Source organism: Equus asinus, chromosome 10 (genome assembly GCF_041296235.1).
Source record: "Equus asinus isolate D_3611 breed Donkey chromosome 10, EquAss-T2T_v2, whole genome shotgun sequence".
Lineage (NCBI taxonomy): Eukaryota > Metazoa > Chordata > Mammalia > Perissodactyla > Equidae > Equus > Equus asinus.
The window spans coordinates 108,063,275-108,187,551 of NC_091799.1; the positions used below are offsets into that span (position 1 = coordinate 108,063,275).

General features: G+C 60.7%; 1 protein-coding gene across 7 annotated transcripts; it reads left to right on the plus strand.

Moving 5' to 3' along the window:
* Positions 1-19,458: 19,458 nt before the first annotated feature.
* Positions 19,459-119,913, plus strand: SLC12A7 (solute carrier family 12 member 7). 7 transcript variants are annotated; one of them, XM_070519891.1, is made up of 25 exons: positions 19,459-19,729; positions 85,856-85,950; positions 86,459-86,581; positions 89,450-89,596; positions 90,978-91,032; positions 93,151-93,281; positions 94,727-94,968; positions 96,391-96,602; positions 98,096-98,263; positions 98,742-98,840; positions 99,468-99,525; positions 100,330-100,504; positions 102,135-102,253; positions 102,832-102,930; positions 103,540-103,659; positions 104,608-104,712; positions 105,265-105,433; positions 107,064-107,259; positions 107,665-107,834; positions 108,265-108,396; positions 111,050-111,157; positions 112,650-112,828; positions 113,496-113,510; positions 116,731-116,864; positions 118,338-119,913. In XM_070519891.1, the coding sequence occupies exons 1-25, from the start codon at positions 19,540-19,542 to the stop codon at positions 118,427-118,429; spliced, it is 3,333 nt and encodes a 1,110-aa protein (XP_070375992.1). In that variant the 5' UTR covers positions 19,459-19,539; the 3' UTR covers positions 118,430-119,913. The 7 variants fall into 7 exon arrangements, with proteins under 7 accessions (XP_070375992.1, XP_070375993.1, XP_070375991.1 ...); XM_070519894.1 differs by lacking the exon at positions 19,459-19,729 and adding an exon at positions 70,994-71,057; XM_070519896.1 differs by lacking the exon at positions 19,459-19,729 and adding an exon at positions 79,239-79,290.
* Positions 119,914-124,277: the final 4,364 nt, after the last annotated feature.

The window sequence follows — 124,277 nt, forward strand, 5'->3', positions numbered from 1 at the left end:
CCAGAATGAGGAGGAGGGGTCCTCGAGGAGGAGGATGAAATTCCTCCTGAGGAGCAAACCCATGTGCCCCCCAGAAGTTCAGAAGACCCCTGGGCACCTGGGGCAGGTCAGGGCACCCCTGAATCTCAGGGTCACCTTCCAAATGAGGAGTGGGACTAAGCATTCCGGAAGGTTCTCTCATTCCTGAGTTGAAAAGCATCTTTATGTAGCAGAGGGGAAGAATAAGAGAAGAAAAGCGTTTCTTTCTGTTTTCATTCCCTCGTTGCTGTTCTGAGTTCTCTGTCAGGTAGAGTGCGGGCAACCCTGGGGCAGTCCTCCCTGTGTGTCCCTCTTGGACCTCAGGGGCTGGGAGCCGGGACCTGCATTTCCAGGATGCTGCCGGGGATGGCAGGTGACCTGCCCCAGGAAGCATCCAGAGGTTTGAAGAGCACTTGTATGGGCTTTCCTGGATGGTAGGCAAGGGAATGCCAGTGGTTTCAGCATTCTCCTGGCCTCTCCCCCGGGGCCGTAGCTGCCAGGTCCATGCTGGCTGCCCCACTGCATTTCCCTGAGATGGTCTCCTGGCCTCTGCCAGCCCAGCCCTGCCTGCCTGGAATGCCTGGAGGGGTCTGCGCTCCTCCTCATCCCTGGCTGGTCTCGTGTTTGACATGTGGAGTGGATCTAGAAGCAGGTGCTCTGAGACGGGCATTCGGTTCGGGTTACTTGACCGGGTTACGAGGCTCGGTTCTAGCGGCCTGTTTATGCTCTAGGCTTTGGGTGGCTTCTGGTGCAGAAACAGCTAACTGACTTGGAGATCAAGTGGCTGTTGCAACAACAGGTCTGGCGGAGCCGGAACGAAAACAGGGAGGAACGGGCAGCTGCCTGGGACTTCCGGGGGCTCCCGGGACCCTCACGGGCTCAGACAGGTCATGGAACTGAGAGCTTCTTCTTGAGCCCTAAAGGACCCTCAGGCCGAGCTCGCAGACAGCAGACCCGCAGCTCCATCCCCCAGGCGGAGGGTCTCTCACCAGGCAGACGTCGTCACCCGCTTCCCAAGTCTGCAGGGAAGCTAAGGGTGGGTTGGGACAGAGGGGCTTGTCCTCATGGGAGAGGTGCTGACCCGAGATTGTATCGGCCTCCCCCTTCTCAGCCCGGCCGTCCCCGTCCGTCCGAATGCTCGCTTGTAAGTTTATGGTTTTCCACACGACGACGTTCCTAGCCGAGATACTCACTTCCCAGCAAAGGGCTGAGGAATCAGCTGGTGCTCACCGGGTTCTCAGGAACCGTATTCCCAGCACCCGGAAGCAGCTGGCCTGAAGCAGCGAAGGCTGTCCCCAGGATGCAGGGCTGGGAGGTGCCCGTTGGCACCCCCGCAGAGGGCATCAACTGCCAGGGCCACGGGGAGGCAGTGAGAGCCGACACTCCTCCTAGTGCTCCCAGTGGCCCGCCTGCCGAATGCTGATCCCGTGTCTGCAGCTTTGGGAGCAAGAGCTCCCTCAGGGACGCCGGGGGTCCATTGCCCACAGTGGCCTCTCGGGCTGCTCACGCCTGTCTGGAGCAATTGCTCCTGATCACCGAGAGGGACTGCCAGCCCGCTCGGGCCGCCGTAACAAAGCGCCCAGTCAGAGCGGCTTAAACAACACACGCATTCTCACGGTTCTGAGGCTGGCCGTCCGAGAAGGAGGTGCGGCCTCCTCCCGGCTTGCAGACGAGCGCCTTCTCCTGTGTTTCACACGGCAGCGAGGCAGAGCGCTCCCTGGTTTTTCTTCCTATAAAGACACTAATCCTCTGGGGTCAGAGCCCCACCCTAATGGCCTCATTTAACCTTAATTATTTCCTCAGTGGCCTCATCTCCAAATACAGCCACACCGGGAGTCAGGGCCTCAATATGTGAATCTGAGGGACACAGCTCAGTCCCTGGCAAAGAGTGAGTCTGGAACCCAGGCTTCTCCGAGGTGCCTCTTAGCCACTTTGCGGGGTGGAAGCCAGGAGAATGTGTCAGCAGCCAGTGCAGGCAGGACCCCAAATGGCCGAGACCACTCAGGAATGAGGGGCGGGTCACCCATCAGGTCAGGAGCTCTGGGGAGGGAGGAGCAAGTGACCGGGGTTGGAGGGAGGAGGAGCAGACACTGGCGGGGCCAGGGCCCGCGGGAGGACGGGAGGCGCCCACAGATCCCCACGTCGCCTCTCTGGGGAGCTCTCTGTGCAATAATCATTTTCTCCCATCTCTGTCTCTCTTTTATTGTACATAAATGTGTTGATGTTGCTAATCTCATAGTTTAGTCTTTAACCCAGGGGTGCCTGAGGCAGACGAGGAGGGACATCAGTCGGAAGCGGATGGATGGCTGTCAGGACTTTGCACGTCCGGTCGGGCAGGGGAGGGCGTCCTCGATTGTATGGGGGTTGGAGGAGGCTGCTGCATCGTGTTGCTGAAAGCATCAGCTTCAATGGCTAAAATCAGGAAAATCAGAGGCGTCCATCAATCTCAGCCTCTCCTCAATCCCAGCCTGCGCTCTCCCCCAGGCTCCCCCAGCCCAGCCTCCCCCCTACCCCAGCCTCCCCTCTACCCCAGCCTCCCCCAGCCCAGCCTCCCCTCTACCCCAGCCTCCCCCAGCCCAGCCTCCCCCAGCCCAGCCTCCCCTCTACCCCAGCCTCCCCTCTACCCCAGCCTCCCTCATCCCAGCCTCCCCTCTACCCCAGCCTCCCCCGGCCCTGCCTCCCTCATCCCAGCCTCCCCTCTACCCCAGCCTCCCCCAGCCCTGCCTCCCTCATCCCAGCCTCCCCTCTACCCCAGCCTCCCCCAGCCCTGCCTCCCTCATCCCAGCCTCCCCTCTACCCCAGCCTCCGCCAGCCCTGCCTCCCTCATCCCAGCCTCCCCCCTACCCCAGCCTCCCCCAGCCCTGCCTCCCTCATCCCAGCCTCCCCCACCCCAGCCTCCCCCAGCCCTGCCTCCCTCATCCCAGCCTCCCCCCACCCCAGCCTCCCCCAGCCCAGCCTCCCCCAGCCCAGCTCAGCCTCCCTCTGCACCTGCCCGTCCAGCGCCAGCTTCTGCAGCCTTTGGGTGATGGGGGAGCTGCCGTTGCCGCTTCTCCCTCCCCGGGGAAGCTGAGCCTGCTGTGGGGGCCTCCCGTCCCTCGGAGCCAGCGCTCTGCATAGGTTCCCATAGATCCGGTGCTCGGCCCTCCTAACACAGGGCCCCCGCGGAGCCCTTCTAAGCCCCCAGCCTGGCTCTGTGCACTTCACGTGCACCGACGTCCTCTGAGGTGGGAACCGCCAATGTCCTCATTTTGTAGACGAGCAAAGTGAGGCATGGCGAGGTTAACCACTTTGCCGCCGGTCTCGAGGCTGGTCTTTTCCACCCCACCATCCCTGCAGGGCCTGGAGGGTGGGGACCGTTCTGTGCCCACCTGTGTTCCTTACAAGGACAGAAATGAACCACAACCCTGAGCCAGCATCTGGCAAGTGAGTGAAGTGACAGAACCTGGATGGGTGGACGAGCGAATGAGTGGACGAGGGCAGGGGTCAGCGACTGCGTGACCCTCCAGAACCTCTCATGGGGTCGAGAGGAGCCGCCAGACTCCCGGAAGCTTTGCTGATGGCAACGTCTGGATAAACCAGCAGAGGGCACTAACACTCAGAGAATTCGGGGTTAGACACACACCACACGCGTACAGACACCTGCGCACACGCACATGCACACTGACGGGGCCTGGAGATTCACTGAGATTAAAGTTTGCAAATCAGCTGATGGAAGCCACCCCATCCACACTGAGAAGTCCGGGCGTTGTCCGCGGTGAGTCACCCCGCAGATCCACACTTTTATGGGACCCTGCAATCAGGGGAGGCAGAGCGGGACTGGGAAACGGGACTTTTCTGTGCTTATCCAGTTTGATCTGCCCTTAAGTTTTACAATCCTGGGATGACAAGCCCATCGCTAAGGATGAGATCATGAGTCATGAATAACCTCTCTCCAGGATCAGCTTGTCCCCAGGAGGGACGCCAACGGGGGACATCCCGACCAGCACTCCCAGCACAGTCCCCTCCGCAGGGAGAGAGGTGTGGACAAAATGAGCTCTGCAGTCTCTTCAAGTTTGAAATTTGTTCATTTTTAAACAGTTAGTAACACTACTCTTGTTGCAGGATCAGTGACAATCTTTTTGAATGACGGTCAGCCTATCTCTGTCTCTCTGTCTCTGTCTTTCTCTCTGTCTCTCTCCATCTCTCTCTCAGACCCAGCTCCCAGGGAAGGACAGGGGGGCTCCAGGGGAGGGGCAGTCACCCAGCAGAGGAAACGGTCAGGGAAAAGGGCCTTGGGGAGACAGGAGGAGGAGGGAAGGGAGGCTCCCCAGGAATACCCCGAGGGCCTGAGGTAGGGACAGTGGGCTCTGTGAGCCTTGGGGCAGGAAATGGATGCAGGAGGGTCCCTCCTGCCCATGCCTGGCCTCGCCCAGGCCCCTCAGCCTGGATGGCTCACACCCACCTGGGTCGGCCTGTCTCATCCTGGGGCAGTGGGCAGAGGCCCCTCACAGGCAGGGTGAGGGGTCACCTCCCGACATGTTCACACGTGTCCCACACAGACAGGGTCCCCACACCCAGAGGCAACATGCTGAACTTTGGTTGTTAACAGTTCAGCTGAACCGGTACTGTGGCCGGCGGTGGAGGGCAGGTTTGAGATCTGCTCCTCCTGTCCCGGCTGCCCCCCCAGGCCAGGGTGCAGCTGTGCCAGGCATCAGGGCAGGGTCTGGTGGGTCCTCGATGTCCATGGTCACACTGGGTGTCCCAGGCAGCGGTCGGCCAGCCTGGTCCGCGGTCTGCAGCCGCGGGCTTCCCTCATGCCATCCGCAGGCTCCTTCACCCCCTGGGTTCCTCTCTGCTCTCGGGTGCAGGGAATAGGGTCTTTGCCATGCAGACCCCAAACTCAACTCCACCCCACTGGCCATATCTGCTCTGGGCTTGACCCTGCCTGGGATTCTGCCAGGGGACAGAGAGCGGGCACCCGTGCAGGCTGGCGAGGGGCCCCCAGGACAGGCCTCTCAGTGAGGTGCTGGGGGGGTCCCTCTGCCCCGGGTTCCACAGGGTGAGGCCAGGCTGAGCCCCACCCCAGTCTTGGATCCCCTGCTTTCTGGATGGGGATGTACCTTTCTTGGTGCATGTGGGGGCTCCAAGGGCAGCCTCTGCCACGCCCTGTCCTTCTGCCCCCCACCCCAGGGCAGCAAAGCCCCACCTGCTTTGAGGCTGGGGCATGGGGCCTGCCCTGGGCAGGAAGTTGAAGGGGACGGTGGGCCGCGTTAAGGGCTTGTGACTGTGCTGAGCTCAGAGACTTGGGGGGGGGGGGTGCACAGAATGAGTTAGAAACACCCTGGACCCAGGGGCAGGGAGAGAGGCCGCAAGCAGCTGTGACGAGAGCAGTGAGGGGCCTTCGACCTGGGGGACGTTCCCTTGGAGGCTCTTTGAGAAACTTCGAGAGATGCTGCTCTCTATTCTAATATAGATGTGAGAGACTGCGTACACAAACAGACAGGATGTACAACGGCTGGACCACCTGTAACAGCAGAATCTGACCAGGACCGGCAGCCACCAGCCCAGAAGCCAGCCCACCATCGACGGTCACGAGCCAGGAGGCCAAACCAGAACCCCTGTGGCACTCGGCCTCAAACAGCCAGGACTTGGCCAATAACTGACCACTTCCCTCATTTTCTTCCATTTCCAACTCAGGGCCAAAACACTTCCCTAACCCACCATACCGGCCGCCCCCTTCTAGTGAGCCGGCCCTGCCTCCCCAGGCCCACAGCCCCATCAGGGCACCTGCTCCCCGCTCCGGCCACTGTGACGCTCTCCCCTCCTCGGCCTGCCTGGGGGTCTCTGCCACATGCAGCGCCACAGCCAGCCCTGTGGGCACAGCCTCTGCCCATTCGCACTGGCGGCCTTCGCTTATTCCCACCCCTGGCCTCGTGCCTTTTTGGAGGGCGCCCTTGCTGAGATGGGCCTGGGGTTATAGGAATTTTACAGCCACTTAAAGGTCTGGTTCCACCTGCCCCGGCGGCACGGGTCCCCAGGGAAAGGCCGGGTGGAGCTGAACCGTGGGAGCCATCAGTGGACACGTCATGCCAGGGGGAGGCTCAGAGGGGGCCGGCTGACCAGCGTCCCTTCCCCATGCCACCTCCGGCCTCAGCCCTCCCCCCTGCACACCCCATCTCCCTCACACCCGCTGACCCTGCGGCCTTGGAACCTGGGTGGGGGCCACCGGGCGATGGAGCAGTGATGTCTGAGGTCAGGCTGTTCTGGGGGACGAGGAGGAGACACCGAGGGGGTATCCGGGCAGTTATGGCACTGGTCTGATCTGGATACGAGGCTCTACTGTTCGATTTCGATGTTTACTTTTCATCATATGGTAGAGGGGAGATGGTAGCTGGCTTTCCCCATGCTTCCTCTCCGTGTGTTGCTGGGTTCACGACGGGCAAGCAGCGCTGTGTGGGAGTCTCATGGCCAAGCAGCAGGCCAACCTTGCTGTGCTGCAACTGTCACCTGTGGGCCAAAGGGATGGAGCCGGCGCTGGGGGTCATGTGGGCCACGTGCCAGCCTCGGCTGTGAGGAGAACGGGCTCTCAGGTGCAGGGGCTGCGACCTGTCCCAGGCCAAGGCTGGCGGAGGCAGAGGTGGGGCTGCAGTCAGCCCACTTGGGGACCTGTCGAAGGAGAAAGAGGAGGAGGAGGAGGAGGAAGCCCGCCCAGAGTGATGGGGAGTTGGGCGAGGAGGGGGAGGTGCCTTTAAGATGCAGTCGGTGACAGAGGAGGGTGTCGGGGGCTCCGGGTGCAGATCCCAGGGACACCCCCACATCTGAGTCTGGGGCGCAGGGGCACCAGGCTGGAGACTTGAGAGTGGGGTCATCAGCACACAGCGGCGCTACTGCTGGGTCACTGGACACGAGGTTCCTGGGGAGGGTGGCCCCGGGGCCCAGTGTGTGGGACACGAGGAGGAAGAGAAACGGAGAGGCCAGGGGCCGGCCTGGATGGCAATCTGCCTCGCGCAGTCGTGGGGAGGGACCCCAAGAGTGTAGAATGGTACAACCACTTTGGAAAGATGTTGGCACTTTTTCAGAAAATTAAAGTCCGTCTACTCCACACGCTGGCCGCTCCACTCCTAGGTATTTACCCAAGAGAAGGAAACATGTTTGCGCACGGATACCTGGGCACAAAGGCGCACAGCAGCTTTACCCCAACAGCCCAACGTGAAACAGCGTTTCTGTCAGTGGGGGAACTGAGTAAACCCACAGAGGGACACCCCACGGAATGTCGCTCAGCGACAGAAAGGAGCCAGCCGCTGACCCGTCAGCGGGACAGACAGAAGGACAGACAAGGATCCAGTTTACGAGGAGCTTGAGGACAGGCACGCGCTGGCCACCTGTGGGGAGGGGCCAGCAGGAAGAGGCGGGAGAGAACTTTCTGGGCCATGGGCACGTCTATACCTGTTCTCGGTGGTGGTTACTCAGGTACACACGGTTCTCTAAACTCTGAACTGAACAGTTAAGTCAGCGCACTTCATCTTGGGTAAATTTTACATCAAAAAGAGTTCAAGGCCCCCAGACCCCAGCCCTGAGGGTGGGGGCAGCCCCCCAGCGCCCACTGGAGAGCAGCCCTGGAAGGCAAATGGCACCGCGTCGCCCGCGTCTGCTGGGGGCCAGCCTGCAGTGGCCGCACAGGACAGACATTCTGACAGAAAGCTCTGCTCTTGCTTGAGTGGCACCCTGGCCACATCTGCCCCTTCCTCAGAGCCCTGGTGTGTCCGTCCTGCGCCGCAAGCATTTGCTCTGCTAGGAGCCTGGCCTGTGCAAGTGACGGAGTCTCCAGACACAGCTGAGCTGGGTGGGGGTCAGGATGCTCCCAGATAGGAGAACCCACAGACAGCGCAAGGCTGTGGGAGCATCGGGACTGCCCGGAGGAGGGGGAGTGAGGGGAAGCTGGGAATGAGCAAACCCCAAGGGACTCATTGGCTCTGGGGGGCGAACGAGGCCACCCAGGGAGAGAGGCCTGTGGGCTCCAGGGAAATCACAGAGGGAGGATGAGACTGGGGTGTGTGCAGAGAAGGGGCAGGAACCACAAGGAGCCCTGAAAGCCACATGGGATTGAGAGTTGGTGACAGGGAGCCACTGAAGTTTCTGGGTGGAGGGCAGCCTTAGCAGAGGAAAAAGAAAGCTCCTGGATCAGGGAAGTTATTCCTTATTTTCATCACCACCCTCTGGACCATAAGTGACAGATGCATAAGATGAAAATATTTTAACAACAACAAAAGAAGCTTCTTTGGCTCAGGAGCCTGATAGGCAAAGTGTGGCCTCGTGTCTTCACTCTGCACCCAGTGTCATTTGTTCCCTGCTCCTGTAGCCTGGGCCTCTCTGCGTGAAGGCCTTCTGCCTCCTTTTCCTAACTGCTCTGAATCCCCATCTTTGGGCTGATGGGTAGCATGACCCCATGCCTCCTCCCGCTCAGAGAGGCAGTAGGTAGGTACTGCCTACCATGTGACTTTACCCTTCTCTGAGCTCCTCACACTTCCCTCCTTACAGCAGGCAGCTCAGGAAAGCCACCACAGGGCCTCCCAGCTCCATGCAACACCTCATTCTCTGCAGTCACTGTACCATGGATGGATGGATGGATGGATGGATAGATGGATGGTGGAGGGATGATGGATGATGGATAATGGATGGATGGATGTATACATGGATGGATGATGGATGATGGATAGTGGAAGGATGATGGGTGGGTGGGTAGGTGAATAGATGGATGGATGGATGGATGGATGGATGAATGGATGATGGATGACAGATAGTGGAAGGATGATGGATGGGTGAGTGGGTGAATGGATGGACGGATAGATGGATGGATTTATGGATGGATGACAGATGATAGACAGTGGATGGATAGATGCATGTATGGAAGGATGGAGGGAAGGATGGATGGATGGATGGCGATGGGTGGTGAATGGGTGGGTGGCTGGGAGAATGAATGAATGGGTGGATGGATGAATCGTTAATGGGAAGTAGACTGCCTGTACTGGGTGTATTCTGTCTTAGACTTTCTCAAGAGCAAGCTGTCTGCGACATAAGAAGCCTTTGAGATTCAGACTGCCCACCTGTGGGCAGTGACCAGGCTCCACAGCACGGGAGGCAGTTTACTGAGGTGTGTAGCCCCTGGAGGCTGGACACGGGCTCTGACACACTACATGCCCCCAAGCCATGGGAGGCACCTCAGGGAGGCTCGGGGCCAGGGTCATCCCAGGCACCCCTCGCTCGAGCAGGCTGAGACGTCCAACCCAGGAAACCCAACCTCTCACGGGAGCGAGGGGCCAGAGGAGCCCAGGGGATCCGGTCACTGTGCTGAGCGAGACAGAGGGTCAGGTGGCCCAAGTTTCCATGTTGTGTGTCCAAAGTGGGGCAGGGCTCACCACAGGGAGGGCCCACAGTCGAAGGCTGACTTTGTGACCTGGAAGCAACATGGCCAGCATTGGGACTGGGGCTTCCAGGCAGGAGAGCCACCATGGGGGTTTCCCCTTCTGACCCTGGGATCTCCGAGATTGATTTCAGAACCAGGGCAGACTTGTCTGAGGCTGACCCAGCTGACCCACAGCACCGGACACCACTGCTGAATGAGCCCAGATGAGGCCCTCCCACTGCACCGGCCACAGGGTAACAAGCAGACAGGCCCTATACCCAGGGACGGGGTCCCACATCCCCTCCACAAGCCTGAGGAGGAGACTGCCACTCTGACTGGGACCTGCCCGCCTGGCTCTGCAGAAATCATCCCCAGAAATGTCTCCTTTTCCCTCAAAATCTCCCCTCACTCCTACCCACACAGCTCATCTGCCAGACCTCTGTCACCCGCCCATACCTAAACCCAGCAGGAGCAAGAGGGCAGCACTATGGAGATGGGCCCAGAGTCTCAGCATCTGCCGGCGTCCTTCCAGAGAGGTGGGCACCTGGGCAAATCTGGGCTCCCCTGGGGGCAGAATGGCATGAGGGATGCCATGGAGATGAAGGGCAATGGCCTACCCCCTGCCACCCCCTGGCTCTCCTGGGATCCTGTGTGGTCTCCTCCAGACCCTTGCTTTGGCTTTCATCCAGCTCTACTAAGTGATGATCCCAGCTAGCCTCCAGGGTCAGCCCACCACTCCTGGGGCCAGTCCTGGTGTCTCCCCAACACGCCCTGCCCCATCCCATTCCCCCATGTGCCTGGATCCTTACCTTTCTCTTTCTCCATCTCCTCGTCTAGACTAAACTCCTTGAAGTAGTTGCACAATCCTACCTCTGCATCCTCAGCACACAACTCAAGAGAGAGATGCGGAACTTAAGCCAAACCATCATGAGGGTGTGGGGCAAACAATAGCCATTCCAACACTTTCCAAAGAAAAGAAGAATAAGAATTAACATTTGCTGAGTGCCAGCTGCACCACAAGGAGAGTTCCAGGCATTTATCCCTCCCTCCCTCCTTCTATCCATTTATCCATCCATCCCTTCATCCACCCATCCCTCCATCTGCCCATCTACTATCCATCCATTCATGATCCATCCAGCCACCATTCCACATTAATTTCTGAATGTCAGAGGCACTGCACACCATCCTGGGTGCTGGAGCAAAGCAGGGAATAAGACAGAATTGTCCCCTGGGAGAACCAAGGGCCATGGGCATCTGCCTCTGCCCAGGAGATGTGTGGTGGGCTGGGAGGAAACATCCAGTGGGCACACGGGGAAGCTCTTGGTGGGCACTGCTTCAGGGTCACAGGAGGGCATTGTAAACAGGGGGAGGGGCACCAACTGCTCCCCCAAGTCATCCACAGACCCCAGGATGTGCACCCAGCTCTGCCCCCTTTGTCAGCACAGCGAGAACCCTCCAGCCAGGAAGCATCTTTCAGACGGGGCCCTTCCTGACCCTTCCTCACCACCCGGTCAGTCTTCACTGTGCATTCATGCCCTGGCTGATGTCCAGCTTCCCTGCACACATCCAGCACCTTCCATCACACCCCACCCCTCCAGGCTCTCCTCCAACCCCCTCTCATTGCAACCCTCCTTTGGGCTCCTGATGGCTCTGCAGAGGCCCACGCTGGCCAGGTTGGCCAGAAAGTGACCTGTGTGCTCCAGAGCCCGGGGAGCATCCGGGACTCAAGGACTGGGGATGGAGTGGCCGCTGTGGGACTGCTGCACGTCTCTGCTCACCCTGGCTCAGGGGAGGCGAGGACTGATACAGGAGGGAGCTGGTCAGCAGATGCCCCTGCCCTGGGTTGGGGGCACTGACACCCCCAGTGGGGCTTTGTGTCCTGCAGCCAGGGGTCCCCTTTTCCGGAGGCAGCACTGTTACCCAAACACCCTCAGTCCCAAGCCCACCCTTCCCCAGGAAGCATCTCGGAGCCACTAAGAAGGCAAGTCTTCCAGCAAACCACATGGCACAGCGAGCTGAAGCGACCCTCATATTCAGCCGGGTAGAGTGGCTTTTCAAAGCAGGCGGGCATCGCCCCTCGAGACCTGGGGCTGCAAAGGAGGCCAGTCTCCTCCTGAAACCAAAACTGTGAGGTGAGCATGAGTAAAGGCCTTCCCGACCCAGAGGCAGACGTGTCGGCCTCGGGAGAGCAGATCCCCCTGGCAGTGAGCGGATCCTTCTCACAGCAACACACACCTGGGAGCCGAGGACGCGCAAACACCAGCTCCGAGCCCGGAGCGTCAGACAACACTGTACAGCTAGGACACACAGACGGCCCATTGTCTCAGCTGGTGCTGGCCGGCTGTAAAGTTGGCGCCAAGAGCAGCATTCATTGGAAGCTCACTGTGGGCCGGCCGTTGTGCAATTAACCTCCACGACCTGAGTCACTCAGTCCTCCTGCTAGCCCCACGGGAAGGACCACTGTCACCCCCATTTCATGCAGGAGGGAGCTGGGCTTTGAGAGCTTTGCCTCGGGCACAGAACAGCTGTATCGGTAAACTACTGCCACGTGAGGCTGCATAACAAATCACCCCAAAGCTACAGTGATTATTGCTCATTGGTCATCCCAACTCTCCCAGTGAGGCCATGACAGAGCAGGATGGAAACCAGCCCTCCAGTCACAGAGGGGGAGGGGCAGCGGTGACGTCAGCTCGAGTCAGCCCCACTAATCACTTTGGATCCACCCCCAGCTCCACTCAGGGCCCTTCCACACACAGTTCCAGGCTCCCTGAAAGGAGCCTCCTCCTGGAGTCCTGCCCAGAGCAAAGGGGAGGGGTTGTGTGCCTCCCGAGGAGGAGGTTGGGGACCACCATGGGAGCCATGCTCCGGCTGTCCCTGTACCAGCATCCGGGGCTGGGCTGCCCTACCAGGCCCAGGAGGGCCACGCACCCTCTCAGGGGTTGCAGAGCGAAAGCCTCGAGGCAGCAGGGCCCTCCCTCCCTCAGGAAGCACGGGACCTGGCGCACACCTTCCCTGCCCGTGTGTGTGGGGGTCCCTGGTGATGGGCCTGGAGGGCAAGTCCTTCCCTGGAATGGGCCAGCGTGGACGTCACACCCTGTGCCATCTCCTTGTGGTGGTCATTGTCCCCCCCCCCCCATAACCAATGGGTCACACATTTGCTGCAGAACTCAAGAAACGAATTGAGAAAAACATGAATCTTCCAGGATGTCATAAGCCAGCTGGTTCATTTCAGTCTTTTAGAATACAAGGTTTTTCCATTTGTTTCATTTTTTTTTTAGCTTATAGACTTCTTTGTTTTACAGCAGTTCTAAGATCATGGAAAAGTTTAGTGGAAAGTGCAGACAGTTCCCAAATACCTCGCTCTCCCTACTTTCCCTGTTATGAGCATCCTGTTGGAGTGCCACATTTGTACAACTGATGAGCCAATACTTATACCTTGTTGTTAACTCAAGTCTGTTGTAATTAATTTTCACTCCTTTGTGAACCTGCCTGCCCTTAGTGAGAGAAGGGGCGGCTCTGGTCCAGGGCTCAGAAGACGGGAGGGAGGGGCCAGCAGAGAGCGGGGCGCTGCCTCGGTGGCCCCCCAGCTGGGACCTCACACTCAGCACCATCCTTGGGGCTTCCCCAGAGGCAGCACTGACAAGACAACTGGAGGAATAAAGGGCGCTTCCCTGTCAAAGGGATCCGAGTGCCACCCTCAGAGTCTGCTGACGCTCCGGCTCTGCTCCGGCTCCCTCTTTCCTCTCCGGTCCTGGTCCTGGTCGCCAACTAGCTGTGGGGGCTCCTGCTCTCACAAGGGGACACTGCCTTTCTCATGGAGGTGACGCGCTGCCTCTCAGAAGCCTGAAACCCAAGTGGGATCCGGTCACCGTTGAATCTGAGCCCCGGGAAGGTCGACCTGCCGCTGGGCGTCTGAGAGGACCTGGATTGTTGCTAACAGGAGAGGGAGGGGATTGGCTTATTCAGTGAAAGGGATTCTGCGTATTTACAGGCGAAACCCTCTGACAGCTGGGGTTTTGTTCAAAATAACACAGGTGAGGGTGGAGGGGACGCGTTGGCACGGGCCTGAGCCACAGGTAGTGTGGGCACTAGACAGGGCCCCCACCTCGTGCACATTCGGATCCCAGCATGTGCAGAACCGCAGAGGAAAGCTGTTATGGTCCTGTCTCACTGCGCTCACACCTGGTCCACGACGCGGACCCCCAGCTGCACGGGCCTCCTCGCTGTCCCCCTATAAGTGGACCCCTGCCACAGCGCTTGACCACACAGCTCAGCCCAATGGAGGACGCAGCCGCAGGGCCTCGGCCCATCAGCATTCATGGCTCGAACCCTAGACCACACGTACGGCCACATGTGTCCTCGTGCTGACTGTGGGGCCAGGGTCAGGTTCAGGGAGCCCCAGACAGGCTTCACACTGCTCCGGGCATCACTGCCCGGGAGTGACTCGGGTGCTCCTGGCGCCCTGGGGCGGCAGGGTCTGCTCTCCCTCCTGCCTCCAGCCGGTTCTGGATCAACTTGTCTTCCTCTGCAAAGGGGCCTGCAAATGAGGGACCTTCCCCTGGTGTGTCACAGACACAGTCACAGGTGCACAAATGGACAAATGCATAGACATGAAGCCCTGGCCTGTGGTGAGACAACCAAAGATGCAGCAGAGGTCACCTGAGTCCCAACCTCAGAAGCCCCCTCCCTGGACAGACCAGCCATCCCCAGCCACCCACCCTTGAAGGCAGCCATCCCCCGGGGAGGGTGCGCAAGCAGGGACCAGCCCTGCAGACGCTGTGCGCTGGTTGTCACCGATGTCCCGTGTGGAGGGGCCCGGCTTCACACACGCCCACCTCCTCCCCACCATCGTCTTCTCTGAAGGACAGGCAGCCCACGAGGGCCCAGGGGTCCCCAGGCCCAGCCGGGTGCAGTACAGGCAGAGCAGAGTCCTGGGGGCAGAGCTGGGCTCAGGGCAGCTGGAGAGGGTCGGCCGGGCCCTGTTCTCTGGTCCCTCTGTCTCCCACTTTCTCTCTCCCTGTCTCTCTGTTTATGCCCCCATCTCTGTCTCTGTCTCTGTCTCTCTCTGTCTCTCCCTCGCCTGCCCCTGCCCTGGGGCCTGTCCCCTGCACCCTCCCAAAGATTCTTCCTGGGATCGGCTCCTGGCAGGAGGGGACATTCCCCAGAGACACCCACCTTCTTGAGCCCCTCACAGGAGGCTGCTGGCAGGGGCCCCCGGCATGTGATGAGTCCCCCAGGGTCTCCCAGCGTGCGGGCTGAGGGAGATTCAGCTGAGCAGTGGAGGTAACCATGGACCTCCCTGACCCGTGCTGGCTGAGCTCCCTGGACACCGTGTGTGTGTGTGTGTGTGCACGTGTGTATATGTCTGTATGTGTGTGTAGTGTGGGTATATGTGTATATAGGTGTGTGTGTCTGTATGTGTGTGCATCTGTGTGATGCATATAGGTGTGTGTCTGTGTGTATATGTGTGTACGTGTGGTGTGTGTGGTGTGTATGCATGTGTAGGTGTGGTAGGGGTGTGGTGTGTGTGTGACACGTGTGTGGTGTGTGGGTGTGAGTGTGGTATGTGTATGGTGTGTGTGGTGTGTATGCATGTGTAGGTGTGGGGTGTGTGTGGTGTGTGGGTTTGAGTGTGTGTACGTAGCTGTGGCACGTATGTGGTGTGTGTGTGTGTCTGTGTAGGGGTCGCCCTGCCTCAGGAAGCGTCACAGCTCCATGGTGAGGCTCCGGGACTGGGCCCTTGGCTCCGGCTGCAGGCCCAGCGCTGTCTCGTGGGACCAGAGGTCCTGAGTGTCTGTGCACCCAGCCTGCTGATCCCGGCCAGTGTGAGTGCTGACTGAGACATGCCCCAGGGCCCCGGCACATGCAGTGCGGACCTCCAAGCCGGTGCACACTGACGAGGGAGCAGCTTTAGGCCAAGAGAGGGTCCCCGGTTCCAACGTGGACTGCAACTTGCAGGGACCCTCTGGGGCCTTGACCTGCAGGTGGCCTGGCGAGGCCGAGCAGGGTGAGCCTAGGACAGCCGATCTCGTCCAAAGGTCTGTGCAGCCAGCCCTGGAGTGACCCCCAGGGGGTCAGGTCAGCATGAGGGCAGCAGGGCTCCTGCGCACACCTGGGCAGATGACACAGAGGACCAACAGCTCCCACCTGCTCGTTCACACCCCGTGGGTGTGCTGATTGTACGCTGATCCCCTTGTGGATGCCCTGAGCCCCCGACACACCCACGCACATGCACACACACCCTCCGCTGGGCACCTTCTCTCAGCTAGATGACTGTGAGGCTGTGACTTCCGGGGTCTGCTGAAGAGCCGCGCCGTGCCGCCATGCCAGCCTGCGGGCTGGGCCAGCGTTGCCCTCCTGAAAGTCAGCCGTCATACGAGAGCTTTCCTGAGACGTCTCACAGCCAGGACGGCACTTCCACCACCTGCCTGAAAATCCCAGACTAAGGCTCGAGGCTACGCGCTGGACGATGGATGCCACCACGGGACGCCCAGGAAAGAACGTGGGAGGCCCGACCAGAGCCACTGGGGGCCAGGGGAGGAGGTGACCGTGCTCTGTGTCCTGCTGTCTGCACTCCTCAGGGCCCGTGGAACTCTGCCGAGAATCGGTGGGTCTTCCTGTCTGTACATGAGACCTCCATTAATAATTAATCAATCGTGGATGTGTACGTACATAAATAAAGTTAAACATTGGAGGCTATGGAAGGGTTACTAGTTGAAGAGATTAAAATCATAAATACAGACTATGTAGAAAACAACAACATTGAGAGAATGCCCAGGAAAGATCGGCCTCAAAGACAAGGCCAAAGCTATTTTCAGAGGAAAATGTACCATCTTCAATGTTTTCACCATTTACTGAGACATCACGAAGACGGTTTCTTTAAACTCAGTGATCAGATGAAGATGGTAGAAAGAAAGAGTGAAAAGAAGAAATGTGGGGGTGAAGGCAGAGCTGAATGACCCAGACCAGGAGGAAGGCAGGGCCGTGGCTCATTTATCCCCTGATGTTGTCCCCTGCTGTGTGGGGTCTCGTGTCCCTCTGCATTTCTCCCTTATCCAGGAGTTCCCTCCTCCTCCTGCGACTCAGTCCTCACAGCCCTCCATCCATCGTCTCCATTTACTACGCAGAGAACTTACCTGCACCAGGCTGTGTTTTTCTGTTTGGCACACGTTACAGAAGTAACTCGATATTTTGCATCTTTTCTCTCTTGCAATGTAAGCCCACTGGGCTTCTCACGGGTCACCCCTGCCAGGACAGGGAGAAGGGCCTGAGGCACTGAGAGGCATTCCTCAAGGACCTCCCAGGTTAGACGATGCAACCTCTGCCCAGGTGGGGCCGCGCAGGCTGGCAGGTGCAGCGAGCCCATCCATCCAGACCACGGTCAGTGCCGGCAGTGGCTTCTCTGCAGCTCCACAGCCTTCGGGGTTCTTGAGACAGCCACATGCTGAGGGACGGGGTAGGCAGAGGGCAAGCCTGCTCCATCAAGGGTGTGGCTGCATACAGAGATTCAGGCATCTTGAAGGGAAAGCTGGAGATGCCGCTGTCCGCGGGCAGAGGTCAGAAGGGACTCCGCCTGACGGAGCCTGAACAGAGAGAAGGTCGAGGGATAGAGCCGAGTCCTGGGAACCTGCCTCCTCAGCATGGCTCCAGGCTCCTTGGTCGAGTCCGTCCACAGATGCCTCCAGGTCGTAGGGTGGTGTCCTGGGGCAGAGCACAGCTCAGTGGCCCTTCACCAGCTCTGTGAACCTGGGGGCTTCTGACGACTGACGATGAGCACCAGTGCTGTCCGGTTCCGGGGCCTGCCCCAGTGCAGCCGAGCAAGAGCGCCCATGGCAGGCCCTCGGCCAGCACCCGGCTGCACGGGAGACGCCACGGCTGCTGCATTTCAGTTCAGACCAGAGGGGGAGCTCTAACAATTGTGGTATTTCATATTGCCCTGGAATTTCTAGAAAATTCCGAAGTAAGAACAAAAGAGGGAAAAGAAAACAGAAGAGGTAAAAACAGTGAAGAAAGACAAAGCAATCATTCTTTATAGGTAAAAAGATTCCTTGCAAAGCCTAAGAGGTCAAGCTGAAAAAACAGTTAAATAACAGAATTTAGAATTCTGTGAGGTAGTAGGTTACAAAAGAAAAACACGAAAGCCAGTAAGGTTCTGTTCTGTTTTTTTTTTTAACAAATCAGCATAGTTGCAAGATCCATTACAGTGCTCACAAGAAATGTGACTACATATGAATAAACATAATGAAAAAGCCATCAACACCATAAAGATGTCAGTTCTCAGAGAGGTTATTTGTAGATTGGAGGCCTTTCCAATCAAAATATAAATGTATTTGGGGGGAAACTTCCCAAAATGATTCAAATGTTCATCTTGGGCAAAAAAAAAAAAAAAATCAAGGTTCAAGAATGGCCTAGAAAATATTGAAGAATGGGCTGGAGGAGGGGCAGGGCTGCAGTCCCCATACATCATGGAGACCTGGGGCCTGCGGGGAGCCCTCCCAAGTACCCAGAAGAGCCCAAGAAAGCTGTGCAGGAATGAGAAGGGCGTGGCCAGGTGTGAGACTTGTTCCCTCTCCCACCATGCATGTGTGCTGGGGGGGCCGTAATGAGAGGGTGGGCCCAGAAAGGAGGCCTCATCAGCCAGAGCCCTGGACCTCTCCTCCTACGTGCGATGCGGCCCTAACACCTAACCTCTCATTCTTCCTCATTAATGGAGCCCCCAAACATTGATGTGCACATTTCCAAGCGTTCTCCAGAGGCAGGCGTGACCATGTGACTCAGTGCTGGTTGAGGGGTCAAGCAAAGGTGCCCTGTGCAACTTCTGGCTCGTGCTCTTGGGAGCGGGACTAATTGCCTTCCCCTGTTTCCTCTCTCCACTGCTGGAACACAAACGTGATGGTTGGACCAGGAGCAGCCATCATGGACCATGGGGTGAGTGAGGGGAAGCCATACAAAGCTGACCACTGGCCTCCTGTAAGTCGTTGCTCAGATGTCACCCTCTGCGGAGGCCCTCCTGGACACCCCGCTTACAAGTTCCCCCCTAGACCCCTTCTTTGCCTCTTAATCAGAGCTCTTACGTCTGTCTCCCTTCTAGAAAGTATGCTTCAAAGAGGCAGGGATTTCTGCCTCCTTTTGTCATCCTCGGGGCAATGAATTCAAATATTCATTGAAAGAATGAACGCACAAAACACATTGAATATGGTAAAGTGCTACATAAAACGTGAATTGTTAGCAATACTAACGTAAGACGTGGAGGAAGCAGTGATTGAAGAAGAGCTGTGGCTGGTGCATGTGCTGCAGGGGAGCCCATGGAGGGTGGGCCGGTTCTCGCCCAGGCTTCCCTGCCCTTTGGCCCAGGCCGCCTGGCTCCCCAGCGTCACCTCCTCCTCCTGCCTTCCGCCTTCCTGGGGTGTTTCCACCAGGCAGAAGTCTGAGGCCAGCTGCCTGACCTCCTGGGCCAGCAGGGCTGAACCCCCGGTGGTCAAGAGGCCAGAGCTGGGGGGGGGCGGGGGACATCAGGCCAGGGTGTCCGGCCCTCTGAACCCCACAGTCCAGGAGGCGTCCACCCGCACTCACTCCAGATAGCCCTCAGTGGGCATCCTCAGAGGTCCCGGGGCCCCTCCTGGTGCTGGGGGGGGGTCACCATCCCCAGACCAGAGTGAGATCTCCAGATCTCCACGGCCTGTGCCTCCAGTGGACCAGGCCCTGGGACTCTGACCTCTGCCGCCCAAAGGGGTAGGGTATCTCCGAAGACTCACAGGAGAGCCCGAGGCGGTGCTCTTCTCAAAGATCACGTCTGGTTTCGAGACCACGCCTCGCGTGTCTCACGGCGGGCAGGGGACTCAGCCGAGGTCGGCGGCCACACCTGCCCGGCTGCCCAACGCCCCCTTCCCGTTGCCTGCGCCCGGTCCCTGGGGCCTGCGCCGTCCTGGCCACCTCCCAGATCCCCGACGGTGCAGAGTCCATCCCTCAGCATCCTCCCCAGGTGCCCGCCCCGCCCCATCTCTGCCCCGCCCCTAGTCCCGCCCCGCCGCGCCCTGCCCCAGCTCACCCGGCCCTCCGGTGGCCGCACGGGCCGGTCGCGTCCTGCAGCCTTCGAAGCGCCTGGGACCCTGGAGGCCGGCGCTGGCGTTCGGGCCACCATGTCCCTGCGCTTCGTGGTGACCCCCGCGGCCGGCGGGCTGGGGGACGCGGAGCCCAGGCCTGAGGGCGGCAGCAGCCAGCGCCCCGGTCCTCCCTGGACCCTGGACCCGGACCCCGCCGCTGGCCGGGAGCCGCCGAGGGAGGACGCGCTGCCCATCCTGCGCTACTGCCGCGAGCCGAGCCGCTACGGTAGGAGCGGGCGTCCCCTCGGGGCCCGGAGCCGGGCGCGGGGATCGGGCCGCGCGGGAGTGCTGCGGAGGCGCTGGCCTTGGGGACGGCCGCGTGTCGTCGCTCATGGGCAGCGCTGAGGTCGAGCCGGTGCGGCGCGGCCAGAGCGCTCTCCTGGGCGGACCTTGGCGGCAGGCCGACGCCCACCTCCTCGGAGGTCCCGCCCCGCCGTCGGCGGGACGGGGTGTCAGTCGCTGGGGCATTTTCCGCGGGGATTGGTCAGTGACAGCTCCCTGGAGCCCTGTGACAGCACTGCTCCTGGAGCGCACAGCTCCAAGCCAAGTCACATCCCGGTAGGGGGTTTGGGGGGCTTAGAGACCCCCAAGGTAATGCGCAGCTCCTCCTGAATGGGTGATGCCTCCTGGCCCTCTGGTGCCGGCCCCAGGGTCAGTGAGGCCTCTGGTCAGAGCTGTGCTCCTACAGCCGTCCAGCCCTCTGGTCAGAGCTGTGCTCCTACAGCCGTCCAGCCCTCTGGCCAGCGGCTTGGTCTGCGCCCTTTCCCCCAGTGAACCCCCATGCTCTGCCTTTACCTTCTGACTTCTACGACAGCCTCACCTTCAGTCAAACCCTGAGATGAATGAACTGAAAAATGTTGGCGACCATCTCGGTGACCCCTGCCTTGTCCCTGTATGGGGGGATGGATGGACAGTGTCCCTCCTGGCCACTGGCTGCGCACGCGGGTGGGGCGCCCCACAGCCCTGGGTGGGGGAGGATGGGAGAGCAGGAGGGCGTGGTTTCCTGCTGAAAGGAGGCTGGAATGGAGTCCTCCACAGCAGTTTCTCCCGGTTTGTGCGGAGCTCTCCAGCCTCAGACCCTACAGCACTGCCCGGCCTGCCCGGGGAAGGGGACGTGCAGAGGCCCAGGGCCGCCCAGGAGCCTGGCTTACCCCCCGCCTGCTCCTGGGGGCAGATGACCCTTGGGCGCCCACTCACGTGTGGGACTGAGGCCATACCTGGACCACAGCCTCCACCGCTGGGCCGATGTTGGTCTGAACCACCTGCAGCTTCTCCAAAGCCCAGTGTCCCCGCAGGCCAGCTTGGGGAGTCTGCCCTCCTGGCAGAAGGGCCTGAGGTCTGGCTCCCGGGGGGAAGCTCTGAGCACACGAGTGTGGTGTGCATGCAAAGAGGGCCGGCTCTGAATGTGAGGGCTGAGAGGCACAGAGGTTTTAGGTTCTTGTTCAACCAGGCTGTGTGCTATTTCCCCGAGGGCGCTCTTTAACTTGATGAAGTCTGAGTGCGTCTTCCCGTGTGAGCAGCGGGCCTCTGTGGCGGGGTGTGCGTGCGCACGTTTTGGAGATGCCACCCTCTAGGACGGCACGTGGGCACAGACATGGTGGGCGCTGGGTGCAGGTTGCCATCCCCTCTGCTCTGAGCTCGAGGTCAGGTGTGGACGGGACACTTGTCACCCTGGGGGCGGCCGGTTCTCAGGTCCTGCTCCCTCCCCCACCTCTTAATCCTGGGAGCTGCTTCTCCCAGGAGGGGTGTGTGTGGCCCCTGGTGGTCGGCCTGTGTTCTCTGTCCCAGAACAGGAGCGCCCGCTCCGCTGCAGCCCTCTGACAGCGGGGTGGGCAGCAAGGGGGCCCCGCAGACCGTGCTGAGGTTTCCTGCCTGCCCAGGGCCACGGTGCTTTTGTTTTCCTCTGTGAGCAGGTGATTCTGCAGGTCGCTGATTAGCATCAGTCAGAGCAACTAATTATTTCTCGGGTGTTGCGCCAGGCTTCCGATCTGCTCTGAGGGAAATGGCTGTGACAGAGGAAGTCAGCAGACTTCAGAAAGAGCGTGGGTGAGAAAGAGAGGCCACTCGGCGCGGATAAAGCCTTCCTGTGGTGTGGTCTGCGGCAGTGGGGGTGCTGGTTCCCAGACGGTCCGCACCCCCCGCCCCGGGGGACACGCAGGGTGGCGGTCCAGGTTCCTCCCTGACCCCAGCCTGGCCTTGCTCGGCCCCATGCTCCTCCCCGCAGGAACCGGGGCCTGGGGGGGCCGTGGCCTTGCCTCTTGGCTGGAAGATGGGCTCCCAATGGGCACTGTCCTGGCGTCCTGGCGTGGGGCTGTTCTGACCAGCGGGGCCCAGGCCTCGGCACCCCAGTGGGACATGCCTGGGGTCAGGCTGACCGTCCAGGCCCTCCTTGAGCCTCATTCCCCTTTCTGGCCCCTCTGCCTCAGCACCCAGCCTGCCGGCCTGTGCACCTGGGAAAGGGTCTGGCGCCAGGACACATGCTCAGGTCTCCACTGTCCTTCTGCACTCCGTTGGGCTGCTGACACTTTCATCCTCATTCTGCTGTGGGAGAAGGGCATTGCCTGAGGGTCCTCGATGTGACAGGTGGGAGACAGGGGGCCATGGGGGCCAGGGGATCCCACCTGACTCAACCCCCGACACACCCGCTCCCACCTTCACCTCTTCCTGTGGGCCGGCTGTCCGGGGCTCAGGCCTCCTTCCTCCCTCGCCCCACCACTCCCCTCAGGGGCTGGAGGACCCAGGCAGGGGCTCGCCTGCCCATCCCTGCCCTCTCCTCAGCCCTCCCGTGTGCCGTGCTCCCACCTGCTGGCTGACTTGTGATTGCTGATCGACAGTTGGCTCCAGTGGTGCGGGAGTTACAGGGGCACAGTTCCGACGATCAATCAAACGGTTTTGTCATGCCCACTATGTGAGAACAAAAGACCTATTATTTGACCCTGCCATTAGGACAATGGAAACTAAGTCTGAAAAAGCAAACGCAGGCTTTATTGGCACACCTTGGGTGCTGGGCCAGGCTGTGAGCACCGCGGGCGCTTGTCCTGGATTGCCCTTCACCTCCAGGCACGCGGTGCGTGATGGAGGGAACTTGCTGATCCTGGAAGACCCCAGCCTCTCCGCACAGGGGCTCCTAAGGCTGCGTCAGTACCCTCCCCATGCAGCTTACAGCTGGAGTGGGGACCCAGCAGAGTCTAGTCATCGACTTGGCCCCTGAACCCCCTCCCCTGAGTGAGTTTGGTTGGGGGCTTCTGCATAGGGGCACGGTGCAGTGGGGTCTCCCTTCTCTCTGCTGGGGACAGGAGCCCACGGTCACGACGGCTCATGGCTGAGCTGCATTGCTAGCTCCGTGGAGGCCGGCGTGGCTCCACGCTGGGACAGGAGCAGCCTGCTGTCCTTCACCCATAGGAGGCAGGTGACACTGTCTCCAGGTGTGATACCTGCCACCCTCGGCGCGGCTGCATCCTGCTAGCCGTGTGCACAGCGAGGGAGCGGAGACGAGATGCCATGTGAGGTCACCATGGAGGCTTCTGGTCTCATAGGAAGGATCCAGCCCACCACAATGGGGCTGCTGTATCACAAACAGTTTGGGAGGTTCCAGAAGGCGAGCGTGGCTAAACCTTCGCTCTCCCTTCTCTTCCTCATAGAGGGATGCTGGGGAGAGGCCCCGAGGCAGTTCCTCTGGTGGGATCATCAGAGGGCGTCCCAGGCCCAGAGTCAAGACTGGAGATGGCTGTGCCCCACAGTGGGAAGGGCGGAGGATCGGGGAGGGTCCCAGCCTGGAAGGGGAGCCTGTACCGGAGGCTGCCCTGAGAACAGCGACACAGCCAGCTCGAGGCCATGGGAGGAGGCAGCCTGAGGAACACAGGCCCGACCCCTCCCTTCTCCCACGCGCCCCCACCCTGAGAGCCACACTCCTCGGAGGTCAGCGTGGCTCCCAGGGTCCCGACTCCCCTCAGCCACCTCTGTATCTCTGTGGCCTGGGGCGGGCTGCACGTGAAGCAGACTCTGAGTGGAAAGATCTGGAAGTGAGGGCAGTGGCAGGGGACTGTGGGTCAGGGTTAGTGAACAGTGGCCTGTCACTTCCATGGGCTGTCTGGGGGGCGTCTCATAGGGCCAGCAGGAGGCTGTCTGCATTGGCCGAGGGAACACGAGGACTAGACAGCTCGTCCACCTTAGCAGCAGGAGCCGAGGGGCCTGGTCTGTCCTGCCTGTCCGGGCCCTGACCCTCCTGGGTCGGAGCCTCACTGTCTCGCTCCTGGTGCCGTGCTGGGCAGGTCCTCGGGGAGCGGACGGGGTCCTCACGCAGATGGGCTATGGAGAGGTCAGCCTGCTCTGCCTCCCGCCTCCGTGGCCGCCTCTGCCCTGCTCTTGGGGAGGCTGGGGCAGCCCTGGCCGGGTGGACCTCTGACCCCAGCATCTGCCATGTGCATCTCGGGGTCTCCACGCTGCACTGAGACAGAGGCCAGTGTCCGGCCCCTGATCGGGCGGGGGGTTGGCCCTTGTGTTTCTCTGAAGCCGGTGTTGTTATGGCTGGTGGGGCCGTCAGAGTCCTACAGACCCTCACGATTATCCCTGAGGTTGGTGGTGCAGGCCTCTGGTTCAGAGCGCTCAAGCGAGTGTGTTTCGTGTGTGTGTGTGTGTGTGTTCTGGTTTGCCGTTGCTCAAGGAGGAGGTGAAGAGTCAACCCCAAGCCTCAGAAACTGCTCCAGCCGGAGGACAATGGTGTGTAGGAGGCACCGGCAGGCGCAGACGTGAAGGGACGCAGCTCCTCGTGAGCTGGGCTCTGGGCACCTGGGATGCTGTCCAGCCTCTGCCGGGAGCCAGAAGTGAGGCCCCAGCTCTGACACTTCTGTCCCTTGGGGAGCTGGCTCCCCAGGTCGCCGTCAGTGACGGGCCCTCTGCCCGGTCCATGGACCCCAGGAGAGCCCACCTCCCCTGAGACGGGGTGACTGCGCATTTTGCACGACTTCACGTGTTGGTCATCACTCCCTTCAGGGAGTCGGGCCACAGGTTTCTGCTCAAGGTAAGTTCCAGAGAGAAGTCCTGTTTTGTGGCTGAATCTGGTGCTCTCTGGTCAGGAACGGGGCTTGGCACTGCACTGCCTGTTCTGTCTTAGCTGCCCAGGAGGCAGCCGAGCTGAGGTCCAGGATGAGGCCGGCCCGGCTCTGGTGTCCGAGAACCGCCCGCTGGGCAGACTCTGTTTTCCTTTTGCTTAAATATTTGATGGAGCACGACCCATGTGTTAGTCTGTAAGCCGCCTCCAGCTCTCCAGAGCAGTGCTTCTGTCCAACGCTCGCGGGTTTGTCACTCTGCTCCCAGAGAATTCTCTCCTTGCTGGAAGGCATGGCCCTCGTTTCTCTCCTTTGCTCCTTAATGTTCAGTGTGGCTTCGTTTTCCACGGAGGGGTCATGGGTTTTGAGGCACCAACTCCCTTTAGACATCAGAACTTTCTTTAAGTGAAAGCTTTAACATCCAAGTGAGAGAATCGCAGCTCGGTCTGCCCATCCCGGTGCGTGGTCAGTTCACAAACAGGGGAACATCTGTGTTCGGGCGGCCACCCCGATGACCTTAGCCCACTGGGCGGCTGTGAGGGCAGGTCAGGATCCCACAGGGGGCTGCCTGGGGCTGTCCTTCTGCCCAGGAGGCCCTCCTGCGCCCTGTGGGTGGCACCCTCCCGGGGCCCCCGCTGCCCTGCCCTGGCCTCCTCCTGCCCAGGCTCTGTCCCTGTGAGCAGGGGCTGCGCCGTGCAGGTGTGGGCTCAGGCTGGGGTGCGGCTGTGTGTCCATGGGTGGTGGCTACTACAGGAACATGTTGGGGTGGTAACAACAAGCACGAGAGTGAAAAATGCAAAGGACACGTGGAAAGACCACCCACAGGAGGGGAACTAGCATGTGCAGACCACGCATCTGATCAGGATTACGTCCAGAATCTATAGAGAACTCCCACAGCTCAACAGCAAAAAATCTACCCAAATAAAAATAGGCAAGCAGGACGGCCCTGGTTGCCTCGTGGTTAGGTTCGGTGCACTGCACTTTGACCGCCCGGGTTCGGTTCTGGGGTGTGGACCTACACCACTCGTGTGTCAGTGGCTGTGCTGTGGCAGTGACTTACACACAAAAAGAAGAAGATTGGCAACAGATGTTAGCTCAGTGAGAATTTTCCTTAGCAAAAAAAGAAAAAGGCAAAAGACTTGAATAGACGTTTCTCCAGAGAAGACACACGAATGGCCAGTAAGCACATGGAGAGATGCTCAGTATAACAGATCATCGGGGAAATGCAAGTCAAAACCACCATGAGATACCCCCTCACACCCGTCTGAGTGGCTGCTATAAGAAAAACATAGACAATAAAGATGTTGATGAGGCTGTGGAGAAATAGGGATCCCCTGCACTCTTGTTGGGAGTGTAGACCAGGGCAGCCGCTGTGGAAAACAGGATGGTGTTTTCTCGGAAGTTAAGGCAGAATTACCACGTGGCCCAGTGATTCCACTCCTGGTATAAACCCAAAGAGACTGGAACAGACATTTGAACAGCCAGGCTCTCAGCAGCAGCAGTAGCAACAGCCAAAAACGTGGAACAACTCAAACGTCCGTTGACAGGAGAATGGATAGAGAAGATGTGGTCCATCCACGCAGTGGAATATTACTCAGCCTTGAAAAGGAAGAAAATTCTGACACTCGCTGCAATGTGGATGGACCCTGAGGACAGGATGCTGAGTGAAATAAGCCAGTCAGAAAAGGGTAAATCCTGTGTGATTCCACTTATGTGAGGTCCTTAGAAGAGTCAAATCCTTAGAGATAGAAAGTGGATGGTGGGACCAGGGGCCAGGGAGTGGGGGGGAGTCGTTGTTTGATGGGGACAGTTTCAGTCTGGGAAGATGAAAAGTTCTGGAGACAGACGGTGGGGATGGGTGCACAACAGCATGAATGTGCTCCAAGCCACTGAACTGTACACTTGGGAATGGCTGAAAATGTTAAGTTTTATGTTACATATATTTTACCACAATACGGAGAAATACCGAAAAAAAAATGCAAACAGGAGAGAAGGGCAGAGGGGGAACTAAATTCGTCCCCTCCCCCGGCCCATTCCCTCTGGAGAAATTAGATTAAATCAGTTCACGCCATGTGGCTCTCCCAGGAGTGGTCATTTTTCATCTGAATTTCTCTCTGCCAGGTGAGGGTTCAGACGAGTTTGGGCCTCTTGCAGAATGAGTTTCACTCCAGGGACCTTCCCATTCCAAATAATACCCCAAATAATACTTCCTGGGCTGGTCCTGGGAGGAGAGAGCGAGCTGCCGGCTGGCTTCCTGCCTTAGGATTCTGGGAGGGGGCTCAGGCCCCTGGACTGGCTCCTCCTCTGGAGACCAAGACGGTGTCCTTGGCTCTGTCACCCGCCTGAGTGGGGGGAGGGGCGGCCAAGGCAGCCGTGCCCCCACCCAGGCTTCCCTCCCTGGACGCCGTGGGGAGGGGTCTTGTGGACTGGCTGTCGTTTGTGCCCAGGGCCGGCTCCCAGCAGGCTGCACAGACCCTGTGTCCTGGCCACTCGGCCTGCGGCCCCCGCCTCACCCTCTGGGTAGTCTCCTGGGGACCCTGGAGCTGGAGGCCGAGTCCTCCCGTTGGCAGGAAGGGCAGCGCTGGGTGCTCCGGGGCGGCCACTCCCACCTGCCGGGTGCCTCCTCCTCAGCGTCCCTGGTGCCTGCCCTTTGCTCAGGGTGGGTGGCCCGTCCCAGGAACGGGGAAGGCGGTTGCTGCCCGAGCTTCTCCCTCAGCATGCAAACGCCTTGGCTTCTGCCTCGGGCGTTCGGAGTGGGCCTAGGGGTTGGGGTCCCAGCTTCATGTTGTGGAGGGGCCTGTGCCCCGCATGTGATGTGAGTCCAGCAGCCTGTCATGGTCCCCTTGGTTGACATGCTGTGTCTCGGCCACGGGCAGGGAGCGTGCATGTGTGTGCATGTGTGTGTGTGTGTGTGTGCAGGGCTTCTCCCAACCCCGGAGAGCCACCATCACAGACTCTTCACAAGGGACAGTTTGCAAAGCCACGCCCCGTCGTCACCTGGCTCACATCCATGAGCGAGGGACACGTGTGTGCCCATGGTCTCCACGGTGTCCTCAGAGCTGGGCAGACGTGACCCCAGTCCTCGCCAGGCCCGGGTGGCCAGAGCCTTCCTTCTGTAGCAGCCGACACGACCCACCCCGGGCCAAGTGGGTCCTGTGGGCATCCAGCGCCCCAGAATGTTCCCCAAAGCCATTGGGAGCAGCGTCCCCAGTCCACGGCACTTGCTGCTGCTCTTGGTGACATGGAGCCCATTTTAGTGGTTGAGCAAATATTTTTCTTTTACAAATAACCATGAGCTGCAGAAACTCTGCCATGATTCAGAGACGAGACACAACCAGTGTTCTGTCGCAATATTGCTAAAAATGGACAAAACAGCAGGGTGGGTTCTGTTCCCCATTTATGCAGATGGTCATTTCCAGAAGGCTCCCACGCACGTTCCTCTTCATTTCCTGTCTTTGAGTTTCTGCGCCCACCCCCACCCCGTGACCTGGTGACCTGGGGGCAGCTGCAGGCATGGCCGACAGTGTTTACACTGAGCACCGTGGTGAGGGCCGTGCGTCTGCTCCTTGCTCAGTGTCCTACAGATGCCCACTCTCCTGCTTGTCAGTCAGTCGTCACCCAGCGCGGCCCCCCACCCTGCGCCCCCACTATGGGGGGCTGAAGGCTCCTTTCCATCGTGGTCAACTTCCTGCCTCCGGACTGTGATGATGCTCAGGCCAAGAACCGGCGGGCGGGGCGGGGAAGGGCCTGGCTGCTGGGCCACTGGAAAGTGTGGTCACAACCCAAGACTCCAGAGGGTCTCGCTCAGAGGGGCCGCTCCACGGAAGATGGGCTCTGGGCTGGGCCTGGCCCAGCGGCTGGACATGGCCATGAGCAGGTGCCAGCCCGGTGGCAGCGGAGCCTGTCGGACTGGGTGGCCCTGCTCTCCGGCTGCCCAGCGCCACTGGGACTTGTCTGTGGGGCGGGCGCCCTCTGATGTCCCTCTGCATGGCGACGGCAGCATGCGGGGCCTGCCCGGGAGTCAGCCTCCCTCCCCTGCAGCCCCCTCCCCTGGGCTCCGCTGCACCCTCCCCCCAGGGCCACCTGAGCCCTCCCCTGGGGCCCCGGCTCCTCGTCGCCTCTAGTTGCCTGGAGACCCGAGCGCTCTTGTCCCCCTGGACCAGACGGCGCAGAGCCGGCAGCACCACCATCCTGAGCAAAGGGAGGGCCGGCCACACCGCCTGGGACCAGCCAGGGGAGACCTTCCTCATGAGGAGGACCCGCCCGAGCCCGCACAAGGTGGTGGCCCCCTGCTCCTGGGCAGGGGCTGCAGGCTCCCAGGGGCTGGGGTCTGGCCCGCAGCTGGCACAAAGCAAGACCCCGCCTTCTGTGGACAAGGCACCTCTCGTTGGCCCTCCGGAAAGAGCCGTCAGGCCCCCACAGAGCCAGCGCCCACTCCCACCTGGCCGCCTGCCTGCGGGGTTTGACCCCCCTGCAGATCCGGCCTGGGCTGCGTGACCCTGCGGACTTCACCGAGTCCCACAGAGGCGCGGGCTCAGGTCCTGGTGGCCAGCCCTCCACTGAGGCAGCGATTCCCCAGGGTCTCCAAGCACAGCTCCTCTGAGGCACCAGCGACAGAGACGCCGTGAGCCGCTGGATCAGTGCACTTGGAGCGTCTGGGCCGGAAGCAGCTCAGCTGCCGTCGTCCTCGCCTGGTGGCTTCTGTGCATGGAGACAGGGACGTCCTGGGAGGCAGAGGTGCAGGTGGCACATTCCTGCACGTTCCGACAGGTTCCCCATCTGCGATCAGAGGTCTTCTCAGCTGACCGCTTCCTGGGACTGGTGGCCTGAGGTGCACGGGCTATGGGGATGTGGAGAGAGCACTGGACACTCACCATCCGCCCAAGCGTGTGGAGTGTCAGAGTGTGATGCACGCTGGGTGACAGGAAGCGGAGCTCACAGACGCACAATAACGTGCCTATCCCCCAGACAAGCCTGCCTGTGGTGGGAGGAGCCTGGATGCCAGGGGTCAAGCGAGGCTGCGCTGCCCACCGGGGGAGGAAGGTCGTGTGGACACCTGCCAGGGCAGCATGATTCTCTACCCTCGGCGCCCACCCCCAGGGACCACCTGTCTCTCTGGGAGCGAGGCGGTCCTGCTGTCCCGAGTCTTGGCCAGATCAGACCCTGCCCCTCCAGTTGGGGGTGGGGGCCTTGTGAGAATGAAGCTGAGCCCCGGCTGCATGGCCTTCCCAATGGCCTGCCCCATCGTGTGATGCCCTCAGCCCCCGCCCTGGGCGTGTGTGGGGGCCACGGGTCACAGTCACTGGGACATCCTGTCACCAGCCCAGCTCCCCTCCATGGGAAGTGAAGCCCGGCCAGGCTCCTGCAGAGGCCAGGGAGGCGCCCTGCCCACCTGCAGACTGAGAGAGTGTGAGGGGGACTGCGTCAGCCAGGCCCACGAGGGTGAGGACAGAGCCCAGCTTTGGGGACCACTGGGGCCTCCTGAGGAGGAGCTGCTCCCATGCCAAGGCCCACCTTAAGGTGGCTGAGGGGCCGTCCCGAGCAGCCCTTCTAAACTGGGGACCGGGGCTGCCCCCTGAAAGGCCGGGACGGTGGGGGTGCCCAGGGGACAGAGCGCAGTGGATCCCCTGCCTGGGAGCCACCCCCTCAGGCACCTGCTTATGACCAAGCGCTGGGAGGAGCTGGCAGGAAGCCGTGCCCTTGGGGGAGTTAATGGCAAGTGAACTTTGGCCCGAGGCTCGCCGGCCTGTCTAACCGTCCCAGGCCGTCCCACGGTGTGCAGAAGGCTGCAGGGGGCTGCGGGTGTGGACCCCTGCTGGGACTCCCCTCCCTGGAACCCAGGTTTGGGCCTGAATCCTGTTTTAGTTTTGAGGTGAGTAGTGGGCTGAATGATGGCCCCAAAAGATGTGTCCACGTCCTGACCCCTGGTGCCTGCAAATGGGACCTTATTTGGAAAAAGGGTCTTTGCAGATGAGACTAAGTTAAGGATCTGGAGATGAGGAGGTCGTTCTGGGTCATCCGGGGGGCCCCAAATCCAATGGCAAGTGTCCTTATAAGAGACACACAGAGAGGAAGAAACAGACACACAGAGGAGGCCACGTGATGATGGAGGCAGAGGTTAGAGAAATGCAGCCACCAGCCCAGGGACGCCTGGAGCCCTGGGCGCTGGAGGAGGCAGGAAGGACCCTCCCCGAGAACCTCCAGAGGGAGCACGGCCCCGAGACACAGTGATCTTGGGCTTCTGGCTGCAGCTGGGCCAGCGCACGCTTCACTGTGTTCCCCGCCGGTCTGTGGGTCTTGGCCAGCACCTGCAGAGCACTTGCGTGGGCCCTGGGCGTGAGTGTGGTCGTAGAGGGAGAATGGACACCACACCCCGTCACATCCCCTCGGTGGCCTCTGCGTGCCTGCCGTCCACGGCTCTTGCATGTGCTGCTGCTCTGGACTCCTGGGTCGGCCCCACGGGGCAGCACTACTGTCTGCGTCTATAGGGATGGAGGGAGAGCAGCCCTCAGCCCAGACCCCAGGCTGTCCTGGAGCACCCACCCTGCAGCCCCGGAGCCCGGCATGTCCTCCCGGAGCGCCGGAGGTGCCTGCTCGGAGCCTCGTGGGGAGGAGGAGGAGGCTGGACCCCAGCTCCACTCCTCAGTGGCCCTGGATCCCAGCAGGATGATCGCTGTGTCCTGGAGGGAGTGGACGGCGGAGAGGGGAGACTGAAGAGTGACGGACGGGAGGAGCCTACGGAGGCAGGGACCTGAGCAGGGAGTCCAGCGCCCGGAGCAGACCCAGCGCCAGAGTGTGGGCTGGGCGAGCGGCTGTCACCCACCCGCTGTCCTTCAGCCGCCAGGGAAGAGCAGGGCCAGGCGGGTGCCACCTCCTCAGCAGCCTGAGAAGCAGCCCGGGAGGAGAGACCTCCATTCGCTCCCCTCGACCAGAGCCCCTCCGGTGCGGACACCTCAGGCAGGCCTCCCTCCGGGGTCCCTCCGCGGAGCCAAGGCCGGCAGCCCTGACTGCGCCTCGCCGTGCATCCACGGACGTGGCCGGGCCGCAGGGCACAGGCCACAGGGAGCCTCGGCAGGGCCTTGTGCGCTCGTCAGTCAGTGAGTGCTCTTACAAGAGCAAAGGTGCCCCCGAGCTCCAGCTCAGAGTCAGCGGCGCCCACAGCGTCTTGGCTGTCCGCCTGCGTTATCACCGCAGCCCTTTGAACTTTGCTCTCACTTGGTGGCACGATTTGCTTGGAAGCTGGGTTGTGACTTTAAACCCAGCATGGGGTGAATGTTTCACCCGGACAGTTCCTTCAGGGGTGGCCGGACGTTCTTGATTGTGACGTCAGGATCGGGGGCCACAGGGGTCACCCGAGGACCTGGCAACGCGGACCCCTGCCCACGGGGCCAGCTGCTCAGCTCGCGCCATCTCTCCACCCTGGTGCCCACAGCACAGGTGTGGACGCAGCAGTCTACAGAGCAGGCGGCGTGTCCTGGGGGCAAGGCATTGCTCGTCTCTCCCGCGTTTGTTTGAAGACAGAGGATTCTTGTGGGTCCAGTTCGATGCCGCTCACTTTGGCTGCTGTGCAATGGTGCTGTTTGGCGGCTCCGGGCTTTTCCTTCCTAATCGGCTGACAGGGCTGGTGGAGGAAGAGGCCTCACCCGCAGCTGGGCCCCTGGGGCGACCCCTCCACCCCCGGCACCCACAGAGCTGTGAGCTCACCCGGTTCTGGGTTCTGGGAGCACATTTGCCAAGCGTCCACTGAGCACAGAGGTCTCCGGGAGGAGCGGCCCCGACCTTAGGGAGGATCGGGTCCTCGGACGGGCCCCCCATTTCCATGAAGCCTGCTTGACCCAGTCGGGGCACCTTGACTGGCCACCGAGGCCGGGGGGTTGTGGGGTCAGGAGAGGCCCCTGAGGTGGAGGTTGGCCCGGGGTCGGGGACGGTGATCTGAGGAGGCCAGGCAGGGCCAGTGATGACAGCACGGTGGGTGAGGGCAGTGGGACTCTGGACTGGCTGGGGTTCCGGGAGACCACCCAGCACGCAGAGTCAGCAGCTCCAGGCCGCAGTTTCGTGGCATCACGTGGAGGTGGTGCCTCTCCCAGGAGTGGAGTCCTGCGTGGGCTCCCTGAGCCCCAACACCTCCCAACCCAGACGAAGGACGTGAGATTTAGTGGGAATGAGCAAGTGTCCCACAGAATCGTCTCAACTATTTCAGAAACGTGTGGGTCACCTCCCATGTGCCAGGCCCTGAACCGGGTGCTGGGAGTAGGCCTGGCTCAGACCTCAGTGCCAGTGCCACCTCCTCCTCAGTCCTGACCGTGGGTTCCAATGACTCACTAGTGTGAGCAGGAAAGGCCTCAACCACAAAGGCCACTTTCAGGAAGAAGTGCTCTGAGCTGCCCAGATGCCCAGCCCAGGGACAGCAGTGCAAAGGCCCTGGGGCCGTGCAAATTTCAGGACAGTGCCACAGACATGAAAGAAGACTCCCCCAGTGTGAACGGGCAGAGGCTGTGCCCGCAGGGCTGGCCGTGGCACTGCGTGTGGCAGAGACCCCCAAGCAGGCCCAGGAGGGGAGAGCATCACAGTGGACAGAGCCGGGAGCAGATACCCTGATGGGGCTGTGGGCCTGGGGAGGCAGGGCCGGCTCACTAGAGGGCGGTGGCTGGTGTGGTGGGTTAGGGGAGCGTTTTGGCTTCTGTTTGGCCCTGAGCTGGAAGCCGGGCTGTCGCTGACCAAATCCCGACCCTCTGGACCCGCCATTGCCAGGCTGTGGTCTGTCCTCCAGGCTGTGGCTGCAGAGGTTGTGGGCCAGGCTCTGCTGTCCTCTGTGGTCCGGGGAGGCTACCCGGGGAGCAGGCTCTGGTTGTTGCTGGACTCAGGCGTTTCGTTTGTTGCTTTTCAGGTTTCTGGGAGGGGACGCACACGGCCATATGTGGAGGGGGTGGGTGACCCTGCAGTGGAGGCAGAGTGAGCTCCACGGGGGGAGCCCCAGGGGAGGTAGTGACCTCACAGGGACCCGAGATGTTGCTGGCCGTGCACCATGGGACGTACAGTGGGTGCACTGTGAGGTGTACTGTGTGTAGAACATGGTGTACTGTGTGTGCTGTGGGGTGTACTGTGTGTGCGCTGTGGGGTGTACTGTGTGTGCACTGTGGGGTGTACTGTGTGTGCACTGTGGGGTGTACTGTGTGTGCTGTGAGGTGTACTGTGTGTGCACTGTGGGGTGTACTGTGTGTGCGCTGTGGGGTGTACTGTGTGTGCACTGTGGGGTGTACTGTGTGTGCACTGTGGGGTGTACTGTGTGTGCTGTGAGGTGTACTGTGTGCACTGTGGGGTGTACTGTGTGTGCGCTGTGGGGTGTACTGTGTGTGTGCTGTGGGGTGTACTGTGTGCACTGTGGGGTGTACTGTGTGTGCGCTGTGGGGTGTACTGTGTGTGCACTGTGGGGTGTACTGTGTGTGCTGTGAGGTGTACTGTGTGTGCTGTGAGGTGTACTGTGTGTGCTGTGGGGTGTACTGTGTGTGCACTGTGGGGTGTACTGTGTGTGCACTGTGGGGTGTACTGTGTGTGCTGTGGGGTGTACTGTGTGCGCTGTGGGGTGTACTGTGTGTGCTGTGGGGTGTACTGTGTGTGCACTGTGGGGTGTACTGTGTGTGTGCTGTGGGGTGTACTGTGTGTGCTGTGAGGTGTACTGTGTGTGCTGTGGGGTGTACTGTGTGTGCGCTGTGGGGTGTACTGTGTGTGTGCTGTGGGGTGTACTGTGTGTGCGCTGTGGGGTGTACTGTGTGTGCACTGTGGGGTGTACTGTGTGTGCTGTGAGGTGTACTGTGTGTGCTGTGGGGTGTACTGTGTGTGCACTGTGGGGTGTACTGTGTGTGCACTGTGGGGTGTACTGTGTGTGCGCTGTGGGGTGTACTGTGTGTGCACTGTGGGGTGTACTGTGTGTGCGCTGTGGGGTGTACTGTGTGTGCACTGTGGGGTGTACTGTGTGTGCGCTGTGGGGTGTACTGTGTGTGCACTGTGGGGTGTACTGTGTGTGCTGTGAGGTGTACTGTGTGTGCTGTGGGGTGTACTGTGTGTGCACTGTGGGGTGTACTGTGTGTGCGCTGTGGGGTGTACTGTGTGTGCTGTGGGGTGTACTGTGTGTGCACTGTGGGGTGTACTGTGTGTGCACTGTGGGGTGTACTGTGTGTGCACTGTGGGGTGTACTGTGTGTGCTGTGAGGTGTACTGTGTGTGCTGTGGGGTGTACTGTGTGTGCACTGTGGGGTGTACTGTGTGTGCGCTGTGGGGTGTACTGTGTGTGCTGTGGGGTGTACTGTGTGTGCACTGTGGGGTGTACTGTGTGTGCTGTGAGGTGTACTGTGTGTGCTGTGAGGTGTACTGTGTGTGCTGTGGGGTGTACTGTGTGTGCACTGTGGGGTGTACTGTGTGTGCGCTGTGGGGTGTACTGTGTGTGCGCTGTGGGGTGTACTGTGTGTGCGCTGTGGGGTGTACTGTGTGTGCTGTGGGGTGTACTGTGTGTGCACTGTGGGGTGTACTGTGTGTGCTGTGAGGTGTACTGTGTGTGCTGTGAGGTGTACTGTGTGTGCTGTGGGGTGTACTGTGTGTGCACTGTGGGGTGTACTGTGTGTGCTGTGGGGTGTACTGTGTGCGCTGTGGGGTGTACTGTGTGTGCTGTGGGGTGTACTGTGTGTGCACTGTGGGGTGTACTGTGTGTGCACTGTGGGGTGTACTGTGTGTGCACTGTGGGGTGTACTGTGTGTGCTGTGAGGTGTACTGTGTGTGCTGTGGGGTGTACTGTGTGTGCACTGTGGGGTGTACTGTGTGTGCGCTGTGGGGTGTACTGTGTGTGCTGTGGGGTGTACTGTGTGTGCACTGTGGGGTGTACTGTGTGTGCTGTGAGGTGTACTGTGTGTGCTGTGAGGTGTACTGTGTGTGCTGTGGGGTGTACTGTGTGTGCACTGTGGGGTGTACTGTGTGTGCGCTGTGGGGTGTACTGTGTGTGCTGTGGGGTGTACTGTGTGTGCACTGTGGGGTGTACTGTGTGTGCTGTGGGGTGTACTGTGTGTGTGCTGTGGGGTGTACTGTGTGTGCACTGTGGGGTGTACTGTGTGTGCTGTGGGGTGTACTGTGTGTGCTGTGGGGTGTACTGTGTGTGCACTGTGAGGTGTACTGTGTGTGCTGTGGGGTGTACTGTGTGTGTGCTGTGGGGTGTACTGTGTGTGCGCTGTGGGGTGTACTGTGTGTGTGCTGTGGGGTGTACTGTGTGTGTGCTGTGGGGTGTACTGTGTGTGCGCTGTGGGGTGTACTGTGTGTGTGCTGTGGGGTGTACAGTGTGTGCGCTGTGGGGTGTACTGTGTGTGCGCTGTGGGGTGTACTGTGTGTGTGCTGTGGGGTGTACTGTGTGTGTGCTGTGGGGTGTACTGTGTGTGCGCTGTGCGGTGTACTGTGTGTGCTGTGAGGTGTAGTGTGTGTGTGCTGTGGGGTGTACTGTGTGTGTGCTGTGGGGTGTACTGTGTGTGTGCTGTGGGGTGTACTGTGTGTGTGCTGTGGGGTGTACTGTGTGTGCGCTGTGGGGTGTACTGTGTGTGCGCTGTGGGGTGTACTGTGTGTGTGCTGTGGGGTGTACTGTGTGTGTGCTGTGGGGTGTACTGTGTGTGCGCTGTGGGGTGTACTGTGTGTGCTGTGGGGTGTACTGTGTGTGCTGTGGGGTGTACTGTGTGTGCGCTGTGGGGTGTACTGTGTGTGCTGTGAGGTGTACTGTGTGTGTGCTGTGGGGTGTACTGTGTGTGCGCTGTGGGGTGTACTGTGTGTGCGCTGTGGGGTGTACTGTGTGTGTGCTGTGGGGTGTACTGTGTGTGTGCTGTGGGGTGTACTGTGTGTGCTGTGGGGTGTACTGTGTGTGCGCTGTGGGGTGTACTGTGTGTGCTGTGAGGTGTACTGTGTGTGTGCTGTGGGGTGTACTGTGTGTGCGCTGTGGGGTGTACTGTGTGTGCTGTGGGGTGTACTGTGTGTGCTGTGAGGTGTACTGTGTGTGCTGTGGGGTGTACTGTGTGTGCTGTGGGGTGTACTGTGTGTGCGCTGTGGGGTGTACTGTGTGTGCTGTGAGGTGTACTGTGTGTGTGCTGTGGGGTGTACTGTGTGTGTGCTGTGGGGTGTACTGTGTGTGCTGTGGGGTGTACTGTGTGTGCACTGTGGGGTGTACTGTGTGTGCACTGTGGGGTGTACTGTGTGTGCTGTGGGGTGTACTGTGTGTGCGCTGTGGGGTGTACTGTGTGTGCGCTGTGGGGTGTACTGTGTGTGCACTGTGGGGTGTACTGTGTGTGCTGTGAGGTGTACTGTGTGTGCTGTGGGGTGTACTGTGTGTGCTGTGAGGTGTACTGTGTGTGCGCTGTGAGGTGTACTGTGTGTGTGCTGTGGGGTGTACTGTGTGTGCTGTGGGGTGTACTGTGTGTGCTGTGGGGTGTACTGTGTGTGCTGTGGGGTGTACTGTGTGTGCGCTGTGAGGTGTACTGTGTGTGCTGTGGGGTGTACTGTGTGTGCTGTGGGGTGTACTGTGTGTGATGTGGGGTGTACTGTGTGTGTGCTGTGAGGTGTACTGTGTGTGCTGTGAGGTGTACTGTGTGTGCGCTGTGAGGTGTACTGTGTGTGCTGTGGGGTGTACTGTGTGTGCTGTGGGGTGTACTGTGTGTGCGCTGTGGGGTGTACTGTGTGCGCTGTGGGGTGTACTGTGTGTGCTGTGAGGTGTACTGTGTGTGCGCTGTGGGGTGTACTGTGTGTGCTGTGGGGTGTACTGTGTGTGCTGTGAGGTGTACTGTGTGTGCTGTGAGGTGTACTGTGTGTGCGCTGTGGGGTGTACTGTGTGTGCTGTGGGGTGTACTGTGTGTGCTGTGGGGTGTACTGTGTGTGCTGTGGGGTGTACTGTGTGCGCTGTGAGGTGTACTGTGTGTGCTGTGGGGTGTACTGTGTGTGCTGTGGGGTGTACTGTGTGTGCTGTGGGGTGTACTGTGTGTGCTGTGGGGTGTACTGTGTGTGTGCTGTGAGGTGTACTGTGTGTGCTGTGGGGTGTACTGTGTGTGCGCTGTGGGGTGTACTGTGTGTGTGCTGTGGGGTGTACTGTGTGTGTGCTGTGAGGTGTACTGTGTGCGCTGTGGGGTGTACTGTGTGTGCTGTGGGGTGTACTGTGTGTGCTGTGGGGTGTACTGTGTGTGCGCTGTGGGGTGTACTGTGTGTGCTGTGGGGTGTACTGTGTGTGCTGTGGGGTGTACTGTGTGTGCTGTGAGGTGTACTGTGTGTGCTGTGAGGTGTACTGTGTGTGTGCTGTGGGGTGTACTGTGTGTGTGCTGTGAGGTGTACTGTGTGCGCTGTGGGGTGTACTGTGTGTGCTGTGGGGTGTACTGTGTGTGCTGTGGGGTGTACTGTGTGTGCGCTGTGGGGTGTACTGTGTGTGCTGTGGGGTGTACTGTGTGTGCTGTGGGGTGTACTGTGTGTGCTGTGGGGTGTACTGTGTGTGTGCTGTGAGGTGTACTGTGTGTGCTGTGGGGTGTACTGTGTGTGCGCTGTGGGGTGTACTGTGTGTGTGCTGTGAGGTGTACTGTGTGTGCTGTGGGGTGTACTGTGTGTGCGCTGTGGGGTGTACTGTGTGTGCTGTGGGGTGTACTGTGTGTGCTGTGGGGTGTACTGTGTGTGCTGTGAGGTGTACTGTGTGTGTGCTGTGAGGTGTACTGTGTGCACTGTGGGGTGTACTGTGTGTGCTGTGGGGTGTACTGTGTGTGCGCTGTGGGGTGTACTGTGTGTGCGCTGTGGGGTGTACTGTGTGTGCGCTGTGAGGTGTACTGTGTGTGCTGTGGGGTGTACTGTGTGTGTGCTGTGAGGTGTACTGTGTGCTGTGGGGTGTACTGTGTGTGCGCTGTGGGGTGTACTGTGTGTGTGCTGTGGGGTGTACTGTGTGTGCTGTGGGGTGTACTGTGTGTGCTGTGGGGTGTACTGTGTGTGCGCTGTGAGGTGTACTGTGTGTGCTGTGAGGTGTACTGTGTGTGTGCTGTGGGGTGTACTGTGTGTGCTGTGGGGTGTACTGTGTGTGTGCTGTGAGGTGTACTGTGTGTGCTGTGGGGTGTACTGTGTGTGTGCTGTGGGGTGTACTGTGTGTGCGCTGTGAGGTGTACTGTGTGTGGAAAATGGTGCATGGTGTGTGCACCGTGGTGTCTTGCCGGGTGCACTGTGGCATGTGCACTGTGGACTGGCACTGGGTGCACCCGGCCGCGTCCGCAGAGAAGCCCTTGCTCTAGGGCGAGGGCCGCAGCCTCACTCAAGGGAAGGCAGATCTTCGGGCTCGCGGCAGAGCCACGTCAATGGAAACCAGATGGACGTGTGGGCAGCACACGAGGTTTAGAGAATTCCTGCTGGCCGGATGTGGGAAAACACTGGGAAAGACATGTGTGCTGGTTTCCTTGTCACTCTGGGGCCTCGACTGTCCCTCTGTCGGTCACTGGCCTCCTCAGGATGGAGGGTGGAGCTCTGTTCTGGGCAGAGGTCCCTGTGGAGGCTGAATCACGTGCCGATGAGCAGCATAACTGGCCAGGCGGCCTCGTCACCAGAGGGGCCCCCTGAGGGTGTGAGGAGCCACTTTCACCCTGCCAGCCAGGCACACAGCGCCACTCGTCACGCAGCTGGGCCCTCGCCGCCGTGGAGAGCCTGCTGGCCTGGAGAATCCTTCCTTCTCTTCCATAGATTTGCTGAAACGATAGAAAAACACACCCAGACAGACGTGCCCTTTGCCCTTGTCCTCGCTCCAGCCCCTCCGGAGCAGGTGGACGCTGGAGGCCGTCCAGATCTGCTGCTGCCTCTTCTGTTGCAGGGGGTCCCCCTTCCTCGTCCAAACCCACTGCCCCTCTCTCAGGCCCAGCCTCCAGCTCACCGTGGTCCCAGGTCGCACCAGAGTCACCGTAGGTGAAGCAGCCCCACACCCCCGGCCTGGCCTCCCACCCTGCAGCCCCACACCCCCAGCCTGGCCTCCCACCCTGCAGCCCCACACCCCTGGCCTGGCCTCCCACCCTGCAGCCCCACACCCCCGGCCTGGCCTCCCACCCTGCAGGGTCACACTCGTCCCCCTGCACATGGCAGGGACAGGCGTCCAGCAGATGCCCAGGGAGGCCACGTACCGTGAGTGGAAGACCAGGACAGTGCCAGGCACTCCATGTGGGGGCAAGGCCCAGATAAAACGTGTGTGTGTGTGTGTGTGTCTGTGTGTGTGTCTGTGTGTGTGTCTCTGTGTGTGTCTGTGTCTGTGTGCATCTCTGTGTGCATCTCTGTGTGTGTGTCTGTCTGTCTCTGTGTGTCTATTTGTGTGTGTGTGTCTGTGTGTGTGTGTCTGTGTGTGTGTGTCTGTGTATCTGTGTGGGTGTGTGTGTCTCTGTGTGTGTCTGTGTGTCTATTTGCGTGTCTGTGTCTGTCTCTGTGTGTGTGTCTGTGTGTGCGTGTGGGGCCAAGTCCTGGGGGCTGACCTGGCCCAGGTGGGGAGCTGGCCGTGCCGCACAGGTCCAGGTGTCAGGAGGGGCTGGAGCCGGGGTGGGCTGATCAGTGGAGGCCGTGGGGCCTCTCGCAGGCGGGGCTCAGGGTGAGGAAGGAGGCGAGGTGCTGGCCTGGCTGCGGCAGGGCGTGAGGGACGTTTAGGAGAGAATAGGGGTTCCGGGGTGGCCGTGCCGGGGAGAGGAGCCTGGGGTGCTGGGACGCAATGCAGCTCCCCCTGCACAAGCCCGCCGTGGAGTGGGGACGGGCTGTGGGGACAGGGCCAGGGCAGCTGGCGGACGCGTCCCTGTGGTTGTGGGCACCAGAGCCGGGCCGAGGCCCCGCTGAGCTCTGGAAGCAGGAAGAACCTCTTCATGGCTGCTCGCTGTCACAGCCAGCTGGACCAGGGGCTGTGCAGCCACAGGGCACTGTGGCCTGTCCCTCTGGCTGCCTGTACAGCACACTCCGTCCATCTCTCGGCCCCTAAGGGCAGCTCTCGTGGCCTTTCTGGACGTGGCTCACACTCGGCCCGGCCTGGCTGTGGACCCCAGGTCCCACTGTCCCCTGTGCTGCTCTGGGCCACCTGTGCACCCTGTCCTGGTCCCTAGCCCATGACAGTGGCCTCTCTGCCATGGTGGCCGTTGCCAAGGACCGTCCCTGGGCCGTGGGAACTGAATGTTTTGTGGACCTGATACCAGAGACGGGCTGGGAGATTCCAGAAGCCCTCGTCTGAGTGACGTGGCCTGTCCCCTCACATGCCAGTGGACCCTGCAGGTGTGTGCTCCCCAACGAACCTCTGTCTGACCGTGGGCGCGTGGGGCACCTTTGCCGTCAGAGCTGGGCCCCCAGGGAAAAGGCACCTTTCTTCCAGTCCCACCGGTGCGTCCTCTGGAGAGAGAAACTGCAGCAGCCGCAGAGAAGGACGGCCACTGCTCCTCTCTTCTCCGCAGCTGGTCCGTGCTCCCTTCTCTGGCCTCGGTTGCTTCTCATCAGCGGCTGTTTGCCGAAACGGGATCCGGGACAGAGCTGCTTGTGTGGACCGACGAGCCAGGCCTGTGTGTGTCCTTGGGACCCAGGCCAGGCAAGGACATGGCCGACCCCGCTGTCCTAGTGGGCAGGACCCCACGCCGCCCTGCGTGGTGCCAACATGGCCGCCAGGCTGCGGAGGGACGTCTCAAGTCCCCCGTGCTGGCAGGGGTCAGGAGCGGCTCCTCCCCTTTCATCAGCACGGCCGTGACAGAACTGGGAATCAGCCTCCAAGACGTGGGCCCAGTTGTCCAGCTGACACTGTTTTTCATGCATGGAAATATTTACGTGAAAAATCCAACAAAGTTGTAAACTGACGTCACACTTGGGTACATGTTTACAGCCTGGAAATGAGAGAGGCCTCCTGTGTCCTTCCTGTCGCCAGGGAGGGACGGCACTGCACTCAGGACTCAAGAACCGTGGGCACAGCCTGATGCCCCCAACAGGACAGGCGGAAGGGCAGTCCATCTGCATAAAGCCGGGACGTGCGCACAGCCCCACGTGCGGCTCCCACTGACATGTTTGTGGGGGTAACAGTGCAGGGGCCTCGTGGACAGAGAGACCTCCTGTTCAGGACGGTGGGGTGGCAGAGCCAAAGGGGCCGGAAGTGAGTCTGCAATGTTCCTGTCACTTCTCTAAATGTTGGAAGGTGAGGGGGGTGCGAGAGCCCGCACAGGCGGTGTCGCGCGCTGTCACACCCGCACAGGCGAGCGCCCGGGCCTGCAGCTCAGCTTCTCCCACGAGGCTCCAGGAGTGACACGTGGCTTTGCTCCCAGGCCCCTGGCACTCCCTCCGCCTCTGATTGTCTCCCAGACTGGCTCTCAGGCATGCTTCCAGCACTCTTGTGACGAAGGCTCAAGCCTGCACAGCAGGCAACGTTGTCCCCACGTTCCCTCGCCTCCTCCCGTCCCTCCCAGAGGTGGGTCCCATGACCCCCGCTGTGCAGGTGGGCAAACCCAGGCTGTGAAAGGCTGGTGTCATCCCTGAGCTCACCCTAGGAAGTGGCAGCCCCAGCTGGGCTGAGCAGGGCATCCCGAGGGCTCCCACAGCCCACCTTCTCCCAGACGGGAGCACAGGGTGCAGGGTGGAGGGCGGGCACTTTGGCCCTTCCTGCTGGTGGCTCACGGAAGGCGCTGTCATGCATGGGGGCGCCAGGGGAGCCCGGAGGAAGAATGTCCTTCCTTCTACCTCCTTTTGTGTGTTCATGTCCCTTCTCAAGGCCACTCTAGGTGTCAGGCTCTGGTCCTGGGGAGGGGTCAGCTGGGTCCTGGGTGAAATGAGAGGCCTGCAGGATCCACACGCCTGGAGACCGGGGGCCACCACACTGACTGCAGATGCTGGACGGCAGGGCCAGCTCAGGGGTGAGGAGGCCAGGCCTCCTCGGAGCCTTGGGGACACCGGACTGACACAGGCCTCTTTCCCCGTGAGCGTCTGGGACACCCTGCCGGCTGTGGGCTGGGCTCTTGCTCCTGTCATTCGATGTCCCCTGCACAGCCCTCTTGGACTGGGCCAGCCTGTTTCCCTCCGAGGCTGGGGGGCCGTGGCTGTTTTGGGGGCTGTCGTGACTCCCCCAGTGGGGGCTGTGGTTTGCCTGATAATAAAGCAGCTACTACCACTGTCAACGCTGTGCCCCACCAGCGGGCGACTCGTTTGAAGGTGTTCCAGCAGCTCCTGCAACCACGTGTGGGCCTCACTGGCCCCTGCAGACCTCTGGCCTCTTCCTGGCAACACATGTAGCATTGAGCTCCTTTATTGTGGTAACATGCATGCGACACAAAATTTGCGTTCTTAACCAGGTTCAAGTGCACAGTTCTGCGGCATTCAGCACATTCACACTGTTGTGAGCCGTCGTCTCCAGAACTTTCCGTCTTCCCAAACTGAAACTCCGTCCCCATTAAACACCAGCTCTTCGTTCCCCTCCCCCAGCCCCTGGAAGCCACCATTCCGCTTTCCATCTCTATAGACGTCACTCCTCTGGGGACCTCGCATAAGTGCAATCACACAGGATTTGTCTTTTTGTGACTGGCTTATTCCACTTAGCATAGCGTCCTCAGGTCCATGCATGTGATAGCGTGTGTCAGAATTTCCTGCCTTTTTAAGGCTGGATCATATTCTATGTGTGATTGGACCACACTGTGCTCATCCATCCGTCCGTCAATCCATGGACGCTTGGGTTGCTTCCAAGTTTTAGCTGTTGTGAATAATGCTTCTGTAAACACACGGGCACAAATACCTTTCCGAGACCCTGCTTGCAATTCTTTGGGGTATGTCCCCAGAAGAACTAACGAGCATTCAGGGTTTTTTTAATGCACTAGACGTGTAGCTGGACGGGACTAACAGTCTGGTCTGCCCAGAGCAGCAGCAGCCCAGGAGCTCCAGGGGCGGTGGGGCCTGCTTTAGACTGAGAACACGCCGTGATGCTGAGGCTGAGCAGAGTTGGGGGCCGCCGGCGAGCTGTCTCTCAGCTGCACACGAGCACCCTGAAGTCGGGGGAAGGGCACACAGCAGTCGGAACAGAGCCTTCCCACCTCCACCACAGCCTCCGGCCAGCCTGTCCAGGTAGTCGCTGCCGCGGTTGGTCAGGGGTGTAACTCGGCTCACCTGGGGTCACCTGGAAAAGTAACTACAGAGTACAGCTGGGCGGTGGTCTGCGAAGCCCTCAGTGCTCGCTGGGCCCAGCCCCAGCTCTGACATCTTTGAGGTCCCACAGCAGAACTAACCCTGAAACCCCAAGCTGAAGCTGGGGAGCCTCGCCAGGTGGCTCTCCAGCCTCCATCACCCTCTTAGGTGTGGCCGCTGTGTGGACGCTGGTCAGCACGTGTCCACAGCCGCAGGCCTGGCTGACTCCTGCAGGCGTCCCTGACTGTCCTTGCACCCCAGAACCTGCCCTGGGGGCACCTTGCCGGGGCGCCCTGGCTTTTCTTGCACGAGGTCCCGTTGACGGTGAAAATGGCGTAAACATGTCCTACTTGCTGTGCCTGTCTCTCGTCTAATTGTCTCCAAGGGGACACGCAGGCTGCAGTCCCAGGGACCCCGTGCCGAGCTGGTGCATCCCTGGAAGAGGTGGGTGTGGGGACTCGACTCTCAGGCTCACCTGGGATCCTGAGGCCACCGCCCCTCAGGAGGTCATGGCGAGCTTTGTCCACCCGCACTCCCCGTCTAGGGCAGGGCGGGCAGAGCAGCGAATAGCAACATAGGATACTTGTTAAATTTAAGTATCAGGTACACACAAATAATTCTCAGCACAAGCAATGTTTGGGACACACCATACCAAAATAAAATTCAGTGTTTATCTGAAATTAGAGTTTCACCAAGTGCTCTGGGTTTCCCTGGTGACCAACATCGGGGGCCCTTCGACCACAGACGCTGCCCTAGAGCCGATTTTAGGACGTGATGATGGCCCTGGGTCCTGGAGGGGAAGAGGCTGGGGCCACGCCCAGTGGAGGGGACCTGAGGAGACACATGGGGACCTTGGGACAACCTCAGAGAGCTGGGGGGTGGGCCAAGGGTGGTCCAGAGAGCCGACGGGGCTCCTCCCCCGTGGGATCTCCATGGAAGGGGAGGGGAGGGGTGGGGAGGGGCAGTGAGTGGTGCTGTCTGCACGATGACGGCACCCGGCCCTGGGCGGGTGAACCCTGGTCCCCTACGTTGCTCTTGGGAATCTGCTCCTGGGGGCTGCACCACCCGTCCCCCCAGGTGATGGTGAAGGGAGCCCCTGCCCACCAGCGCTCCTGGCTTCCTCCCAGCCCTCTGGCATCAGGGTCTGTGGGGTCCCCAGCCTACAGGGCTGCGCCCAATGTCCTGGCCTCCAGGTGACCGTCGAGCGAGTGACGGGACGGCCAGTAGGGGGCGGGAGAGGACTGCCGGTCGGCTGTGCCGCGGGACCCACAGGGGAGCAGGAGCGGTCAGACCTGCATGGGTCCCGACCTGCTTCAGCCGGTCTCCTGAAGGGGTGCCCCTCCTAGGTCACCCCTGAGGCCTGGTCCACCATGCTGGACCCTGCTCTTCCCCCTCGCTCCTCTCAGGTCCTGCAGGAGGCCACGGGTTCAGGGGTGGAGTTCCAGAAGCTTCCAGCCCAACCTCACAGCCCCACTCAGAGACCCTCCCCATCCTACCAACCCCCCCAGCCTGGCCCCACCCCCATGCCCTGGGCCTGCAGCAACCCCCAGACCACCCTCCCCAGTCAGAGTCCTGCCAGCGCCCCCCGGCTGCCCTTTGCTGTGCCCCACCAGGTCCCACTGCCCCCCGACCCGGGCCGCCCCCTCAGACTGGCCTGGGCGCTTCCATTGGCCAAGGAGGCTGTGGCCTGGGTCCTTCTGAGCTCCACCTCCCCCTCTGCCCGCCTGGGCCCATCCCCGCCTGTCCCCCCTCCCGTCACCCTCAGTGGCCCTTGTCTCCTGCCTCCTGGTCCCCAGGTGGGGTCTCCCCTCGCACTTGTCCAGATGTGTCTGAGGCTGCCCATTCAGGGAGAGATGGAAACTTGTCTGTGCCCGCCTGCTGTCCCGGCTAAGGGGGCACCAAGCCGAAGGCTGGGTGGGGTGGGGGCCCCGGTGTGTCCCTCCTGGGTGGCTGGAGCCTTGAGCTGAGCCCCCTTCTCTCCCTCCTCCAGGCCATCCTCCTGCTCCCCTGCCCAGACCTACAGGGCCCTCTCCCACGTGTTGGGGCTCAGTGCCCGGCCCCCCAATTTTGCCCCTGAGGCCAAAAAGGCCCCTCAGCTGGGCACCCCCGTCCACACTCACCACAGGGCACTTCCTCGCAGCCAACCTCACCCAGGGGACCCACCAGTGACCTGGCCAGAGCAAGCGCTGTGGCTTCCGGAAGATTCTGGAGGGTTCTGGCACTGCCAAGGTTGGCCACCTTGAGGGGGCAGAACAGTCACAGCTGCAGCTGTGACTCCTGTAACCAAACGAGGACAATTTTAGGTGACTTTTGGCATATTTTCTGAACCATACCTGGAAATAAAATCATGGAGGGAACATCGAGGCTTCTTGGGTTTTAACTTCCTTTTTTAGGGGAAAGTGGAGATGTGGGCCTGGGCGGCCCTGCGCGGACGTCCCTCCCTCGTGGGTGGTCTGACCTGGGCCCTCAGCTCAGGCCAGGGATCCGGTGACCGTGAGAGCGCGGTTCCCTGAGAGTGGGCGGTCTCCAGCCTCTGAGGACAGCAGGGCCGCTTTTCCTCTTGATTCACCAGATTTCAGCCGTTTTGGCCGAGAAATGACGCTACACCTCGCAAATGTTTGCGAATGTCGTCCCAGCCAAACTGCTTGTTTCTTCCCGTTCACCGTTCACCATGTCGGTCACGCTCACCAGGGTTGCGCCGTTGGCAACTCCTGGGTGTCTGGTGCTCCTTCGCATGGCCAGGCCCCTGACTAAGGCCAGTGGCATGCTGGCCAGTCACCTGGAGGCCACCCCTCCCCTCTGCTGGGGACCCTGGGGCGCTGTGGCTTCTCCGGGTCAGTTGGGGCCCGCATACACAGGAAGGGCTGGAGGGCAGTAGGGGAGCCTAACTCCACCCCTCACGACCTCCTGGGAGTTTCCTGGGCCCCCTGAGCCTGAGGTTTCGGGCTGACTCGCCCCTGGGATGCTGTTGGTGGCCCTCTGTCCCCTCCCCCCGTGCTGGGGTGGGTGCTGAGGCTGCAGGAGACCCCACCCCTGGGGAAGAGAGGCCGTGGGTGTCACCCCTCAGCTTTCACGGTGTGGCAGCCTCACAACCCAGCAGTCCCTCCCGACCTTGGACTTGCTTGAAAACGTGCAGGCTTTTAAAATTTGGTTTTGTTGTTGTTGTTGTTTCGAGGAAGATTAGCCCTGAGCTAACTGCTGCCAATCCTCCTGTTTTTGCTGAGGAAGACTGGCCCTGAGCTAACATCCGTGCCCATGTTCCTCTTCTTTATATGTGGGACGCCTACCACAGCATGGCTTGACAAGCAGTGCAATGTCGGCACCTGGGATCCAAACTGGCAAACCCTAGGGCACCGAAGCGGAACATGCGCACTTAACCACTGCATGACTGGGCTGGCCCCTAAAATTTGTTTTTTAATTGTGGCAGAATATACAGAACATAAAATTTACCATCTTAAGCGTTTGTAAGTGTGCAGGGCGGGGCATTAGGCACATTCACTGTCAAGCAGCCATCACCACTGTCACCTCCAGAACTTTTCCTCTTCCCAAGTGGAACCGTGTCCTCGTGAGACACCGCCTCCCACCCGCTCCAGCATCCGGCCTGGCGGGGCCCTCAGTCTGTACCGAGTTTTACCAGAGAGCTGGAGTCCCGTGGGCCTGTCTCACTCTTCCTGCAGACCTCAGTGCTGCTGGTCCCTCCTGCTGCTCTTTCCATCCCCTGCCGCGCCTCCCCCGCCACCCCCCCACAGACCTTCCAGGAACATCTCTGGGACGTTCGCAGCCACCGTCCTGCTCGCTCGCACACACGTGACTCGGCACCTTGTGTCCTTTCCCGCCTCACACGTCCCTGCTCCCTCAGTGCCTCCCGGCTCAAATGTGGGGGTTGCTCCCCAAGACACAGGGATTCAGATTCCCTGTCCCTTTGGAAGCACAGGGCTCCGGGACGGCACCCCCGGCCAGTCGGCTGGTGTGGCAGGTGGCCACAGAACCCAGCTGTGGCATGTTGGCCCAACAGACACTTCCAGACCTGCCTGGTGCCACCAGGAGCGTCTGAGCTGGTGCAGGGTCCCTGCCTCACGGAGGAGAAGGCACAGCTTTCCCTGCAGCCTGGGGGGCCCAGGTGGTGTTTGTACCTCCTCCACCCCGAGCCCCCGCACCCCGTGGCCACAGTGTGGCCTGGTGGTGGCTGTGGGAGGCCCCCTGGGGAGCTGCCTTTGATGTTCAGGAGTCGTGGCTATACCCCAAGAAAGAGCAGAGCCCTGAGTGGACACACTCACGCACACACTCGCACTCACTCATGCACACTCACACTCACACACAGACTCTCACACTCACACACACTCCACTGCAGCTGGGTAGGGATTGACGGGAACCGGTGGGCAGCCCTGTCCACCTCCCGCCTCCCGTCTCCCACCTGCAGCCTCCGGCAGGGCTGATCTCGACAAACCCTTTGTGCTCTCGGCCAGCTCATTATTCGTCAAATACTTACCGAGCACCGACAGCCGCTGTGTCACGCCATAGAGGGCAAGACATGTTTCCTGCATCTGAGAAGGTTTATTCTAGGACCCTCCATCCACGAGATGAGGAAGAAAAAAGACTTTGTCTGGGGCGTCCACGCTGAGATGGCTCCAGGGTTGCAAAGACTGGCGGGCGGCGGCTGGCGGGAGGTGCGGGTGTCCCAAAGTGGCCTCACTGGTCCACCTGGGCTTGTCTGCGTGGACTTTCTTCCTCTGGAAGAGATGACGTAGGGTTCCACTCGCCTCTCTGACCCCATGGGTTCTAAGCGGGGGCTACGTTATTCAGGTTTATGTCCTTGCTGTGGACAGCAGAGTTTATTCAGGCAGCTGAGACCAAGTGCCTGGGATTTACTGCCTCTGGGTCAGTGCTGACCTGCCCAGTCGAGATCACTGGCATGGCCGTCTTCAGCCGCACTTGGTCCTGTGGTGACGGGACTGACAGCCGGGAACCAAAGCTGCCACCCTCCAACCACTGTGCTCCCCGGTCTTGCCTGGTGGATTCCTCCATTTCTAAGTAAACCTGCACCAGAATACGGCACAAACAGCTGGAAGCACACAGACCTACGTTTACTGCTACTCGCGTGATCAGAATGTGGTCACTGGCACGTGACCACCCCCGGGTGAAAAATAGGACATTACAGCCCCCGAGGTCATAGCATTGTAGATCTTTTCATGGGGTGGTCTATCTCATTGTGCTTGTGTCTTTCCCCTCCTTGATGACAAATGCTGATGCTAAAGAATGAGTTAGGAAATATTCCTTCTTTTTTTAATTCTCTGGAGCAGTTTAATATAACTGATGTTATTTCTTTCTTAAGCGTTTGGAAAAATTTGCCGGTGAAGCCATCTGGGCCTGAATGTGTGTGTGTGTGTGTGGGTGTCTGTGTGAAGGTTTTAAATCATGGATTCAATTTCTCCATGAGATACAGTACTATTCAGAGCTTCTATTTCTTCTTGTGTAAGTTTTTGTGGATTGTGTTTCCCAAATAATTTATCTGTTTCATCTGTAATTTCAAAATTCTCACAAACTTATTCATAATATCTTCTTACCATCTGTATCAATTTCTTAGAGCTACTGTAACAAATTGTCACAAACTGGTATCTTAAAACAGCAGAAATGTATGATCTCACAGCCTGGAAGCTCCCAGTCCTAAATGAAGGTGTGGGAGCTCCCTCCGAGGCTCTAGGGGACCACCTCTCCTTGATTCTTCAGCTTCTGGGGCCCCAGGCATCCCTGGGCTTGTGGCTGTAGCACTTTAACCTCTGCCTCCATTGTCCCACGACCTCCTCCCTGTATTTCTCCTCTGGGGTCTTCCAAACTCTCTCTCCTTTTCTTTCTTACCTTTGTGAGGAAGATTAGCCCTGAGCTAACATCTATGCCCATCTTCCTCTTTTTTTTTGTACGTGGGACGCCACCACAGCATGGCTGAGGAGGGAAGTATGTCCAGATCTGGGATCTGAACCGGCGAACCTCAGGCCACTGAAGCAGAGCATATGAACTTAACCACTACACCACCTGGCTGACCCCTCCATCTCTCTCTCCTTTTAAAGCCACCAGTCATATTGGGTCAGGGCCCACCCTCACCCAGTGTGACCTAACCGTATCTGGATCACATCTGCAGACACCTTGTCTCCAGGGAAGGTCGTACTCACAGCTACTGGGGTAGCACTTCATCATATCTTTTGGGGGACACAGTTCGATCCGAAACACCATCTTTGTAATTTTTGCAGGATCCGCTGTGGTGATCCTTTTGTGGTGTGCTTTTTTTTTATCGAGGTCATAATAGTTTACAAAATTGTGAAATTTCAGTTGTACGTTATTATTTATCCGTCACCATATAAATGTGCCCCTGGTAACCACTAATCTGTTCTCTTTGTGTGTTTGTTTATGTTCTGCACATGAGTGAAATCATATGGTGTTTGTCTTTCTCTGTCTGGCTTATTTTGCTTAACATCATACCCTCAAGTTCCATCCGTGTTGTTGCAAATGGCACAATTTTGTCTTTTTTAATGGCTGAGTATATTCCATTGTATAAATATGTCACATCTTCTTTATCCAATCTTCAGTCGATGGGCACTTGGGTTGCTTCCACATCTTGGCTATTGTGAATAGTGCTGCAATGAACATAGGGGTGCGTATGTTACTTTGAATTGTTGATTCAAGCTCTTTGGATAGATACCCAGTAGTGGGATAGCTGGGTCATATGGTATTTCTACTTTTAATTTTTTGAGAAATCTCAATACTGTTTTCCATAGTGGCTGCCCCAGTTTGCATTCCCACCGGCAGTGTATGAGGGTTCCCTTCTCTCCACACCCTCTCCAATGTTTGCTATTTTTCGTCTTGCTGATTATAGCCATTCTGATGAGTGTAAGGTGATATCTTAGTGTAGTTTTGACTTGCATTTCCCTGTGGTGACTTTTTCCCTATGCACAGTTTTAGCTGCATCTGACGAGTGTTGCTAGGTTGTATTTTCACTATCATTTCCTTCAAACTATTATCCGCTTTCATTTGTGGTTTCTTCTCTGGCCCATTGCTTTCCTGGAATGTGCTGCTTACCTCCCAGACGCCTGGGGGTTTCCTGGTCGTGTCTCTGGTTGATTCTCAGTTTCATTCCTCCGGTCAGAGGTCCAACTCTTTATTATCCCCTTCTTGAACTCGGTTGAGATTTGCTTTATGGCCCAGAATATGGTCAGTTTTGCCCCGCGTTCTATGTGCGTTTGGGAGGAATGAGTTCTCAGTTGTGGTGCGCGATCTGGTGTCTGTCCCGTCAGTCTCGTTGCAGGTGGGCTCAAGACTCCTCTCTCTCCTGCTTTGTTTTGTGGACTTGTTCTATCAGTTACCTCGAGAAGTGCCTGAAAGTCTCTGACTATCTGGATGGAAGGGTCTCTACCTCCTTTGGGTTCTGCTGGTGTTTGCCGCGTGGGGTACGTCACAGAGCACAGGGCTTCCGGGTGCTGATCCACCCGTCCAGCTGGTCGGTGTTAGGAGAGTCTCTTCTCTTCTTGCCTCCTCTGGTATGAGCGCGAGTTTTGCGCTATCGGCGTAGATCTGTGTAAACCAGCACTTTCGCTCCTTCCCCCCCAGCACAAGAATCCATGGCTCGCCCTTGGGCAGTGTTACTGCTTGTGTGGGTCCACTGTGTTTCAGGTTTTGCACGTTACTGTCCACGCCACGTGGCCTGTGCTGTCTTATCCAGTCAAGTTCTCGCCCACTTACCTGCACCCTTGTCCTCTGGACGATTCTGCGTTTCTGTGCATCGTGCATCTTGCCTTCAGCCTGGGAAGAGTCTCTTAGTCCTGTTGGTGTGGAAATGTGTCTGTCTGTCTTGCTCTCATTTTCAGTGGCTGTATTGACTGGTGTGGAGCCACGGTTGCTTGTCATTTTCCTTGTGCTTTTTTTTTTCTATTTTTTTAAAGATTTTATTTTTCCTTATTCTCCCGAAAGCCCCCCAGTACACAGTTGTGTATTTTTAGTTGTGGGTCCTTCTAGTTGTGGCATGTGGGATGCCACCTCAACATGGCTTGACGAGCGGTGCCATGGCCACACCCAGGATCCCAACCAGTGAGACCCTGGGCTGCTGAAGCGGAGCGCGCGGACTTAACCACTTGGCCACGGGCCGGCCCCTTCTTATGCTTTCAAGAGGTCGTTTATCATCTCCGGCCTCCACTTCTCTGTGCCCACCTCACACAGGCACTGTCCTGGCCCCAAGCTCAAGCTGCAAATCTTTTCTGTTTCATTTTCTTAGCATGCCTACCCTTTCTCCCCCAAAACCTCCGAGTATAGCTCTTAGACAGTCCTTTCGACCTGACTTACTTCTCTCTGTGTTCTGTGCTCGTGGGCACCTGTGTGCGACCTGCTTTGGGGCTGTGGCGTGGTCTCTGGAAGGATCAGGCTGTAGATTTGAGACCCCCATGACCTGGGGCTCCTTCAGTGGCAATCACAGCTTAGTTTTTAAATGTACTTTTAACTCACTGCCCGAGGGAATAGAAATTAACGACTTGCTTATTTACACAAAAAGCGTTCTCTGCAGACAGCAGTGGATCTAGCTGCTCTGGAGTCTGACTCTCTCACGAGATCAAGCCAAATATTTAAGGTTTGAATGAGGTAATCACGCCGGGAGCTAGTCGTCCCACTCAGAAACCCTCCATCAACATGCCTCCCCCTCTCTCCTCTTGATGGACTGCAGGAAAGTCAAGAGAAAGAGGCAGATTTCAGTTCAGTTTGCCAAACAGAATGTGAAGTTTAGAACTTGAGGCGATGGCTCAGCCGGGTTGGAGAACGTTTGGCAGAGTCAAGGGCAGCTAAGCCTGCACGCGCCCGCCGGCCACCCCTCCCCAGGTCCACGGCCGATGGACACACCTGCGTGCGCCCCAGAGACCCGTGCGGGGGCTCAGCCCAGAGGTGCGCGGCCGAGCCTGGCGGTGGGCAGGGCCTCTCCCGGGCCTCGGTCTTCGGCGGTTTGTCAGGACCCGCCGGTGTGACCTTGGGACAGGCCGTTGGTCACCTTATCTGTGCTGTGGGTAATAATAGGATAGAAATCGCCGCCCTGGGCACCAGAGTGACCTGCTTATCTCCGGGCAGCTGTTTAGTTTAAACGATTGTGAAGTATTTTTGTCTCAGCAATGCTGGCACATGCCAGGAGCGTCCCGAGGAAAGTCAGTCTCCCTGCCTTCTACCCGCCCCAGTCCCTACCGAGATGTCTGCTGTCCCCCCAGAGGGGTTTGTGCCTGTGTGTGCCTGTGTGTGCACGTGTACGTGATGCTTTACAAAAATGGTAGCATACTTTAAATGCTTTCGTTTCTGACTTAAGTATCTACCCTGGGAATTGTCCCACATCACCCTACACAGAGGGAAATCATTGAGTAAAACAAAAATTCTTCACACTGGCCGAAAGGTGGAAACAACCCAAGTGTCCATCAACGATAAATGGATCCATAAAGTGTGGTCCATCCACACCGTGGAATATTGTTCAGCCTTAAAAAGGAAGGAAATTCTGACACCTGCTGCAGCACGGATGGGCCTCGAGCACATGATGCTGAGTGAATAAGCTGGTCACAAAGGACGAATCCTGTAGGATTCGGCTCATAGGAGCTCCCTGAGCAGTTGGATTCGTAGACAGAAAGAACGGTGCTTCCCAGGGGCTGCAGGGGGATGTTGTCTAATGGGACAGAGTTTCAGTTGGGAAGACAAAAAAAGCTCTGGAGACGATGGGGGTGATGTTGCACAAGAATGTGGTAAAGGTAAACTGAGGCATATTAACATTTTCAAGAGTTTTTCTGAGCAAACGTGGCGTCGCCGCTGGCAGAGGTGGTTGGGAGGCTGCCCCGCAGGGGGAGGGGAGGGGGTCTTGTAGAGAGGGCTCGGGAGCAAAGCAACAAGGTTATCTGAGGGGCCAGAGCTCCAGCGGCCGGCCTACTGGGGACCCCAGCTCGCCGTTCCTAATGGTGCTCTTAGCTCAGTGACTCTGCTCAGGCTCTGGTTTGCTGTTTGGACCGAGGAGCCGCCTCGATTCATTACATTAACAAATGTGAATGTGCTGCATGCCACTGGACTGCACACTTGTAATAATTTCATCTTGTATGTATTTTACCACAATTAAAGAAAATTAATTTTTTTGAAAAAGGAAAGCAAAGTCAAAACAAGTCGACAGTTTGTTTTTTGTGTGTGCATGTGTGTAAGATTGGCCCTGAGCTAACATCTGTGCCAATCTTCTTCTGTTCTGTATGTGGGATGCCACCACAGCATGGCTTGATGAATGGTGTGTAGGTCTGCACCCAGGATCCGAACCCACGAACCCTGGGCTGCTGGAGCTGAGCACATGAACTTAACCGCTGTGCCACTGGGCCAGCCCCCATGAGTAGACAGTTTTTGACGGGCACCTGAGCTTGGTGCTGAGGAAGGCAGGGCAGCCCACAGGGCAACAGTGACCCCAGGGTCTGCATCCCACGCACAGGGATGGCAGGGCACTGATGGGTGAGACAACCCCCAGGGAGGTGCTTTCATCCTCACTGACCACGTTGGCCGAGACTCCCACACTCAGCAAGTTTGGAAGCCACACCTCCCCAAATCTCGCCCACTCCTCACCGCAGCCCCTTGAGGTCCCATTCTCAGAGGTGGACGCTGCGGTCAGCCAGGTGACGGATTCCAGGCTGACCCAGTGACCCTTCCCCATGGGGACTCGGGGAGGGTTGTGGGGTCTAGGCGGCTCCTGCTCCTAAGGAACCCAGTAGGGACCGTGCTGGGATGAGAGGAGCCAGGACCCGCCCAGGCCCTGGGGCAGTGGTGCCCCACCCTCGGCCTTCCCCAAGACCCCTTCAGGAGCCTGGGGGAAAGCTCGTGACCGCCGGCCTGGGGGCCAAGCTGGTGTGGCGAGGTGGTGGCCCCTGCCCAGGGTTGCCTCGGGGGTTCCCAGGGGTGTCACTCACTGAGCACAGTGAGCCAAGAGAAGGAGCAGGAAATAAGCAAGGGTGGGGGCGGTGGGGGTCTCGCTCCTGAGACAGCTCCAGCCTGGTTCTGGCCCCTGCTGCTGCGGCCAGGCAGCGCCCTCCAGCCGGTCCCCTGGGGAGAGGAGGAGGGGGCTGAGTGGTCATTTCAAGGCCAAACTCAGCTGCCCTGGAGATGAGGATCCAGGGCACAGGCCCCTGAGTGACCAGGTGAGACGTCCCAAGCAGACACTGGCCCCAGAGGAAGGAGGCATCCTCCCGACCCCAGTGTGTTCTGTCCACTCGGTGCAGTCCTGTCCTCCCAGCGGCAGCTGTCCAGGGACAACACCTGCAGTCTGCTCCCTCGGGCCTGGTCCCCGAGCCAGCTCCTTGCGGGGGCCTCCCTCCCTCCCTCAACTGCCCTCTCGCCCCGCCCACTGGCTGGGGCCTCCTTCCCCCCAGTGCCCGCCCCTGGCAGCACTGTGCATGGTCTGCCTCTGTCCTCGAGGCCTGGTGACCTTTCTCCTAGACCAGATGGAGGCCTTTGTGTGTCCAGGCTCGGTCACGGTGCCCAGCACGGAGCTGGCGCTCAGGGGTGGAGCCTTGAGGTGATGAAGGAATCGGTCAGTGAAGAAGCCCACCCTTCCCTGGGAGCCGCAGGACCCCCCACCCTCACGCGGTGCCTGCTGGGGACACACTGCCCTCCGGCCATGGGACCACAGCACTAGCGCCCCTTCCCGGGCCGGGAGTGCACACAGCTACACTTTCCCAAGACAGCCTGTGCTGACTGTGAGGTCGGCCCATGGACGCGTGTCCAGGGCTCAATCCTCGGGGCCTGGGTGAGGTTCAGATAGGCAGTAGGCTCCCGTCCCAGGAAAGGCATCACTCCATCCTGGCCCAGGGGACCAAGGACACACCAAGGCTCTCAGGGCTCCTGTCCTGGTCCCAGTCCCACCACTCGCTGGCTGTGTGACGTCTAACAGGTTACTTAGCCTCTCTGGGCCCCACAGAATGGGCATCATTCTTGTGCTTAGAGAGGGTTGTCTTTTCCTTTCTTCATGACTAGTGGAGGTGCACACACAAAGACTCAGAATAGCAACTGACAGGGTGGTCATTAGTGACCGTCCTGCTGAGAGGGCTGGGGCCCAGAGTGGGGGATCTGCACACAGAAGCCTGGAAATCAGCTTCCCCTCCCCAGCGAGGCTGTGAGCTACGTGAGGGGAGCAGATGGAGGTGCCCCGGCTCTTCTGTTGGCCTCGGCGCAGCCCCCGTTGGTGCCAGATGCCCGCTGGGTTGAACAGGCCACTGTCTGGAGACAACCTGGTCCCCTGGGCTGGGGACGGGGGCGCCTTGCTGGGGACTGTGTCGGCCAGACGTGGTTCTCTTAGGCCCAGGTGGCTTTATGACTGAACAGCATTGGCTGGCTTATCCTCCGTCTCTGTGGACAGGAGGCTGTGATAGGTTCGGGAACTGTGGGGGTAACTCAGGGGACGTGGAGGTGCACTGGGGGGCTGGGCCAACTGCGCTGCTCGCCTTCACGAGGCAGGACAGAGCCGTGTGCATGGGGGTCAGCGCGGGCTCACCCTGTGGCAGAGGTCTGCTCCAGCCTCTCCTTCCTGGGAGGTGTGGCCGGCCTCAGTGAGGTGCACACGGCAGTCCACACCCAAGGGTTCTGTGCCCGTGGATGCCGTGCAGCCCCATCCAGGTCAAAGCAGGGCCCCATGTGCACCCAGCCCTGCCTCTTGCTCACCAGGGCCGCCGTCCTGATGTCTGGCCACGGACTGGCTTTGCCTGCCCTGGAGCTTCAGGTGGGCAGGATCCAGTCCCTCCCGCTCACAACAGTTGGGAGCCCAGGTGTGCTGCGTGCGCCCTGGTGCGCCCTGGTTTGCCCTTCGTCGTCCTGGGCGGATCCGCGTGACACTCCTGCCCGTTACCCAGTACAAGGATGGGTGTGTGCGTGGTTTCCAGCCCAGCTCACATGAACTTGCTGCTGTGAGCGTCCCCGGGCGCGTCAGCAGTGCGCCTACCCTTGTGTTGGGTGTGAATTGCTGGGTCGTGACAGACGTGCGCGTGGGTTTCCGAGTGACTGTCAGACAGTCTGTGGAGTAGCTGCCCGTTTCCCACGCCTGGCCGTGTGGGGTCCTCACTCCGTGCCCTCGCCCACACCTGGCCAGCTTGCAGTGGTGGGCGTTCCACGTCCCCCTCTGCAGCGTCTGTTCACATCTTCGCTCTTTCTTTCAGGCCTTGGCTTTTCCTTGTCGATCTGTGGGCCGTCTTCATGGACTCCAGATGCCAGCTAGGCTGGCTGTGTGGACGGCAGTGGTCTTGGTGCACTGGGGCCCACTTTCCCACTCTTCACGGTGTCTTCTGAGGCACAGAAGTGTCTACATTAGTGACGACCCTCTGTCAGTTTCCATCTGTGAAGAGTGCGTTTTGAGCTACGAAGGAATTCTGCAGCCATCGTTTTTAGTGTAAATCTGTGTTTTGCAGCTGCTGACTGCAGGCTGGGCTCCTGCAAGTGTGGGGCCTCCCGACGGCTTCACGTCACACCCCAGCCCAGCCCAAGGTGCCCACCCACAGGGTGTCCCGTGAGCCTGCCCAGGGGACCCATGGCACTCCGAGGGTGAAATGCGAGACCAGGCCAACACCATCCGTCGGCTGAAAGGCCCCGAGCTGATGTCAGTAACATGCAGTCAGTCCCAAGATGGTGGCCTCTGACAGTCTTTAGGGGGATGGAAGGAGGGAGCAACCTGTATGTCTGCGAGGTCCTGCGGACTGGACTTTGGAGGGGGGATGGAGCAGCAAAGGGGAGCAGCTGGGTCTGAAGGGAGGTCAGAGGCCCCGGAGCCCAAAGCTGGACTATCTGTCCCCACCCCTCCCAACACAGGAGAGCTCGGGGCTGGCCCCTTGTGCCCATTCACTGGAACTCTCAGGGGAACTCGAGGGAACAGGGTGTGTTCCCAGCCTGCACCCTGACACAGGGCCTTCCAGAGCAGCGTGGGGCCTGCCCTGCCCACACCGTGAGCCACCTTGGGCCCAGGCTGGGGCTGGTGCAGAGGAGGCAGAGCCACGGCAGGGTGGGCAGAGACGTGGCCCGAAGCCCCCTGGCCTGACAGTTACAGCTGTGCCTGACCACTTGCCCCGGGCCCGTGCGCCTCTGGGAGGGGCTGAGGCCCGGTCACTGGCCCGCAGGGCCCTGGACACTTGACTGTGGGTGAGACATGCAGCGTGGTAGCTGTACAGGGTCGGGAGTGGATGGAGAGGTCACACTGTGGCCAGGGCAGCTTCAGACATTTCCAAAGAGGATTTGAAACATCTGCATCCCAAGCAGAGAGGTGCTGGCTCCCAGAGCTTCCTGGGAGATGACAGCCCTTTGAGGGGTCTGGGGAGCACCATGTGGGTGCAGGGAGACAGCGGGTCCCCACCTGTGCCGGGGCTGGCCAACGGGTGAGGGCCTGCCAGGCATCTGGGAAACGGCTGTGTCCCCAGGAGAAGGGGTTTGGGAAGACGGTGTTCCATCCCAGGTTCCTAGTTACATGCTTTCAAAACACTGCGGGTACTGCAACCATGAAATTCTTTTTTCGATTATTTTATTGAGGTCGTATTGGCTTATAACCTTGTATAATTTCAGGTGCACATTCCTACATATCAGGTTCTGGATAGACGGTTCATGCTCACCACCAATGGTCTAGTTTTCATCCAGCACCATATGTGCACGCCCCTTTCCCCTTTCTCCCTCCCCACCCTCCTCCCATCTGGTAGCCACCAATCTGTTCTCCTTATCCTTGTGTTTATCTTCCACATAAGTGAAATTTTAAAACGTCAGGCTGATGAGGAACGTGTTCTCAGAGCTTACCAGAGACGTCTGCCACCCCCCATGTCTCATGTCCAGAAGACCGTCTTGTGTTTTCATAGATGGAACTCTCACATATCAGATTTTGGTTTCACCAAAATAAGGCAGGGCCCTCCTTTCGGGACCAATTATAAAATGCAGCTCCGCCCTCTTCCCTCTCTCTGCAGCCCGGACCTCCCAGTGCAGTCACCACCGGAACATTCCATCAGGCGAGAAGGTCTGGTGCGCTTATCACTGACAACTGTGTAGGCTACTTATCTGTTTAAAATTAAAGCAATTGGTTCTTGCAGTCACCTGGGGCCCCCGGGGAGCTGGGGAGCTTCCAGCGCTGTCCCCGGACAGCTGGGTGCTGGGCCGGCCCCTCCCTGCGCTGGGGACGCTGAGAGCCCACATGGGCTGATCCAGGCCCATCACTCTGCCGGTTCAGCAAAGCAGGCCAGAGGCCCCCCAGCCACCTCCCTCCTGTGGAAGAAATCCCCAGAGCCATCCATGTCTTCAGGGAGAGCTGCTTATTCTGAGCGCGGTCGTCTGGGTTTCCCCTTTTCCAGACCACAGCAGTGGACCTGACCAAGCCCCTTCTGGCCGGGTGAGGGCCGGTGTTTTAGCTCCCTCTCAACACTCTCCTTCTCCTGGTGGGACGACCCCCAGTCTATGGGTGGCAAAGTTACCTGGAAGAGCTTTCTCTGGCCTCACGGTTGAGTTTATCCAGGCTGGCTCTCCGGGCTCAGTTACCTTCCTTGACCACCTCTGTGGTGTCACTGCCCCGAGGATTCTGCTGGGCCCGGTCTGGTCGCTGTTCTGCTTCGTGCTTGGCTTTCCTTTTCTGCATTTTTTGGAAAGGTCTTTGTGGGGTTCTCGGATGGCGCTGAAAGGTTTCTCAGGGTGGGGCCTTCTTATCTCTCATCAGGGTCCCTGGGGCCTCCTGGAGGGGCACCGGCAGGAACCTGCTTCTCTGGTGTTGGCTCCCCAGGCCAAGGCTGCACCCCACCCAACCCCCAGGCCAAGGCCGTGACCCCCTGCCCCCTCCCCAGGCCGGGGCTGCCTGTGCCTCGGAGGGGAATGTGAGGGCTCCAGGGCCCGAGTTAGTCCCAGGTTCACCCTCAACTCAGAAGGGTCTGAACCTGTGGGAAGTCTGCATGGCCTTTTCCCTGAGCTGACAGCAAACATTTGTCCAGGATTTATTTGAAAAGAAGTAAATGTGGATGTAGCCCCAGAGCTGGAGGCAGAATGGAGGCGGGTGTCTCCGCTTGAAGGGTTGCGGGGCCTCCAGCAAGTTCTCTGATTCACCAGCGTCCCAACAGTGATGCCAGAGCGTCATCGTGCGGGATTCCCAACCGCACCTGTGGGGACAACGTGAGGGAGGGACGCTGTGCACACACGGCGGGAGACCCCAAGCTGGGGGGTCAGGAATGAGGATGGGGACCCTACAGCCTGCCCCTGAGGGTGTCCAGAGGGCTTTGGCCTAAGACGAGGCTCTGCCATCAAGGATGACAAACCCCTGTGGGCTCGAGTCCTTGCTTTCCAAATTCTGTGTCCCCTTAACATTATTTACCTTTCTCAAATACAGGACAAAGCCCAGCCAGGTCTCTGCTGGGCTTGGCTGGCAGGATCCCACCTTCCTGTCTTCAGATTCAGCCTGTTGAGAACAGGGCAGCGGGGCACTTGAGTTGCCACGCTCCGTTTCGGCAGCCCGGAGTTTTGCCGGTTTGGATCCCGGGTGTGGACATGGCACAGCTCACCAGGCCATGCTGAGGAGGCGTCCCACATGCCACAAGTAGAAGGACTCACAACTAGAATATACAACTATGTACTGGGGGGATTTGGGGAGAAAAAGGAAAAACAGATCTTTAAAAAAAACTAAGACAACAGGCCCCAAATGGAGTCGCTTAGGCTGAGCCCTGGGTCACCAAACTGTGGCTTAATACCTAACTTAATTACAGTTCCGACCTCTCCCAGGACTGGAGTCTTAACCCGGTCAGTCGAGGATGACCTGGTCAGCACCAAGGAGGTCAGAGGCCTGACAGACACCCGGCAGCCCCTAAAGGAAGGTGACCTGCACAAATGATCTGCTTTCTGTGAGGATGCCCTCCTCCGTCCCGCTCCCTCCGCCCTTGTCTCATTCTGCAGCTCCTCGGGGCTCCTTTCTGCCTGCTGGACGGGACGCCGCCCGATTCATGAAGCATTGAGTAAATACAGCCCGTGAGGTCTTTACATTTATTCAGTTCATTTTTGGTTTTTAACAAACCTCACAGGTACCTGAGAGCCGTGTGCACTGGGGGATCTGCTCCCCGCTCATGTGCCCGCCCGGATCCAGGAGGCAGAAGGGCAGGGTGGGCGGCCAGAGACGTGCCAGCCCTGGACGTCCTGAGCTGGGGCGGGGCAGAGCAGGGCCAGCTGGCAGCAGGATGTCAGAATAACTCACCAGGGGGCATTGAAGGTCGTGGAGACAACAACAGTGTTTTCAAGATATGGATATTTGTCGCTTTGAAACAGGAGCTTTCGCCTAGGGTTACCAAATGATCTTATTTTGAAAAATTTCAAACCTACAGAAAAGCATGAGAATAGTGCGAGAACGCTTATGTGCCCACGGCCCCATAATGGCCCTGTGGCTACCCCTCCCCTTCCAGGCTTCTCTTTGGCCCCTTTTATCTGGCAAGTCCTGGGTTTCTGTTTTTGCATTCTCAGGTGACAATGACGTGCCTGAGGAGCCCAGGCCATTGTTCTGCAGAACCACAGGCCCGTTGGGTCCTCAGGGCAGGTGGCCTGCCTGCCCCTCCTCACAGAGGGAGAAGTGTCCCCAGAGCTGGCTGTGGAGGGGCTGGGGGCGGGGCAGGGGGCCGAGGTCAGGTGGGGCCTGGGGCAGAGGGGCTGGATGGGGTCAGGTCCCAGCGGCCTCCCTCCCCTCTGGCGCGGCGGGGTGCATCTCCTGTCCCTGGGGCCACAGCCCCTCTCTGAGCCACTGCACATGTGGCAGACCTGGGGCCTTCGGAGACCACCCTGGCCCTGACGGGCCAGGAGAGAGTCCAGGTCTCACAGGGCAGGAGAGACACAGGCCAGTCACCTCCCTTCCCAGGCTTGTTCCCTGCGGGCCTCACACCCCACCCTGCTGGAAAGGGCTTGCTGTGCCCTTTGTTCTAAAAAAACAGCTTTAGCTGTAGGTGATGGGCCGCCTTCCCCTCCTCCTCCCCCTCCCTCTCTTCTTCCCCTCCTCCTGTCCCTCCCCCATCTCTGTCCGTCTCCTTTCTCCCTCTCCCACCATGGGCTCTCCCCGTGGGCTGAGCCCTCAGGGGTCAGAGCAGCAGCAGCCATGGGGGCATCGTCTCCCCTTCATGGTGAGGGTTGGCCAGTTCCCCAGGACGGGCGCCAGGCCAGCAGGAGTGTGCACCTGGGCGGAGACCAGCCCTTGGAGGCTAAAGGTGGCCAGCTTCCGCTGAGAAGTGGTCTTGGGCCTCTTGGAGCCTGGCCTCGTCCCTGGACCTGGGGCCCTCCACCAGCCCTTGCAAGCTCTGCTCATAACTCCCCCACCCCACCCCCAGAGGCGGCAGTAACTTTGGGTGGCAATCAGTGTCGAGTCTGCAGGAGCCTTTGCGGCTGAGGAGAAGGCCTGCCCCGCACCCACATGGCAGAGGTGCAGGAGAGCCTGTCAAGGCCTCTGCGCCCAGGCCCACCCTTCAGGACACACTCCTGGGGTTTGCAGAGCAACGCAAAGCCAGCCCCTCCCTGGGAAGGACTCCTGGAATCTCTCTTATCTTTTGGGGGGTGGCCTGCCCCCCCTCCATACTGCCTGTTGGGAGAGGCAGCTGACAGCCCTGACTTCCACCATCTGGCACTCCTGCCCCTTCCACGGCCCGCGGGTCCCCTGTGGACGGTGGGGTGTGAGGGTGGACAGGTACATTCCCAGCCATGCCCACCTGAGAAGGTGACAGTGCAGAGGGGTAACCCGGCCCACCCTACCTGCTTCTCTTTTGTCTTCACTGGAAATGGCTTTTCTGAATCTGGTTTTACATTGTTTGGTTGTTCACATGAAGACAATACGGAGCCCAGAGTTAACCATCAGGCGCTCCAGGCCTTTAGGTCTGTAGAAGGACGCACAAATTTTCCAGACTCGATCAGACTGTTGTGATCATTCTGCTATCATATCTTGTGACCATCTTTGCCCACACCACCTCTATTTCTGCTTTATTCTTGTAAGATGGCTTTGGGGTGATTCACTGCACCCAGGTGCCATTACATCTTGGGCTGATTTCCCTTTGGTGGATGTCTGGTTGTTCGCTGGTGCTCATGGAACTCACTAGGAGCTGGAAGATGCCAGGCCAGGGCATCCCGTGCATGCGGGCCAGTCGGCAGCCCCGCCTCGCCCCGCCTTCCCTGCGCTCCTCCGCAGCTTCCTTCCCTCCACCCCCTGCCTAACCCCTCTAGCCGACCAGGAGCCAGCGGGGTGGGGGGCAGGGAGCATTCCCCTGAGCGACAGGGATGGGTCTGGGGTCCGCGGTGGGCGGGGGTCCTGTCTCAGAGCCCCGGTGACTTGCGTCTACCGGGTCATGTCCCTGTGGACCGAGCTACCAGAGCAGCAGCGCCCCCCCCCGCCCCGCCCCGCCCAGGCCAACCATGGCGCCCTCGTGCAGGAAGCGCCCTCGCTGGGCCACTCGAGGCTGAGCCTCGAGCCGGGCAGGGCGGAGGAGGGACCCGATCCCCGCCCGGGTGGGCAGTCCACTCTCGGGAGGCGGGGCCTGCCCCGTGAGGCGGGGGCGCCTGATCCCCAGGGGGAGGGACAGGACGGGGGTGCTGAGGGTCACCGCTGGGGGAGGGGCGACCCTGGGGGCCGGGGGCGCGCGCGGCCCGGCGCAGGCTGGGGGAGGGGCTCCGCGGGAGGAGCCCCGCCTCGCGGCGCGCAAACTTTTCCAGGGCCGCGGGGCCGGCAGGTGAGGTCACGTGGGCCGGCCGGGGCGGGGCGGGGCCGGGCCGGGGGGCGGGCCCGGGGTGGGCGGGCCGCGCGGACCCCGCCCCTGCGCCCAAGTCCGGCGGCGCGGCGGCAGGAGCGGCGGCTGCGCCGGGCCGGAGCGCGGAGCTGGCCGAGCGGCCGGGCGAGTGGCCGGCGCGCCATGCCCACCAACTTCACCGTGGTGCCCGTGGAGGCGCGGGCGGACGACGCTCAGGACGAGGCGGCCGAGCAGACCGAGGCGCCGGGCCCCCCCGAGGGCCGCGAGCCCGACTGCCCGAGCCCGGGTGAGCGCGGCCGCACCTGCCCGCCGGACAAAGGCGGAGGCGGGTCTGCGCGGGCCGGGGCCGGGGCGGCCGGAGGCGGAGGGGAGGGCGGCCGGAGGATGGGGCGCCGGGCCGGGGAGGCTGTGGGGCTGCCTTCCACCTTTCCGCTCCCTCTCCCCCTCCCCATCCCCTCCCCCTCCCCGGGGCCCCCCCACCGGTCCGCGCACTCCTCGCCAGTTCTCACCACTCTGCCTCCTGCGGGTCCCCCTCGCCGCCCCGCGTGCCTGGACCCCTCTTGCCTGCAGAGCCTCCTCACCAAACTTAGTCCTGGGGGCGCAGGGCGAGGGGGTCCGCCCCACAGGGGCGCAGGAAGCCCCTTTTTCTCACGGGCAGGGTGGAAAAGTGGGGAGGGCTGAGAGGGGGGAGACGCCCAGGGGTGGCTATGGAAACAGGGCGGGGCTCTCCCTCGGCAGGACCCCCGGCCCTGTGCCCCCTGGGTGGTTTCAGCCGGCGGAGCCCTTCCTGCTTCCTCCCAGGCCTGCCCTGCGGTGCTCCCGCGGTGGGGCAAAGGGCCGGCCGGATAAGCCCCGGCTGAGATCCGAGTTCTGTGCGCAGCCTGGCCGGGACAGGCCCGCTCCCTCATGGGGTCATCAGCAGGAAGGACAGTGGGTCCCTGGCGGGGCTGGGGGGGACACGGCCAGCACCCACCAGACCGGTGTTTCAGGCCGGGGTCCTCCTCGTCCTCTGTGTTTCTGGAGTCAGGAGGTCTCTGGCACTTTCGTTTTCTCTGGGGGCCCTTCCCTGGGCCTGTTCCCTCCGTCCTCTCTTATCCGGGCTCCAAGCCCCAGCCTCTCTGAGCCAAGGATGGGTCACCCTGAGTGGGCGGCTTCCTCTGCCGTCTCAGCTACCCTCTAAAAATGGGGTACTGAGAGGAAGGAGTCTGGTGTCCCCCGCTGGGACCTACCCACCCCCCTGTGACTTAGGCCTCACTGCAGCGTTTCAGAGGAGGCTCCGGGCCCCAGGCACCTAAGGAAAGGGGGTCAGTGGAGGTGACAGGTCCTGGGGCAGGTCCCGCACAGCCCTCAGATCCTTGGAGCCCACTGCCCTGGCGGGAAAGGCTGCGTCCCCCTGGGGGCACCGTTAGGAGCCCGCTATGAGGGTGCTGTCCTGGGGGGCCTGTTGTGAGGCTCCTGCCCCCTCCCTTGGGTGTCCCTTCCCGTGGGGCGAAGCGCCCACTCCGCTTTCCTCTGCATTTGGGTGCCGGACTGGTCACAGCTGCCGCCTGGCTCGAGAGCTTGAAACCAGGCGGACAAGAAGGCCGAGTGGGAAGTTCAGGCTTTCTCACCACCGCTCTGGTCCTGAGCATCAAGGATGAGCACGCTCTGGGTCTTTCTGGATAAGCCTCGTTCCCAGAGGACGCCCAGCTGCCCTGCCCGGGTGTGCGGCTCCCTCCCTGCTGGCCCCTCCTTGATGGACCACAGTCGATTTCTTTCCAGACCTTGAGTGGCTTGTTTTGAAGCCCGGGATAGCTTACTCTCACTCATTTTCTCGTCCTCCTGGGCCGACCAGCTCAGCTGGGCCCTGTGGCTGCCTGGAGGGCTGTGCATGGCCCAGCAGGTCTGGAGCCCCCAGGCCACTCTCTCTGAGCACTTGGGCTTTCTCAGCCCTGATCCCCAGCAGTCCCTCCTGAGGGTTTGTCCAGAGTCTCTGCCTGTGTGGTCTCAGACGCAGGAGCCGGGAGCGCAGGCAAACGCCAGCTGGGGCCTCCTGCGGGCTTTCTACCCGACCCTCTCCCCTCTGAGCTGAGCTCGGGACGCTGAGCTGAGCGGGCGCAGAGCTTGAACCAGGACCAGGATGTTTGTGCTTGACACGCTTCACATCCCCTTGGAAAGAGACGGCAGCAGGGGTCCTCGGGAGCCGCAGCGAGTCGTGGGCGTGTGTGGTGGTGTCTGCCCAGCCACTCTCTGTTTTAACATAGTCTGTCAGACCACGATCGGTGCTCAAGATGCTGTGTGACGAGCACCTTGTCACCGGGATGATGAGGGGGAGCCTGGGGAAGCAGCCGCACACCCTGCTTGTTGGTGGGACAGCCCCGCAGGAGCTGGAACAGCTAGGCTGGAGCCCCTTCTGAAGGCCCGCTGTGTGGGGTCCCCGCGCCGTGGTCCTAGGCCAGTGACCACACGCTCCCATCACAGCATTTCAGGTGCTCGCTGGAGTTCCTTCCTGACTCCAGGGCTGATCTCAAACCCCACAGGGAGGCACCTGGCTTTCTAGGCAGGCCTCTGGGTGGTGGTGTTGCTGGTGATGAATCAAGTTTAGGGAGACCCTCCCGGGGTGTACCTGGTAGCCCCCAGGCTGTCATGGAAATAGGAATGGGATCCCGGGGTTAGAGGGCAGGACGAGCGTTTTCTTACAGAATGTGTGCTGAGGGTGGGTGGGAGGCGAGGAGGGGGCGGTCCCCTCTGCAGGCCCACCTGGCCTGACCCAGAGCTTAGTAAGACGGGCCTGGTGGCGTGAGGGCCTCATGAACCTGTGGCACCCAGAGCTGGAGCGAGCCGGTCAGCTGTCCTGGGCCTGCCTCTGCCTCCATGTGCTCCAGGCCAAGGCCTCCCTGGGAGCTGTGTTGTCAAGTGCACTGTGAAGTCAGGTTCATTTCCAGGCCACTGGGGGCCCCAAGCACCGTGGTGGGTGGCAGTGTGGCACTTGGCGATGCGGAGCATTGACTTGGAGCTGCCCCCGCTGCTCTGACCTTGGCTCTGCCCGCTAGCAAGCCTGTGGTTGGCTGGCTTCAGAGGCAAGAAGACCATGGGCCTTTCCCCAGGCTGCGCTGTAGGGAGGCCTGCCTGGAGGAGCCGCTCCCCCTGAGTGAAAATCCATCAGGCAGGGAGCGGGCTGGCGTGGGACATGGAGACCAGGGCTGCTGGCTTCAGCCATGGACCGGCCCTCAGGCCCTGCTGCCTCCATGCTCCCTGCCCGCGCAGGGGGCTGTATGTTCTGGGGTGACTGGGGTTCGTAATTCCCGAGGACGGGCGCTATGCCCTGAGTGAGGGCACGCTTCTGCTGTGATGGGAGGAGGGTCTGAGGTGGCAGGACTGTGGGCTCCATGTCCCTGTGCTCCTTGATTCTTTGTTTCTCCGTGGAAATACTTAGAGGGGAGGTGGCCGGAGTGGGGACGCCTCCTTCCTGACTTGCGAGCACCCTGGGTTTTTAACTGGCTTCGGGCAGCCCGCCTGTCCTCACTGTCTCTGATCAAGTCTGGGTGGAGCTCCCACGCCAGGCGGTGCTGATGTGTCCAGAGGCCTTGGGCAGCCTGTGTTCGACCCTGGGCTGGGGCTGTAGGAGGTCTGGGTGTCTGGGAAAATGCTGAGGCTTGGCCCCCAAGGGAGGCTCAGTGGGGCGGCCCTGGGGGGTGTACAGGGCCCGCAGCCCTTGGTCTCCCGCCCCCGAGGGAACTGCGTGCGGCTCTGGCTCCAGCTTCCTCTTCCTTCGGTCGCTGACCTTTTGGATTCTTTTCTGTGATTTCACGCTACAGCTCAGCCCCTCTTGGTCACCCAGAGCCTCCTCCCCACCTTCTGTGAAGGGAACCCGCGTCCCCCGGCCCCCTGACCCAGGCAGTCCTAGGGAGCGTCACCTTTGTCCTGCAGGGGTGCAGGCATGGGGCAGGCTGGGCAGTGCTTTGTGAGGCCGTTGGCTGGGCCAGCTCAGGGGTCACAGGGACCCCTGAGGCTGTGACCCCAGGCCTTGAACAAGCTTTCTGCTGGTGAGCGTGGCCGCTGCTGCCGCCAGGATGATGAGAGCCTGGGTGCGAAGCTGGCCTGCTGATCCCGGAGCTGGGATGGGATCTGGGGAGCAGTGCGGCTGAAGAGTGGATCGGGCACGCGGTTCCAGGCTCTGTCTTGCTGGGCGAGGACTCAGGGCAACAGCCTCATCCCTGGGTTTCAGGAAGGAGGGGATGCATCACACCAGCACGGGGATGGTCTGAGCAGGAAGCACAGGTGGCACCAACTGTCCCACCAGGTGGACCCTGGAGCTGGAGTCCATGTGGCGCCTTCTCCTCGGGAGTGGCTGCAGGTGGTCAGGCTTGTGGGTGTCGTTATGGGGGACTTGGTGATATCAGATGGGGCACAGGCTACCAAACGTGTGGTTTGTGGACCAGACTTCACTTTTAAAGGCAAAGGATCAAAAGGTGATTGGACCCACACAGACGGAGTGTGGCCGTGAGTGCTGGGAGACAGCCGTGCTCGGCTCTCCCCACACCTGTGGGTCCCAGACCGTCTTGAGGTGGCAGGTCCTTTCTTTAGAAATCTAGTGGAAGTGACTTAAGTCCTGCTGAGCCGTGTGTGCGCGCATGTGTGTGTGTGTGCACATGTGTGTGGGTTCCTGTGTGCATGTGGGCACTCGTGCATGTGTGTGTACACACATGCCATCGTGGGTGGCAGGGCTCGGTGGTCACCAGCATTGGGTCACGTGCTGTTGGGTGTCAGGGCGTGTGTTCTTTTTCTCTCCGCCCCGCAGTGGATCCTGTCTGGTCACATGGTGGGGCACTTCCTCCTGGGGTGCCCGGCCGTCGTGGGCTGTGTGGGTGGTGGGGAGGTCCGTCTGCCCTCATGTGATGTCTGCTCCTGGCTCACACACCCTTTGATCAGTTGAGGAGCTGCGGCCCTTGGACCCAGCTCTGTGGCCTCTTCTTCTGGAAAGTTTCCCCTCTTCCCGCCCTTGATGCTGTGCTGGGGTGGGTGTCTGAGCTGTGGATGTCAGTGCTGGCAGTTGCTGCTCAGGGGCAGTCGCTGTGAGTTTGGGTGTGGGGGATGCCTCCGAGGGCCCAGCCCCAACGGCAGCCCCCCGACGGTCTGGGTGGGCTCCGGGGCCACTGGGCGCTGGGTACCAGTGGCTGCAGTTTGTCCTATGAAGGTTGTGGAGTGTCCAGCAGGCTGTCCCTCATGATCCTGGGGGGCTTTAGTGAACAGAGCAGTCTGCTCTCCTCCTGGGGGGCCGGTGGTTGCAGGAGCGAGCTCGTGGTTTGTGTGTGGTGGGGAAAATGGAGCCCCTTGGGGGCCGGTGTCGGGGTGTCCTCAGAAGAGAAGCTTGTTCAGGACTTGACTAGGGACAGTGGTGGCAGAGTGGCGAGGACGTAGGGGTGGGCCTTCAGACGTGAACCCCAGTCGTGTCTACCTGGATGCCATGGGCCTCAGGGCCGTTTGGTTCTGACGCCCCTGGCCGTGTGACCGGCTAGACCGGCGGGCTCTGAGCTGCATCCTCGCGGTGTGGGTGGGGGCACCCTGTCGCTGGGAGGGGTGAATGCTGGAGCTGCTCTGTGAGGGGGAAGCTACCGCCCCCCTGTTTCTGTCCATAAGGCGGGCAGTGGCCTCCAGTGGGGAGAGGCTGGCCCTGCAGACAGAGCCCCTGCTCATGCGGCCACCTCTGGTGACAGGCATTTGGACCTGTGGCTGTCCCTGTATCATGTGCTGGGCTTGGCTGTGCGTGTGGACCAGTGGGAGTCAGACTGTCCAATGGTGACAAGCTTGAGCAGTCTGCCCCCCCAAAATGCAGCCCCCCACACATTTCATTGAGTGAAATACTGTGGCCTGTGGGTGACCCTGGCCCATGGCGGGGGCGCCTCGGGGCGATGAGTCAGGGCCTGAAGCCATGAGCACTGAGCTGGCCCTGGGGAATTCCACAGCAGCCTGGAGCCGGCTGGGGCTGGGCGCACTGCCCAGTCAGGGGGCAGCACCTGGCTAGCGTAGGGTACTAGGCGGCCCCCAGCAGAGTGGAGCCATGTGGTCGGCCGGGTTCTATCTCTGTTACCAGGGGAGGAGTGGGCCCTGGAGGCCAGCAGGCCTTGGATGTGGAGGGGCAGCTGTGCTGTGTGTCCTTGGGCATGTTAACCCACCTTTCTGTGCTGAGCAGCTCTGTGGGGCCAGGTGGGCCTGTGGAATTCCCTGCTGGTCGCAGTGCCCCGATGGGGCCTGCACGTTATTGGTGTCCTGTTTGCTGATGGAGAGTGGGGGTCCCCCTTCTCGCTCTTGCCCTGAGACCTGGGAGGGACCGGGAGCCACGTGGCACCATCTGTCCCTCCTTCAGTGGTCGAGGCTCAATTGAATCTCAGGGTATTTCCTTCAAGTAATTGGTACTTAGAGGCTTGGGGCAGGCCTATTCTGTGTCTCTGGGGGGTGTGGATGCAGTTCTTCTGGGGCCATTGGAAAGAGGGGGCTCCAGAGAGGGTGAGGTGCCTTGTGTGGCAGGGAGCTGGTCAGAGCCAAGGCCACTGGGAACCCTGGTGGTGGTGGGCTCGGGGTCTCCATTTGCTGCAGCTCAGGGCATCACAGACCATGCTAGGGACGGCCGGCACCGGGCAGAGGTGTTGGTGTCAGGTCGGACCCCGCGGGTGAGCAGGCAGCTGTTGTCACCTCTGTGGTCACAGGAGGACCTGGCAGTGGAGGGCAGCCTCTGTCAGGGCCTTTGCCTGGCAGACCTGGGGTTGCGGTCCTGTGCCAACCCAAGCAGGTGCTGGGACCTGACCAGGTGACTCGAGTCGGCCTGGGCTCTGCACTCGGGGAGGGCTGACCTTGGGCAGGGGCACCGTCTGGGGCCGCTGGCCTCGGGTCCAAAATCGAAAGCACACACGTGGGGAGTGATGCGCGACGTCCAGCTGGCGCTCGATTGATTGTGTTTGAGCTGCCAGCCGGCCGCCCGGATCTCCCGGTATCAGCCATGGTGGGGTATGAACTTTATAAGCGTCCCCCGCTGCCCACGTGAGACTGCAGGGCAGAGTTTGCTGTCGAGCGTTGAGTATTGACTCCCATTCCGCAGCCGGGTGCTTTCCATTTCCACAGGTTCCATGAGCCCAGCCTTCCAGTGGGTCCTTGGAGTCATTTGTAGCCACAGCTGCTTGGTGGGGGGATGCAGGCGGCTGCAGGCAGTTCTCGGGTGTGGGCCGCCCGGGGCCTTGAGAGGGAGACTCCTCCGCTGCAGGGCGTGGGAGCCCTCGGGCCGAGGGCCCCGTGACAGTCAGGGGCCCAGCAGGGCCTGGGGGTGTGCGGCACCCAGGAATAGATGAGCTGGTCTCTTGGGCAGTGGAAGCTGGGCCTGGCAGGTGGCTGGCTGTGGGCACCTGCTCGGGACTGGCCTGCGGGGGCCCTGGGCTCCCTCCTGGGGGACACTGGGCAGTTTTGCTGAATGGAGAGCACAGATCACAAAGGGTTAACACCTTTCTTTTATGAGAAGGGGGAAACCGCCTCTTCAGGGTAGAGATCTGGTCTGTGCAGATAAGCCCGGAGCCTCAGCAGGACGAGCCGCAGAATGAGGTGTCCCAGCTGCATGTCCATGGCTACTGGTGCTGTGTGGGCCCTTGAACTGCCTGCCAGGAGCCCCGGTGAGTGGGCCCGTCCAGGTGGCCCCCGTGGCAGGTGGGGGGACAAGTGGTGTGCGGGCCCTGTCCAGGTGGCCCCCGTGGCAGGTGGGGGGACACGTGAGTGGGCCCTATCCAGGTGGCCCCCGTGGCAGGTGGGAGTCTGCAGGGCTGTGTCCCTGGCCAGGTAGGGTGTAGACTGTTGGTGCAGGGTCCCCCTGGTGTCTCTGGGCATCTGCGTGGAACACGCCTCTGGCCTCCATCGCTGGGCTCCTGGCCTCGGGTTTGTTTCCTCTTTCTTTCCTCGGGCAGTTTCTTTTTGAGAAACAATTGGGAGGAGGAAGTGCCGTCTTTGAGTTACATGTGGGTCTCAGGTGGATGCTGTGATTGAGGGCAGGTTATTAATTTCCTGCTTTCTGGGTTGTTCTCGAGCGGGGTCCTGCCTGCCCTGGTTCCACGTGACTTACGGGGTCTCCGTCGGGGGTTGGAGAGGAGAGCCTGGCGCCGCCTCAGGCCTGTGTTTACCCCGAGAGTCAGAGTCACTTTCAGTTCTGCACTGAAGCTCCTCTCAGCCGTTATGCTGCGTTCTGAAGCCGAGCCCGGGTGGGCGTCCACACGCATGCCTGCACTCGGTCAGTGCAGGGGCCGTGGCCTGGCACCCTCTGAGGGGGGTAGTGCGCATGCGTCCTGTGCACGTCAGCCTCTGCTTGAGTGGACACAGCCAGCCCGGGGTGGGGTGACGCCCTGAGGAGGACCCCAAGGCCCTCCCTCTCCTGGAGCCGGCCTGTCCCAGAGGAGGCTGTGACCTCGCATATCCGCGGCTCCGTCTGGTTGTGGCGCCTGTGGGGCGGCGCCCAGATGGTCACTGGGGAGGGATCGAGTTGAGTGGAAATCAGAGGAGAGGAGCGCCAGGTTGTTCTTGGGTTTCTTCTTCATCTGACGGGGGGTCTTGACCACAGCCGGACAGGAGCCTGTGTTGGTAACTGGAGCCGCCCCACGAGGCTGGGGGTGCTCCTGCCCCCTGCCCGCCACCTGCCTCCCTGCCTTTGCCCCCAGCCTGGCTGGCCCCGCTGTCCTGAGCCTTGGGTGTTGGGGCACAGCATGGCGGGTCCTAGTTCCTGCCCCCCGGGCTCGGATCCCTGACGAAGGGAGGTCAGCCAGGAGCCGCAGGCAGCCGTGTGACCGTGTGGTGTTGGGGAGTGGGGTTCCCCCGAGCCCACTCAAGGCACGCTTCTCCCAGGAGGGGGCACTTCCTTCAGACGGAAACCCTCGGAAACACGCTCTTCTCTTGCGAAGGAGCTCTCAGAGCTGTGGTCCCCAGAGGTGCCCCGTGTGCATGTGTGTGTGCTCCCTTGTGTTCTCTGTGTCTCTGTGTGCCTGGGGGCATGTTCTGTGTCTGTGTGTCTGCACTCATGTGTGTTCTCACGTGTTCTGTGTGCACTCACGTGTGTTCTCACACGTGTTCCGTGTGTCTGCACTCATGTGCGTTCTCTGTGTACTCACACGTGTTCCGTGTGTCTGCACTCACGTGCGTTCTCTGTGTACTCACACGTGTTCCGTGTGTCTGCACTCACGTGCGTTCTCTGTGTGTACTCACGTGTTCCGTGTGTCTGCACTCACGTGTGTTCTGTGTGTACTCACGTGTTCCGTGTGTCTGCACTCACGTGTGTTCTGTGTGTACTCACGTGTTCCGTGTGTCTGCACTCACGTGCGTTCTCTGTGTGTACTCACACGTGTTCCGTGTGTCTGCACTCATGTGCGTTCTCTGTGTACTCACGTGTTCCGTGTGTCTGCACTCACGTGCGTTCTCTGTGTACTCACACGTGTTCCGTGTGTCTGCACTCACGTGTGTTCTCTGTGTGTACTCACACGTGTTCCGTGTGTCTGCACTCATGTGCGTTCTCTGTGTACTCACGTGTTCCGTGTGTCTGCACTCACGTGCGTTCTCTGTGTGCTCACACGTGTTCCGTGTGTCTGCACTCACGTGCGTTCTCTGTGTGCTCACACGTGTTCCGTGTGTCTGCACTCACGTGCGTTCTCTGTGTACTCACATGTGTTCCGTGTGTCTGCACTCACGTGCGTTCTCTGTGTACTCACACGTGTTCCGTGTGTCTGCACTCACGTGTGTTCTCTGTGTACTCACACGTGTTCCGTGTGTCTGCACTCACGTGCGTTCTCTGTGTGCTCACACGTGTTCCGTGTGCACTCACGTGTGTTCTGTGTGTCTGTACTCACACGTGTTCTGTGTGTGCGCACATGTGTGTGGCTGGCTGCTTTGTGGGGATTCCCGGCCGTTGCTCCTGTTTGCCGTTTCTGTGTTGGTGCTTAGTAGCCGAGTAACTTCTTGTTTTCTGGACTGTGTGAGTGTCAGATTTAAAGAAGATATGCAGCAGGTGTGTTTTTGCCCAGGCTGTTGGGACCGAGGGCCCTTCGCGTGGGTCCTTGCACCTGGTTGGAAGGGGCTGCCTCCCTTCAGCGTCGGAGCCTCCCTGCCTCCCTCCTCGGAGTTCCGCAGACTCCCTATGAGTTTCCCAGGGCCGTGAGGCGGTGCGGGTGGTGATGGTGGCCCCCAGGGATGGCCCTGGTTGGTGGGGGAGCCCGGGGGTCTCACCTGCGACCAGGCGGCTTTTACCGCAAGGCGTGCAGCCCCTCAGACCGGCGAGGTGCTCAGGGCATCTGCAGATTTCGGCTCACGCCTGCTGTCGTGGGAGTGCTGGGGACAGGATGCGTGTGATGCTTCTGGAAGCAAGGGCCATGTCCCTGTGGGAGAGCAGGACCCACCTGCCTCTCCAAGCGGAACGTGCTCCTCTGAGGCGCTTAGCTCTGGGGCCAGCCCGCCGCCAGGCCCACGTGGCCATCGCTCCCGTGTGCACGTTAGGACGCATGCCCATCCCGCATCACAGCCCGGAGCGGAGACTCGACGTCAGCCTTCAGTGGAGGGCTTTGTTGGGGCAGAGGAAGCCAGGCGGGTGGGTGGCAGGTGTGAGTACAGGGGGAAAGGACTTAATTTGTCACTTGAGAGGTTGACACGGAGGAAGGAAGTTGAGGGGTGCCTGTCGGCGTCTAGTCTTCCCCGTGAGGCGGCAGTGTGACCCCGCAGGGCTGCGTGGCAGGCTCTTGGAAGGCACCAGGTGCCCGGGAGCACGTCCCACGTCCCCATCCTGTCTCTGAGTGATCCTGCCACTTTCCTAGAGCCCAGGATGGGAAAGGCTGGTCAGTCCTCCCAGAAGAGAGTCTGGAGGGAAAGACGCCACAGGACGCAAGTGGCCATCAGCTGCGGGGGTTGGCGTGGTTCTCGTTCTCTCAATATTTCCTCTGTTTTTGCCACAGAATGGGTTTCTGTTTCACCGGAAACTTGCTATTGAAGCGTGGGAACGCTCGGCCCGAGCGTTTGTTTTTTTCCTGGCTGAATGCAGGACTCTCCTCAGCTGTGCCCGCTGGGATCCACTGCCTGGATTGCCAGGTTGCTCAGTTTCAGGTTCCCGTGTTGATCCTGGCTGAAAAGTATGGAGGACAGAGGGCAAGGGCAAGGGGTCATTAGTTACCTACTATGGTCGTGGAACCTAAAAATGCTTCATTCCCGCACTTACCTACTTCAGAGAGCGCCGGCCGTGGGGAGGTGGCTTTATGGGGTGCTGTGGGCTCCGGCCTGTCGGACCTGCCTTGAGGTCACAGATGGGACTCCGTTCTGCTGGAGGCGCCTGGCAGCTCCGGGGAGGATCATGGGCCCCCCGTGGCCAGCGCCTCCGTGCAGGCCCCTCTGTGACCCATGTCTGGTGTCAGCGCTGGTGAGCTGGGCAGACTGCCCGCGCTCGATGGCAGGAAGGGGCGATCGATGGCTGCTGACGTTGGCCTGCCCGGCTGACCCTTGGGAAGGCATCTGGCTCTGAGCCTCAGAGGTCACTGTGTTCCTCCCTCGGGAGCCATTCTGGGAGGGATGGTGGTAAAATCCGAAATGCAGGCCTGGAGGAGGATGGGGTAGGGGCGGAAGCTGGCACCTCTGAGGGAGAGGAGATTGCAGACATGCGGGAGGCTCGCGGAGGCTGTAACTGGAGAGGGAGGGAGGACGTGGGGCGCTGGGGGCCGCTCAGGGGCGCTGCCCTCCGCGGGAACTGGGGCTCTGACCCAGTGTCTGTGGCAGACCACGGGATCTGGGCTCCCAGGCCATGCAGGCTCTGCTTTGGCCTGGAGCCCGGGCAACCTCCACTGAGTCCTGCCGCCCCGCCTGCTTCTCTGACCCCGGACCATCCCCTCGCACCCCACAGAAGATCCTGCTGTGTTTGCTCGGTGACGACAAGGACACTCACGCGTCCTTCAGGGACACAGACCGCAGTGCCCTGGCTTGCCTTCCCCCCCCTGAGTCTCAGTGACTGGAGTCAGGCTGGGCCCTGGGGCAGCTGCTCACTGCTGGGATGGCGCTGTCCCTGGTCACTGCCTGATGGTTGCTGATGTCGGAGTTAAGCTTGCATCTCCGGGGCCAGAAACACGGGCAGCAAAACTGCTGCAGCAAAAACCGATTGAGGGTGAAAAGAGGCTGTTGGCTCCTGGGGGCCGGGGGACCTTTCTGGGCTGGTGGGGTGCTGTGAATTCTGATGGGGTCGGTTCCACAGGGTGTCAGTGGCTGCTGTGCCCTTTGAGATGCGCCAGGCCTCAGCTGGACGGGAGGGTCCATGCTTAGAGGGGCGGCCAATGCTGGCAGGGGACCTGGGCTTCGTAGAACATCCGCCAACTTTGCTGTGTGTTGGGACGTTTTTGTAATGAAATGGCGAGGTGAGGAAGGGACCCGTGGCTTTGTCTAGAGCGTGGCCCACCACTGCCTTCAGGGGAGGACGGTGCTGGTCAGGGCCGCCCACGCTGTGCCCACCCTTCCTCCTGTGGTTGCTTCCCGAAGCCCTGGGCTCTCGACTGGCAGACGCCAGCTGTGTGGCCCGTTCCTCGGGGGCTCGTCTGTGGTCTCGGGCTGAGGCGTGGCTGCGGCTCTGGCTGGTGATCCCGGAGTGCCCAGCCTGGCCCGGCTGGAGCCGTGACCTCGGGGATGGCTGGGCTTGGGGTGCCGGGTTTAAAGGGTGCCACGAGCAGACATGCTGCTGGAACTTCCCTCATAGACTTGAAGGAGACCGGCAGGTACGTGTGGTCACGGCGACCCTGTCCTGCTGCCTTGAGGAGTCGCCGTGAAGTGCTGGCTTCTGCTCGATTCTCGGGGCTGGAAAGCCAGCGCCCTGTGGGGAGGGGCCTCTTCAGGGAGGGGCTTTCCTCAGGCCCTTCCACCTGCCGTGAGATGGGGCAGAGGCACGATGGCTCCTAAGCTGGGAGAATGCCCATTGGGCCTCCCTGCTCAGAGCCTCCTGGGCTGGCAGGAGACTCGCAGGCAGCCATGTGTGGAGAGCCTGGCTGCTGGGCTTGCTGGGCTCTGCAAGCTGTGTCCGGGGGCCGGCCGCCTGCTTTTGTCAATAAAGTTTTATGGGAACATGGCCCTGCCACTTGTTCACACATTGTCTTTGGCGGCTGTGAGTGGTGGTGACGGGACACTGTGGTCCTTTACAGAGGAAGCTTGCCCACCTGCCATCCAGACAGGCGCAGCTCATGGGCGTCGGCCTGTGAGTTAGGCCACCCTTCCAACCAGTGTACCGACCAAGCGATTCGGGCAGGAGTCCGAGAGACCCTGAAACCCCCGGTGAGAGGCCGAGAGGGGCAGGCCCCCGTATATTCATTACAAAGGGGAGGTGACCAGCACTGGGGTCGTCTGGGGTCGCACAGGCGGTCGGACGTCCCCAAGGCATTCCCTCCTCAAAGCGTTTCTCCTGAAAACCACCCCAGGGAAACGGCCGCAGATAAACTCTGTGGCATTCTACCAAACATCTGACCCAGATCCTTGGAGTGAGAGGATATCAAAAAAGTTAGCGAGGGAGTTAGAGCCGACGTCCGACCGCCTGTGCGACCCCAGACGACTCCAGCGCCGACATCCGTGAGCTGCGTCTGTCCAGCCCCATGGGTGTTTTCCAGGCCTCGATTCTCAAGTTTTCTGTTGGTAGTGCCTCCGAGAGGAAAGTCACTTCTCTCTTTATTTAAGGAACTGTGTGTGTGGCCTAGTCCTGAGTTTGCAGGGCTCCAGGTGCCCCGGGGCTGACGCTGTGCTGACCGTGGTGGTCGCAGCTGAGGGCTGGCCCTGGCCGCCTGCACACCACACCCGAAGTGTCCGCCCCTCGTGTCGTCCCTGGTGAACTGCTCTGTCCCGGGGACCCACCCTGGGGCGTGACAGTTCCTCAGCCCCTCCTCGTTCTGTGGCCTGCACAGTTCGGAGCAGGCCCGTCAGCTGGGCTGAGGTGCCCTCTGCTGGGATCTGTCTGAGGTTTGTCTTGTGATCAGATGGGGCTGTGGGTTTGGGAGGAAGACCGCAGGGGGACGTGACATTCTCCTCCCCTCGGTGCCTTCCCTCACTCTGACTTGCCACTGCCCAGTGGCCTCCATCGCTCGCTGGCACGTGTGCCAGGTTTCTGTGCCGTAAAGTGGCTCTTATCCTCTTTCTCTGCTTTATTAGTTGGAAACAAGTCGTAAAGTTCAGCCTGCACCCCGCCCCACAGCCTTAAATCTTTTTAAATGAGTAACAGAGTGGCTTTATGGATTCTTTTATTCACTTGTGCCCAGTTGTTGTGATTTGTTTTGCTGCTCAGATTACCCCATGTTCAAGTCGGCCGCCTTGTTGCTGTCGAGTTGGGTGACAAGCTGAAACTCCAGCATTTTCACTGTTTAATTAAGTGGTTGGTCTTGGTGCGGTGGCCTCAGACCCCGAATGCCCCTGAGGCTGGAGGCCCTGGGTGGTCAGGGAGCTGGGACCGCTGTTCCCCTGGAGGCTGCAGGCCTGTGAAATATGCATTTTAAAGGGCGTAAAAAGATCAAGTCCATCAGTGGCTGCTGTGTCCCGGGAAAGCAGAAGAGGCGAGAGAGAACATCGCGAGTCTGCAACGAGCCGTGTACACGGCAGGAGCAACGCGCTGCCGACGCCCTGCGCCGCGACGCCCACTGTCCTGGCCGTTGCTGAATTCTGAGGCTGTTTCTGCGGATTCACCATGTGTGCGAGCTGCCCTGAGGGCGGCCGTCACAGGCTCTCGGAGGGTCTTTGATGAGGCAATGCTGAGCGCATGGTCCCCTTCCCTACGCCGTGTTAGGGTCGCTTTGTGCATCTTCATGACACGTTTCCGTAGTCTCCCCAGTTCCCTCTGTTAAGGGAAGTGCCCTTCTCTTCCCCCGGGTCATCGGAGGCCTCCAGATCCCTCTTTCCTGGGGGTGCACCCAGAGCCCGGCCGTCCCAGGGGCACGGCTGGCAGATGGGGGCCCACCTGCCCAGTGCCACCCCCCCACCCGCCCGGTGCTGTGTTTCCCGGCCCCCGTCAGTCTTGAGGGGAGGACCTCTAGGAAATTCCAAGTCTTCTTTGTTCTGCCGTAGACAGTGTTGGCTGAAGCATCCTTGTTTTAAGACCTAATCAGTCTGTTTCCTCTGTGATATAAGGAGCCAGCACCAGCATTCATGGAGTGAGGTGACGGAGGTTTCGCGGGAACTTCCTGGAACTAACTCCATCTCGGTCCCCCACCCTGGGGTCAGCTTTCAGGGATGGGGCTCGCATCCCGTGAAGGTGCTGTTCCCGCCGCCTCTGTGCTGCGTGTGACTGCACGGCTGTGACACGTGCCGAGTGTCGCTGCCTCGGCCCTGGAGGGGCCACGGGGGCTCACGTGAGCTGTGACCTCCAGCCACGTCGAGGTGTCACTCAGGTCCAGTGAGCACCAGCGGTCGGGTCTGTAATGTGAGGTGAGGGGGTTTGAAGCTGTTTCTGTAAACGCGAGGCAGGTGCACAGTCTCACTCCTTGGCTGAAGGGCCGGAAGAGGAGACGAGTTTTATTGGGGGATGGTGCGGGCTTAATCCCCTGGTCTCCGGCTGTCACTGTGATTGAACATCTGACCTGCCGATCCCACTGGTCCATTAGAGCAGATTAAGCGGCCGGGCTGTCTGTGCCGCAGGCAGTCAGGCTCAGCAACAGCAGGTGTGGGTCCTGCCCTCCCAGCCTGCGTGGCCCGGGATACCTGCTCCAGCTGTGGGGCCTCCCGCCTCGCGCCAGCTGCCCCAGGAGGACGTGGCGGGGCCTGGCGAGGCCGGTGGGCTGCCACCTGCCCTCCAGCACCTGCGCCCCCAGGTTCCCCTCTCAGGCCCACCTTCAGTCCTTGTCATGGATGAGCAGAGTGACGAAGGGGGCGCGACCTCAGGTGAGTGGCCTCATCCGTGAGACACAGGTGGGCCTCGGCCCGGGGGGGCCCCTGCACTCCAGAACTCTGCTGGCCTGGCAGGGTTGTGCTGGTAATGGTGGAGGCCGGGCCACGAGCGGCAGGGTTTTCCTTCTGGCTCCCTGGCCCTGCGACCTCTGGGCAGCGCCTCTGCCCTCAGAGCCCTCTGGGTGGGAGGGTCCAGCCCTGGGGTCTTAGGACCACGGTTTCTCTTGTTGGGCTTTAACTGTGACCTGACCCCCCTCAGCAGCTGTGAACTGAGGTTGCGTGTGTCAGAGGTGACGAGTTAGGGGGCTCCAGGTGCCGTTGGTGCTGTTTCCATTTCAGGCCAAGTGAGTGAAGCCTGGGTTCGGGGCAGCAGGTGGTTTTAAGCCAGTGTTTCAACTCCAGCAGATCTGAGGAGAAGTGGGGGTGGGGGCCAAGGGGGCTCCTGCCTCAGGGGCTCCTGCCCCGTGGTGGCCGCCCTGGGAACCACGCAGTGGAGGTGCCTGGTGCGCAGAGCGTGGCCTGGACTCGCGTCCCGTCTGGGCCTCGGTTCTGCCTGTGTGTTCTGACCGGGCTCCCGGCTCTGCTTTCCCCATGAGGAAGTGCTCCCGTCTCCTGGTGCCAGTCACATGGGTGCCTTTGAACACAGCCAGAGGACAGACTAACGGACACTCTTCTCAGAGCACGAGGGCAATGTGCTCTCTTCAGGAGATTAAGGATTAAAGTCCTGGTTCATGACTCTGATGACAGTGCTCTCGGTTGGCCGTGAGCCGGGGAGAGGTCAGTGCCGTCCCCGAATTGGAGGACTTGCCAGCTGCCCGGCACGAGCTTCCTGTCCTCCTGCTTACTTTGTGTCTATCTCCCCATTTTCCGTGCCTGTCGTGGGGTGGTTCTGGTTGGCAGCACAATGGGAAACCACAGGTGCAGCTGCCACTCACCCTAACCCCCGACCGCTGGCTGTTGCTGTGACGCCGTCGCCCCGTGAGCTGGGCCCAGCTCGTGCATCCTTCACCGGCCGCGTCAGCTGGGTCTGGTCCCTGTTCGCGTCATTTGCTGCATCGCCTTGCTATTTTCTTGGTTTTCATGGCTGGAGCGTTGATCCTGTGATGTGAGCAGGTTCCCAGACACCTGCCCGCCCGCGTCGTGGCGAGGGTTGTGTTTTCTCCCCGGCCCCCTCGGGCAGCGCTTGCTCTGGGCGCTCCTCGCCGCAGATCCTGTTGAGTCCTGCCGGGATGCCGTGTGAGGTGTTCCTGTCACGTTGCAGAGTGGGGTGTCCGTGCCTCCACCGCCTGCTCCCCTGGACGTCAGGTGCTTGGGGGACGTGCGTTTCCTTGGAGGAGGGGTCGTTGCTGGGGGCACGGTGTTCTCCCTGCACAGCAGCAGTGGTTTCACACGCCCCGGTCGCTTGCAAACAGCTACGGCCCTACAGCTACGGCCCTGGTTGAGAGCCTTCAGCGACCACACCTCTTCCCCGCAGAGCCAGGCCGGGGGGAGCCTGTGAGTGGACGCTCAGATGCTTGGCGATGCCTGGCACCTGCCCCCCTGAGCTGAGCAGGGCGGCTCTTCCCATGCTGGCCTGTCCGCCTTTCCCTGGCAAAAGAAACATGAAACCCAGGAGCCACGACTTTGTCCAAGGTCATGCCCCAGGGCTGGCTCATTGGAGAACTTGAAACCCCAGCTGCGTCTCCTCCCTTCCTCCCGGGGGTGGCTGGCGCCTGGGCCTGTGTGGTCACAGCCGGGCACACAGGCAGAGCTTGGCCTGGTGTCCCCCAGAGTCCCATCCACAGGGCTCTTTCCATCCTGTTTACACCAGAAGCATGGTCGGGAGCTGCTGGTCCTATGTCAGCCGCTGGTCCTTATAACCAGAAAAACATTCATTACGACCAGAAGAGTGCTGTCACTGCCGGGAGAGGATGCTGAGCTGGAGTCCACTTAAAACCCCCAGGGCGGGGCCAGGCCTTGCTTGGGACACCTTCACCGAGACACCGCAGTTCAGGGAGAGGAGTTTTAGAAATTACTCCTTTTTTATGTGAACATATTTGTATTTTTTTCTTTTAACTTTATTTCAACATAAATTTAGACTTCAGAAAACTCTCAAGAAGAGCACGAAGAATTTCCCCATATCCTTTGGCCTAATTCCCTAAACGTCAACGTTTTGCCGCATTTTCTTCGTGTTTCTCTCCCTCTGCCTCCCTCCCTTTCTCACTTTGTCTGAACTGAGGAGCGTACGTGGCAGAGAGGTCGCCTTTACGGGTGTATTTCCTGCAAACAAGTGTGTTTTCTCTCATAACCTCTGCAGAAGAGGCGCCGAAATCAGGAACGCTTTATCGACTGAAGGTCCCACTCGGGCTTCCCCAGGCGGCCAGTGACGGCCTTCATCTAAGCGTCGGGTCACACCGCCTTCCATCTCTGTAGTCCCCTTCCCTCTGGAACTTTCCACAGCCTGTTGGATCTCTGTGATGTCATTTCTGAGGGCCGGTGCTTGAGGCCAACCTTCGTTTCGGTTCGTCTCAGGCTTCCTCATGCTCAGACGTGGGGGCCTCACGTGATGTGCTCTCTCCTTGGGGTGTTGATCAGGGTCGGGTCCTGACCTTCGCCTTGACCTCTTGCTTGGGTCAGCAGATCGGCTTCTCCGCCAGGTGCTACCCTTGGCCGAGTCTCGGTGCTGAGTCAGTGCCTCGTGGCCGGTGTGGGCGGGGTCCACGCCCTGTGCCTCCAGCCTTCGCCCAGGTCCCAGTGTCCACGGATGGTTCTCAGCTGGAGTGGTCACTGACACGAGGGGTCCAGCGGTGACTGGCACTCCCACTCCTTCCATGTTGACCAGGTGGTCTGCAGTGAGGAGGGCGTCCCTCCCTCCCCGTCTGTCCTGTCGTCACTCAGTGGGCATCTGGGCCTCTGCAGTGGGTCGTGGTTCTTCTCTGTTGTCTTTATTTTGACGCTCAGATTGTTTTGGAGGCAGCCGGTGGGAGGCCCGTCCTCCGGCCGCTCCATCCTCATGACACGTGGCGCTGTCCTCTGAGCTCTCTTGACCGGAGCCTGGTGCTCCGGGTGCGTCCTCTGCCCCAGCCCCGGGTCGCCGTGTCTCCCAGGCGCCCAGTGACAGAGGTGGCGTCCCTGCTTCTGGGTCCCTCGGCAGGCGGAGCGAGGAAGTGTGTGTGTGTGTGTGATGTGCACACACCTGGCACATGGACGCGGTTGGTGAGGGAGATGAAGAACCCGGGTTCACACTGGTGCGCCAGTTCAGTCCACACCTCAGAGCCCGTTCTGTCCACTCCCCTCCTGTCGCTGAAACTCACTGCCGGTGAGAGCCCGGCTCCCGTCCTCCGCGGCCTGGTTCTCGCCTTTGCTCAGGCTCGCGCCGTGCGCTCACGGACACGCGGGGTCCTCTCAGTTGCTGACCTGTTGCTGGCAGTTCTGGGGTCTCGAGCGCAGTGTCGAGTCTGCTCAGAGCGTGGGCTGCTCCTTTCACCTGCCGCAGGAGTTTGGCGTTTGTTCGGGATATGACTGGTTGTTTGTATTCCCCTCTACGTTTTCTCCCATCCTTGTTTTTGTTTCTTCTTCTAAGTGTGTGAGACACAGACGTGGTTGCAAAGCCACGAAGCGAGGCACACCCCTCGCAAACGTACGGTTGGATTCAGAAAGTGGCGCGTGACGGCCTGCCTGCTGCTGCTTGCCGTGCGGCCGGCTGAGCGAGGGGCCATGGAGGTTTGGGTGCAGGGGCACCAGGTCGGGGGTGGAGGGCAGATCTGCCTGAGTAGCTCTGGGTGCCAGGGGCTGGCCCCTACAGCCTACAGCCGCCTCGGGGCGCAGACTGGCAGATGTCTCCCTCTCTGAGCGTCCAGGGGTTTGGTGACCCCCCGTCTCCTTTTGGGGAATCTTTCAGAAAGTCAGATGGTGGCAGGGTCACCCCGACAGGCCCTGCTGTGCGCAGGCAAGTCCCCCCAAGTTCACACTGAGCCCCAGGTCCTGGGGACGCGTGGGAGCCTGAGGGTAGCCAGATTTCGGAGCCTTTTCCTGGTGCCCTCCCTCAAGATCCCTCTGATGGACAGTTGGGTCCGAACAACTCGGGAGCCCTCACTGTGTGGCAGGAACTGGCGGCCTGCGCTCGTGGGTGGGCACGAGGGTCCCCCTCTCCCAGGAAGGAGATCCCCCCGACCAGGCCTTTCCAGGTGTGACCGCCTGCCGACACCTGGCCCACGGCCCCCATGGGGCCCACTGGCGGTGGTGACTTGTAGGTGGGCACAGTGCTGGGGGTCGCGCTGGGTATAGACAGGTACAGGCGGCCCCTCACGCTGCTCCCCCCGGCCCTCCGGTGGCCTCTGGGATGGTGCTGCTGTCCCTGCTCAAGTGGGTTGAGGCTCCATATACATGAGGGGTTGCTGCTTAGAATGATGCCAATAGGTTTTTCCCTACATTTTAAATTTAGAGCCACGACCAGGCCCCACGTCTCGGAATCTGGGCGTGAGCTCCCACATTGAATTTGGGGCTCAGCCCTTCACGTCCCTGCGACCTGTCCTCGGTGATGGCCTAGATTTCCTCCACCGTGACTCGGGGCCTGGGTTGGGCTGTCCTGACAAGTAGCCATGGAGATGGCAGTCCACGATCGCCACCTGCCTTTGGGCTCCATGACGCTCCACGGGGAGCCGTGCTCTGGCCTGGGGGGTGGGGTTGGGGCAGGCTGCTGTAATCCATCGGATCTGGGACTCGGAAGCTCAGAGCCGCTGCAAAACAGCACTCACAGAGGCGTGCGCCCGTCAGAGAGCCCTGGCGTCACCGCGGTTACAGGCCAGGCGTCGGTGGAGTCCCCGGTCTTTGGAGACATTTGTCCCCAGGAGGTTCCAGGAAGCACTGTAGGATCTGTGGGGCCAAAAGGGGCCGATCGGGACTTGAAATTCCTGAGCAGAAGGTGACATTCGAAGCTCTTTGCGCATGACACCCTCCTCCTCCTGAGTCTCCCTCCTCCTCCTGAGTCCCTCCTCCTCCTCCTGAGTCTCCGTCCTCCTCCTGAGTCCCCCTCCTCCTCCTGAGTCCTCCTCCTCCTGAGTCTCCATCCTCCTCCTGAGTCCCCCTCCTCCTCCTGAGTTCCTCCTCCTCCTCCTGAGTCCCCCTCCTCCTCCTGAGTCCCCCTCCTCCTCCTGAGTCTCCGTCCTCCTCCTGAGTCCCCCTCCTCCTGAGTCCCCCTCCTCCTCCTGAGTCCCCCTCCTCCTCCTCCTGAGTCTCCGTCCTCCTCCTGAGTCCCTCCTCCTCCTCCTGAGTCCCCCTCCTCCTGAGTCCCTCCTCCTTCAAAATCAAAACAATGTGATGAGCCACTGCCTGTGGTCCCAGCACCGCCTCCCTCTCCTGCTGGCCCTTCGGAGGTGGAGCCCTATTGTGCGTGACAGTGTGTTACCCGCTCTTTATCTCGCGTCCCGTGGGCATCACTTCGTGTCTGACGTAGCCCCGTGTCTGTGAAATAAGCGCCCAGCTTTACTGTGTGGCAGGCCGTAACTTAAAGCCAGGTTCCAACTGACGGGCCATCTGGCAATTGAGCAGGTTTATTCATCTTCCTAAAAAGTGCTGCGTGTTTGGGTCTGAAAGTGTCTGGTGACTCATGGGGAGCCTGCAGATGTGCCTGCCTTGGGGCCGCCATGAGCTGCGCCCCAGGACCGAGGCATCCGCGTCTCCCGCCCGGGATGGGGTGAAGCGGCGCCTGGCGTTGCTTCGCCCTGAACACGTTCCTCGTGAGGTTGCCGTGTTTCATGCCTGTTTGGCATTTGGAATCTTCTTCAGCTGCCTGCTGTGTCCTTGGAGGGGGAGGTGAGTGGTGGGGGCCGTCCCTCCCGCTGGAGGGGGCCTGGGCGTGACCCCGCCCACCCAGGTCGCCGCCTCCTTCGTCCCCAGTGCTGTCGCGTTTGTCTGTGGCCCGTGACGGCTCCACTGGGTGTGCGGGACTGGAGCGCCCAGCGATGGAGGGCCCCTCGCCTCCTAGCGTGGCTCTTGCAGATGGCCGTGGGACAGCAAGGGTGCTCAGGCCACCCCGTGGGGGGACAGGGTGAGCGACCCTGCCCGTGGGGTTCAGGGGACCAGCGGCATCTATGCGCTGAGATGCGGGCGTGTCCCTTACACTCACTGTGGCTGCCAGCCGTGTTCTCAGCTCGTTGGGTGTGTGTTGGTGGAAGGGTCACCTGGCTCTGGGCTGTCACCTCTGTGATGGACGTCAGCCTGGCCCTGCCCCTCAGAGAACCCGGCGCTGGGGAGGGAAACCCAGGATGCCCTTCGTGGCAGCGTCCCCAGTGCCGTCTGTCCCAGGCAGCGTGGTGCCGCAGGGCTGTGCCTGTCTGGGTTCTCAGAGGAGAAAGGCTGTGGCCACACGCAGCTCTCGGAGCCCAGTGCCCACGCTGTCCCCTGGTCACAGGCGCTGGCCTCCCCCCGCCCCGGTGCCCTGTGTCCGGCCCGCATAGCTGCGGGTTCCTGCCTTGTCCTCCCCAGCCCTGGGCCCAGCGGCACCTGCCCTCCACCCGCCCCTCACTGCCCTTGCCTCCTCTCCGTTCCTTCTAAAGCCAACCGAATTGTGTCCCCACAGGAGATGGAAACCCGAGAGAGAGCAGCCCGTTCATTAACAATGTGGAGGTGGACAGAGAGAGCTTCTTCGAAAGGAAGAATATGGCGCTGTTTGAGGTGACCTGTCTCCCACAGAGGAGGGCAGTAAAGTCGCTGTAATTGGGACAAGTGGAGAGGCTGTGGCCTCGCGACCCCCAGCCTAATGGTGAACTGAGGCTGCCGCCTGACTAGACACGGTGCCGGGAGGGAGCTGGCAGCCGTCCCTGTCCCCACAGCTATTATGTCGGGGCCCCCGTGAGGTGCCTTAGGGAGCCCCTTGGAGTGGCTGAGTCCTGGGCCATCTGGGGCACCCCGGCCCCCTCGCTGGGTGGGTGGCCCTGCTCAGTGTGGCCTGGAGCCCCTGACCCCTGACTTCATGCCTGCCGGGCACGTGTCCAGGGCCTTGCTGGCCCGTTTCAGATCTGGGCTTCGGGACCAGGGGCTGCTGGGGCTCCCGACGGCCCTGGGAGCGGGCCTCCCGGAGTGTCCCCATGGCAGGGAGCTCTGCTGGGCCATTGATCTCATCGGTTTGGGGGCATTTCAGTGGGGATTAGGGTAACTAATTCCGTGTCTTGGTCCCAAACAGGAGGAGATGGACAGCAACCCCATGGTGTCTTCCCTCCTCAACAAGCTGGCCAACTACACCAACCTGAGCCAGGGCGCCGTGGAGCACGAGGAGGGCGAGGAGAGCAGGAGGCACGAGGTCAAGGTGCGCCCGCCCCCAGGCCCCTCCCCCACTTTGTTTTCCTATTGTGGGACACGAAGCCTGTTCCTGTTGTCCTAGGGATTTTCTTTTTCAGGGGTTTATTTTTAGGAATCTATCCTTAGAATAAGCAGAGCTCCGTGAGGATTGGTATAGAAAGCTGTTTTTTTGGGGAGTTTTTTGTGAGAGGCAGATGTGGGAACCGGAGATGCCCCACGAGGGGTCTGCTGTGTCCTGCAGCCCTCCGCCAGCTGGACGGGACGGCTGAGTGACCCACAACCTCTGAGGTCTGACAGAGCGGGGGTCCTGCTGGCCGCCTCCCTGCCTGTCTCTCTCCTCTGTGTCCCCCTGCCTATCCGGTCAGCCCCGTGGCTGAGGGGCTGGGAGTCCTGCATCCGCAGCTTTGCTCCATCCCTGAGTGCTGTGTCTGGCCTGACCTCAGCTCCACCGGCCGTCAGGAAGTCAGGCCACAAGGAAGGATCTCTTCCTCGTTTCCTTCCTCTCCCTGTAAACCCAGCAGAGCGAACACTCGTGTCCTTGACACTCAAGAGTATTTGCTCTCTGTGTTTGAGAAGTGGGCAGGGCAGAAGGGCAGTGGCCCTACCAGCCACCCGGCCCAGCCCAGCTCAGCTGTCACAGCATAGCCTGTCGCAGCCCAGCCTGTCACAGCCCAGCCTATCACAGCCCAGCCCACCACAGACACAGGTGCAGCCCAGCCCCCTGGTTGTGGCTTCTGTTGAGATGTAACCTAAGTGTCCAGCTGGTGTCACATGGCCATGAGTCACAGTACGTGGCCTGGACCCGCGGCCAGGTCAGGACCTAGGATGTCCCCACCAGGACAGGGCAGCTGTGTGGCCCCTGTCCCCTGGAAGCAGGTGCGCAGGCTGACGGGCCTGGGTTTCTGTGCAGGAGGGAGCCAGCTCCCCTGGGACCCTCACTTGGCGCCACCGTCGTGTAGCCGGGTGGGCAGGTTTCAGTTGGGACAAATCTGCTGCCACACTTAGGACTGAGTGAGGTCCCCAAGGGGGAGGGAGGGAGCTGCCCCTCATGGTCCCTCTGACCCGCCAGTCACAGGAGCTCGTCCCCAGAGATGGGGCTTCGGCTCCCTGCAGGGCGCCAGGGCCCACCGCCTCCAGCCTCCTGGGCCTTGTCCCCTCGTCAGTCCTTCGACGTGGCCTCTTACGAGAGCTGGAGGCCCCTCCTGCCCTTTCAGGACGACTCAGGGTTTCCTCGGCCTCGGGTCAGGGGGCTGGCCCTGGACAAGCTGATCAGAGGCTGGGCCTCCGTCGGGCGGGAGCTGGGCTGCGGCTCTGACAGGAGGGGTTCCTTCGCCAGAGTCTTTGTTGGTCATTTCACGGGTTAACCGAGACTGTGAAAGAGAAGGTGGCACTTTGCATTTGTGGTCTCGTTTTTATACAACTGAAAACCCCCTAAACTGTCCTGTGCCCACCATGGGTGTGCGGTTAAGACCGGTAAACACTTCTTTTATTTACACAAAACCACGGGTGTCCCACGGGTGGGCGGGACTAGGGTGGCGGACGCTGGCCCAGGAGCTGGCCCCGGTGCCAGGTGTTAAAAGCCAGCTGCCTGGTGTCCTGGGACTCCGGGAGCTGTGTCTACCCCAGCTTCCTGACCCACGGCTTCCCCCTCGCTGGGCTGTCCTCTGCTTTCCCCGGGGGGCTCCCTGGCCCCACGCTGTCTGGCACTTGTTGGCAGCCGTTCCCATGTGTCAGCTGGTCTGTTTTCACCCTGAGAAGCCCACCTGCTCCCTTTCATGAGGGTTAAGCCCGTTCTCCTTTCGTGCCTGCCCTCCGGCCTGGCGAGCGCGCGCACTGTCTCTCTGGACCCAGGGCTCATTGCCCTCGAGCCTCCACATGGGCCCTCGTATTCATCAGCCTTGTCATCACTCACACATCTTCCCAGCTCTTTTTTCACCTAAATTCAAGACATTTTCCTTGTCAAGATGTCAATCTTTTCTCTCAGCCAGATGTCCCAAAATCCCGAGTGTGCCACCTGACCGTGGTGTCGCGCTGGCTGTCAGATAGGACGGGCTGGGGCCCCTCGGTCTGGTCTGTCCTCTGGTGGCTGCGGGGCCCGCCGGGCAGGCTGCTGGCTGCATTGCTGACCTTTCTTCCAGCCTGGTTTGCTCAGCCACGGAGTCTTCCCGGGATCACCACCCTGGGACGTTCCCGCCGGGCGCCCTCCCAGCGCTCCACTGCCTGCAGGGACCACGTGTCGGGGACGCCTCTGCCGTTGCTGTGTCTGTGGCTGCACGGTGGCACGTCCCTCCTCTGAGCTCGTGCTGGTGGTCCCGATCACTCCCTCCTGGCGGGTCGGGACACTGCCTATTGCTCCCTGCAGGCAGCGTCACTGTGCTTTTTTGTGGTTTTAGGAACAGCGGCCCCTCTCTCATCTCTCCTCCTCTCCGCGGTTTCCTGAGGTTCTAGAACCACGTGCCACTGTCCACTGGACAGAGCCCAGAGCCTCCTGCCCGCTCTGTTCCCCGCCTGACCCACTGCCCCGCCGTTCCCCTGCGGAGGAGGGAGGCGAGGCGCTCCCTGTCTGCTCCCTGGTGATGATAAGGTTTCGGTCCCCTCGCAGAATGCCACCCTGCTCCTGGCGGGCGGGGTCTGCTCTGGGGTTCCCCCGCCCTCATTCCGTACCAGGCCGTGGTCTCGCTCCGACCCTTCATCCAGTTCTTGCAGCTGAATCCTGCATCCCTTGCTGGCTCCTGTCCTTGTCCTCCTGTTGCCGTGACCTCGTCGCCATCTCCGGGGCCGATGGTGTAGCCTCGCTCCCCGGGGGGGCTGTGGGTCTGGGCCCCCATGCGGTGCCGGCGCTGGCCTCCTTGGAGCCCACTGTGCTCTCTTTCAGGGCCCGCGCATGGGCACCTTCATCGGCGTCTACCTGCCCTGCCTGCAGAACATCCTCGGCGTGATCCTCTTTCTGCGCCTGACGTGGATCGTGGGGGCCGCCGGCGTCCTGGAGTCGTTCCTCATCGTGTCCATGTGCTGCACCTGTGTGAGTGACCAGCTGGCCTGGCATGGCCTCCCTGCCTTTGGGCCTGTCCGTGTGGACGGCTGGGCCCTCAGGGGCTCGCTGCACTGGGATGCCGAGGGGCCTTGGTAGATGCCACCCCCAGGGGCAGCCTCCTTGCCAGGGCTGGTGTGAGTGCAGGGAAAACGGGCCACGCTGGGCTGTGGGTCCCCACCGGGCTGTTGATTTTCTGGAGGATGTCTTATTTCACTGCACAGGGGGGAGCCTCACAGGGGGGGAGGGGGGGTCGCTGTTACCACTTGCGAGGGTCTTGCATTGTGACAAGGTCCCCTTTCAGTTTGGAAGCATCTTGGCATATTTGGGGATCCCTGTACACAGGAAGGGACCCACCTCGCTGACCCATTCAGCCCCAGACCCACCGCTCGGCCCCCTCGGCACTGCGTCCCTGTCCTTGCCTGTGTTAGTGACAGGAAGTCTCGTCTCCCAGTGCTGTGGCGTCTGGTGCCTTTCGACGCCCCTCGGTGGCTCCTGGACCAGCCGCACCCTTCCTGCTCCCTCGAGTCTTGTTTTGAGGAGGGTCGTGGAGCAGGTTTCATCAGCTGGGTGTCACCTGGAGACATTCTGTCTGAAAGAATTCAGACAACGCAGACGAGCGAGAGTCCCCTGGACCCCACTCCGCCGCTCTGCCCCACCCCTGGCCGCGTCTCTGGCCGCCGTGGGGACTTCCCCATGCCCGACTGCGGCCATGCGGTGGTGTGGATGCCTAAACAGCCTCACTGTGCTCTTCTATTCTTTCACCGGATGACTCTGGCACAATCTTTGGAGTAATTGCCACACACACAAAAAAAAGGGCGATAAAAAGCAGGATAAAGTGTAGGGCCTTATTCAAGCCGTAAACGCACCCTGGTGGGGAACTGGGTCAGCGGTCGCTGAGGCCCTGGGCTTTCCTGCGGCACTGTCCCCTCTGGTCCTGAGGTTGTAAACGAATTGCTCCCCAACTTACGGGTGTGGCCGCTTTCCTGAGCAGGCGGTGAGAGGGGGTGGTGGGCCCGCCCTGGACAGCTCCGGCCGTCCTCCAGCCCCACGTGGGGGCAGGTGCCTCCAGGGTCCCCCACACCCCACAGAGAGGTGGGCGCCAGGCAGAAGCTGGCCTTTCAGCGTGGGACGGGCTCTGAGTGGGTGTTTCCTGGGTGCCCTGCAGGAGCTCAGCTTTGGGGTTCAGTGGGACAGGATGGGGGCCACCGTCCTGAGCAGCTGGAGCCTCTCCGCCGGTCACTCAGCAGCCCCTTTGCGCTCTGGAGCTGGGGGCGAGGGTGGTGCTGCCCCAGGCCCGAGCCGTCATCTCAGTGCCGGGCGGCCCTCAGAAGTGCCCTTTACTCTAAAAGGGCCACCTGTCCTTTTGCAGACAATGCTGACCGCCATCTCCATGAGCGCGATTGCAACCAACGGCGTGGTCCCAGGTGAGCGGTGTCATCTGCAGTGAAGCCTTCTCTCGTGGGCACAGCAGCCGAGTCCTGTGCATCCTCGTGCACGCTCTCCTTTCATTTGGACCGTGACCTTGACACTAGCCTTTCACCCACGTTGGCCTCGGGTGAGGCTGACAGTGGGCCCGTGTGGACACGCCATTGCCCACCAGGCATCCAGCCTGGAGGGGGCTGCCTGTCACTGGTGTCTGAGGACAGGGGTCTCCACGTCCGGAGGGGGCGGGCGGGCAGGAGAGGGACGCCCTCTCAGCAGGACTCAGCCAGACCCTTCTGGAAGCCTTGTCAGTGGTTACCTCGCCTGTGGGCACACGGATGATGAGAGCTGGTGCCCCTGGGTCCTGGCCTCTTCCCCTGTCCCCAGGGCACAGTGGGGCCTCCCTCAGACTGGGGTGGGGGTGCTGCCCTGCACTCTGAGGCTGCCATGAAATTGAGATTCTCCTCAGAGCAGAACCTACGTAAATGCTGCCAGGACTTTTCTCCTCTGTTTGTTGAGGAAGATTAGCACTGAGCTAACATCTGCTGCCAGCCCTCCTCAATCATCCTCTTCTTGAGGAAGACTGGCCCTGAGCTAACATCTGTGCTCATCTTCCTCTACTTTATACGTGGGACACCTGCCACAGCATGGCGTGTCAAGCAGTGCCCTCTCCACACCTGGGATCTGAACCAGCGAACCACTTTCTATGGAGAACTTAACCGCTGGGCCACCAAATGTGCAAACTTAGCCACTGTGCCACCGGGCTGGTCCCCTGCCAAGACGTTTCTTATTAGAGCCGGCCCCGTGGCTGAGTGGTTAAGTTCGCGCACTCGCTTTGGTGGCCTGGGGTTGCCTGGTTCAGATCCTGGGTGCAGACATGGCACCGCTTATCAAGCCACGGGTTTAGCCCTGACTTCTGCACAAAGGGGCCTTCGTCCCACGAGCATTGCTTCCCTTTGATTCTGAAGTTTAATTTCCCACAAACCGTCACTCTTGTTTAAACCGAGTCATTTCCAAGACTACGCTGGAGCCCCACAGCAGCCGCATTACCCCTAGCACCATTTGACCACAGCGTAGGGACGGAGGGCTCAGCAAGCCGGGAGGTCAGGACGGACTTCCCGGGGTCCCCTGCGGTGCCCTGTGGCCTTTCACTCTGAGACCAGGCCGTTTGCTTCCCCATTTGCAGGATGGTCACTGTCCGGGGGCTGGGCAGGCAGTGCCAGGGGAGGGCGGGGCGGTGGGGCCCGAAGCCCCGGTTGCCCCTTAGCCTGCTGTTTATGTCTCGTGAGCGACGTGTGGGCACAAGGCCCCGTTTCTTTGTGCCCTGTGTTTGAGGAGCTGCAACGATGCCAGTTCTGGTCCCTGCAGTTGGTGCAGCGCATAAACGAGGCCCAGCTTGTGAGCACCCCAAGTTCCTGCCCCTCTGCCCGGGACCCCTGCTACCGAGCGTGGGGCAGTGGTGCTCCCTGGCCCTGTGGACATGGCAACGGCATGGGGAGTGGCCGTCTGCCTGCTCCCAGGAGAGCGCAAGAGGCATCCCTGGTGGGTCTGTCCGCCTGGGAGTGGGGACACGTCTCGTTCTGCTGTGACGCGTCCAGGAGGAGAGCTCCTTCTCTGGGCTCAAGGCCCAGCTGGGAGGCTGTGACCAGACTGGGTGCTCCAGGAGGGCATGGGGCGTGCTCACCAGGGGACGATCGCAAGGCAGGTTGGCTTGTAAGTTTGCTTTTCAGAAAGTGGGGTGCGCCCTGAGAAGTTCTCCAGTATTTGAGCTCCTGCCACGGTCTGCTGGTTGGTGTCTGAGTGTGGTCTCACCCGACCAGCAGAGTGGCTAAGGACAGAGCTGTGGGGCCGTGGGGTCACCCACACTCTTTGGATGTGAGGCAGAAGTGATGCCTATGCATCTGTTGGTTTCTTAGGCTTTTGGGGCAAAAGTTTTCAGAATCGAGGTGCTGAGTCTGACCTCGAACGTGCAGACTCCTCATGGGCGGCTCTCGCACTCATGGCTGTTTTTCACCACGACCCTCATGTAGTCACAACCTCCAGGAGCGCCTGTTTTGTGAAGCCTGGCCGCTCGGTAACCGGTGCGTCCCTGACCTGCTGCTTCTCTGGCATTTTCACAGCTGGCGGCTCGTACTACATGATATCACGGTCTCTGGGGCCTGAGTTCGGAGGGGCCGTGGGCCTCTGCTTCTACCTGGGCACTACGTTCGCAGGGGCCATGTACATTTTGGGGACCATTGAGATTTTTCTGGTAAGTGTTTTGTCTGGGGTGGTTTCCTTGTCTAGGCGCATAGGCCACAGTCAGCTTACAGTGGATCCTGGAAGGGCGCCGTGAGCCCGTCTGTCCCAGAACCCTTGGAATCCACCCCGTGGCACATGGTGTCCCCCTAAACTGTCCTCACCGCGTTGCTCTGGACGCCTGCCTCCTCAAGCTCTCGAAGGCTGGCCCTTCCGTCTCTTGGGCTTGGGCTGTGGCTGGAGCCACCAGGCGACGTCTGTTCGGCAGCGACCCGGTGTCCCTCCCAGCTGCCTTTTGGGGTCAACCCCAGGGTGCTTGCCGAACGGATGTCCGTGTGTGTGATGAGCTGCGGCCTGAGCCCAGGAGTGAGGCCTGAGCCATCTCAGGAGGTGGGGCTGGGGGAAGAGGTTCCTTCGGCCCCGATTCTCGCCCTTTCCTGTGGTCCCTGCTTGGTTTCTCGGTCAGACACGGCTGCCCAGCAGGGTGCTCAGCAGATGGCAACGTAGACTTCCAAATTGCCGGGCTGGCTGGGGTGCGGGTCGTGTGTGGTCTCCTGGAGCCTGCAGGCTGTGAGCTCACGGGGCACGGCCCAGCGGAACAGCTTCTGTGACCTCAACCCCGAGGGCAGCACTTCTTGTAAAGCCTTTCTTCTCCAGTGTTCCTTGTCGGCTGGCAGATTTCTGGGCCCCTCTGCGGGAGGTTTTTCCCCGAAACTGGAAGCTGAAGTATTTACACTTAGTCATTTGGTGTGTTTTAAGTGTAGTTGCCTCCCTGGTTTCCCAGACCCCTCAGAGGTCACTGTGGGAGAGCCCGCTGGTCCCCCTTCCATCCTGCTCCTGCCCCAGTGCCGCGGGGTGGCTGCTGGGAGTGCCAGCGCCACCTGCACTTGGGGTTCCTGATGGCGGGCGATGGGATGACGTGTTCCCCGAACCTGGCAGTCAGGTCCACATGCCTGATCCTGCCTGCGTCTCAGAGGGAGCTAAGTCGCTGGGCCCGCAGTTCCTCCAGCCTCAGCGGGATGCCCTGAGCACCTGTCCTGTGTGGCCAGACTCAGAGCCAGCCCAGCGTGGTTCTCGGGCGGCTGTGCTGGCCTGGCCCTGGGTTCTCCGAGCTGGAATTACATCCCTGTCAGCAGAAGAACGTTGCTTCTCCTTTAAGAGGACAGTGGGGTATCCTCGTTTCTAGAGCTCCTTCACTTTGAAGGGCCCTAAGTTTCGTCTCAAGGGTGTTCTGCTCCTCACCATTTGATGCCCCTGTTTTGCGCATCCCAGGGTCCGCTCTGAATGCATTCTGGTGGTGAGGGGCTCCCGGGGGAGGAGGCGGCCCGACGGCCGAGCTGCTCCAGAGAGGGGCTGTTCAGACGGTGCTGGAAGCTGTCTTGCTCTGTCCACCCCGTGTGGTCATATTCCAGGCGGGGGCGGGTGGGCAGCCTCCTGGACCCTGCTTTGTCCCCACAGACTTACATCTCCCCGAGTGCGTCCATCATCCAGGCCGATTCGGTGGACGGCGAGGCGGCGGCCATGCTGCACAACATGCGTGTGTACGGGACGTGCACGCTGGTCTTCATGGCCATGGTGGTCTTCGTGGGCGTCAAGTACGTCAACAAGCTGGCCCTGGTGTTCCTGGCCTGCGTGGTGCTGTCCATCCTCGCCATCTATGCTGGCGTCATCAAGACCGCCTTTGACCCCCCGGACATCCCGTGAGTCCTGGGGCCCGTGGTCGGACGTCTGCTCGAGGTCCTGGCCCGGGTCAGAGAGACACAGCGTCTTCCCGCCTGGGGCGTGATTCAGGCTTCATCTGTGGCCGTGTTGGGCGGGCCTGGGGTGGTGGCGCGCTGTGTCCTGCAGTCTCCCTTCTCTCGCTGGGGTCGGGCGTGAGCGGTCAGGAAGCTTTCCCAGCCGTGCCTCCTGCAAGGGTAGGACAGGAGGTTTTGTGAGGTCGGGGGTCATGTAGGGAGGCCGGCGGCCCTGAGGACAGTCAGATAGGACCGAGCTCCTCCCGGGTGTGGCCCCGTCCTTGGCAGCTCCCCGTGTCCTCAAGGAAGCTCTGGAGTTCTTTTCTTGTCCCACCTTTGCATGAGGATGCCAAGTTGGAGGGAGGTGGTCCAAGGTCATAGAGTGACTGAGGGAGTCTGCCCGAGTGGGCCCGCCGCCCGCAGGTTGGATCAGGAGGAACCTGGGTGGACTGGGCGCGCCTGGTGCTGAGCCCCCTCCCGGCTCCTGTGTTTGCCGTCTCCACGTGGAGGAAGCCACCCGTGGTGGGAGCGGCCGCGTTCATACTTGCGTCAGACACCCCAGAACAGAGAGCGGCCGAGCGGGCTGTGGCTCAGCCCCACGCTGCCTACGAGCCTGCGATCGGGGAAGTGTGGTGTGTCCATAAAAATAACCCATAACCAATCTATCAATGAAAATTGGGTGAGTTTATTCTGAGCCACATCTGAAGACTAGCTTAGCCCAGGGCTTTCCTTCCTCAAGGAAGGAGGGGCACCAAAGAAGTGGGGTGCACAGTGTGGTTATATACCCCAAAGAGGATGTTTCACATATGATTGAAATGCCCCTTTTACAATAGTCACGAGACTGCTCTGTGGGCACAGCGATTGATGGATACAGTGGGTAGTGGGTCTGCTGTCTTGGTGGACACAGCAGAGAGCAGGTCTGTTGTCTGGAGCAGGCCGGTCACAGGTGAGCACAGCAATCAATTCCTGGCCTAGGGAGAGATGCTTATCCTTAAGGAGATGCCAATGTGGGAGAAGTTGCATCTTTATCTTAAGGCCATTTGTTCTTGTCTTTGGGACACAGCAAATGCTTAAAGCAGATACACAGTGCGTACTCAACGGCCACGTCAGGCCCTTTTGGAAAGACAAGGTCACCAATGGCTTCTTCGTGTACTCCAGTACATCCTATTGCTTGCCATTTGTTTGTCAGGCCTCAAGGGGCTGCTGGAATCCTGCTTAGATGTTGATCTCTAGCAGCTCACGCGGCTGTTCTGTCACGCTGAGTGGAGAGTGTCAGAAGCTACTTAGAGGGGACCCGCACACCTCCATTTGGTCCCCTGAGAAAAGCAGAGGGAGCAGCTTCACGAGGGAGTTGCGTGTCTCATTGCGTCCCTGTTTCTGCCCCAGGGTCTGTCTGCTGGGGAACCGCACCTTGTCAAGACGCGGCTTCGACCTCTGCGCCAAAGTCCACACTATCAATAACAGCACGGCCACCACTGCGCTCTGGGGCCTCTTCTGCAACAGCTCCATGCCCAATGCCACCTGCGACGAGTACTTTGCCCAGAACAACGTCACGGAGATCCAGGGCATCCCCGGGGTGGCCAGCGGCGTCCTCCTGGGTAAGGGCCTGGTGGGTTTTGGCCAGGGCCATGTCGTGTGAGCATGAGTCCCTGGGTCCCGTCCTTCTGCCCAGCCCCCGCCTACACTGCCCCCTCCACCACCGCTGACCCTCCCAGGGCCCGTGATTGGTATCGTGGAGGCCAGCCGGTCAGGTACCTCCCTGAAGTGTTTTAGAATTTCATAGCACTGTGCATGGGGAACTTACTCTCTTAATGAGGAAAGTAATTAATAGACTGCGATTAGGTTTTTTCCTGTTTCTGTATTCTTCTGTGATAAGAAGTTGGGCCGGCTCCTCCACTGCCCCAGGGAGATGCCTGACCTCTTAGGCAAAAGGAAGAGAATGATCCTGAAACCTGAGCTGGTCCTTGGCTGCCCTGGGGTAGATGGGCAGTGTCTGTTCTTCTGAGGCTGTGACAACAGTGGGTGTTGGGGGCAGGCAGGGCCATGCTGAGTCGAGATGGGGAGATTGGGGGACGGCTACAGTGACCACCACTCAGCGTCCCTGGGAGCATGGGGGTCCTGACGCTCAGAGGTCCTGACTCCTGAGCCCAGCCCACCACTTCTGAGTTCAGGTTCTCAGCCAAAGTCGCAGAGCAAGACTCCTGGAGGGGGTGGCCGTTGACAGGTCACACTGGGGCAAAGATGAGGAGGCAGAGGGAGGATGCCATGTTCTGAGGGGCAGGAAGGGAAGTGAGGTGTGGGGAGAGCTGCAGAATCGGGAGTCCCTGTGAGGAGAGGGGCCCTGTGAGGAGAGGGGCCCCGTGAAGAGAGGGTTCCCCGTGAGGAGTGAGTTCCCAGTGAGGAGAGTGTCCTGGTGAGGAGAGGGGTCCCCGTAAGGAGAGGGTCCCCGTGAGGAGAGGGGTCCCCGTGAGGAGAGGGTCCCCGTGAGGAGAGGGTTCCCCGTGAGGAGAGGGTTCCCTTTGAGGAGAGGGTCCCCGTGAGGAGAGGGGTCCCCGTGAGAAGAGGGTCCCCGTGAGGAGAGCGTCCCCCTGAGGAGAGGGTCTGTGAGAAGAGGGTTTCCTGTGAGGAGAGGGACCCTGTGAAGAGGAAGGGAGTCCTTGGTGGGAGGGGGGCTAGAGTCTGCACAGGGGGTCTGCATAGGTGGAAGGTGGGCCCGGGTGCTCGCCTGGATTGTGTGTGAAGGTTGCCCCTCCATCTCGTGAAGTGGTGGCTGACTGGCCCCCTCCAAATGGAGCCCTTCACTTCCAGCTCAGGCAGCTTGTCAGGGACACCTTCCTCATTCCAGTAAAGTTTCTTCTTCGAATTTGCCTTTAGGACCCAAATCTTCCCCTCAGGTTGGGTGGAAGTCCTTTCCTCAGAGATCGGTTTCTTTGAGGTAGATGTCCTTGTCCTCCCGTGAAGTGGGAGCCCGCAGGGGAGCACGAGCTGCATTAACGTTTCACCACCAGTGTCGTTTGCTGGGGCTGCCCAAGCATGTGAGCCCTGATGGAAGGTTCTGGAGTCCTATTACCACGTCTACTCTTACCCCCAGATAACCTGTGGAGTGCATACGCAGACAAGGGGGCGTTTGTGGAGAAGAAGGGCGCATCTTCCATGGCTGTGCCGGAGGAGAGCAGAGCCAGCGGGCTGCCCTACGTCCTCACGGACATCATGACCTACTTCACCATGCTGGTCGGCATCTACTTCCCCTCGGTGACCGGTGAGCCCCCCAAGCTCTAACACACTCATTGCTGCCCTTTCTTTCCCGTTTGGCTCAAGAAACGAGCCTGAGGGTGTCAGCCCCTGGGCTGTGCTGACTGGGGTGTGGGACGTCGCGGGGTCTACAGGAGCCTGTTCCGTGCTCTCCCGAGAGGCCTGTGTTTTTAGAAGCAGCCCTGTGGCTGTGGCGGTTAGGAGTGGACGTGAGGGCTGTCAGGCCAGGAGCCCAGCTGTCCTTGTCCTAATAAGAAAGTGGCACGTGTCTGTCCCTCTGGTCCTCGCCTGGGTCTGCTCCTGCTCCCCACTCGGAGCCTGTCCCCGTGGAAGGTCCGCTCGCCCGCCGCTAGACTTCCTCTCAGCCCTCCCAGGGGCAGTGGCCGCGGGAAGGCGTTGCTGAGCGTTTCTCTTTAGTCTCAGCCTCCCCGCGCCTTGCAGCCGAGGTTCCTCCTTCCCCTGCCTCACTTCCTCCGTTTCCAAAGGTATCATGGCGGGCTCAAACCGGTCCGGGGACCTCAAGGACGCCCAGAAGTCGATCCCCACGGGGACCATCTTGGCCATCGTGACCACGTCTTTTATTTGTATCCTTGAAGGAGTGTGGGAGGTGCAGGCACCAGGGAAGGTGTGGCCCCCAGCGCTCTACTCAGCTCACTGTGGTGCGGGCCCCAGCGTTGGGTGGGCTTCCCTGGTTCGGACGAGTTCTGACCTCACATCCGTCCCTTAGAGGGGGCGCTGGGCTGGCATGGGTACCATGCGAGGAAGTAAAAGACGAGGCCTCTGGACTCGAGTCTTCACAGTCGGTTATGGAATGTGACGTTGTATGTAAATTATATGTAGTAAGCCTGTTATTAGGAGTAACGGGTAATGTGTATTAGTAACGTGTAACTGCACACATATTATGCAATAGCTGTGCTCGTCACCATGTTTCAAGCTGGGTCACGGTTTGAGGTGCCAGCAGAGCCTTTTCTCGCTCAGTGAGGTTTGTCCCTTCTAACCGAGTGAGCGTCTCCGGCCTGGTCCCTGTGGGGGTCATGCTGCAGGTCAGCCCATCCTGACTGACCGACGCCCCGTTCTGTGGAGCCAGGACGGAGTGGTGAGGAAGGGACCGGGTCACAGGGACACAGTGGTGCGGGCAGCTTGGGTGCCGGGTTGGTCCAGGCCCTGCTGCCAGCGCATCGTGCCCACTGATTCCTTGACACGAGCTACAGACCTCTCCTGCATCGTGCTTTTTGGAGCCTGCATCGAGGGCGTGATCTTACGAGATAAGTATGTTGATTTTCATTTGCAACTTCTAGAAAGTTCTGAGGTCAACGTTGGTTTACTTGAAGATGACTTTAGTTTTGCAACTGGGAGCATCCTAGGATTTCAAGCTTCCTGTGTGGAACAGGAAGCCACATGTTCCCCTTGTTGGGGTCCATTTGGTCTGATGTGTTCTTCCCTCTGCTGGTTCAGCCTAGAGCTGGGGAGCCACAGAGTAACTTGGGACCCTGATAGAACTGGGGTGCGGGGCTCTCAATAGAGACCTGGGAGACTCTGACAGAGCCGGGGGCACGGGGCTCTCGATAGAGACCTCAGAGACTCTGATAGAGCCGGGAGCATGGGGCTCTCGATAGAGACCTGGGAGACTCTGATAGAGCCGGGAGCATGGGGCTCTTGATGGAGACCTTGACAGACTCTGATAGAGCCGGGGATGTGGGATTCTTGATAGAGACCTGGGAGACTCCATCAGCCCTGCCGCTCACTGGAGGAGTGGCCAGTGCTCCAGGCCATCCTTCACCAACCCAGCTTCCTGGTGGGTGCAGGTCCGTCAGCCCCTGGGAGCATGAGGGTCCTGCATGGTCCCTGACAGTCCATGCTTGTGCCATCTGTCCACTGCAGTGTGCAGGAGTGGCAGTGGCTGTGTGGACAGGGGCTGGGCCGTGGCTCCCCTGCTCCTGACAAGGACCCTGGGTTGGGGCAGGACCCATCTGTTCACTTGGAGTGGGAGTGGCCTTATTCCTATGAGACGTGGGAGGACATTTTACATCTTCAGCTCATGTTTTGAACACGCCCTCCCCGTGCCCCTCACAGGTTTGGGGAGGCCCTGCAGGGGAATCTCGTCATTGGCATGCTGGCCTGGCCGTCTCCGTGGGTCATTGTCATCGGCTCCTTCTTCTCGACCTGTGGCGCCGGCCTGCAGAGCCTGACTGGGGCGCCGCGCCTGCTGCAGGCTATCGCTCGGGACGGCATCATCCCTTTCCTCCAGGTGAGCACGCAGTTGCCTGCTGGCCCTGGGACTGTTCCCCTTTGGAGAGCAGGAGATCGTCCCCAAGGGTCTGTCCCCAGGGCACCATCTTTGTGGTTAAAGATAGTAGGACGTACGTCCCGCCTCCAGCCTGGCCCCTGACCTGGTGCCCACTGGGCTGAGGGCTCTGGTGCCATGGGTGGAGGCAGCCCCTTTCCTTCCTTGGTTGTGGCAACCGTTCAGAGGAGTGACCGTGGGCGCCTCCCCTTCCCATGGTGTCGGCAGCCGTCCTGCTGTGGCCCTGCAGGATGCTGCGCCCAGGACTGTCCCACCGTGACAATGACAAGGGACACAGTGTCCAGGGGCCGTCCTTCCTCCATTTGGGGCTCACGCTTTCTGGAATGCACTTGTGGCCGTAGATGCATTCGTGTCCTGGAATGAATGCATAGCCCAGGTGGCTTCAACACTACAAGCTCATTTTCTCACAGCTCTGGAGGCTGACATCCAGATCTGGGTGTGGGCAGGACTGGTTCCTCCCGAGGCCTCTCTCCTCGGGTGTAGACGGCTGTCATCTCCCTGTGTCCTGACACAGTCGTCCCTTTGTATGTGTGTGTCCTGATCTCTTTCAGTAATGAGACCGGTCAGGTTGGGTGAGGGTCCTCCCCAAGAGCTCTGTGCAGGCTCTGTGTCCAAACATGGTCGCCTTCTGAGGTGCTGGGGTCGAGACTTCACCTGTGAATCTTGGGGGAAGCGACGCACCTTTGTGTTTGTTGATTGAGTATCTGAGGCCTGAGGCTGATGAACGTGGCAGTCATGGTCTGGTCCTCGCGGCTCCAGCGATCTGTCCTTTTCACCTTTGTTTCCTGAAACTGATTCTGGCCGCTTCTGGTTTCTTCACCTTTTGTGGCTTCTGTCTGTTGGCTCAGCTGCTGGTGAGGTCGTGGAGCGTGCGCTGACACACAGAGCCCATGCTGGATTGTGTATAACAGTCAGGAGCATGGGCGCATGTGTTGGGGCAGGTGGCCTCATGGGCAGCCCCCATGCCTGTCCCCCGACTCCCCCTGAGCCTCTGCTGGGTGGCACCGCATCATGGAGTCTGTTCATGCTTTATTCTGTGTCTGCAACGTGCTCTGAGTGTCCCCTCCCTGGACCACTGCCAGTAGACAGTGTGGCAGAGCAAGCTTTTAAAAGCCTGGTGTGCCTGGGGCGGAGTGTGGCCTTCCGGAAATTGCTGCCCCACGTGGCTGTGGTGAAGGCTCCAGGTGCCCTGCTATGAGGTCCTTGCGGGGTTCTCCCTGCAGGTGTGCGCTGTGGGGACCCGCTCCTCCCCCCTTGAGGCTGCCCTCAGGATCCCAGGAGCCCCGGTCTAACACATGGGGGTGTCGCCCTGCACCCCGGCTGGTGCTCTGCGTGGGTCCTGGGTCTGAGGTACCGGGGCACTGTTGGCCCTCATAGGTTCTGGGTGTCGGGTTTTCTTTGCAGACCCGGCCAATAAGGTCCAGGATGTGCCATGAAAGCCTGTTTCTGCTGGTTGCATCTCGTAGACCTCTGTTGGGTTGGACCCGACTGGCGAGGCTTCTCACCCGAATGTGAGATGTCCCTGTGGCTCCCTGCCGCTCGGCCACCAGCCCACGTGCTGTCCTCCCTGCAGGTGTTCGGCCATGGGAAGTCCAACGGGGAGCCCACGTGGGCCCTGCTGCTCACGGCCCTCATCTGCGAGACCGGCATCCTCATTGCCTCCCTGGACAGCGTGGCCCCGATCCTCTCCATGTGAGTGGCCGCGGGCGCTGGGGGGGCATGTGGGGACCAGGCTGTGGGAGTGTGGCTGCCGCTTGTCAACCTCCAGGGGGACGTGAGGCCTGTGCTCCGGGGCTGGCCGTGTGCTCAGAGGACAAGTAATAGACAGGAACTTGTGGGACAGTGACATGGATGAGAGGGGGACAGGGAGACCCCACGGGAGGGAACAGTGACATGGATGAAGGGGCAGGGAGACCCCATGGGAGGGGATGGTGACATGGATGAAGGGGGCAGGGAGACCCCACGGGAGGGGACGGTGACATGGATGAAGGGGGCAGGGAGACCCCACGGGAGGGGACGGTGACATGGATGAAGGGGGCAGGGAGACCCCACGGGAGGGGACGGTGACATGGATGAAGGGGACAGGGAGACCCCACTGGAGGGGATGGTGACGTGGATGAGGGGGGCAGGGAGACCCCACAGGAGGGGAGGATGACGTGGACGAGTGGGCTCACTGGGAGGTGGAGGGCTGGGGCTCCCACAGGACGGGCAGCTTGCTGGGCCCACCGTGGGGCCTGGCCAGCTCCTGACGCTGCTCCCTGTGTCCCCAGGTTCTTTCTCATGTGCTACATGTTTGTGAACCTGGCTTGCGCTGTGCAGACCCTGCTGCGCACACCCAACTGGCGTCCGCGCTTCAAGTACTACCACTGGTGAGCGCCCCCGAGGGCGGCCCCCTGGGTCCCAGTGCACACAAGTACTACCATTGTTGAGCCCCCCGAGGGCGGCCCCCTGGGTCCCAGCACACACAGCAGGTCTGCAAGGCAGCTGCCCCTGAGTCCCCAGGCCACATGGGGCCCTGATCGTCCTCCAGAATGAGCCCGGCCAAGCTGACGAGGGCTCTGTGTCTGTCAGCCTGGGTCACCTGGGCATCCCGAGCCACGTGGATCCCACCTTCGGTCAGCCTCGGCTCTCCTGGATCCGAGCGTGGGATCTCGGGCTGCTGGCCGTCCGTGTTCCCAGTGCGTCGGGTGCTCTGGGGGGACACATGAAGCCCGTTTTGTTCCAGGTCCAGAGGGGAGCCGAGCAGGTGGTCAGCGTAGTCGTGGGGTCATCTCAGCCCTTGGAGACGGTTGGGGGCAGAGGACCCGGTTGCCAGTTGTCATTGCTGTTTTCTCAGAGTAGCTGAAGGATTTTCACTAAGAGACCAGTAATGTTTCTGAGGCAGCTGTTCACATGCCAGTTTGAGGCCCTGGGTGCGGGGCTGGTGGGTGAGTTGTGGGGCCACATGGGGGCCGGTGCGTGAGCTGTGTGTCCTGCAGGACGCTGTCCTTCCTCGGCATGAGCCTGTGCCTCGCGCTGATGTTCATCTGCTCCTGGTACTACGCCCTCTTTGCCATGCTCATAGCCGGCTGCATCTACAAGTACATCGAGTACCGAGGGTGAGCACTGTGGGCCGTGCCCCACCGCCGCCTCTGTGAGTGCGTGGCGAACCCGCGCTCGCTGCAGTGGGGCCTCCCCGGGTCTCGTATCCGGGGCTGTTGGGCCCCTCGGCTCGGGCGCGTCGGGGTCCCTCTCCCCGCGGACAGGCGCACGGGGAGCTCCGGCAGCCGAGCTGTGAAGCCCAGGTTCCCCTCGGGAGCTGCACGCGGGCGGAGCCAGGTTCTGCCTGTGAGCTTGTCTGCCGCAGGCCACTGTGCTGACGGGCGAGAGCTGCGTGGTCACTGTTTTCTGCAGGTTCTGTGTTTGTTAGGATACGTCCTGAGATTTATCTGTGTCCTTGTATAGTAGCCTTAATTTTTTATGCTGAGATTTTTGGCAACTTTGAAATCCATTTGACGATGGCACTGACTTGATGGATTCAGAATTTCCAAAAGCCTACCACAGACAAGTAAACCATGGCTGCAACAGCATGTGTCACCTTGCCCGGTCCCCCACTGGGGCATCTCCTGCAGCCGCCCGGGCCCCTCCAGTGGGGGTGGTGGGGCCTTGTAGGGCGGGCTGGGGGTGGGTGACACTGCCTGCAGTCCCCTCAGCTCTTTCTCGTGGTTTGGAAGGAGGGTCTGGGGTCCCTGTGCTACTGCTGGTGAGGCTGGGCCTCGTGGAGCCGCCTCTGCCCAGGCCCCCGCCGCCCCGCAGGGTCTCCTCCCCACGTGCTCTCCTCCGCGTCCCCATCTGCCTCCCACTGTGGTCCCACACACAGGTGCCAGTGCTGCGCCCCCCTCCCCATCCCACCCCCTCCCCACGTCCTGCCCCGTCCAGCGCTCGGCCGGCCTGGGAAGCCCCCTCCTGTCACAGAAGCACTGCAGAGACCCAGCGTTGACCCCCGGGGCTGCCCAGCGGTCCCGGTGGGTGTGCTGCAGGTGGACCTCACTGCTGCTTCCTCGCAGGGCCGAGAAGGAGTGGGGTGACGGCATCAGGGGGCTGTCACTGAACGCTGCCCGCTATGCCCTGCTGCGTGTGGAGCAAGGGCCCCCCCACACCAAGAACTGGAGGTGAGTGCCGGGGCCCCCAGACCCACCTCATGCCGTGTGACCCACGGAGTGCCCCTTTCCAAAGGCAGACTTTAGGGGAGAAACCGCGGCCCCGTTACTAGGAGACGATTGTCTTAGAAGCTTCCAGCGCCTTGTCAGTCCACAGTGGGGCGGCCTGGGCGTGATCAGCTCGAATCTGACCACCCGCTAATGAGAGATCAAGAGGGTGGGCTGGGCCCTGAGCCGGGCCTGGGGTGCAGTGGGTGGGGATGGGGTGGACTCAGCTGCTGGGGTCTTGCCGCAGATGCCGCGGACCGAGGATGTCTGCCTGTGACGGTCGGCTGTCCGTCCTCTCACTTCTGGGAGGAGGTTGGGGAGGGGCTGCCTCAGAGAAATGGAATTTTATTGGCGCTGGAACCCCCTTGACCCCCGCCCCACACGCACCCAGAGGTGGCGCCTGGCCAGCAGATGCCCACCATGCCTCTTGGTCCCTGGCAGGCAGCTTGCTGTTGGTCCGTCCTGCCATCAGTAAGTGTGTGATGTGTTGTCTTGGTGACCGTTGTCCCCTCACAGGCCCCAGGTGCTGGTGATGCTGAACCTGGACGCGGAGCAGCAGGTCAAGCACCCGCGCCTGCTGTCCTTCACCACGCAGCTCAAGGCTGGCAAGGGGCTGACCATCGTGGGCTCCGTGCTGGAGGGCACCTACCTGGACAAGCGTGCTGAAGCCCAGCAGGCTGAGGAGGTGGGACCGGGTGGCAGATGTGGGGTAGGGGGGCTGGGTCTGCGGCCCGGGCCGCTCGCGAAGGTGAAACCAGCATGTCTTCGTCCCTGACTCCCTGAAACGTGTTTTGTGTGCTGTGTCCCCGCCTCCTATCCTTGCGTCCTGAGCTGGGTCCAGATCTGTCTCTGAAACAGGAGTTTCTCGTCGTTGGACCTTCTGACCACAGCTCTTCGACACCTTCAGCATCGGCTGTGCCAGGCAGTGTCCTGCCTCCCCGTTGTGTCACATCTTCTCTTCCCTTCCTTGTCGGCCAGCATGTGTGGGACTCACGCAGGCCTTCCCGTCCAGCTATGCGTGTCTCCAGGCCTCTTGCTCCATAGGTGGCTCTTTCCTCCTGGCTTGCGGGTTGAGCGGCAGCTCCTTTGCCTGCCGTGTGCATGTCTGGGTTGACCGAGTGTCCTGGAACAACCCCTCTGCCGTCCGTGTGTCTGTAAACCGGGGCTGCCCCCAGCCCCCCCAGATTCAGGCCATTCACTGGGGGAGACGGCACGGCTCAGGGCGGGCCTCGATCAGCCAGAGAGCTGCCCTCCTGGGCCTTCAGCGTCTCTGGGTTCAGCGTGAGCTGGAAGGCAGGAGGCAGGCGGGCCCCTTTACTTCCCATCTCCAAGGGCACCAGCGGTCCTCTTTTGGTGCCATTGTAAACCCTCGGGCTCGGGCTTGACCACTGTTGATCGTGAACCCCTGGTTTAGACTCTGCAGGGTTGACTGTAAGCCGTGGACTTAGGTGTTGCGTCATCGTCCTTGGGGATGTCAAACTCAAAACAAATAGTCTGTATTCAATCAAAGTGCAGTGGGGTCAGGCAGGGAGAGAGGCTCCCATTCTGCGAGGCAGAAATCCAGGAGTCAAAGGTCGCTTTCCCGAGCGAGTTTGAAATCCAGCAGGACGGTTCCACCTGGTGTCTGGCTGCAAGGCTCCTGTGGTTCATGGCTCCACCAAAGGGGCCCCCAGCCTCGGCCCCCCAGGGCTGGTCAGCGTGGCCACAGAGAAGCCCAGTGTCCACAAGTGGCATCACTTTCATGAAAGGCGCGTCGTTGGTCACTGTGTGTCAGCCTACCCTTGAAACCAAGCCACCCCCGTCAAGAGGCCTGGTGCAAGGCAGAGAGGGCAGTGACTGCCCGTGGCAGGGCGTGTGGCCCGTGCCTGTGTTCCTTTCCTGAGTGCACGAGGGGCCACAGTCCTTGGAAGAGTTGTTAGATTGGACACGTTCTAGCAAAGCTTTCAAGGAGCAGGCGTATAGCCCAGGGTCCGAGATGTCCGAATGAGGTGGTGGGGCCCGTGATGGTGGAGATCCTGTATAGGGGACCGCCTCGCGCCGTGTCCCGAGGGCCTTCACCTTGCTCTCCTGCACACGTGTGTCTGCATGCACACCAGGCAGCCTGTCCACTCAAGCACCAGGCCCACGCCTAAATTTCAGGGACCAAAGGCCACGCCCCTGTCAACCCTGTGGCCTCTGTGTGAGGCAGTGATGTGGGTGTGGGACCTGCCCGTCGCCACCCCAGCAGCCTCGTGGTGGGTGGGTAGGTCCTGGCATTGCTGCTCCCAGCCTGCTCCTTGGTGCAGTGGCACCGACCCCCTGACCTGTCCCCTCAGAACATCCGGTCTCTGATGGGAGCTGAGAAGACCAAAGGCTTCTGCCAGCTGGTGGTGTCCTCCAACCTGCGGGATGGCATGTCCCACCTCATCCAGTCGGCTGGTCTAGGGGGCATGAAGCACAACACAGTGCTCATGGCCTGGCCCGCGTCCTGGAAGCAGGAGGACAACCCTTTCTCCTGGAAGAACTTCGTCGGTGAGCAGCATCCCCAGGCCTGTGTGCGGGGTCCACAGGCCTGCTGGGTCTCAGGGTCACCGGCCCAAGGGCCGGCTCCAGGAGACCGTTGGAGGCCCCGACTGAGCTGTTTTGCTTGAGAAGCAAACGGCCATTTGAAAACCTTGAGACACCCTCGGTCCTCCCAGCCCTGCCCCTAGTTTGGCACTTCCTGGGGAGGTACCGCTTGGCCACCCTGCGCCCCTCTGGCCGGGCAGCGGAGTCGCTGGTGGAGCGAGGGCTGCCCTCGGCGCCTGGCCCGGGGTGGGGGCTCTGCGGGGACCTGCGGCCTTGCCCATGGCTGCCTCCCTCGCTCGCTGGTGCCTGGCGAGTCCACGGGGCCTGTGGTTCTGCCGAGGCCCCAGTGACCACCCCTGCCTCCCACAGACACCGTCCGTGACACCACGGCCGCGCATCAGGCCCTACTGGTGGCCAAGAACGTGGACCTGTTTCCACAAAACCAGGAGCGGTTCAGCGACGGGAACATCGACGTGTGGTGGATCGTGCACGACGGGGGCCTGCTCATGCTGCTGCCCTTCCTGCTGCGGCAGCACAAGGTGGGGCGCACAGGGGCAGGGCCCATGGGGGGCCAGGGCTCAGGTGGGGGCAGGGGTCACAAGGGGATGGGTCACACCGGGGTGGGGGGTCACATGGGGGGCTGGGGGTCATCGGGGTCTTGGGTCATGGGGGTCAGGGGTTAGGTGGGGGCGGGGGTCTCAAGGGGATGGGTCACATGGGGATGGGGGGGCCAGGGGTCATCGAGGTCTCAAGTCATGGGGGGTCAGGGGTTAGGTGGGGGCAAGGGTCATGAGGGGATGGGTCACACAGGAGTGCGGGGGGTCACATGAGGGGCCAGGGGTCATGGGGGCTGGGGGTCACACAGGGGCACTGGGGGGGGTCTCTGTGACGAGGTGGACAGTGGGGGACAGTGGTGCCGGGAGCACCATGCCGGGCAGCTGGGGCCTCACAGCGTCACCCCGCCCCCAGGTGTGGAGGAAGTGCCGGATGCGCATCTTCACGGTGGCCCAGGTGGACGACAACAGCATCCAGATGAAGAAGGACCTGCAGATGTTCCTGTACCACCTCAGGATCAGCGCGGAGGTGGAGGTGGTGGAGATGGTGAGGGCGTGCGGGCACGGGGGCGACCGTGGGCCATTGTGTTCCAACAAAGTTGTGCCGCAGTGTCGATTTGGGAGGCCGTCTCGGCTCCCGCGTGCCCTGTGCTGACATTGCACTAACTGCGGTGGTCACAGCGGTGGGCTGCACCCCAGAGTGTTAGCGTCATGCAGTGTCCCCGGGGTCCCCCTGCCCTGGGTCCCGTCCAGGACCCACCCTGATTTAGCCGCCGTGTGCCCTCTGGGCTGTGACAGTCTCTGACTTTCTTCTTTTTGTCACTCTGACAGTTTCGAGGAGGTTGGGTTTTTGTAGAATGTCCCTCGGTTTAGGTTTTCTGATGTTTTTCTCCTGACTGTATTTACGGGTTTACGGGAGGAAGCCGTCAGAGTGAGCCCTCCCAGCGTGTCCTGTAAGGGGGACGTGATGGTCAACCCGTCACAGGTGCGTGAACCTGCGGTCCAGGTGCCTCGCTGTGAAATCACGGCATTTCCATGTTCACACGTGTGTCCCAAGACCAGCTTCCCTCGGGCGTGGGGTGGGGGTCAGGCTCCGCTTCCTGTGGGGGAGTAGCGTTCCCTGTTGGACGGCCCCCCGGGTGTGGTCACCTCCCTGTGTGCGTCTGCAGGGTGGCCTCTCGTGCTGCTCTGCACGCATGCTGTACCGCGCTGTTTATCTTACTAGTCGTGTCCTTCCGACCTCGGCCACTGGGAGGTCCCCAGGCAGCTCCCACCTCCGTTTGCTGTCCCCCATCCTCGCTGTCAGCATCCATCGGCCTAGCCTGTCTGTGTTTGGGATTTCACGTGGTTTAAGGCATGTGGGTTAGGACGGCGGATGCCCTGGCCATGCCCTCGAGGAGGGCCCTGGACAGCAGGGCCACGTCCGTGAGATGTGGCATCGGTGTCACAACTGGGCAGTAACTGTGGTTCTTAGGTTTCACAGCCTCTGGTCGCATTCCGCTTTCTAAGCGGGCAGTGGGTGTGGTTGGTTTGACAATAACATTGTTACAATCACAGCCCTGCCTAGTTCAGTCACGAAGGCAGATCAGGTTTAAGTACAAAGGTCGAGGCGTTAGGAGCCTGATTGCATCGCCTTTGTGGAGTGAGAGCAGACCCCTGTCCCTGCCTGGTGCCGACCCTGCTTGACCTTGAGTGGAGGGCGGGCCTTGCCCTGTGAGCAGACCGGCTACAATTGGGTCAGTTAGGCCCCTCCTCCCCATCCTGCTGTTCCTGGGGGGGTTCGCCAGGCCAGCCCCCCTCCAGGGCCCCCCAGGATGGAACCGGTCCAGGATCCTTCTCTCACGTGGGCTTCTGTGAGTCAGGGACCCTCTTCATAGAGAGTGAGGGTATCACCTGTGGCCCCGGGGCCAGGGTCTCTAGGGCACTGTCCGCAGGAAGCGGGGGGCTCCACTGCAGGGGATGTGAAAATTAATGAGGTGGGGAAGCCAGGGGCAGAGGCTGAAGTCTCGCGGTAAGAAATCGGGTCACTGTGAAGGAAGACGGTGCCCCATCTGTGAAGCTTAGAAAGACCGTGTCAGGGGCATGGACCACCAAGTGTTGGTGCCGGAGGGTTGGGGTTTTTGCTAAAACTTTCCTTTAAAATGAATCAGTTGCATAGTGAACTCAGGGAAGAATACACAGACACTTGGTCAATGGAGTGAGAGCACCCGCGCCAGAACCAGTTCCCCGTGACCACGGAGCCAGTGTGTCCCACGGCTTCCACGGGCGGGGCATCCCCAGCCACCCTGTTTTCTGGAAGTTGATGTTGGAGCCTTAAGTATTGGAAGTGGGCATGATTTTTTTCTGTGTATGATTTAAATATCTGGAAAACCAAAAAAATAGAACTTAGTAAATTTAGTCAACTGGCCTGAGGCAGAAATAATGCGTAAAAGCTGATTTCCCCACACGGCAAGTCGTTGGGAGTTTGGGGGAATGGGACCCGCTCGCAGGAGCAGTGAGCCCGTACCCTGGCCCTGCCAGACGGGCGCGCAGACCCCACGGAAGGCGCACGGGCTGCTCGCCCCTCAGAGCCTGTGAGGGCCGGCAGTGCTGCAGCCGGCATGGCGGCCCCCACCCATGCAGGCAGGGCCCAGCGCTGCCTGCCGAGGGACAGGCCTGTGGTCAGGGGAGGAGCCGAGCTCCGCGGTCAGCGGACGAGTTACAGTCCCGTCCTGCGCAGGCGTCAGCTCCCCTCTGGGCACAGAGAGCGACTCCTGTTTCTTGTGCGTGTGTCCCTGGTGCCCAGGTCTGTGCAGTCGGGGCCACCGCTGGGCAGTGCCCTGACCAGACACCACGTGTGCTGGGTTAGCTTGTGGGGGCCACGTTTTCCTCCACGGGCCGTCCCGCATGTAAGTGAACGGCGGCCCTGCAGGGCGTGGGGCCGAGGCGGGAGCGTGTTCAGTGTGACAGCTGCTCGCACTTGCACACGCTCCCCTGCACACACTTACACGCTCACACTCACGCATGCTCATGGCGGCTCCTGGGGGCTCGGAATTCTGAGGCGGCGGAGGGCAGGACCGCGAGGCGAGGAGTGGCGCCCGGGACACACGCTCGCGTTGTTTCAGCCCTCGCTCAAACACCGAGTGAGACAGGTGGCGTTCAGTGAACACACGCCGTTTTTGTACACGTGGTATTTACTTCTGGGCTCTGGAACCTTCCAGGTTGAAAACGACATTTCGGCGTTCACGTATGAGAAGACCCTGATGATGGAGCAGAGGTCCCAGATGCTGAAGCAGATGCAGCTGTCCAAGACGGAGCGGGAGAGGGAGGTGCGCGCAGACACACTGACCCCTCGTGCAGTCGCCCGTGATGTGGCGGGAGTGGTCGGTCTCATGGGGATCACGCGGGACCCTGTGACAAGGTGCAGTGTGTCCATCTGTGTGCACTGGCCTGTGCGCCTCCAGGCCCTGTGTGCCACCCAGGGCCTTTGTCACTCGGAGCACGTCTTCTCCACATCGGGTTTCACGAACAGCCAGGTGGCGTGACTTCCGCTTCCACGTCCTGTCCCCAACACGGCTCAAGGTCACGCCCAGGCTGGGGTCAGCGGCTGTGTTGCCCCTGGTCTCGCACACCCAGGCCTGCGCAGAGCCAGCATCCACCTGGCCATCCTAGCCGCGCGTGGTCCCTCCTATATCATCTCCTGCCAGGAGCCCCGTGGAGGCCCAGCTGGCCACCCTCCACCTGTGCCCGCCACCCTCAACCAGCAGCCACAGCGAGTGCCCAGAGCCAACTCATACCCTCCCCAGGCTCCACCCCATCTCCACGCGGCCCTGCAGCCCCGCAGTCTGACCCTGTCACCGCCTGGGTGACCTCTACACTCGCCACATAGACCTCTGCCCTGAGCGCCCCTCCTCCCACAGGCCTACCCCGCCTCTCTCTGGCCATCAGTCAGTGCCTTCTCGGTACACGGGCTTCCTGGGTGCCTTGTGTGGCCCTGTAGCTCTTTCTCTCTGCACCCTGTTCCTCCCCAAACCCCATGGGTTCATTGCCCCACCCCAAGAATGTGAGCTCCCAGCAACCCCTGTGCTGTGATGAGTGGAAGTATGCATGAATGAATAGGTGAGTGGGTGAGGGAATGAGTGAGTGGATGTATTCATGAATGGATGTATGCATGAATGGATGAATGAATAGGTGAGTGGGTGAGTGAATGAGTGAGAGGATGGATGAATGGATGAGTTAATGGGTGAGTGAATGAGGAGATGGATGGAGGAATGAATGAATGAACAGGTGAGCCATGAGTGACAGGATGGATGGATGAATCAATGGATGAGTGAATGGCTGAATGAATATGTAAATGATGGATGAACAAAGCAATGAATGAATGAGGAAGGGTGGATGGATGGGTGAGTGAGTGAGTGAGTGGATGGACAGATGAGGGGATGGATGAGTGAGTGGACAGATGGATGAGCGGGTCCGGGGTGGAGGCCGTATGTGTGGAGCTAGGTCAAGTGTGGAGACTTTGGGGCGTGAACGTCCCTTCGCATCAATGTGGGGTCCTGGGTCCTTTCTCAGTGCTCTCACAGCCGGGGCAGGAACCGATGGGTTTGCTCTGGAAGCTCAGGAGCAGGGGACCAGTGGGGTGGGCGTGGCACTGGGGTGACATGCGGAGGGCGGGTGCGGGGTCCCCGGGTCTGGGGGTCATGCAGCCCTCTCGGTGCCGTGGGGCCAGCGTGGCTCTTCTCGTGCTCCTCTCCTCCCTGGGGACTTTGGAGACCACCTGCTGGGCTGCTGAGTCGGTTGCTGCCCCTGCTCTCCTGCCAGGCTCAGCTCATCCACGACAGGAACACCGCCTCCCATTCTGCGGCAGCCGGCAAGACACAGCCGCCGTCCACGCCAGACAAGGTGCAGATGACCTGGACAAAGGAGAAGCTGATTGCTGAGAAGTCCAAGAACAGAGACCCCGGTGTGTCCGGGTTCAAAGACCTCTTCACTCTGAAGCCGTGAGTGTCGCCCGCAGGCCCACGTGGCAGGTCCTGCTGCACCGGCCCAGCAGTGGGCACAGGCCCCCTTCACTGCCCGATAAAGTGCCACAGGCCCACACCTGCAGATCAGCAGGCCTGTGGGAGAACAGAACTGGGCGAGGGCTAGCCTGCTTCAGGCCAGTCAGCCAGCCCCGGTCAGCGAGTCAGCTGTGCAGTTGGCTTGTCTGGGTTCTCGGTGGGTCTCAGGGCAGCTGGAAGTCAGGGCTTCTGGATGGACGCACACTCCCAGCCTTGATCCCCCAGAGGGTAGGCTGCCCGTCAGGGCTGTGGCCTTGGCTCCACCCGTGGCGTTGAGCTGAGCCCCCACCGGGCTGGCAGAGGTGCCGTGGGGGAGGTGATGTAGCTGGGCCCCAGGGAGGGGTCCCAAGCTGAGTCACATTTAGCAGCCCCCTCGGGTCCCAGGATGGGGGAGCTCACAGGGGCTTCAGTGGTGGGGCTGGACCAAAAACCCCGACTTGTCAGGAAGGGCTGGGGGCTTCCTTGGGCCCCGAGCAGCAGACCCCTGGTCGAGGAGGACCAAGGTTGGCCGGAAGAGGGTGGCCTCGATGAGCCCAGTGTTGTTTCCAAGTGCGCATCATGTGCTCTCCTGCAGTGACGTCTTCTCTGTGTTTTCTCTCCCTTGTAGAGAATGGGGAAACCTGTAAGTCTGCTCGCTTTACTGGGACGCCTCTCAGGCTTGGTCGCCTCGCACGCCGGGCAGTGTAGCCTGTGAACCGCGTGTGCATGGCCGCGTGTGTGCATGTGTCCCCATGTGTGCATGCCTGGCCCCGTGCGTGTGCACGCATGTGTGTGTGCAGGGCCCCGTGTGTCCATGTCTGTGTGCAGGCGGAGCTTGCCTGCCCCGTTGCAGCTCTCAGTAGTCTAGTTCGCTCTCCTCCATGCAGAGTGGCTCATGGCACACCTCTGAAATTTGTTCTCTAAATGATGTGTAAACCCCGGGCCTGGGGGGGTCTGTCCTGAGCCCGCTCCGGAGCGGAGGGGAGCCTTGCTTTGGTGGCTGTCAGCTAGTTCATCCATGTCTCTCGAGGTCGAGGCGCAGACACAGAACCTCAGCGTGTCCCCGACCCCCAACAGATGCCGTCTCAGTTGGAGGAGGCCGCGTCCTCAGTCCCCGTGTGGGAAGGGACGTGGATGATCCCTGTGCCTGGTCTGACCTGCGTGGCTTAGGCCCACTGCCAGGGGTCCAGGGCTGGTCGGAAGGCGTCCTGGGGACCTGCCCCGAGGCCATGTTGTCCGTCTGTCCATCTCGCCCTCCCCACTCCTCCCTCACTAACTTTCTTGGTGCTTCCCCCGCGGCGGCCGCAGCTGGGGCAACACTCACGGCCGAGCGAGGGACCAGGTGGTTTAGCCCCTGAGTTAATCCCACCCTGCGGGAGATGGGCAGGTGTTGGTCCGCTGAGGGGCAGGAGGTGTAGATGTGTCAGGAAGCTGCTGGGAGAGGAGGGTACGTGGGACTCGGTGCCTTCTGTGTTCTTCCGTAACTTAAAAATGTTCCCCAAATAAAGTCTATTAATTGAAAAAACACACAGACACAGGAATAGGGTTTCTCCCCTAGACTCTGTTGAGTCGGGGCCTCTGAGATCTCATCCCCTACGTGCTGCACAGGCTTGCGGTCAGGGCCCCCACGTCTACCGTGTGTTGGCTGCGCACTCACGCGAGGTCATGGGTTGGACCCCAGCAGACCTGGAGAGTCAGGAGAAAGTGAACCAGCAGGAGGCTGTCTTATGGGCGTGAACTGAGTGTGAGGTTGAGGTTCCACTCAGGAGCTGAGTGCTGGGGACAGGACCTTACTTCTCCAACTTGTCCTCGTGGGTTAGAGTGGGAGCCTCTGGAACGTGCTCAGGTCAGCCCCTCGGTGACACGTGCGTGACTCACCATGTGGTCCCCAGGGTGGGGGCACTTCAGGTGTCGCCAGGCCCCTGGCTGTGTCGTGTGTGTCTTTCCCATCTGTGTCTGTTTCGTCAGCTGTCCTCGAGTGTTGCCACCAGCAGCCGAGGGACAGAAATCTCACTTTGCCCACCTGCTGGCCGTGGGCACATTAGCCACAGCCCTTCCTCTGCCCGGCCCTCACCCCCCCGGCCCCACGGACTCTAATTCCCAGCCTCAGGGAACCCTGTCTTGAGGGTCTTTTCCGCCAGAGGCAGCAGAGTTATGAACATTTCCTTGCTTTGAGGATTCAGGACTGGCTGTCGGGGAACAGAGGCGGGTTTCTACTAGCTTCTGGAAACGCGAGACCACCCTGGGCCCCCGTCCCTGTCTCTCTGACCTCCATGGAGCACGTCACCCTGGAGCCAGGCCTTACCAGACCCAGACCTCGGATTTAAGATTATAGGTGTTTTCAAACTCTTACTCCTAAGAGATCCTTTAATATCACACACATGCGTTTCTAGAATTGCTGTTGTCCCCAGACTCACTGGTAATTGTGGTGTATCCAGGCAACTGACTCATGGTTCTTGTGATGAAAGACCCCGATTATGCCGTGGCCGGAGACCAGTCTGTAATTTATCTGATGAAATTGGAGAGGGAAAATGAAGAATTCCTTTCCCCGTCTTCCTTCTCTGACTGGTGGTTACAATCGGATTTGTTTGGCTTAAGTATTGAGTTGATCAAAGGCTGTGGCCAGGCGTCCGTCCTGCAGGCCGTTCCCTGACCCCTCATGTGGCCGCCTCTGTCCATCTGCCTGTTCCTCTCGTGTCCGGGGCCCAGGTGACCTGCTCTGAGAAGGGCTGCAGCCGAAGCGCCAGGCTGCCGTCCCTGTGGCTGGCCGGGATTCCGTTGTGTGTGACCCGAGAATTGGCCCCTGTGCAGAGTGTTCTGACACAGAGGGAGGCGTGGTCCTCTGAGGCCTTCGTGTCTCCTAGGCCAGTGTCCACAGCACGCTTGCTGGGATGCAGTTTGCTGGAGAAGGGACCCGCGGCCACCTGACTGGGGACACATGGGCTAAACGAGGAGGACAGGAGACCTGGGGGTGCCCAGGCGTACCGGTGGGCGCAGGTCTGCAGCACCCGCATCTTACCTGGTGGGGACCCTCCCTTGGGGCCGCTGCTGGACCTGGGCTGCCCGGGACATTTGGGGGAGCGACTCAGTGCACAGTGGGCGCCCCGCCTGCTTCGTGGAGTGTGGAGAACCGGGTGGTTAGCGAGGATGCAGACATGAGGTCTGTGTCACTGAAGGTTGGAAGGTCTTGTTCAGCCGCCGGCCGTGAGCGGCAGTGTCCGGGGGCGCGGAGGGCTGGGTGGACCCTCTTAGTGGCTGCCTGAGCGCCTGCCCCATGAGCCGCATTCCCGGCCAGAATCTCCAGCTCGGTTCCAGGACTTCAGACGGCAGTGGCCGGGTGGAGGGGCCTGGGCCTTCCTTTCCGCACGTAGCTGAGGTCCCCTCCGTCCCCAGCCTGAGTCAGGAAGCGTGAGAGCTGCCGCGTGCACTCCGTTAGCAGACCCATCGCAAAGCAGCATCTGGAGCAGGTTCAGCTGCGATGCCCAGGGTTTCAAAGGAGAAGATTTCTGGGCCTGTCCGCGTGTGAGCGCCTTTCTGCGCCCGGATGGCGAGCTCCGCCAGGGAGGCCCCCGTTTCTGTGTGGAGAACTGCGCATAGATGTGGAAGCTTGGCGGCTTAGTGATGCTTCGTCTAGAACGTGTGGAGGCAAAGCCGCCTCCTTCCTGCGTGACTTGCCCCGGCCTGCGTCACGATTCTCACGTGGACTCACTCCTTGTGTGTTCTCTGCGGGGTGACTCCGTCAGAATCCTGACTGTTTTCGCCTGACCCTTCCTAACAAGGGGGAGGTGCATGGGTCGGGGCTCACGCGGCTTCGGCCCAGAGTCGCGAGTGGTTGGCGCCCTGTGACCGGCTCCCTCCCACAGGAACCAGTGCAACGTCAGGAGGATGCACACGGCCGTGAAGCTCAACGATGTCCTGCTCAACAAGTCCCAGGACGCCCAGCTGGTCCTACTGAACATGCCGGGGCCCCCCAAAAACCGGCAGGGGGACGAGAACTGTATCCTTTCTGGGTGCTGCCTGCTGGGGCGGGTGAGTGGCAGGGTCGTTGTGTTTCCCTGTGATAAGGTGGCAGCTGGCTCTCTTTTTGTTTGTGGGGCCCCCTCGAGCTGGGAGCACTGGTCCCTGAAGCCTACCTGACGTCAGTGTGCACACAGGGCCCAGCCTGGGGTCACCTGGATGACAGCCTCCGCGCCTGGGCTGCCTGTGGGGGCCGTGGGCGGACAGGCACCGAGGCAGAGGAGCAGACCCCACTCCGCTCTGTCCCTCTGTGGCCGGTAGTGGTGCATCTGGGAGCTGGCAGGTGTCGGGGGGTGGTCTCTGTCTCGGTGTTTGAAGAAACGAGGCCGCGTTTGAGCCAGGCCTGCGAACCTCAGTGAACAGCCCGGTTGACTTTGGGGTGTCAGTGCGGGGGCTGAAGGGGCAGCATAGATGACACTGCAGTGCACGCAGAAGCAGGTGGTAAATGCACCTGGCGTTCCTGGTGCTGAGCCCTTCATGCGGCACGTAGGGAAGCCCCAGGAATTAGGGTGGTGAGTGGGGTGGACACAGGCATGGAGACCAGACCCCAAACACCCAGAGGAGAAGGGCAGCCGCCACATCACTGACCCCCGACCCTGCCTCTGTGGCGTGGTCCCAGGGCACCGGCTCCAGGACCCTGGGCCCTGGGCTCTGAGCTCCTGCCAGCTGACTCCCATCCTGGGCATTTTCCCCACGGCTGTGGGGCGCCCTGTGTGTTTACTCCATTGCCAGGACTGGACAGAGCTGGGGCGCCTCTGCTGGTGGTTCCACTCTGAGCCTGTCTCCGCGTGTCCCCTGGCTGTACCTTTTCCCCACATGGGCCCCCGGCCCCTCCTGGTCAATTGGGGTGGGAGGCTGCCAGGCATGATCCTGAGGGTCATAGGTCAGCCCCTGAACACATGCCTGCTGCCCTGGGGTGCAGGAGACAGGTCCCTGTGCTGCTGGGGTGTATGCAGCCTGGAACCCGTCCTCCTGGGCACAGCCCCCGCCCTCCCCTCGGGGCAGGAGAAAGCAGGGAGCTGGGAGGTGGTGAGCAGCCAGCCTGGTTTTAAACCTCAAGCTGACCACACGCTTTAGGAATCTGTGCTTTGTTGGTGACCAGGACTTCCTGGCCCATCTGGGTGTCTCTGTGGACAGTGGCCACATCATCCAGGGGTCCCTCCTGCTGGGTCTGTGCCCAGAGCCCCTGGGTGGGGGCGGGGGACTGCTCAGTTCCGGGTCCTGCTGCCTGCAGGTGTGGGCTGAGCGAGCCTGGCTGAGGCCTTGTGTAGGGTGGGGTCCCTGGGTCTCTCCCTTCTCCCCCAGAACCTGGGCCTGGCTTCCCTGCCTCGGCCTTGCTCCTCCTCAGTCCCAGTCCTAACTGGACACGGGATCTGAGTAGATACAGTCACTTCCCTCCTGTTTCAGCCACACACCCAGTGGGATCAGCTGTGTCCTTAACCCAGCCCCCCAGACATGGAGTTCCTCGAGGTCCTGACCGAGGGGCTCAACAGGGTCCTCCTTGTCAGGGGCAGTGGCCGGGAGGTGATCACCATCTACTCCTAACGCTCGGCTTCCCGGGCACTGCCAGGCCGGCGGGACGGTGCCACAGCATCCACTGGCCAGCTGCCTGACCTGCGGCGTGGCTTCCTACAGAAGTTTCTAGAACACCCCCGGGGGCTCTCCTGTCCAGGCCGAGAACTAGCGTGTGACTGAGAAGGGAAGATGTGGGCGCCTTTCGTGCTCCATGTGCTCCTGAGGGCGGCTCGAGTGCCCTGGGCACAGCTGGCCATCTGGTTCCAGCAGAGTGAGCCCAGGGGCAGTGGCCACGTGCTCTGCCTTTGGATTCTGGAATTAACGTCCCTGGTTGGACCTGCCGGCTCGTCGGTGGTTCCGTCTCAGTTCTTCCCCGTCCGGGATGTTCACAGGAAACCACGCTGTGTTTGCAGCCGGGACCCAGCCGCATCCCTTCACAAGCACTGATGGCTGGCTCGGCAGGCACCCTGGGCCGTCAGCACCTCAAGCAGGTGGGTGTGCCAGGACCCAGGGTGCCACACAGAAATGGTAGATGCCGAGATGTCCCCACGCCAAGCAGTTCAGCGTCCGACACGACCCCAGGGCCCCGCTGCACACTCCGGGAGAGGGCAGGCCTGCCACATGGTGGTTCTGGAGTGTCAGCAGTGCCCAGCACTGACCTGTCCGGCTGAAGCCTGCGCGTCGCCTCCCACTGGCCCAAGGCGACGGTGGTGGCCGGCTCAGGGCGCTGACAGACCCTTTCCATGATGCGTAGGTGTTTTGCACTTTACCTTTCGGTCTCTGCTTTCTGGGTCGCGATCACGTTCCGTGTAGATGGTGCCGTGATTGGCGCCTCGTGCTCTGTGTGGCCTATTTATTTATTTAAACACCTGGCATCTCAGTGATAATCGAAAAGTACCCCAGATGCCAGGCCCTCCGCCTCCTCTGGCCCTCACGGACTCCTGAGGGAATCAGCCCCGTCCCCAGGTTTCAGTTCAGGCCGGAGGCCGAGCCTGTGCTTCCAGACGCCTCTGAGGAGCAGTCGGGCAGCGTAGAGGGTCAGCATCGCCCTCGGAGCGACCACTGGCCAGAGTGTGTGCCAAACAGCCGCAGCCGGGTGGGGCAGGCTGCTCTTGGCGCTGTGCTGTTTCCTTCAGTGCTGACCTGGCAGCCGAAACGCCTCCCTTGCAACTTGGTCCCCTTCCCGTGCCTGGGGAGGGGCCACCAGCCCCGGGTCCCTGAGCCGAGAGGAGAGCAGCGTCCGCACTGGCTGGAATGTCGGTCAGCGGCTGGAAAGCGGGGCCGCTCGCGGCCTCACCCTTGCTCACACAAAGCCAAGCTGGCTGCATGGATGGAGGTGGGGCTGCGGTCTGGGCCCCCCGCCTGCCCGCAGCACCCATGTCAGCACCGCGACCCCCACCGTGGACTGTGAGACCCTGACCGCAGCCGTGTAAAGCGATGGCATGTGCTCCTTTTTTAGGTTCCTGTCTTTGTATGATTTTGTTAGTAGAATAATAAAATTGTATAAAATCTGAGTATGTTGAAGAATCTCCTGTGTCTCATTTGGCATAAAAATTAAACAGTTGGGGAAATGTACCCATCCCTCCATGTTTTTGGAGTTGTTTATTTTAGGTCAGGTCAGCCAAGGCAGACTCACATGGCTGAAGAGTTATAATGTGAATCGGCCAAGAGAATTAAAAAAAAAACCACTAGTTTAATTGACAAGGACCTGTCTTCTGCCCCGTGTTTGGCCGTGCAGTGCAGGAACGTAATATTGCTGTTTGCGGGACGACTCTGTCTGTAGGTTCCGTAAGCGTGGAATCAGCAAAGAAAGCCTGTACTCAGAGGGGACCCCTTACTCGGCATGCTCACACTGAGACGGCACTTCACGCCTGCCAGGACTTGGGTGTAGCCAGAGGAACGGGGAAGAGCAGGTGCTGGGGTATGGGGCCCTCGGAGCCCTCCCATGGTGCGGGGGATGCAGAAGGGCCCAGCCGTGTGGGGACTTGCGGTTCCTAAATTCGCCAAACATGGAGTTGCCCTATGACCAGGCAGTCCCGTTCCTGGAGTTACAGGCAGTGCAAATACCTGTGCACAAAAACCCACACACATGTTCGTATCGGTGTTGGTCGCAACGGCCAGAGGGTGGGAGCAGCCCGATGTCCCCCAGCCGGCGATGGGGAGCAGAGTGTTGCAGATGTCCAGCGGGCTGTGACCAGCCTTTGGAGGGACAAGGCACCAAATGCGGCCGTCCAGAGGAGCCTTGAGGACGTTATGCCACGTGCAATAAGCCAGTCACGGACGGGCATGCGTGTGGTTCCTCAGGAAACGCCCAGAATCCGCAAGTCTGTGGACAGGAAGTAGATTAGCAGTCGTTCCCGGGGTGGGGGAGGGGAGAAGGAGCGACTGTTAACGGCACGTGGTTTCTTTTTGGGGTGATGGGAACGTTCAAAATAGGTTGTAGTGTTTGCATGATCTGTGGAAATGCTGAAACACGTGAGTGGACACCACGACGGGGGGACTGTGAGGTGTGTAAAGCCGTCAGTTACTGTGGCTCCCGTGGGCCTGGACACTGGCGGAGCAGCACCCGGGAGAGTGACCGCGAGAGGGGAGCCGTCCTTCAGGCCCCCTGGGTGAGCGCCCACCAGCCCAGGGCGTCCACACCCCTGAGTGGAGCACAGAGCCCGGCCTTCGGGACATTGTGACCAGATGGGCAGAGCCCCTGGGTGGCAGGAGTGAGGGTGTCGGGCAGTGGAAGGACCAGGCCCAGGGACGGTTGGAGGCCCCATGTGGGGCTCGCAGAGTCTGGGGGAAGGACTTGGAGTCTGTGGGTCCTGACTCGGTCGTGCACCGTGGGCACCTGCACAGTGGCTTCCGTGGCCCAGCCAGTTGGGGAGCTGAGGTGATGCAGGGAGCCGCTCCTGGTCTGCCCGTGGACCTCCAGACTCAGCGACACGCCTTCTTCACGCGGGTTAGTGAGCGTGGCCAACTGCTAACCGGAAGTCAACGTGACGCCTCCCAGATGGATGAAACCACCCCCCCCCACCCCCCATCCCCCACCGCCTTTGCGGCTTCGTGCTGGCGGGACACGAACGCTTGGGAGGAGGAAGGGGCTGCACATATAGGTGGGGGGGGATGGTGCCCGCGATGTTACCCCTTCTGCACGGCTATGGGCTGTGACCCTTCCGTCCACTCTCCAGGAGACGGTGTCAACTAGGACTCCATGCGAGTGTCCGGGGAGCTGTGGCCAGATGGCCTGGCTGCACTGAGAGGGGAGGAGCATGAGGGTCAGTCAGGGAGCGGAGGGGCCCTTCCAGGGACAGGAGCAGGCGCAGAGGCCCTGAGGCAGGGATGCCCCGCGGGCGGGAGGGGGCAGGCCCCACATGGGGGAGCCACAGGAAGCCCCACCTCTGTGTGGATGGTGGAGGCGGAGGCTGCGGGGCGGGTGGTGAGGAGCGAGAGGGATGGGGCTGGCTGGATCTCGGAGGTGAGGTCGCAGGACATGGGAGGCTGTGGCCGGGGAAGGCAGGCTCTCCAGGGAGGCATGAGGTGTGACAGGGCCTCCTGGCGTCGCGGGCAAGGTCAGAGGAGAGTCGAGGCTCCAGGGTGTGTGCCCAAATGCTTAGGGCTGTCCCTCCAGGCGAGCCTTCTACCTGTGGTTCCAGGCAGGGGGAGGGGCGGGACTCGAGGAGGGGACGGTCAGCGGGCAGTTGCCTACAAGGGAGGCGGGTCCAGCAGACAGCCCTGGAAAGGGGTGCAGAAGTGTGAGACACAGAGCACCCCCACGTCATAGGAAAGGAAAACTTGTCTAGGGGACCAAGAGGTTGCACAGAACCACTGGTGCGAGACACAACAGCAGCGGCTCGCGGTGCCCACCCCATCAGTGTCCAGAGGTGCACCGCCCAACTCCTCTGTAGGGTGCAGGGGACCCCTGACCCCTCCTGAGACCCCCTCCACCTCCTCTCGCAGGGCGCGGGCGACCCTGACCCCTCCTGAGACCCCCTCCACCTCCTCTGCAGGGCGCAGGTGACCCTGACCCCTCCTGAGACCCCCTCCACCTCCTCTGCAGGGCGCAGGTGACCCTGACCCCTCCTGAGACTCCCTCCACCTCCTCTGCAGGGCGCAGGTGACCCTGACCCCTCCTGAGACTCCCTCCACCTCCTCTGCAGGGCGCAGGCGACCCCTGACCCATCCACAGGGTGCAGATGACCCCTAGGGGCAGACGACCCGAGAGACTCTGCACAGCCCTGTGTATAGCGTCTCCATTGAAAGAAACAAGTACGTGAGCAGGACAGGAGGGAGACTGATGGGAACTCTAACTTCTCACAAACTGCTGGCGGAGAGGAGGGGCCACCTCCCCCTGGGAAATGCCGTGGGTGCGCGTGGTGAGGTCGCTCGCATGTGCACGTGGGTTCATAGAAGGCTGCCGAGCGCTGGGACTGTGGCGGCAGAGCTGCACGCTGGCGGCTGGCCTGGCGGTGGCTCCCTGGGTGGATGAGGACAGGACTGAGTGCTGTGTCTCGCAGAAACTTAAGACCCACGTGTGTGACTTCGCACGAGGCAGGGACAGTGAAAATGTGACTTCCTTCTGTGGCGGGAGTCATCCGTGTGGAAAGGGGAAGTTGTCCCATCGCAGGTCCCGTCAGGGTTCACTTAGGGGTTTGAGGTGTCCTCGCCTGGGGGGGGTTGGAGACGAGCCCCCGGGGGCTCCCACCGCCCTCGCCCTGGGTGGCTCCCCTTCCCACTGGGCGAGAGGGACGGCCCCTCGGCACTGCTGCCTCCCCCTGCACCCTGCACCCCCGCAGCCCCTTCCAGCCTGGGGTGCTTTCCCTGCGGCAGCTGACCTGGCCCCACCGGCCTCAGCCACAACGAGGCACCCCTCCACTCCCACACGCAGGCTAGCGTCCCCGGCATGCCGGCCACTCGGGCCCGCCCAGGCCCTCCCCACGCCCTGGGCAATGCTGGTCCCGACTGCCCGGCAAGCCTCTTCAGCAGGTCCTCGGCACTCGGGACAAGCGGCTGCTCTGCCTTTCCTTTCCTTGTCTTTGCTGCTCTGCGGTGGCTCCATCCCCCGAGTGACAGGCAGGGATGAAGATGAGGGGACGGGGAACCGAGAGGTCTCGGGACGGTTCCTCACGACTTCTGCCACCACGTTCGTGACTCTGTGCGACCGACGAGATGCCGTCTGCTCCGGAGTGAAGACCCACGCCGGAGCCCAGCGTCCCGTCTACACTGTCCTGAGCGGTCATCTCCCGCGTGTCGTCCAGGAACTCACAGCTCCGTGTGGGACACGAGCTTGTGCTCAGGGGCCGGGGTCCCTGTCTCTGTCCCCTCACGGCGGGATGTCAGAAAGTGCCACCGCAAGTCCCTGAGGGAGCGAGGCCCGAGCGGCCCAGCAGGCTGCACCTCGGCCCCTGCCCGCCAGGGGTCGCCACTGTCCTGACTGTCCCTCCCCGCCCACCCAGGGGAACCCGTGCGAAGGGACTCGCTCCGCTGGCGGTGCTGTGGCCATGGGCCAGTTCCGTCGCTGGTCATCCTGTGCTGTGTGAGCCAAGGGCACGTGCGTGGTGGCAGGCTGAGGCTTCCAGGAACGAGGCCATGTGGGACCGCGTGCGTCGGTAGGTGTATTCCCAGGAGGAGCTGCCGGGTCAGAGGGCTCAGGACAGCTGCCCGCGGAGGAGCGCGCTCAGCACTCTCCAGGTGCTGCTACCAGAGCACACGCCCACCGTCAGCACCTGTGCGTGTCCTCTCGGCCACACCAGGTGCTGGGCATCCGGTCACTCCACCACCTGGGAGTGGCAAGGTCTCCTTGTCATCGTAGTTTGCATTTTCCTGACTCTAAACGAGGGGACCACTGCTTCCCGCCGTACCTTGATGTCCTGCTGGTGAGGCACCTGTT

Bases quoted from the DNA above. Each gene is read 5' to 3' on its own strand.
- SLC12A7 (XM_070519890.1), top strand. From the start codon at position 63,583: ATGCCCACCAACTTCACCGTGGTGCCCGTGGAGGCGCGGGCGGACGAC. The intron at 93,282-94,726 runs GTAAGTGTTTTG...TTGTCCCCACAG, and splicing joins GGACCATTGAGATTTTTCTG to ACTTACATCTCCCCGAGTGC. The intron at 102,931-103,539 runs GTGAGCGCCCCC...TGTGTCCTGCAG, and splicing joins CGCTTCAAGTACTACCACTG to GACGCTGTCCTTCCTCGGCA.